We start from the raw sequence: 129806 nt of genomic DNA on the forward strand, positions 1-129806 counted from the left end.
GGGGAGTTATGATGTCTACATATTCGATCTCGAAGAGTGAAGGACGTGTTGTACTCTTTTTCTCCTCCTCGAGCTTGTTTTTGTCCCACATGGTTTTCCACTCGAGCAAGGTTTTTAACGAGGCAATGGATGAAGCGTCACCACCAAGTTTGAGCGGCACAAGGGGGAGTGTTGAAGGAAATCGACTTTGTGTGCCTAATCAAACTAGGATAAGTTTCATATTTGTAATAGGAGAGAATGTTCTAGAATTCCTAGTCCTATTCGGAATAGTACGTTTTCCTTGTAACATTAGAACATGTACATTGTAATCCCTATATATAGGGCTCCTATTCTCAATATTGAATACACAATTCTCTCATCAATCTCTCTCGAATCTTTTATTCTTAAACATCCCCAACATTTAACTTTTAGTGTTCATAAACTTTGTTGTTGCAATACAAGAGCATGTTAAGTAACTCAAAAAAAGAAAAAAGAAAAATTATTAAGGAACAACAAGAGCAAATGAAATTTGATAGACAGATAAACGTTTTGCTTATGACTTGCTAGAGACATCTCTCATCAGAACATCAATGGGAACTTCTATTAATACTTTTTAAATTGACATTTGGACATCCCTTTCTAAAATATGCACAAAACTTCCAATCTTGTCATTTTTTGTCTCCACACAATTTTTTTTCCCAATACACATATCCTAGTTATTTCTCTTTTCTCATCACTAACACTAGCAAAAAAAAAAAAAAACAGCTGTATGAAAAGAAACCAAGATTATAATTGATGTCACATTAAGCGAAGCAATTAAGCTAACCCAGAAACAAAAAGAATAGGCAATAAAAATCGTTTTCACATTCATTAGTTTCATGGTTTTTCTTCTCTATGTTTTTTGTCCTTTCTTCTATATTTGTGATATTTAACATTCTACCTTAATCACCCAATAATCCTTATATATAGCTCCAAGAGAATGAGTGAGAGGGGACGAAGGAGAAGAGAAGGTGCACGTTTTATTTCATCTTTTTTATTTTTGCATTTTGTTCAATTTTTTAGAAGAGTAAAGTTAGATTTAAAAACTTTTAAAAATTGTTGGAGGTCTAATTACTATTTTGGGAGATCCTGAGATGGCTCACCTAATAGTTATCGATCTATTGTGGACATATTCTGTCCCGATTATTGCTACTTACTTTGGTCAATTTAGCTCGATTAGCTGTTCAATTCAGCATTCGTTGTTGGATTCATTGACATGTCAGGCTCTCCTATTTAAAGTGAGTATGCATAGTGTTAGTCCATTGTTGCTTGTCCTTGATTATAATCTCTTGTTGTGTGCTATGAGTGCGATCAGTTTGTAATTACAGTTTATTAAAATAAAATTTCGCTTGATAAAAAAAAATGATAATATCCTAAAAATCAGCTGTCACCGATTTCTTCTCCGGCCAGAGGTAGTGATGCTCCTCGGTCGTTGCGCTTCCACCGACGCCGGAGTCGGCCTGAACAGCTACGCCGACGAGACTGATTCTAGGTATGCCAAATTCACTAGCTTCATATTCGAATTCAAGCCATTGTAGGATTACTTTAATTTTTTGAATTGCTAATACTTGGTCAGATATTGGAAAATTGAAATGGCATTGATTTCTACTTTCTAGTGTTAAGCCATTGTAGTAATTAAAAAATAACATGCAAACCCAAATTAACCAACAAATAGGTTTCTACTTTCTAGTGTTAATATACAAAACACGAACCGTTAATTAGATTTCTAAATACTGCTATCATGCTATAATTTAAACATAAAAAAAAATTAAATTATTGTGTACATACCTTATTTGTCTTGATCTTTTGCTTACGACTTGTTACAGACTTTTACTAAAAACACAAGAAAGTAAGGCAATACTTTCTTTTCTTTCTGTGTTTTTACAAATTTGAGAAGTGTAGTACAGGAGCAATGATCAAAGTAATACCCAAAGAGGATTGCTCAAGCGAGCGAAACTCTCTTTTAGTTTCTGATTTATATAGCAGAGTCTGAGGTTCTGCTTTTCTAGGGATTGGCTAACTTAGATGAATCACTTGGGAGAATGAGTGAGGTTGAGTTTATCTTTTTCTCCTTGGGTGGGAAATGACTCCAATAGTGAATGAGTGACCGTGAGTTTATGCCGTTAAAAAATAATTCTCTAATGGTCTTTAAACTTAATTAATGCTTGGCTTTTGCTTTTGTAAGAAATAAAAGATCTCATATATATAAAATAAACTTAGAAACTACAGGCATCTTATCTCAAAAAAAAAAAAAAAAGCAAAAAGAAACTACAAGGCATCTAAACATGAATAATTCTCTAATGGTCTTTAAACTTAATTAATGCTTGGCTTTTGCTTTTGTAAGAAATAAAAGATCTCATATAAAATAAACTTAGAAACTATAGGCATCTTATTCTGGAAAAAAAAAAAAAGAGGAAAAAGAAACTACAAGGCATCTAAACATGAATAATCAAATAGAAACTACAAGGCAAGGGAGATACCACTGAAGAAATCATCCTATTGGATGACACTGCAGGGAGTGCCACCGGCCTTCAGATCTGAACGTATTATGCGACTGATTGGGAGTACACTAGGCGAGTTCATGGAATTTGATCGCTCGGCCTTTCGGACTCGAGTTTTGCGCATCAGGGTTGAGATCGATTATGTCAAACCTCTCCTGTTTCGTCGACGATTCAGGGTGGAAGATGAAGTCCAGTTCATGGTGCAATTTCGATATGACAAGCTATTTGGCAGGTGTGGCACCTGCGGCCTCGTTACCCATGTTGGCCTCCCTTGTTCAAGGCCGGATCTGGAGGAAGACCGTGACATACCTGTTGGCACGGTGGAGCAGCCCACGGCTTTAGCCGTGTTACTGGGACAGGAAAACCCTAATGTCACTAGGGTAACGGTAAACAATCAAACTCTGATTTTCAAGGCTCAAATACCTAATAGCATACCCGAAGCTATCCTGCCTCAATTTGTGATGGCCATGCGTCAACATCGAAGACAAGTGCAGATTAGAGAATTGAGTGAACCAAGACTCAATGAAGATCCAATCATAGGACAACGCCGTAGTAGGGAAAATGATGAGGTAATTATCTCTCCGAAAAAGTTGCGTTTAAGTCTTGCTATTGGAAAGAAAAATTTGGATGCAGTGACTATGGGCTTGTTGGAGGGACCTTCGAACAACAATGATCAACCTAAGAGAAAGAGAGGACGTCCTGTTGGAAGTGTGAACAAGCTGCCATATGGAACAGCAGGAAAAGGAAGAAAGAAGGATGGAGAACAAGAAAAGACAAAGAGCAAAAAGACCAACCTGATGCTGAGGTTGTTAGCTGCTGATGAGCCTGAAACAAGTACCAACTCTAACCCTAAGGGGAAAGAGAAAGTGCTTGCTTAAGGTACAAAATTTCAAGACGTTCTAAACATCAAGCCTTCTCAAGTGGGAGTAATTTCTGTATACTTTCTAAGATGTTTCTAGTTGATATGTGTACCACAATTGATTGCTGGCAGATTAGACTAGATGAATTGATTTTGCCTTAGGAAGTGAGATTACTTTTGTTGTTTCAGCGAGCGTCCATTTTAGTTTTAATGAGTTTAGGTGTGACTTAGATAGGACGCCCGGTTAAATTCCGGATCTTCTTATGTAAGTTCTGTTAGACTCTGGCCAGTTTTCATGACTTTGATATCTAATAACATCAAATCCTTTCAAAAAAAAAAATGAATAATCAAATAGTTATGTATATTAGTTTTATTACCATTAAATTCTTTTTTTTTCTTTCCTGATAATTCATTAAGTTAACCATAATTAGCCCATAATTATGGGTTATCATACATGACAACTTTTCATTGAATGGTGGTAACATCTTCTAAGAAAGGGTGGTTCTAGTTGGACCTCCAAATTTGATATTTGGACCTCAAATTTTTTTCAATTATTAATAGACTTTGTCAAGTTATGTGAAAAGACAAATAAGGACAAAGAGAGAAAAATGGAAAAATAAATAAATACTCTTCTTACCTCCTCCATCCAAATATAACATTCAATTAAATTGTTTTTTTTTTCCCGAAATTTCCTTATATTGCCTATATAGTTTTATAATTTACCTAAAAAAATTAAGTAAAAATAATAATTTCTATACATGACCTATCATTTAATACAAAAGTAAATTCAAAACACTGATTTGGAAACTAAATTAATTAAATATTATGATATAGTTATTACTCGATTTTCCAACCCAAAACCTTGAAATTCTTCTTTTAACAAATTCAAAGGGATTCCAACAACAAATCAAGATCGAGAACCAACCCTTTGATTAATTTTGGTGGACGAGAGACCTACTTATAAAAGAGCAACATCATGTAATTTTGATTCATTCTTCTTCTCGTGGTTGAAGATAGAGATAAAAAATACAGTAACAGATTGTTGTATGGAGAAATGATCATTTACCCAATTTTGGGGCTAATTAACCCCACTTACCCAAACACTCTAAGAGATTGCCCACTTACCCAAACACTCTAAGAGATCATTTCCCTAATACCCAATTAAGTATTTTTTTTATTCCTTTTTATTTATTTTTGGGACAATTTTGCCCTCTCCTTCTTTGTCACTTAGAGAGAGAAGTCATCGGAGACATTGCCGGACTCCGGTGACCGGACTCGGGCGACGGGTGACCGGAATCCGGCAACCGATCACCGTAATCCCTAATCCGGCTACCGGACTGGTGACCGGATTCCGGCGTCTGATTTTATTACCCCCCAATAATACCCAGTAATCATATTATTGCCCCACAATAAAAAAGTTATTGCCCCCCAATAACAAGTTTATTGGGGATCAATAATTAGTGAAAAATGAAGACGTTTTTAATTTTGAAAGTTTTAGGAGGTTTATCCAAATAAATAATCTTATTATTGCACCAATAAACATTTTATTGCCCCCCATTAATCTTATTATTGCCCCCCAATAAACTTGCAACACGACGATTACAACAGTTAAATATTAGTACATGCAGTCACCAATCTACAAAATCTACCAAACAGATGCTATTCTAGTACATAACTGAAATTAAAACATTTTTTCTGCACATTTTCTCATACTAGACAACTTGTGGCATGTGGTCTGCCCAAAAAAAAAAAAAAGGAATGGTGTAGACGTCATCGATCTCAGACCAAAAAAGAAAAAAAAGAAAATGTGCAGACATTGAATTGGTCAGCGACGGAAATCAAGAAGCGAGGTCGGAAAGAACGACTTTTGGGCAACGAGGTTGAAAGACTGGCCGGATCGAGACTAGAGTGGCCTCCGTGAGCTTTGGCAGACGACGCCGGTGCGAGTCCCGACCCGGAACAAAACCCAGACCTGAACTCCAGGGCTTGTAGAGGCTGCAATTGTGACGATCCTCTTCTTCTTGCGTCTTCTTCGTGTGGTGGTGGTGCTCAGGATCGGAGATGCAATTAAGGTCGACTGCGACAACAACTGATCCAGCAAACCGCCGATCGGAGATTGAGGGCAGAGGGACGACGGAGAAAGATAAAGAAGAGGAAGTAATCAGACTTGGTGGCAGAGGACGTAATCTGAGGGTGTCGACGAAGTTCCTGCAATGAACTAAGAGAGAGAGAGAGAGAGAGAGAGAGAGAGAGAGTCTGGGATGAGAGAGAGTCTGAGAGGAGAGAGATCGATGAGTTTCAATTTAATTATTAGGGGCAAAACTGTCAATAGATGTTAGATTGGGTAAATGGGGTTAAAAAACTCTTAGTGGAGTAAGTGGGCAATTTTTTAAGCTGAAATTGGGTAAGTGGTCATGGCCCCATTGTTGTATCTCATGTTCAAGGGCGTTTTGGTAAAAATAAGGAGGTCTACTTAGATTTTCAAGTATTCTAAAAAGTAAATTAGAGGTGTATTAAGTATGGAGGGTCCAAATAGCAAATTTGGAGGTCCAACTAGAACCACCCTCTAAGAAATAGTGGTGAGTAAATTTGAATCCGTCAAATTTGACGGTCAACTCTCTCTGTCTTTTATTTTTTATTTTTTTCGAACTACATCTTTTATGTTTTTGTTTTTTGAATAGTCGAACTACATCTGAACTACATCTCTCTCTCTCTCTCTCTCTCTCTCTCTCTCTCTCTCTCATCCTACCCAGACCAAAGCAACTCATCATGAAAAACTTTCATGAATCCTTCTTGTCTCTCTATTTACCCAATTATGTATAAAATCAGAGAGAACATATCTTATTTCCTTCCTAGATCTGATCTTATTTCCTTTATATATTTCTGGGCTTCTAAGCTTTTGTTCTGTTTCTAATGAAACAAGATGGAAACAAAACGATGAGAAGGTATTTGTTTTAGTGGTGGCGGGATTTGAAGATGGTGGGTGGTATGTTATGGGTAGGATTTGCTAGAATAGCAATCTGAGATCTGGAATTCGCGAAGGTGTAGAACATAAAGCTCAGAATCAAGTAGATTTTGATTGATCTAGGCTTTGATTGATCAACAATTTGGGAAGAATAGTCGGGTACCACTTGATTACATAAACATGCAAAGAGAAGAGTAAAGAAGATCGTAGTTGGGTACCATTTGATTATAGAAAGAAAGATTGATCAATGGGTAGTTGGGTGCCACTTGATTACAGAGAGAAAGAAAAGAAAGAAGATACTGAAAGAAAGCTTTCATGCTTTGAAGCTCCTCCTTAATGCTATCAAACTCCATCACGAACACTGGCTATGGTTGTTCCTTCGTTCTCAAGAATTGTCACAATTTTTCCAATTAAGAGGTCTGTTGCAGATGAGGCCATCTTGGCCTTCAGTCCGTATACTCGATCTCTCTGTTTAAAAGAGAGAAAAACGTATTTCCAAAGCTAATTAAGCTGAGTAATGATAATAAGTATTCCGAAAAGACTAAACTAATATTGAAATGATGCAGCTTTTTAAAGAAATGGCAGATGTAGAACGTGAAAGCAAGCATGAAGGAAATGAAGAGTAGAGAGAAAATTATCTCAAAACAGATTTCTGTTATATTGGTTTTTGGACGTAATGAAATTATTACAGCTATGTAGGTATTTATAGTAAGAGAGAGACCTAATTTAACGTACAGAAATGTGACACTTGTCACTCATCTGGAAAATAGCTAACAACCATTCTAACTAACTGTTCTTACTGCCTAAGCTACTTTATTTACACTAACCCCCCCCCCCCCCTTTCAGCTGGATGGGTGGTGAAACAACCATCAAGCTGCTGCACAAGTATGAATGTTGAGGAGAACAGAGGCCTTTAGTAAAAATATCTGCAGGTTGTTCTTGAGTGATAGAGCCATCCTGGACTTTGTATCTAGTAAAGTGAACATCAACTTCAACGTGTTTCATCTTGGAATGATGGACTGGATTAGAAGCAAGTGCTAAGGCAGATATGTTGCCACAATGCAATGTAGGTACTTGAGAGAGATGAATGTGTAAATCTGTAAGTAAGTGTTTGAGCCATTGTAATTCTGATGTTGTATCAGCCATGCTTCGATACTCGGCCTCTGTGGAAGACCTGGAGACAGCAGTTTGTTTCTTACTGCACCATGAGACTGGAGAGTTATTAAGGAGAATAACAAAGCCGGTTGTGGATTTTCTATCATTTGGATCCCCTGCCCAATCAGCATCACAGGAGGCTTGTAGACACATAGGCACAGTAGATGATTGTTTTCTGAACAAAATGCCATGATGCATAGTACCTTTGACATATCTAAGTACGTATACGTTTAGCAGCATTGAGATGAACATATGTAGGATTATGTAAGAACTGACACACAGTATTGACACTATATGCAATGTCAGGTCTTGTAAAGGTTAAGTATTGCAAGCAACCAAATGACCGGATACTCCACATCGAGAACATACATCTCTTTGCTTAAACACCATTGATTGAGGCGCTTTGAAAATGTCATTTAGATGGCTCTTAGTGTTGGTGGCGCCACTAACATGGCCAGGGGCGTTGCCTCCCTCTCTCTTTCCACGTTGACCTCTTCAGTTCTGTCTTCGCCTATTTTGGCGGTTACCTTCCCAAGTAGAGCGATTATATGGACCAGAACGTCCAGAAGTATCCCTAAGATTAGGGTTTCGCTCTTGGCGCCCTCTCTTAGGGGCCCGACTATAATTGGATTTCGGAATATGCTCTGTTTCCACGGATCTCGAATTATAGTTCTTCACAAGGATGTTGTCATGATTTTCAGCGACATTCATAGCTCCATTGAGCTCATGCACTACTAAAAACAATTGCAATTGCTTCGAAAATTCCACGGCATGACTTTCCGTCGCAAAAGCCATGATTTGCAACGGTATCTGCCACGGTTATCTTTCCGTAGTACGCTTACAATTTTTTGCAACGGGATTTGTATTGCCGTCGCATGATTTAATGAGTTCGACGAGTTTCTTAAAACCAAAAAAAAGTAGAGAAAATCCCACACTCACTTCTCCACAGTTCTAATACGATTCTTCCTCTCTCTCTCTCTCTCTCTCTCTCTCTCTCTCTCTCTCTCTCTCTCTCTCTCTCTCTCTCTCTCTCTCTCTCTCTTTTGTGTCCTTCTCCATCACCAAAACCTCCTCTGCTTGCTCTTCATCTGCTCTCCCGTAGATCAGAGTTCAAAAAATCTCATATCGGAATACATTGGCGCTCTCTTTCTCCTTTGTCAATTCAATCAGCCTCATTTGCTTAGGTAAATCATGTCACATGGTGAGATCTCAGGTTCGGGTTTAATTTGAGCTTCTATTGTTTAATTGACAGCAAATTGGGAAAGGCGATACATGCATGTCGTCGGAGTGAGCTTGGATCTGAACTGGGTCCTTCAATTGATAGTCACTCTATTTGTTTTAGGGTTGCTACACTTGCTTAAGAACACAGCGTCGAAGTACTTTGAGGTCAACGCAAATTTCAAAAGAGGAGGCGGAGGAGACCACGGTGGTGATTGGACGACCTAAATGATGATCCATTTGAGCTACGTCTACGAGCAAGGTTTGTTTCTATTTGATTCGATTCATTGATTAATTGGTTTTAATTGATTGAATTAAGTGAATTCTATTTTCAATTTTTAGGTTTCGTCACAAATCTACAATCTCGGTGCGAATCTCTGCCTTCTTCATCTCTATCAGGTGATTTAGGGTTTAGGAATAGAGTTTTTGGCTTTGACTAGTTTCTGTTTGGCTTTTGTGCTTTGTTGTGATGGTTTGTTCCTGTAATTTTTTGGTGTACTTTGAGCCAGAACGTGTGAGCACTCAAATTGTTACACTGATATTGGGAAGCTTCTGAAGATGAAGCTAGATGAGGTTTCAGCTAGGACCATGGAGGTATTGGTGGATGCTTTTTCTAGTTCTGCAGGGCTGTCCACCTTCTCCTATACTGAGTTGGACTATGAATGGGGTGAACAGAATAGAGATTGCCAGTGAGATGGATGCAACTGCTGCTGGTGAGAAATTTACCTTAATTATGCTTGTATTTAATGATATTCTGGTGACCTTTTCATATATGATCCTGGTTCTAAGTTATATACTTTACCTGCATTTGAGTAGGTACGTTGAGGAGGAGGACCTCATGAGGTTCATGATTGAGAAAGAGGTAGAAGTTGAATTTATGCTGATTGACGTAGCACAAACCAGATGAATTGATAAAAGAGCTCTAATAGATTGGGTGGTAAGCCGTCTATTTATGTATCAGTACCTCTCAGTTCCATGTGAATAGCATACATTGATCTGTAGCTATGGAGTTCTACTTCTTGGCCATGCATAAATAGTTGCTCGTATTCTGGTTAAGGTTTGCATTTCAATCATGAAAAGCTCTCGACTTTTGATTTAGATTGTTGTTGATTAAGTGGTGGAATAAGAAATGTGTTTAAAGTTTTGTGTATGTTAATGTGTAGGCACTGATGGCAATTCCCACTCTCGATCCAGCCTTTGTCTCTTCCTAATTCCAGAAAGAGTGGTATTTTTCTTTTATTCTCTACCGATTTACAATTTAATTGTTTCCATGAACAATTATATTTGGTTGAAAGAACTGAAAATTGTTCAAGGTGCTTCAGGGGTCGAAGTGGAACTTTAAGTTTGAAGCTTTGCTACCCCTATTGGTACATTACATGCTTTGTAGTTTGTCAGGGGGAAATGAAGTGAATTAAAAAAGAATGTTCTTGCTGAGATCACACTGAATTTAATTTGTTCTTATTGGGTTTACATGTTGAACTCGTTTTTCTTATTAAGTTGCAGTAAATTGTCATTCTCCCATGAGAGATGAGATCTGATGCAAAAAAAAAAAAAAAAAAATTTGGTCTATTGAGTTCACCAAAAGTTTGAGAGTTTTGATCAACTAATCCCCTCCTTTATTTCTGTCTTCCCATATCGGCAAATGGAGGAGCAATTCAAGACATTGATTGTCCTATCTCATTATTTGGAGGTGCTTTCTTTACTGGATAATTGGATATGTAGATCCATCAGCTATGCAGTTCCTAAAACTCTAGTTCTTTACTGTATTTACATTACAAATAGACCATCCTCAGAGCTAAAAAATCCTCTCCATTGTCCACCATACTAAGCAAGCTCGAGACTCCACAACTCCCAAAAGGTAAGAAACTCTTGACGTCGCTTTCAATTTTTGGCCATATTTTGCACTACTTTGATCATTGTTTTAATCTAGGAAACTATGTAATCTGCACCCCCTACCTAGTTTTGTGTACCAGAAAAGTTATGATAGTTTTGCTTCAATACCAGAAATTTTCTTTCCTTTCGGTAAGAACTTCTACTTTCTGTTAAATTCCAGTTCTTAAAGCTATTCAAGGTTGTAATGGAATGCACTTTTGATTATTACGTTTTGGTAAACCCATGAGGATGGATAGGACTGGAAAAGACCAAAGTTCAATTACTGCACTCCAAGTGTTTGATGTTATGCCTCAAAGACAACACCCAAGCTGAACCAGTGGGCTATTCCATGATTTTTGAAAAACCTATACTTCTTGTTTTACTCTCAGTTTTTAACAGCTTAAAATAGACTCTTAAATGATCATTTTGAGCTTAGTTTCAAGAAAAACGGAGTTAAAATGAGATACTTGTGCTATTTTGAAGTTACTACACTGTTTCAGGATTTCTGCAGAATTAGCGTTTCTGTCCATTTTAGATTCTTGTTTGACCCTCCATTTGAACTTCGATTAGCATGAAACTTTGCAAAATAGTAGCTTCGCATGTCTACTTCAAATCTGGAAAGTTTTGCTTGAAATGACTGAAAGACTAATTGTTGGTGAAATTTTATTGCTTGTTACCAGTTTTCTGAAATTTTCTCAAAACTTGCAGCTTATTGTTACAAACAATTGATTTGAGAACCTTTACACTTGTTTTCTGTCCTCGATCTTCAGTAAGTTAGATTAGAGATGCAAAGCATGCCCTGAAACTTAACTTCAATTCGAAAGTGACAACAAACCAGTGTTTTCTATGCATTCTGATCAGAACATTCTGATCAATGCTTTCTTTTCGGAATAAGCCCACACATGGTGTTGGAGGATGAGAAAGCACACAAAGTTAATTCTTCAACATTGGCTTGAAGCTGTAAGTTCACACTTTATCTATGACCTTTAATAAGCCCATATATTTCTTTTGCAAACCTATATTCCTTGCAATATAAAATATGCATGATCTAATATTAAGCCATTTACTTCTTGATGTGCTCTACAGATTGATCCACACCATCAGTATGGACACAATTTACACATGAACTACGATTTATGATTTGAAAGTGAGAGCAGCCAGCCTTTCTTCTACTGGTAAGCGATTGGCCGTAATCTTCATTTATTTTCACCATATAATGATCAAATACGTTGGTGAAACCTTTTCTGATGATAGATGTGATATTTGAGACTTACCGACCAATATGTATTTATTTTCACCATATAATGATCATATACTGCTTTGTGTTGTTTATATATTGAAAATTACTCTTTCCAATGCTATTGGTGATAAATAATGTTACCTCTGATTATTTTTGTGTGTCCTATGTATGATTATATAGACGGATACCCATCTGAATTGTGGGAAGGCACTACTGGAAATGCTATTATGTATTTATGTCCCCCTGCCATCATATGTTGCAAAAGACTTGGGACTATGTTCAAAAGCCGTGATGGGTCCTGCTGGAATCTGTTTGCTGTGTTTTTGAAGATTTGGTGGAACTATGGGCTTATTTGGGAAGAGAAATGATTGAAGAATGTCACTGTGTTATGTTTGTGTACTGGTAGCTTCTTCTTTTTTTGAGGCAAGCGACATTTTACTGATCTTTGGCTGTAATTAAAGAGTTGGTGTATGAAAAGCAATTGGATAGGCAAGAAATGGATGACTTGCTGCAGATGGTACTAGCTTTGGTGTGCAATTCACACTTTTTTTTTTTTTTTTTTTTTATAAATGAAATATTCTTTTGCGACGGCAAAGTATCTGTCGCAACAAAGTCACCCCAATTTTTTTTTAAAATGAAATATCTTTTTGCGACGGCAAAGTATCCGTCGCAAATAGTTTAGACACTGCGACGGCAACAGTTTTCCGTCGCAAATACTTTTTGCGACGGCATTTTACCGTCGCAAATGGATCTTGTGACGCCACCTATTGCAACGCCAACATTTCCGTCGCAAAAGGCTCAATTTTCCGTCGCAAAAAGTTTTTTCCGTCGCAAAAGCCCAATTTGCCGTCACAAAAGAAATTCTTTTTAGTAGTGATGAAACCTTGTGATCCGTCCAGCAGTAACATCGATTCGATAGTTCTTAGCAACCATCAATGCAGAGACGGGGAAGGTAGAGAGAGCATTCTCAATCAACATCGCATCTGTGATCTCTTTACCACAGAATTCCATTAAGGATTTAATGCGAAGTGCTTCCGAGTTGTAGTCAAGAACTGACTTGAAATCACAGAAGCGGAGGCTATGTCATCTCACTTCTAGGTCAGGAAGCAGGGAGTTACGGACGTTGCCAAATCTTTCATCGAGTGAGACCCACAGCCTTCTGCGGTCTTCTTCATTCATGTACTCGTGCTGGAGTGAATCATCCATATGACGAGTCATTAGGATGACAACTTTCGCCTTATTTGCCACCAAGGCTGCTCTATTTGTTTCCAAAGTTTGAGCTTGCTCAACAGTTAGCACGTCCTGGCTAGGCTCGGAATCGTATCCAAGATTCCATTGGCCTTGAGATGCTGGTGGACATCACGAACCCACTTGTGATATCTAGAGCCAGTTGTTCCCAGTGGAACGAAGTCCAGTTTGTTCAGGTTACTCATCCTGAAAGAGAATAAGAAATTAGGGTTATTTTCAGAGCGAGGTTATTTTCGGAGCGAAAAAGGCTACCACGAAAACAATAAGATTTCTGAGCGTAGTCGTTTCCAAGAAATCCGATTCCAAGAGGAATTGGATTAGATCGAAACAATGATGTGTCTTTGGTCGATCATAACTTCTCAACAAACTCTAAGTTTGGAGGACTCTACAAGCTCCAAGCTTGGAGTGAGCACGAACCCCCACAGTTCGGCTTTTGGTCTCCCCTATGAAGAAGAAAGGGAAAGGGGGGTAGAAGAAGGGAGGTTGCAAGTCCCCGAGAAAAAGAAGAGAAAAAGAATAAAAACTTCAAAAAGGGGAACTTTTAGTAAACCATACCTCTTAGGATTGCAGAGCGTATTCGATCCTCGTTGTAAGATTGCAGACGAGCTTCAGTGAATCAAACCTGTAGGATTGAAGATGAACTTTAGTTCTAGTGTAGGCGAACCGATTTGTAGGATTACAGCGTGGTTTCGATCCATGTTATAGGATTGCAAACTGCTATCAATCCTAGTTGCTGAAACTAGCAGACGAGAGGCGCGAAGGGCTGCTGCTGGCAGGTTGCGCACTGGGCAGGCTTTGTGGGCGTGCGTGGCAGGTGCGGTGTGCTGCTAGCATGCGTGCTGGCTTGCAACGTTGGGCTGTAGAGATGTGCTATCGATCCTAAGTTAGGATTGCAACTGGTTTGCAATCCTGGTCAAGGCAGTTGACGAAGCCGGTGCTAGGTGGATGTGGTACTGCAAGGGCAAGCGACTAAACTTGTGCATAGGTTAGTAGCGGCAGAGGCTTGCAACAGGAACAGGCGCACGGGCACGCAGGAGAGGTGCACGGCGAATGGCAGCAAACCAGAAAAAGGATTTTGGGTTTTTAGCTTCTTGAAACTAAGGTTAGGGCTCGTGCTGATAACGTGTTTAAGGAAAACTGAAATTGAGAGAGAATTGCACGACACTTTCAGGGGCCTCTTTATATAGGGGCCTCTTTATATAGAGGATTGTAAAACATAGAATCAGAGTTGTACAAGGAAAGATAATCGTACAATTAATCGGATATCTATGAATATCTCTGAGAATATCTTTAATTCAAAACCCTATTACAACTAGGTTAAGTAACCTAGAGTTTGGGCCAGACACATATTCTGGATTTACTTGAACAACATGCTTAAAAACTCCTGCTTAGTCTTATCAACTTCATCCCAAATACTGGCTATGGTCGTTCCTTCGTTCTCAAGAATTGCCACAATTTTTCCAATTAAGAGGTCCGTTGCAGATAAAGCCATATTGGCCATCTGTTAATAATTAATATATTCGATCTCTCTGTAAACAAGAGAGAAGTTTCAAGTATTTCCAAAATTAAACGAGTAGCGATAATAAGTATTTCCCAAAAGACGCAACTAATATTGAAATGTAAATTTAAAATAATGATAGATGTGACCTGACGTACAAAGTATTGATGGATCTTTTTGATAAGATATGAGAGCTCACAGAACTACAGAAGAACTTCAGTCAATATTCTACCACCAGGAACTTCAGTTATTTTTTGCCTGTCTCTCAACTTCCAAGCCATTTTCATTATAACATAAGTTCATTTCTGGATGGTATTTAAAGTAGTGCTGGTGTCCACTGTAAAGTGAACTTCATGTAGAAGGCTTGGAGACGCTCAATTATCTGGACAACATGCAGAACAGGAAATGTTGTACTGAGCAAGGGGATGCTATAACATTTGAATCGGAGGTAATTTTACTAGGCTATTCATTTTCTAGTTTTTGCATTGGTTAATATAGTTCTAATTATTTATAAGGATAGTGGAAATTTCATATCAATCAACTGCCACATAGCCTTTTCCCAACCATTTGTGGTTGACGATGTGAAGCCTGTTCCTACATTCTGTCCAGTTATCTATAAGGAACATACTTTTATGAAAAGAAGAAAGTACAATGCAGAGGACATTATGTTTACTAAATTAGCTAACTATCTAGTTTACATCTCAAAATAGCCATATTTGTTTAAGTAAAATAGATTCGAGAGAGAATTGTAGAGAGAGATGTGTATTATTATTGAGAATAGGAGCCCTATATATAGGGATTACAAAGTGCTAGTTCTAATGTTACAAGGAATACCAATCCGTGTAGGATTGGGAAATCTAGAACCTTCTCTCCTATTGCTACTCCTAGTTTGATAAGGCACACTAAATCGGTATTCCTTCAACACTCCCCCTTGTGCCGCTTCAAACTTGGTGGTGACGCTTCATCCGTTGCCTCGTTAAAAACCTTGCCAGGTAACAAAAACCCTGTGGGATAAAAATAACCCTGGTCGAAGGACAAAAAGAGCACAACACGTCCTTCACTCTTCGAGATTGAACATGTAGACATCATAACTCCCCCTGATGTCGATATCTCCCCCTGATTGCTACAATCGTGGGAGTTCGGATAACTTTCTCAATCCGATGCTCTTCACATGTTTCTCGAAGGTGGATTTAGGTAACGACTTAGTGAATAAGTCCGCTACATTATCCTCTGATCGGATTTGATTCACTTCAATCTTTAGAAGTGATTGTTGTTGCTGATTATAAAAGAACTTAGGCGATATATGCTTGGTGTTGTCGCCTTTGATGAAACCTAACTTCATTTGTTCAATACAAGCTGCATTATCCTCATAAATGCATGTAGGTTCATCTGTGGTAGACTTCAAACCACAACTTCCTTGAATATGTCGAATCACAGACCTTAGCCATATACATTCACGAATGGCTTCATGTAGAGCAATAATCTCTGCATGATTCGAGGAAGTAGCAACAAGGGTCTGTTTCGTAGACCTCCAAGATATCGCAGTGCTTCCCATGGTAAAGACATAACCTGTTTGGGAGCGACCTTTGTGAGGGTCAGAGAGGTACCCTGCATCAGCAAATCCCATCAAAACATCATTGTCGTTTTGATGGAGGGAGATAGGGGACGCCAGCCACCAAGAGCGGCGGCGGCAACATGGCCGGCGGCCATTCTATGGACGGGGGCGTTTTGCCTTTTGGGGTCCGATCCCAACTTTCCGTCATTCCTTTTCTCTCTGTAGGGATAAAATAGGCCCATATCAATCGTACCTCCTAGGTATCGAAAGATTGTCTTTACACCAATCCAATGGCGGCGTGTTGGCGCAGAGCTATGTCGAGCTAACAAGTTCACTGCAAAAGAGATGTCTGGTCTTGTGCATTGAGCTAAGTACAATAATGCGCCTATTGCACTTAAATAGGGCACTTCGGCCTCTAATGGTTCTTCGTCCTCATCCTTTGGACGAAACGGATCTTTTCCGGGCTCAAGACTACGACCAATCATGGGAGTACTCACAGGCTTTGCTTTATCTTCATTAAAGCGCCTTAGGATTTTCTGAGTATATGCAGACTGATGGATCAAAATCCCATCACTACGGTGCTCGAGTTTTAAACCGAGACAAAACCGTGTTTTCCCAAGATCTTTCATCTCAAATTTGGATTTCAAGTATTTAGCAGTTTCCTTCAACTCATCTAGAGTTCCAATTAGGTTCATGTCATCAACATAAACTGCTACGATTGCAAATCCAGAACTTGTTCTTTTAATGAACATGCATGGGCATATTTCATTGTTAATATATCCCTTCCCAATCAAGTAGTCACTTAGACGGTTATACCACATCCGTCCGGATTGTTTTAATCCATATAGTGAGCGTTTTAATCTTATTGAAAACGCGCTCCGTGGTTTAGAGCCACTTGATTTGGGTAATTGAAGTCCATCTGGAACCTTCATATATATCTCTGAATCTAGATCCCCATAGAGATATGCTGTAACCACATCCATAAGCTGCATGTCAAGTTTTTCAGAAACTACCAAACTGACAAGGTAGCGGAACGTTATAACGTCCATTACGGGAGAATATGTCTCCTCGTAGTCGATTCCGGGGCGTTGTGAGAAACCTTGCGCCACAAGGCAGACTTTATATCTTACCACCTCATTTTTCTCATTACGCTTTCTAACAAAGACCCATTTATGGCCAACAGGCTTTACACTTGGGGGTGTCTGCGTTACAGGCCCAAATACCTGTCTCTTTGTTAGTGAATCCAATTCAACCTGGATCGCATCTTTCCATTTAGGACAATCTGCTCTTCGTTAACATTCTTCAACAGAGCGAGGTTCGATATCATCATATTCTATAATTCCTTTTGCAATATGATATGCAAATGCATCATCAATCGCCATAGAATTTCTATTCATCATCTCATGTACACTAGTGTAATTTATGGAGATCTCTCTATTCTCTGGAGTTGGTTCTGACATTGGAGCGTCCCCCAATGATGTCTCTTGGACATAACCATAATCCGGAATATTCTCATGAGATGGATTATTCACATCGATGATTAATGGATTATTTTGTGCCAAACTCGCTTTCTTTCTTGGGCGAGAATCCATCGAACCTATGGGCCTCCCGCTCTTCCTGGCAGGAGCCGTGGGCCTAGCAAAAACGTCACCATCATTGAGAGATGGGACGTTGGCGCCATGCTCATGCATTCTTGAGTTGGTGTCATGTCCTCTACTTTTAGGGACATCAATCCTTGCAGGCACGTTTGCAGCAGGTATGTGTGATCTCGTCACTTTAGCGATATCAGAAAACGCATCAGGCATCGATTCTACTACGTTCTGAAGATCGAGAATTCTCCGCACTTCAATTTCGGACTGTGCGGTTCGGGGATCAAGATGAGACAGAGTGGGGACAGACCACGACAAATCCTGTCGTTCCTGTTGAACATTGATGTTCTTATCTCCCCCTAACGACGGGAAGACTGTCTCATCGAAGTGACAATCCGCAAATCTAGCGGTAAAGAGATCGCCTGTCAAGGGTTCTATGTAGCGGATAATCGTTGGAGAATTATATCCAACATAAATGCCTAATCGTCGTTGAGGACCCATTTTGGTGCGCTGTGGAGGCGCAATTGGCACATAAACTGCGCACCCAAATATGCGTAAATGTGAGACATTAGGCTCATACCCAGTCACCATCTGGGACGCAGAAAAGGGTTGAGTGGCAATGGGCCTCAGACGAATAAGCACAGCTGCATGCAATATTGCATAGCCCCAAGCAGAAATAGGGAGATTGGTGCGCATTACCAATGCCCTAGCGACCATTTGTAGTCGTTTAATGGCGGCTTCTGCGAGACCATTTTGGGTGTGAACATGAGGAACAGGATGTTCAACATAAATCCCAATGGACATGCAATAATCATCAAAAGTCTTTGATGTAAACTCCCCAGCATTGTCTAATCTTATAGACTTAATAGGATGATCAGGGTGGTGAGCCCTTAACTTAATTATTTGTGCTAGGAGTTTAGCAAATGCAGCGTTCCTTGTGGACAATAGCATGACATGTGACCAGCGTGTCGATGCATCAACCAATACCATAAAATATCGAAATGGTCCGCATGATGGTTGAATAGGTCCACAAATATCACCTTGGATTCCTTGTAAGAATGGTATATTTTCTTTTGTGTCCTTTGCATAGGATGGTCTCGATCCTAACTTTGCTAAAGAGCAGGCTTTGTAGAACGAATAATGGGCTTTAGAAATAACCAATGAGGATTTTGGTTGAGCCATGAAGTCACAATTGACTTTAGAAGTAGAAATTGGAGTCAGGGGAGCAGAGGTGGCGTCAAAAGCCACCCTTGAGCCGCAGGGGGATGGCGGCGCCGGCTAGTGGTGGCCGGATTTGAAGGGGGAAGGCGCCGTGAGGCGCAGGTGCTCCTCATTGATCCAAATTTCGAGTTTTACTTCCTTTTGTTCTGAAAAAGGGATGTCCGTGTGAAGTCTTTAATATACGGATCATCATGTCACGACCTGGGTGTCCCAAACGGTCGTGCCAAAGCCTATATGTGTCAGAATCCCATAAATCATCTCTCATGACATGGTTGGATTCAATGACTCGAATAGTGGTTGCACACAACCCACTAGAGCGACACATAAGTTTCTCTAAGACTCGTTTATGTCCGTAGTCATTAGAGGTGATGCAAAGGAACTCTTGTCCATTCTCACATGAAAACCATTGGTACTTACATCCTTTAAATAATAAAGTTCGAAAAATATGTCCATGACATGAGATAAAATAAATCGATACTTTATTAATAATAGCCAATGATTACATCAAAGTTTCTTGACCAAAATCTAATCCAATATAAAAATCAAACCGTAGGCAAATCGTAGTCACTCAATCCGTTCGGTAATTTCAATTTAGTTGTGACTAGGTAAGGTAAGGCGAGATTTTGGTGGAGCGTTGCTCACTTTTAAAACCGTTCTCTCAGATCAAACCTTGCCTAGACATCACAAGTACTCTTGAGTACGCCTAGAGGGAAAAAGTTAATACAATAAGTCATGTTATTGATTTAAGGCATAATCGCCATTACATAATTCTTGGAAAAATGAAAGACTATAAATAAAAATCTGCGGCATTTTGTCTTCATCGCCAGATTTAAAGTCTTTGTGAACTCGAAGTCTTGATCACCATGATGTGACTACCTTCGTAGGTACATTGCAAATTCAGGTCTATTGATCAGACGTTCCATATCAGAAATAGACACCATAAAGAGGATTCTCCCTTGATTGAGGCGCATTGGCGCAATGTGCATAGTCCCTAGGATTGGCGGCGTTGGAAAGTGATATCCATGGCCAACGTTGGCTCCATGGTTTCCAACCCTATGTCCCTCAAAATCACGCCTCCTACGGTCGTGTGATTGTCGCCTTGAGCGATTACCTTCTTGAGCATTTCGATCGTATGGATCATGACGTCGATGACGACTTTCTCTAGCCATAGGACGATGCTCTTGATGGCTCTCTTGAAGCCTATCAAATTCTCTTTTCACAAGTTCATTGCCATGTCTTTCAGCAATGGCCATAGCTTCAATAAGCTGTTGAAAACTTGTGATCCGTCTTGCATTTACATGAGTCCGGAATAAGTCAGAGGACGTCATAGCATAGACGGGGAAGGTATTGAGGGTTTTCTCAATCAATTGGTCTTCTGTGATTGTTTTTCCACAGAGACACATCATTGCTCTGATGCTGAGAGCTTCCGAATAAAATTGCATGATAGTGTCAAATTCAGAGAAGCGAAGATCTTTCCATTCTGCTTCTGTATTCGGAAGTATGGAGTCACGAACATTGCCATATCGTTCGCGAAGCGCATGCCAAAGATTTATGGCGCTATCCTCATTTATGAACTCAAATCGGAGGTCACTATCCATGTGACGTTTCATGAAGGCAAGTGCCTTGGAATTATCTTTCTCAGTTTGAGGGTCTGGAGCTGTTTCTATAGGACAAAGCTCTTGGATAGTATGCAATAAATCACGGGCAATAAGGTGGATCTCGACATCAGTGACCCAAATTAAGTACCTTTTGCCTGCATAATCCAATGGAACAAAATCGAGTTTGTTCATGTTTGACATCCTAAAAGATGAAACAAGAACAAGTTAGTTTCGGAGTCAATGCTTCCACGAAAACTAATATAAATAAGATTTCCGAGCTATGCTACCAAGAAATCGATTTCCAAGAATAATTGGATTAGACCGAAACAATGATGTTTGAATGGTCAAAATAGATGCTCACGAACGCTCTTAGTCCGTAGCATACGAACGCTCTTAGTTCGTTAAATCGATGCTTACGGACGCTCTTAGTCCGAAGTCTTATGAACGCTCTTAGTTCGTTAATTGCGTGAATCCCCACGATTCCGCTTTTCAAGAATCGAACCCACGTTATAAGAAAGGTGGGATGTAGAAGAAGGGAGGTTTTCAAGTCCCCGAGAAAAGAAGAAATATTTGAATTATAGGAACTTCAAAACTTACTCTTGAATACTTACTTGTATTTGGATCACGCGCGTGTCGATGCAGGCGTGATGGAGCAAAGCAATCCAAGTAGAGGTTTACAGCGGCGCGGGGCAGCAGGGGCTGCAGTAGTGGTGCAGGGCTGCAGGCGCGCGGGCGCGTAGGCTGGCAGCGATGGGCAGCAGCGGGCGCAGGTATGCGCGGGGCAGCAGTGGGTCTTAGGCCAAGATGTGGCAGGTTGGTTGGCTGCTATGGCTGGCCGAGGTGGCTGTAGTGGCAGCTGAGCCTTACGGCAGAGCTGCAGGAACGCTGCAGGGGCAGCGTGGAGTGGACGCACGAGCGCGGGGCTGCAGGGCAGCGAGCAGAGCGTAGGGGCGCACAAGTGGGCAGCAGGGGCTGCGGTGAAAAGCTCGGCCTAGAGGGCTGCAGGAGCAGGCGGGCTAGCAAGGGGCTAGGTGCTGCGGCAGTTATGAGGAGAAGAATTTCTTTTCAGGTTTTTGGGTTTTTAGCTTTTGTGGTTTAGGGCTCGTGCTGATAACGTGTTTAAGTAAAATAGATTCGAGAGAGAATTGTAGAGAGAGATGTGTATTATTATTGAGAATAGGAGCCCTATATATAGGGATTACAAAGTGCTAGTTCTAATGTTACAAGGAATACCAATCCGTGTAGGATTGGGAAATCTAGAACCTTCTCTCCTATTGCTACTCCTAGTTTGATAAGGCACACTAAATCGGTATTCCTTCAACAATATTTTCATTCAGTCACATTCTAAGTCATCTCTGATTCCATCATATCTACATTCCATGAAAAGTGAGAATCTTGTTGCTTTGAAATACCTGTCCTCATTCTGTTGGTTGGAATTATGTTGTGTACTGGTTTCATTCATCCAGTGGTGTGGAATCCTTGGGATAAGAAGGCAAAGGCTATGGCTGATTTTGGAGATAATGAGTACAAACATATGCTTTCTGTGGAGGCTGCTGCTATTGAGAGACCTATCACATTGAAACCTGGAGACGAGTGGAAAGGGCGGCAGGAGCAAGGTGTGAAAGGATTGCTTTTTGCACCTTTATTTTTTGGTTTTACACTATTCCTTATCGAAATGATAACGTTTAGAATTGGTTCCCTTGACACTATTATTTACCATTTATGTATATGTAAATGATATAGATTATTTTGGACTAATTTAGAAGTATCGGTATCTGATATGAATACAATGTGGAAATGGCTTTCTTGTTGAAGCAGCTATGCTACATAGTGTGCTAAAGCTTGAAAAAGTGGCATGGACTCTAGTTTTCTGAGAAAAAGCATCTTCTTAATAGGATTATGTTGTAGGAGAATAGAATTGTGTTTATTATTGATAATAGGAGCCCTTTATATAGGGAGTTTACAGAGTACACAAAAGTTAACAGAATCGGAATACAATTAGTATACCTAAGGTACTTTCCTATTACAACTCTAAACCCTAGTTTGTAGAGGCACACATTATGTCGATATCCTTCAACACTCCCCCTTGTGCCGCTCAAACTTGGTGATAACGCTTTGATTGTTGCCTCGTTAAAAACCTTGCCAGGTAACAAAAACCCTGTGGGACAAAAATAACCCTGGTCGAAGGACAAAAAGAGCACAACACGTCCTTCACTCTTCGAGATCGAACATGTAGACATCATGCCTCCCCCTGATGTCAATATCTCCCCCTGATTGCTACAATCATGGGAGTTCGGATAACTTTCTCAATCCGATGCTCTTCACATGTTTCTCGAAGGTGGATTTTGGTAACGACTTAGTAAATAAGTCCACTACATTATCCTCTGATCGGATTTGGTTCATTTCAATATTTAGAAATGCTTGTTGTCATTTCGATGGAGGGGAGGAGGAGCACGGAAGTTGGCATTTTGCCTTGTGGGGTCCGATCCCACACTTCCGTCATCTCTTTTCTCTGTAGGAATAGAACAAGCCCATATCAATCGTACCTCTCAAATATCGAAAGATTGTCTTTATACCAATCTAAATGGTGTTGCGTTGGCGCGGGGCTATATCTAGCCAACAAGTTCATAATAATAATTGAGGTGTCCGGTCTTGTATTGTGCTAAGTACAATAATGCGCCTATTGTACATAAGTAAGCACTTTCGCTATTAACACGTCTTCGTCATCATCCCTGGGACGAAACTGATCCCCTTTAGGGCTAAGACTACGGACGACCATGGTGCATCTTTGACTTTATCAAAAATGTCTATTGGCACGGTATACAAGTTCTGAATCTAGACAGAACTGTGTTCTCCCAAGGTCCTTCCTCTCAAACTCGGATTTCAGATGTTCAACGGTTTCCCTTAACTCTCAAGGGTTCCAATTATGTTTATCAACATAAACCGCGACAATTGCAAATCCGGAACTTGTCATGGAAACGCGTGGGCATAGTTCATCATATCCCTTCCCAATCAAGTAGTCATTTTAGTGAGCATTTCAACCTCGTTGCAAATGCGCTCCGTGGTCTAGAGCCACTTGACTTGGGTAAATGAAGTCCACAAGAACCTTCATTATATTCCGTATCTAGATCCCCATAAAGATACGTAGTGACCACATTCGTAAGCTGCATGTTCAGTTATTTGGAAGCTACCAAACTGACAAGGTAGTGGAGTCCAATGACATCCATTACGAGAGAATATGTCTTCTCGTAGTCGATTCCAGGGCGTTGTGAGAAACCTTGCGCCATAAGGTGAGATTGCCATCTCTTTTTCTCATCACGCTATCTAACGAAGACCTGTTAATGTCAATAGGTTTTATGTTAGGAGGTGTTGGCATCTCAGGCCCGAAATCCTTCCTCTTCGTTAGTGAATCCAATTCAACCTGGATCGCATCTTTCCATTTAGGCCAAGTTTCTCTACGTTGGCATTCTTTAACGGAGTAAGGTTCGATGTCATTGGTCTCAATAATTCCACGTCCTCATGTACACTAGTGTAGTTCGTAGAGATCTCTATATTCTCTGGAATTGGTTCTAACATTGAGGCGTCCCCCAACGATGTCTCTTGGACATAACCACAATTCAAAATATTCTCATGAGACGGATTATGAGTATCAATGATCAATGGATCAAGTTGTGCCAAACTCGTTCTCTTCTTAGGGCGAGAATCCATCGAACCTATGGGTCCCCTACTCTCTCTAGCGGAACCTATGGCCTATGACGCCATTATGCCACCTTGTGGCGTCACCATACCACCATCCATGGTGGTGGTGCCGTACCCATCTTCTCTGGGTGACACCATGTCCTCTTATGGGGACATCAATCCTTGCAGGCATGTTTGCAGCAGGTATATGTGATCTCGTCACTTTTAGGGGATCAAGATGAGACATAGTGGGGATAGACCACGACAATTCCTATCGTTCCTGTTGAACATTGACGTTCTAATCTCCCCCTAACGACGGGAAGACTGTCTCATCAAAGTGACAATTCGCAAATCCAGCGAAATAGAGATCGCCTGTCAAGGGTACTACGTAGCGGACTTATATATATATGCATTCGTTGCAATGACTCATGTTGATGCGCTATGGCGGCGCAATTGGCACATGAACCGCACACTCAAATATGCATAAATTCGAGATATTAGACTCGAACCCAGTCACTAGCTGTAACGCAAATAAAAGTTGAGTGGCTGCTATGAGTCGTAGACGAATTAGCATAGCTGCATGCGATATTTCATAACCCAAGCGGAAATATTGGTGCGCATTACCAATGTCCGGGCTACCATCGTAGTCGTTTAATGGTGGCTTTTCCGCGAGACCAATTGGGTGTGTACATGGGAATACGATACTTGATATCAATACCTAATGATATGCAATAGTCATTGAAAACTGTCGATGTAAACTCTCTAGCATTATCAAGTCAAATTGACTGAATGGGATGATCTGGGTAGTGAGCCCGTAACCATATGTTATGTGCTAGGAGTGTAGTATAAGCAGCATTACGAGTGGATAATGGCACAACACGTGACCAGCGTGTTTGCGTATCAACCAACACCATAAAACATCTATACGGTCCGCAAGTTGGTTGATCAAATCCATAGAATTCCCTTAGATTCTTTGTAAGAATGGAATTATTTCCTCAATCTCCTTTGCATAGGATGGTCTCAATCCTAAATAACAGGCTTTACAGAACGAAACATGGGCTTTATAATCAACCAATAAAGGTTTTGGTGAAGCCATAGTGTCACAATAGACTTGAGAAGTAGATAGAGGAGTTTATGGCGTCAATGCCATGTATTTGCCGCAGGGGGTAGGCGGCACCGGCCATGTATGGCCTGTCTTTGCACAATCATAGCGCCATGAGGCGTATGTGCAGCTCCTCGAACCAATTCTTGGTTCTTACTTTTCTTCGTTCTGAAAATGGATGTCCGTGTAAGTCTTTAATACACGGATCATCATGTCAAAGCCTATATGTGTCAAAATCCCATAAGTCGTCTCTCATGACATAGTTGGATTTAACAACTCAAATAGTGGTTGCATACAACCCACTAGAGCGACACATAAGTTTCTCTAATACTCGTTTATGTCCGTAGTCATTAGAGGTGATGCAAAGGAACTCTGTCCATTCTCATAATGTGTTTCCACATGAAAACCATTGGCTCTTATAATAAAGTTCGAATTAAGGTATGTCCAAGACATTAAGTAAAAGAATTGACACTTTATTAATAGCCAATGATTACATCAAAGTTTCCAAAGTCTAATCCAAAATAAAATCAAAGTAAGACACATTGTAGTCACTCTATCCATTTGGTAACTCCAATCAAATATGACCAGGAAAGTAGAGAGAGATGTTGGTGGAGCGAGGCTCTCTTAAGTACCAATAATCTCAATGACTTTCCTAGACATCACATTTTATTGGGTCTGCCACATAAGAAAGAGTTTAAGACAATTGTCATTTATTGACTAAGGCAAATTGCCATTACAAAAGTTCTGGGAAAAATAAAAAGGACTAATCTAATCAAAGTCTGTTGCATCCATGTGCATTTCATCTTCAGCTTTGAAGTCCTCTATGGTGAGATTGACATCTCCACCATCTTCTTCTTCTTCTGCAAGGTACACTTCTTGCTCTCTCATGTCTCTATATGCCCTGTAGCTTGCAGCTAGTTCCTCACTTGCCTTGCATTGCTTGAACCAATGCTCAATTGATCCATATCGATGACACTCATCATTGCGGCTGCCTCCCTTTAATTGAGGTGCAAGTTGTGCACGTTGCGGGCGTTCCCTAGGAGGGTTGGTGCCACCACCACGACCCATTGAGCCACCATTACGGCTAGGGATACCACGACCCCCTCTCCCACGTGTGGCATTACCACCACGTGTATCCGCACCAAACTTGCGGTTTCCTTCCTGGTTAGGGCGGTTATATGGGCCCATACGTCCCTCATGTCCCCCATTCTTAGGGTACCGCTCCTTGCGCCCTCCTTTGGGTGCATTATAATTCGCCTCATGAACGCTCTTAGTTCCAATGGGCCTTGAATTATAATTCCTCACGAGTATGTTATCATGTTTCTCAGCTACAGATATAATATTGATAAGCTGATGAAACCTCGTGATCCGTCTAGCATTGACTTCAGTACGATATTGCTTTGATACCACAATGGCTGAAACAGGGAAGGTGGAGAGAGTTTTCTCAATTAGCTCTTGCTCTGTGACAGGTTGTCCACAAAACCTCAACATGGACTGTATGCGAAGAGCTTCTGAATTATATTCAGCAACAGACTTGAAGTCAGCAAAGCGTAGATTGTTCCATTGAACCTTCAAGTCAGGGAGGAGGGAATCTTGGACATTGCCAAAGCGCTCTTCTAGCGCTACCCATAGCTCTCTTGCATTCTTGATCGACATATACTCCAATCTGAGTGCCTTATCCATATGGCGTCGCATCAAGATAACTGCTTGAGCATGCTTTGTAGATGTTCGGTTGAACTCAATATCCGGGTTAGGTGCCTGGATTATGGGTAATATTCCCTTGGAAGTGAGATGATTCTCAACATCGGTTACCCAACTGTGGTAATCCGAGCCTGTTGAGTCAAGCATGGGAAAGTCGAGTCTAGGTTCATTCGACATCCTGAAAATAAGAAGAGAAGAAATATTAGTTTCGGAACTAAACTTCCACGAAAACTAAAATAATAAGATTTCCGAGCTATGCTACCAAGAAATCAATTTCCAAGAATCTCTTTTGGATTAGACCAACAATGATGTTTTAATATGGTCACAATTTGATGCTTACGGACGCTCTTAGTCCAAGCATTTTGAACGCTCTTAGTTCACACGAACACTCTTAGTTCGTTTAATTATGAACACTCTTAGTTCATACGAACACTCTTAGTTCGTTAAGCGTGAATCCCCACAATTCCGCTTTGTTAAGTACTCAAAATCATTTGGCAACATATATTCCAATATTATACAGAAAATAAAAGGGATTTAAATACAAGAAAGCAGGAACTTTAATTATAAAAACTTAGTTCGGAGGCTTGGGCTGCTGCAGGGACGCAAAGCCAGGTGGGCTGGTGCGCGGGGGACGGAGGTGTTGGCGTCGCCGGCCGGGCTGGGCTGTTGCAGGCAGGTCGAGCTCGGGTCGGATGCTGCAGGCTTGCGGCTTGTGGCTTCTGCAAATCGGAGGCGCTTCTGCTGCTGTAGTTCGCCGGTGGTGCCGCTGCTGATGCTGATGTTGACGCGGTGGGTGCAGGCGAGCTGGGCTGCTGCTGCGCACGGAGGCGGTGCGGCTGGAGGCTTCGGCGAGGTGGGCTGAGGCTGGGCTGGTGGTGGACGGCCGGTATGGAGTTTTTTTTTTTTTTTTTTTTTTTTTTTTTCTGTTTTGGGTTGGCGGCAGAGAAAAATAATTTTTCTTCTAGGGTTTTTTTTTTCTGAAGCTAGGGTTAGAACTCGTGCTGATAACGTGTTGTAGGAGAATAGAATTGTGTTTATTATTGATAATAGGAGCCCTTTATATAGGGAGTTTACAGAGTATACAAAAGGTAACAGAATCGGAATACAATTAGTATACCTAAGGTACTTTCCTATTACAACTCTAAACCCTAGTTTGTAGAGGCACACATTATGTCGATATCCTTCAACAGATTAAACTTACAATTAAGTATCTAGCGTCTTTCTTTCTGCTTTCATTTGCTTGTCACTGAACAGAGACCAATGCCCTTTTGCATCTTTAGTAATTAAAGTTTTCTCATTAGAGCTATTGTTAGTCTTCGCGCACCTTGTTTTACACAAAATACCGTCCTTGTGTCCTCTGTACACGTATCTTGGTTGTTGCACTGAAACTAATTCTACAGGCTGTTTCAGTTAGAATACAAGTATGTGCAAAGGTTCAGAGTAGCAGTCTGATAACTCATGTGATGACTGTAACTTGTGCTTTTGTATGTGTGTAGTTAATACTAACTAGCATCTGCATATGGGAGATTAAACGTACTGTTGCATTATTAATGTTGTTATCCTATTTCCTTTCGAGTATCAGTCACTTTTTAACTCCTTAGTTTCATGTTTGAATATGATACTTATGAAGAAGTTAATTTTATAACCTTTGTTGAATCAGGCATATCTCAGTGCAATTCTCATATACCCGTATATTCATGACGTCAAGCAGGCAGAAAAATGTTACAACGATAGCTCCCAGTAAGTAAAAGCTCTAACAGAAACTTCTGGTACAAGCAATATATAGAAGTTCTGTACCTTACTTGTTATTACATCATCTTTATTAACTATATATTATAGATAATTTATAAAGGCAGAGCCTGAAATGATGACCTGAGAGGCTGTGGTTATCTATATTCATAAGAAACGCTATTTACTCCAGCTGTATATTTGGCCGGCAAGTACTATTTACACGATTATACACTTACTGCTTTTGGATCTGTGTAGGGTTGATGCTTTTTTGGGCAATGATCATGGCCGATGTGCTAGTAAACTTCTTTCCGAATACACAGAAGGTAATATTGAAGAAATCAAACGACTTGCTCAGTCAAGCGCAGTTTCTCATCTTGATCACATGGTAATGCATATGCTGATATGCTTGCTTCTCTACCGTAATTGGCATCCGCATTAATCAGCTATGATATAGGGATGTTTGGTTAAACCTGTCTTTTTACGAAGAATGGTGGATTGGTGGTTGTATACCAATCTTGATTTTGAATGTGCTTTTCTGTTCTGTAAAATGCTTGGTTTCACATTAGTTTCAATAAACTGAAATGGCTGCAGGTCATCAGACTCGCCAGGAAACTGCCTACAGGTGATGTCAATGGACTAAAGACAATTGTGTCTAAGGAGCAAGAAGAAGAATTGGATGAAGTTGACCTTACATAGCTGCGAGAGTGATATTGCCATACATTACCCTCTTCTACAATGTATTTATCTTGTAATTTAAAACCACATTGCCTTGGCGGCTTGGGCTGTTTAGTATTAGCTCCCTGTGTATTAAGACTTAACGTTATTTAAGACTTCTGTGTGATTTGTGGTTTTGCAGTGGCCTTCACATATTGCAACTGAAAAGATGTATACGCATAATAAGTAACTGTATCCAAGACTAATCTCAGAAAAATTTGAATTTGTAGTAGCCAAAATAAACATGCCAAGTTCCATGGAATTGAAAATTGAAATAGCTTCTATAACCCAGTAAAGTTTCTCATGGAAGCTAACATATTTTCAAGCTTCTCAAGGAAGCTGCAACATATGTTCAAAGCTTCTCAAGGAAGGTTAAGCTTTGTCAAGCCCCCAATCGAAGACTTAAAGGTCTTTGTCAAGCAAAGTGCTCGAAGAGCAACTGCAGAACAACAGCAACAACAACAAGAAGCACAGCAACAGCAACATGGAAGAAGGCGATTACAACTCGACAGCTTAGGCAGGGTAAATCTCAGCATCTGTTTGATTGTTCTGTTTCTCTTTCAGCTTGGTTTTCCAAATTTGACTCATTGAAGGTGTTTGCAAACATCTAAACATGGAGTACCTTCCTTCAATTTGCTGTTGTTAAATTGGACATCTCATTTGAAATGCATTTTTCTGCTACTTAGATTCGGTCTCATTTGAAGTTGCTATGTTGTAAATTCAGGATCACAACTTACAAACTGTCTTAATTAGTTACGGAGAGAACAACTTACAAACTATCTGGTACGGCTAATACCTGATGCTCTATGAAGCTGTAATGACAAGAAGAAATCCGGCAAGACCAAGGCAGCTAGGTGGAGAAGACTCTGGCAAGTGGCGCTGCTACTGTCACTCTAAAACCAAGGGGATGTGGAACCCTTACACTATCGAGGACAGACCAACTGATCCGGTGGTGCCTAAGGTTGTTGGAAAGAAGTGCAAGGCAGCCTTGCCTATATTATCCGCCTCAAGGAGCACATCAAATCTTTCTTTCATTATGCGGCATGTAGAACTAAATTGAGTTTTCAATGCTGAACAGTTTGTTACAGGAGAAAGAAACACTACGCCAAGTTTTCGTAGACCTGCTTGGATGACTGTTCGAAAACATGTAAGATCTCGGGGATGTGTTGTACCTTAGACCGATCCGCACCTCCTTTCCGAATGGGCTTTATAACTTCAACGGAAAGAAATGCCAAGCCCATAGATTGTATATTAGAAAGGTATTCAAGGCCTAGTGGCATTGTCTTCAATTCCATGCACCGTTCAACCCATAAGTTGTGGAGATTTGGCATCACTCCTTTTTCTATAGTAATCTTTTTCACCGAGGCAAAATTCAACAAATACAACCTCTCCAGCTTTACAAAGCCTCTGCGGAAACACAACTCTTCCCCAACATATGCATTACAAAGACGAAGCCTTGTCAGATTGGGCAGTGCTTCAATTTGAGGTAGTACATCGTCTTCAAGTCTTGACCAATGCAGATACAGAGATGTGAGGCTATGCAGTGAAGAAAACCAAGGTATTACGTTTTGCAGTCGGCCAATCAATTTAAGCTTTTGAAGGTGCGGAAGAGGTGGACATTGTGATTTCACCGGAAGGATTTCATCTTCATTACTTGCCATTAAAACCAAAGATTGAAGCAGAGTGAGCTTCTTAATTGAAACCCATAAGTCAATCTCATCTCTTTCTTTCACATTCGATATGCCGATGACCCTGAGTTGAGTCATGTTGCCGATAAGTCTAATAGTGTCCCCTTCTGATTCAGTCGTTTTTAAACTTTGCAATTTCTGCAACTGACAAATATATGATGGCGCTTTTGTCCCACTATAAAGTTTGAATTCCAGATTGGTTCCAGTCAACCGAAACATACTTAGATGGCGCAGGTTCAGCAATTTTGCAATTCCATCTGGAAGTGCCTCTATCTTGGTTTCCTCGATTTTCAAAAATTGAAGGTTGCGGAGATGCCCTATGGACTCTGGAAGTTCCTCGATTAAAGTGCCCTTCGAATTTAAGTATCTCAAGTTGAACAAGTAAACAACTGCATCTGGCAGTTTATCAATTTGGACATCCTCCAAGTCTAGAGTCCTCAACAATTTGAATTGAGAAACCAGTGCATTTGAGAAAGACGATGAGGACATGCCAGTTGCAAATACAAGAAGAGAACGAATCTTTGACATACCCGGCCATGATTTAATTTCTCCTTCCATTTTGTGAATTGATAAGCGACGGGTTGAGATGTCTTCCATTCCTTCTCTCCCGTCGTATATAAGACCAAACTTTTCCTTCTCGGCTGTCGACAAAGCAAGCTCTCGCATCAGATCATGCATCTTAACTTTTCTCGGCCTTCCTGTTCCATTTCTCTTTACAACTTGTAACATGCTACGGAAGCAGAGTTCCCAAAGATAGCCATCTCCAACTTCTTCGGGCGTGATCCCTTTCACATGTTCGACAAATCCTTCAGCTATCCATAATCTAATGAGCTTTTTTCTTCTAATTACAAAATCTTCTGGGAATAGAGAGCAATAGAAGAAGCAATGTTTCAATTGAGATGGCAAATCATTGAAACTCAGCAACAAGATGTTTTTCACAGGGTCTAGCAATGAATTGTTATCTAGATGCCAATTCAGGCTGTTGCAGACTTGCTGCCATTGATCCAGCGACTTCTTGGAAGACATAAGACCCCCTAAAGCCACAATAGCCAGAGGAAGGCCATCACACTTCTCCACAAGTTGGCATGCTAATGACACAAAATCAGGTGGACAAGTTTTGTGCTCATTAGATGAGAATGCTTTTTTGCAGAAGAGCTCCCAAGCCTCATTCTTTAGCAGGGGTTGAATATGGTGAACATGGCTTCTAACTCCAAAAGAATTGCATGCTACATCTTCTTTTCGAGTTGTAACTATGATTCGACTTCCGAGTTGCCTTTCTTGAAGTGACACCTTTATTTCTCTCCAAACTTTTATATCCCACACGTCATCTAGAACAACCAGGTATTTATTGGACTCCAAGTAGTTAACTAGCAACTCTAGCAATTCTTTGCGGCTCATCGCATTCAAATTTGCAGGGAAATCTTCCTTCCTTGATTTGTGGAATTCCATGATCAAGCTTCGAAACAAGTCTACCACAGCATACGTTTGGGAAACGGTAATCCATGCATAACAATCGAAATGTCTCTTCACCCTTTCATTGTTGAAGGTCTTGGCAACTAGAGTTGTCTTTCCAGAACCTCCCATGCCAACCACAGATATAACAGTTTGGTGTTGCTCTTCATCCATGAGCCATCCCATTAGTATTTGCTTCTTGCCTTCAATCCCAACCAGTTCGTCTTCCATAATGAAAAACGAAGACTCAGCTTGGTTCTGCACCAATTTGTGAATATCTTCAGATGTAGTTGCTCCTGCTACAAGGCCAACACCGTACCTTTGATTCCTCTCTGGAATGTCTTTGATCTTTTTAGTGATTTTTTGTAACCTCTTTGCAGTTTTACGTCTAAACCAAAGACATTTTGGAAAGCAAATGGTTTTGTGTAGCCTCCTTGAAAGTCGACTCCCACTTTGCTTCTCATACATGTGATACATGAATTCATCAATGATATCTTCAACATCATAGGCCAAGTTTCTGATGCTTTCAACCCACAATTTCTCTCCTTCAGTTTTTACTGTGTCGGCCTCTGCATCCACTAGGAAAGCTTTCATGCTTCGAAGCTCCTCCTTAATGCTATCAACTTCATCACGAACACTGGATATGGTTGTTCCTTCGTTCTCAAGAATTGCCACAATTTTTCCAATTAAGAGGTCTGTTATAGATTTGGCCATCTTGGCCTTCAGTCAGTATACTTGATCTCTCTGTAAAGAAAGGAGAAGGTTCAAGTATTTCTAAAACTAAACCGAGTAATGATAATAAGGAGTATTCCAAAAAGACTATACTAATATTGAAATGTAATTTTAAAAATAATGATAGATGTAAAATGACGTACCAAGTATTGATGGTTTTTTTGGGTAAGATATGAGAGCTCACAGAAGAACTGCAATGATATGTTTCAAATCCATGAAGAACTGGACTCTTGACGCAACAAATGAATCTCTCTCTAGCAAACAACTCGAGAACAAGACTTTGGGCTGCCTTTGTTGAAATGCAATTTCTATCATTGATATCTAATCTACAGAGAAGAACCTGCATCCACACTTTTTGTTGAGATGTATACCCCTTGACCAAAACTTTTAACTTGTAATATGCTACCAGTGATCAGTCTCCTTCCCATGTCCACTTCGTCCTAGGTCCCTGCATCAAGTAATCTTGACTAGTAAATATTACTTATCAAGTTATGATCAAAGTTCTCATACCTTCCTAAATAATACTGTTAAGTTATCTCCAGTTTATGGTCTCTATTCAGTCAATGCTTAAAACAAAAACAGGGTTTGTTAACTGTGGTTAATCCAGTTATGCAATAGTATACACCAGAAGAAACTTAACGAGTAGAGACCAAGACCAGCGTTAGTTTTGGAGTACAGCTTTAACAACTACCATGCGTTATTTCGTCAATATATGATGTTGTCAGCTGCGCAGCATATTCATCACAGGTGTGATTAGCGATTCCTAACTTACATTTTCTACATTCATTTAAAGAGAGAGATTAGCAATGAGAATCCTAATTGTTACTAAAACCATCCGTTAGATAAATTGGATAACTAAATGATTTTCAGATTCAATTTTGCAGTATTGATCTTCAAGGGGTGAATGATTTTTGAATGGTTCTAAACTTATAATTATACAAGTGAAAAGAGGAGTTAATCCCAACAGCGGTGAGCGAACAAGTTCACCATTAGAGACTGATGAATTGGGAATGACATCTACCAAGTCATCAGACCTGGATTTGTGATAGCCATGGATCCTAATGTCCTAAACAGCATACTAATAACAAAAGTTGGCAGTGGATCTCCATTTTCTCACCAACTTTCGGTCTTTCTCAGCACTTTTAACTGCTGAATGTTTGAAGCTATATGGGGATGATCTGACATTTGGTAAGAGAACCATTCTTCAACCTTTTGCAAAGGACTGCATATTCTTGTCTATACAGTTCTAATGAATGGAGATCCAGCAGTCCCATTTCGGTCTATGGGACTATACTCAAGACAATCGGCTCATGGCCCCTAAAACTCCAGCAGTCATTGCCTATGCATAAGCTTTAGTAAACCCAATGTCCAGCATGAATTTGCTATGTGAACAATCAACAACTTACTTCACAGCTTTTGACTACTTCAATGAGTGACACATGAAAGAAGGTGATCAAGAAGCGAGCAAATTCTTAGTAAAGCAAAGCAGAAACCATATGCTAAGGCAACAGAAAGTATCGAACGTGGGCATTGGCATACACAAAGCTTGATCAAGGCTAGAATCCTACAATGGCTTTAAGCGATCACAGCGATCGAATACAGAATCCCCAAATAAGAGTTCTGTTATCTCAAGCAAAAGATGCACAAGCAAAAGCTTCCAAGGCAAGCAAAAGCAAAGCATGCTTTTCTCAAATCACATAACCACACCACAAAACACAAAGCATTATCACAAAAATCCAACAAAAATCCACCAAAAATCCATCATCTTATAAACCAAAAAAATCAACAAAAATCTAAACAAGGCAAAACCCTAGGCGGTGAGAACCACAGCGCCGCCGGCCTCCTTGATCTTCTTCTCGGCGACCTTCGAGATGAGCTTGGCCTTCACCACCACGGGCTGGTCCGCCGGCAGCTTCCCCTTGCCCAAAATCTTGAAGAACCCGTGCTGCGTCACGTCAATCAACGGCACGTCGTTTTTGGTGGCCTTATCCTTGACCTCCTGCGGCACCAGTGACCAGAGCTTGTCGACGTTGACGTTGACGATGGGGCAGTAGAACTTGTTGCGGAGCTTGTGGAAGTACCTCATGCCCACTTTACCAAAATACCCCGGGTGGATCACGAAGCTTTTGGGCTTCGGGTCAATGTGGCGGCTAAAACATTTGATTGGGGTTTCAGCCCACCTTAGAGTTAAGATTATTAATTGGGCTTGGGGCTTTGAAGCTTCGGCCTGGTTAATCAAACCTCAGTGACCGTACCGAAATTTGATTAAACGAGGAAGCACCAAACATCTCAAAGACCTTAGTTATCATAATCCAAAGCATGTATAAATGACACAAAGAAAATCTTAGTTTAAATCTTGGATTCTCCATAACTTATGGATAAACCACTTTCTACTAACTTAAATTAGTATTTCCAATGATGATGGTGTAACAATTGACTTCGGTTAAGATGACTGTGGTGTGAGGAACGCAACTCCTCCTCAATAAGTCGATGGGTTCACAATTCTCAAAATTCTAATAGTCGTATGTATATGGAGTCATCAAATAAACTATAAAAAGTTAAACGGTACCTTATATGGGCAAAGAAAAAAAGTTATTCTAAAACTATTGCTACCTTGCCCACATCTTATATGGCCTTGATTAAAATCCAAAATATCCATAATATTCTCTACATAACCTTGCAATGAGTATCGATATTAAAATGTAACATATATGGTTGTTTTGGTGACATGGATTGGATTGAATTTTTAATCCAATCCTGATAAGACTTTTTTTTTTTTTTAATCGAAGAAGGTCAGTCAAATTTATAATTCAGCAAGCAGTACCAGAATCGACACACCTCAGAGGGGGCTAACAGAAAGAGCCGTCTTTTAGGACATAGAAATGATCTATTCTAAGAAAACACAGAACCTCGCACTCCCGGAAACACCTACCTTTTAAGGACAATTAAGCACCTTTATTCTAACAAAACCTAGAAACTTAGAAGCAAAATAAATAAATGTGACAACCAAGTAACTAGATCTTGTGACCCAAGAAACATTTAAACATTAGTAGCTGAGGATGATGCACCAGCATCCCCAATAGTTCCACCATCTGTATGCAGCTCGTCTTTAGCACACTTAGGCCTATTCTTGCTTCTAATTGCCTTTTGGGCCCAAAACCCAATCCAGGTACTGAGGCATGCATCCACCATGAAAGGCCAGCAGGCCCAGCTGGACACTCCCAGTGTCTTGCTCGGGAAGAAAATCATCAACCAGAGATCCAGCACTGCCGCCATTGCCACCTGACCAGCCGCCAAATCTACGAACGCCGGCATCTGCAGCCTTCCCATCCGCAACACCCGATCCTTTCTTGACATCAACAATAAAGTAGTGTTGGTGACCACTCTAAAGTGAACTTCATGTAGAACATGCAGAACAGGAAATGTCGTACGGAGCAAGGGGATGCTATAACATTTGAATCGGAGGTAATTTTACTAGGCTATTCATTTTCTAGCTTTTGCATTGGTTAATATAGTTCTAATTATTTATTTATTTTCAATTTATGTAACTTTGATCAGTTAAAATGCCTGGCTTTACACCATTTAACATGAGCCATGAATAACGGAAGCTCATTGTTGCATATACCATTGTAACATTTTTTTTTTTTTTTTTTTTAAAAAAAAAAAAAACCCCACCCCATTCCCACCCTTGATGGGGCTCGAACTCCTGACCTCTTATATATGAGACCAAAGTCTTACCACCCCACCAAACACACACACCCCATTGTAACATATATTATTACAACGGAGAAGATATATCTTGGCACTTTCTCTGCCATAAGATGTCTAGGATCTGTGTAGAGAACAGTTGCTATTTCTTTCTTTGTGTTTTTAAATATATCCTTGCTTTGGATTGATTGATTTAATAGGTAGTGATAGCAAGGATAGTGGAAATTTCATATCAATCAACTGCCACATAGCCTTGTCCCAACCATTTGTGGTTGACGATGTGAAGCCTGTTCCTACATTCTGTCCAGTTATCTATAAGGAACATACTTTTATGAAAAGAAGAAAGTACAATGCAGAGGACATTATGTTTACTGAATTAGCTAACTATCTAGTTTACATCTCAAATAGCCATATTTTCATTCAGTCACATTCTAAGTTATCTCTGATTCCATCATATCTAAATTCCATGAAAAGTGAGAATCTTGTTGCTCTGAAAGACCTGCCCTCATTCTGTTAGTTGGAATTATGTTGTGTACCGGTTTCTTTCATCCAGTGGTGTGGAATCCTTGGGATAAGAAGGCAAAGGCTATGGCTGATTTGGAGATGATGAGTACAAACATATGCTCTCTGCAGAGGCTGCTGATATTGAGAGACCTATCACATTGAAAACTGAAGAGGAGTGGAGAGGGGGGCAGGAGCAAGGTGCGAAAGGATTGCTTTTTGAACATTTATCCTTTGGTTTTACACTATTCCTTATCGAAATGATAACGTTTGGAATTGGTTCCCTTGACACTATTCTTTACCATTTATTTATCTGTAAATGATATAGATTATTTTGGACTGGTTTAGAAGTATATCTGATATGAATACAATGTGGAAATGGCTCTCTTGTTGAAATACCTATGCTAAATAGAGTGCTAAAGCTTGAAAAAGTGGACTCGAGTTTTCTGAGAAAGAGCATTTTCTTAACAGGATTAAACTTACAACTAAGTATCTAGCGTCTTTCTTTCTGCTTTCATTTGCTTGTCTCTGAACAGAGAGACCAATGCCCTTTTGCATCTTTAGTAACTAAACTTTTCTTATGAGGGCTATAATTAGTCTTCTCGTACCTTGTTTTACACATAATACCGTCCTTGTGGCCTCTGTACATGTATCTTGGTTTTTGCATTGAAACTAATTCTACAGGTTGTTTCAGTTAGAATACAAGTATCTGCAAAGGTTCAGAGTAGCAAACTCTTGGTGCTACAATTCTACATCTGGAGTCTGATAATCATGTGATGACTGTAACTTGTGCTTTTGTAAAGTTAGCAGTAACTAGCATCTGCATATGGGAGATTAAGCTGTTGCATTATTAATGTTGTTATCCTATTTGCTTTCGAGTATCAGTCACTCTTTAATTCCTTAGTTTCATGTTTGAATATGATACTAATTAATGAAGAAGTTAATTTTATAACCTTTGTTGAATCAGGCATATCTCAGTGCAATTAATTCTCATATACCTGTATATTCATGACGTCAAGCAAGCAGAAAAATGCTACAATGATTGCTCCCAGTAAGTAAAAGCTCTAATAGAAACTTCTGGTATAAGCGATATATAGAAGTTCTGCACCTTGAGTATTATTACATCAGCTTTATTTACTATACATTATAGATGTTTGAGGACAAGCATAAATTGACAGAGAGATGGAGAGAGTAATTGTGTGTTTATTCTTCTCACAATGGAGGGTTTATATAGGAATACAAAGCTAGTGTGAAAGCTCTAAGATATTATCATTTTGGTGATAATCTTCTCTTGGTTGATGAGGATTGCAGCTCCACATACTTGTCTTCAATGATGATAAGTGTCTTGCTGTTGTTCCTTGTCATAAAGTATGTTACACATGTCCTCATACACTCAAGTACCTATATTTATACACTCAAGTATCTATTACATGATATAGACATTTATACTATGACTCATACTATGACTCATACAACATGACTCATACTATATGAGTCATATATACTACAACACTCCCCCTTGGATATTTCATGTCAATAGTATTTGTCTAGACCGTGCGCTTCTGAGTTGCCTCGTTAAAAACCTTGCCAAGTAATAAAACCCTGTGGGAAAAAACAACCTTGGTCGAAGGACAAAAAGAGCACAACGCGCGTTTGAGTGTGGAGTATGTTTCTGGATACTCCCCCTGATTTAGACTCCCCCTGAAGATCGTGGGAGTTCAGATAACCTTCTCAATCCGATGCTCTTCACATGTTTCTCGAAAGGGGATTTTGGTAGCGACTTAGTAAATAAGTCCGCTACATTATCCTCTGATCGGATTTGAGTTACTTCAATATTTAGAAGTGTTTGTTGTTGCTGATTGTAGAAGAATTTTGGCGATATATGCTTGGTATTGTCGCCCTTGATGAAACCTAATTTCATTTGCTCAATACAAGCTGCATTATCCTCGTAAATGCATGTAGGTTCATTTGTGGTAAACTTCAAACCACAAGTTCCTCGAATGTGTCTATTTATAGACCTTAGCCATATGCATTCACGCATAGCTTCATGTAGAGCAATAATCTCTGCATGATTTGAGGAAGTAGCAACAAGGGTCTGTTTTGTAGATCTCCAAGATATCGCCGTGCTTCCCATGGTAAAGACATAACCTGTTTGGGAGCGACCTTTGTGAGGGTCAGAGAGATACCCTGCATCAGCAAATCCCATCAAAACATCATTATCATTTTGATGGAGGGGAGGAGGAGAACGTCGGTCACCATGGACGGTGTCACCGGCGTCTACATTACGGAAGATGGCTTTTTGCCTCTTGGGGTCTGATCCCATGCTTCCGTCTTTTCTTTTCTCTCTGTAGGGATAAAACAAGCCCATATCAATCGTACCTTTTAAGTATCGAAAGATTGTCTTTATGCCAATCCAATTACGGCGTGTTGGCGCAGAACTATGTCGAGCTAACAAGTTCACTGCGAATGAGATATCCGGTCTTGTGCATTGAGCTAAATACAATAATGCGCCTATCGTACTTAGATAGGGTATTTCAGCCTCTAATAAATCTTCGTCCTCATCCCTTGGACGAAACGGATCTTTTGTGGGCTCAAGACTACGGCCGATCATGGAAGTACTTACAGGCTTTGCTTTATCTTCATTAAAGCACCTTAGTAATTTTTGAGTATATGCTGACTGATGGATCATAATCCCATCACTACGGTGCTCGAGTTCTATTCCGAGGCAAAACCGTGTTTTCCCAAGATCTTTCATCTCAAACTCGGATTTCAAATATTTAGCAGTTTCCTTTAACTCATCTAGAGTTCCAATTAGGTTCATGTCATCGACATAAACTGCTACAATTGCAAATCCGGAACTTGTCTTTTTAATGAACACGCAAGGGCATATTTCATTGTTAACATATCCCTTCCCAATCAAGTAGTCACTTAGACGGTTATACCACATCCGTCCGGATTGTTTCAATCCATATAGTGAGCGTCTTAATCTTATTGAAAACGCGCTCCGTGGTTTAGAGCCACTTGATTTGGGTAATTGAAGTCCATCTGGAACCTTCATATATATCTCTGAATCTAGATCCCCATAGAGATATGCTGTAACCACATCCATAAGCTGCATGTCAAGTTTTTCGGAAACTACCAAACTGACAAGGTAGCGGAACGTTATAACGTCCATTACGGGAGAGTATGTCTCCTCGTAGTCGATTCCAGGGCGTTGTGAGAAACCTTGCGCCACGAGGCGGGCTTTGTATCTAACAACCTCATTTTTCTCATTACGCTTTCTAACAAAGACCCATTTGTGGCCAACAGGCTTTATATTTGGTGGTGTCAGCATTATAGACCCAAATACCTGTCTCTTTGTTAGTGAATCCAATTCAGTCTGGATCGCATCTTTCCATTTAGACCAATCTGCTCTACGTTGACATTCTTCAACGGAGCAAGGTTCGATATCATCGTATTCTATATTTCCTTTTGCAATATGATATGCAAATGCATCATCAATAGTCATAGAATTTCTATCCATCATCACATGTATACTAGTGTAATTCATGGAGATCTCTCTATTCTCTGGATTTGGTTCTGTCATTGGAGCGTCCCCCAATGATGTCTCTTGGACATAACCATAATCCGGAATATTCTCATGAGATGGATTATTTGTATCGATGATTAATGGATTATTTTGTGTCAAACTCGCTTTCTTCCTTGGGCGAGAATCCATCGAACCTATGGGCCTCCCGCGCTTCCTGGCAGGAGCCGTGGGCCTAGCCAATGTGTCACCCATAGAGGGGACGTTGGCGCCATTCTCATGTACTCTTGAGATGGCATTATGTCTTTTAGGGACATCAATCCTTGCAGGTACATTTGCAGCAGGTATGTGTGATCTCGTCACTTTAGCGATATCAGAAAACGCATCAGGCATCGATTCTGCTACTTTCTGAAGATCGAGAATTCTCCGCACTTCTATTTCAGACTGTGCGGTTCGGGGATCAAGATGAGACAAAGTGGGGACAAACCACGACAATTCCTGTCCTTTTTGTTGAACATTAGTGTTCATGTCTCCCCCTAATGACGGGAAGACTGTCTCATCAAAGTGACAATCCGCAAATCTAGCGGTAAATAGATCACCTGTCAAGGGTTCTATGTAGCGGATAATGGTTGGAGAGTCATAGCCAACATAAAGGCCTAATCGTCTTTGAGGACCCATTTTAGTGCGCTGTGGCGGCGCAATTGGCACATAGACTGCACACCCAAATATGCGTAAGTGTGAGACATTTGGCTCATACCCAGTTACCATCTGGGACGCAGAAAAGGGTTGTGTGGCAGTGGGCCTTAGACGAATAAGCACAGCTGCGTGCAATATTGCATAGCCCCAAGCAGAAATAGGGAGATTGGTGCGCATAACCAATGCCCTTGCAACCATTTGAAGTCTTTTAATGGCAGCTTCTGCGAGACCATTTTGGGTATGTACATGAGGGACAGGGTGTTCAACCTCGATCCCAATGGACATGCAATAATCATCAAAAGTCTTTGATGTAAACTCCCCAGCATTGTCAAGACGAATTGACTTAATAGGGTGATCTGGGTGGTGAGCCCTTAACTTAATGATTTGTGCTAGGAGTTTAGCAAATGCAGCATTTCTTGTGGATAAGAGCATGACATGTGACCAACGTGTCGATGCATCAACCAACACCATAAAATATCTAAATGGTCCGCAAGTTGGTTGGATAGGTCCACAAATATCACCTTGTATTCTTTGCAAGAATGGTATATTTTCTTTAGTGTCCTTTGCATAGGATGGTCTCAATCCTACTTTTGCTAAAGAGCAAGCTTTGCAAAACGAATGATATGCTTGAGAAGTAATTCTTTGAACCTCTCTTTGGTTCGTACTTCTTTTCGTTTTGAAGAATGGATGTCCGTGTGAAGTTTTTAATATACGGATCATCATATCACGACCTGGATGTCCCAAACGATCGTGCCAAAGCCTATATGTGTCGGAATCCCATAAATTTTCATTCATGACATGGTTGGATTCAATGACTCTAATAGTGGTTGCGTACAATCCACTAGAGCGACACATAAGTTTCTCTAATACTCGTGTTTTTCCGTAGTTATTAGAGGTGATGCAAAGGAACTCTTGTCCATTCTCACTATGTGTTTCCACATGAAAATCATTGGTTCTTATATCTTTAAAACTCAATAGGGTTCTTCTAGCCCTTGGAGCATATAGAGCTTCGGTGACATTAATATTTGTGCCATTTGGCAACAAAAATTGAGCTGGTCCTCGACCATGAATCAATTGTGATGGACCTGCCATCGTAGTTACTGAAGTTTGACTAGGCGTCATCCATAAGAATAATTGCCTATGTCGTAATATAGTATGTGTGGTGCCACTATCAAGAAGGCATTCCAATTCTCCCGAAAACATACTGAAAAAATAAAGTTCGGAATATTAACACATGTCCATGACATTGAATGATAATGCGATACTTTAAGGAAAAAACCAATGATTACATCAAAGTTTCCAAAGTCTATTCCAAAATAAAATCAAACTTATACAAATTGTAATTGCTCAATCCGTTTGGTAATTCTAATGAAATATGACCAGGGAAGTAGAGAGATGTTGGTAGAGCGAGGCTCGCTTAAGTACCCCGATCTCAATTACTTTCCTAGACATCATACTTCATTAGGTACGCCGCATGAGAAAGAGTCAATACAATTGTCATTTATTGACTAAGGCACATTTGCCGTTTTATTGGAAAATAGAAAAGACTATTCTAATCAAAGTCTGCGGCATCCTCGTGCTCTTCATTTACAGCTTTGAAGTCTTCTATGGTGAGATTGACATCTTCACCATTTTCTTCTTCAGCAAGGTTGGCTTCTTGCTCCCTTGTTTCCCTGTACTCCTTGTAGCGTGCAGCTAGTTGAGTACTTGCCTGGCATTGCCTAAACCAATGCTCGATTGAACCACACCGATGACACATGTCATTGTGGTTGCCTCCCTTGATTTGAGGTGCAGGTGGTGCACGTTGTGGATATTCCCTAGGCGGGTTGTTACTGCTACTACCACGACGTATGGTGCGACCTCCACGGCCCACAGTGTTACGGCCCATGGTGTTATTATATCCACCTCTCCCACGTGTGTAGTTACCACCACGTGTGCCCGCACTATAGTTGCGGCTGCCTTCTTTGTTGGGGCGGTTATATGGACCCGTTCGTCCTTCATGTCCCCTGTTATTAGGGTACCGCTCCTTGCGCCCTCTCTTGGGTGCATTATAATTCTCCTCACGAACGCTTTTGGTTCCAACGGGCCTTGAATTATAATTCTTTACAAGGATGTTGTCGTGCTTCTCAGCTACCGACAAAATATTAATGAGCTCATTGAACCTTGTAAGTCGTCCAGCATTAAATTCAGTGTGATGCTGCTTTGATAGTATAATTGCTGAGACGGGGAAGGTGGAGAGAGTTTTCTCAATTAGCTCTTCTTCTGTGATAGGTTTTCCACAGAACTTCAGCATGGCCTTTAGGCGAAGAGCTTCTGAATTGTATTCAGAAACAGACTTGAAGTCTGAGAAACGTATATTGTTCCACTGAACCTTCAAGTCAGGGAGGAGGGAATCTTGGATATTACCAAAGCGCTCTTCTAGCGCTGCCCATAGGTCCCTTGCATCTTTGATGGACATATACTCTAATCTGAGTGCTTTGTCCATATGGCGTCGCATCAAGATAATTGTTTGTGCATGCTTTATGGATGTTCGTTGGAACACAAGGCTCGCAGTTGGTGCCTGTATGATGGGCAATATCCCTTTCGATGTGAGATGGTTCTCAACGTCGGTTTTCCAACTATGGTATTCCAAACCTGTTGAGTCAAGGATTTGAAAATCGAGTCTAGGTTCATTCGACATAATAATAAGAAGAAAAGATATATTAGTTTCGGAGTTTAAACTTCCACGAAAACTAAAAATAATAAGATTTCCGAGCTATGCTACCAAGAAATCAATTTCCAAGAATATTTGGATTAGACCTAAACAATGATGTTTAATAGGGTCATAAATCGATGCTCACGGACGCTCTTAGTCCGAATATTATGAACACTCTTAGTTCATTGATTACGAACACTCTTAGTTCGTTTAGCGCGAATTTCTATAATTCCGCCTTTTTTGATTGCAAGTTCCCGAGAAAAAGAAAGAGAAGAAAAAGGAGTAAAAAAAAAAAACTCAAAAACGGGAACTTTTAGTAAATAATACCTTGAAATAGTGTTGTCAGAAATGACCACAAAGTTGCCCAAAAACTTCCGGAAAGTCGCCGGAAAAGTGTCCCGAAAGTCACCGGAAAAGTGTTCCGAAAGTCGCCGGAAAGTTGTCGGAATCTGTCGGCAGATGCTAGGCAGCAACTCGGCAGGTGCTTCGGCAGCTGTTCGGCAGCTGCGCAGCAGGGGCTCGGCAGGGGCTCGGCAGATGCGCTCGGCAGCTTTCGGCAGGTGCTGTCGACAGCTTTCGGCAGGACTCGGCAGGACTCGCTCGGCAGGTCTTGGCAGCTTCTCGGCAGGTCTCGGCAGGACTCGCTCGGCAGCTCTCAGCAGCTTCTCGGCAGGTCTCGGCAGGACTCGCTCGGCAGCTTCTCGGCAGATCTCGGCAGGACTCGGCAGGGCTCGGTAGGGCTTCGACAGCGGTTCGGCAGCGGTTCAATTTTTCCGGTGGCCGGTTCAGGCTGTTTCCGGCCGGTTCTGGCGGTTCTGAAACTGGTTCTGGGCTTCTTGGATCAAGGGCTTTGATATGTGCTAGGGTTTGGAGGTTTTTTGTAGGTTTGGAAAAATGGCTTTAATCGGATTATGAACTTCCTCTATTTTGACAATTTCGATTCTAATTCTAGAGCAATTTCGTGCTGATAACGTGTTTGAGCACAAGCATAAATTGACAGAGAGATGGAGAGAGTAATTGTGTGTTTATTCTTCTCACAATGGAGGGTTTATATAGGAATACAAAGCTAGTGTGAAAGCTCTAAGATATTATCATTTTGGTGATAATCTTCTCTTGGTTGATGAGGATTGCAGCTCCACATACTTGTCTTCGATGATGATAAGTGTCTTGCTGTTGCTCCTTGTCATAAAGTATGTTACACATGTCCTCATACACTCAAGTACCTATATTTATACACTCAAGTATCTATTACATGATATAGACATTTATACTATGACTCATACTATGACTCATACAACATGACTCATACTATATGAGTCATATATACTACAACAATAGACAATTAATCAAGGCAGAGTCCAAAAATGCTAATGCTCACAGATTGATGCGATATATTCCACCAGTTGACTGGAGACTTTATTAGTGGTATATCGATCGGTCCAGCACGGATTGAAATAGAAGCCCGAGAGCAGGATGCCAGCCGAGATGGAGCTGGGAGCCAACCTATACTTTCCTGGGGCTTGCCTTTTATTTATAAATTTACCAGATGCTAGTTTCTTTTAATTTGAAAAACAATTATCAATTGACCTAAGTTGCATCTATATAAAATCATAGAATGATGACAAGAGAGGCTATGGTTATCTATATTCATATGAAATGCTATTTACTCGCACTACATATGTGGGTAAGTACTATTTACATGATTACACGCTTACTGCTTTTGGATCTTTGTAGGGTCGATGCTTTTTTGGGCAATGGTCATGGCTGATGTGCTAGTAAACTTCTTTCCTCATACACAGAAGGTGATATTAAGGAAATCAAACGACTTGCTTAGTCAAGCACAGTTTCTCATCTTGATCACATGGTAATGCATATGATATAGGGATGTTTGGTTAAACCTGTCTTTTTATGAAGAATGGTGGTTGTATTCCAATCTTTATTTTGAATATGCTTTTCTGTTCTGCAAAATGCTTGGTTTCACATTTGTTTCACTAAACTGAAACGGCTGCAGGTCATCAGACTCGCCAGGAAACTGCCTATAGGTGATGTCAGTGGACTAAAGACAAATGCGTCCAAGGAGCAAGAAGAATTGGATGAAGATGACCTTACATAGCCTCGAGAGTGATATTGTCATACATACCCTCTTTTACAATGTGTTGATCTCAGTAGATTCTTATACATGGAATTTTCGAGTGGGTTTTTCTATGAAAAAGAGCTTGCCTTGTAATGTAAAACCACATTTCCTTGGCATGTTTAGTATTAGCTCTCTGTGTATTTACAGTTCACATTATACAAGACTTCCGTGTGATTTGTGGGTTTCCAGTGGCCTTCGCATATTGCAACAGAAAAGTTGCATACGAATAACAACTGTATTCAAGGCTAACCTTGGAAAAGTTGGAATTTGTAGTTACTAAAATAAAGACACCAAGTTCTACGGAATTAAAAAATGAAATTGCCCGGGGAAGTTTCTCATGGAAGCTGCAACACTGTGTTCAAGCTTCTCAAATGCTACATTTTCAAAGTTTCTCAAGGAAGCTGCTGCATATGTTCAAGCTTCTTATATACAACTACTCATCCATAAAATGACTTAGAGGCTTTCATCAAATTCCTTGAAGAGCAACACCAGAACAATAGCAACAACAACAAAAGAAGCACAGCAACAAGCAAGAAGACGACGACGACAACTCGAAAGTTGGGGCAGCTTAAATCTCAGCATCTCTTTGATTGTTCTGTTTAACTTTCAGCTTGGTTTTCAGAATTTGACTCCTAAATGTGTTCGCAAACATCTAAAGATGGGAGGCCTTCTACAATCTGCTGTTGTTAAATTATACATCTCATTTGAATTGTTGTGTAGCATTTCTTGTATAGTATGATAAAAGGATAAATATATGTACCTTGCAGGAGAAAGAAACACTGGGCCAAGTTTTCGTGGACCAGCTTGGATGATTGTTCAAAAATATGTATGATCTCAGGAATGTGTTGTACTTTAGAGCGATCCTCGCCTCCTTTCCGAATGGGCTGTATAACTTCAATGGGAACAAACACCAGATCCAAAGATTGTAGATTAGACAAGTATTCAAGTCCTAGTGGCACTGTCTTTAACTCCATGCAGTTTTTAACCGATAAGTACCGGAGATTTGGCATCACCTCTTTTTCTATACTTGTCTTTTTCAACGAGGAAAAATTGAACAACTCCAACCTCTCCAGCTTTACAAAGCCTCTGCGGAAACACAACTCTTCCCCAACATATGCATTCCAAAGATCAAGCGGGCCGTGCTTCAATTTGAGGTAGTAAATCCTCTTCAAGTCTAGACCAACGCAGACACAGACGTACAAGGTTTTGTAGTGAAGAAAACCAAGGTAATACGTTTTGCAGCCTGCCAATCAAATAAAGTGCTCGAAGGCGCGGAAGAGGTGGACATTCTGCTTTCACCGGAAGGATTTCCTCTTCATCACTTGCCATTAAAACCATAGATTGAAGCAGATTCAACTTTTCAATTGAGACCCAAAGGTCAATCTCATCTTTTTCTTTCACATTCGATATGCCGATGCTCTTAAGTTGAGTCATGTTGCCGATAAGTCTACTAGTGTTCCCTTCTGATTCAATCATAGATAAGCTTTGCAATTTCTGCAACTTACAAACATTCGATGGCACTTTTATCCCACTCACATATTTGAAGTCCTGAAACTTTCCAGTGTAGCGATACATAATTAGATGGCGCAGGTTCAACAACTTTGCAATTCCCTGTGGAAGTGATGCTATCTTAGCATCCTTGATGTTCAGAAATTGAAGGTTACGGAGACGCCCTATGGACTCGGGAAGTTCCTTGATTAAAGTGTTCCTCAAATTTAAATATCTCAAGTTGAACAAGTAAACAACTACATCTGGCAGTTTATCAATTTGGACATCCTCCAAGTCTAGAGTCCTCAACAATTTGAATCGAGAAACCAGTGCATTTGAGAAAGACAATGAGGACATGTCAGTTGCAAATACAAGAAGAGAACGAATCTTTGACATACCTGGCCATGATTTAATTTCTCCTTCCATTTTGTGAATTGACAAGCGACGGGTTGAAATGTCTTCCATTACTTCTCTCCCATCGTATACAAGACCACGTTTGTCGACAAAGCAAGCTCTCGCATCAGATCATGCAACTTAACTTTTTTCGGCCTTCCTGTACCATTTCTCTTTACAACTTGTAACACGCTACGGAAACAGAGCTCCATAAGATAGTCGTCTGCAACTTCTTCTGGTGTGACCCCTTTAACATGTTCAACAAATCCTTCGGCTATCCACAATCTAGTGAGCCTTTTTCTTTTAATTACAAAATCTTCTGGGAATAGAGAGCAATAAAGGAAGCAATGTTTCAATTAAGATGGCAAATCACTGAAACTCAGCAACAAGATGTTTCTAACAGGGTCTAGCAATGAATTTTTATGTAGATGCCAATTGAAGCTGTTGAGGACTTTGTCCCATTGATCCAGTGACTTCTTAGAAGACATAAGACCACCTAAAGACACAATAGCCAAAGAAAGGCCTTCACACTTTTCCACAAGTTGGCAAGCTAATGATTCAAGCTCAGTAGGACAAGTTTTATGCTGATTAGTTGAGAATGCTTTCTTGCTGAAGAGCTCCCAAGCCTTATTCTTTAACAGGGGTTGAATATGGTGAACATGGCTTTTAACTCCAAAAGAATTGCATGCTACATCTTCTTTTCGAGTTGTAACTATGATTCGACTTCCGAGTTGCCTATCTTGAAGTGATACTTTAATTTCTCTCCAAGCTTTTATATCACACACATCATCTAGAACAACCAGGTATCTTTTGGACTCCAAGTAGTTAATTAGTAACTCTAGCAATTCTATGCGACTCATGGCATTCAAATTTGCAGAGTACTCTTCCTTCCTTGATTTGTAGAGTTCCCTAATCAAGCTTCGAAACAAGTGTACCACATCATAAGATTGAGAAATGGTAATCCATGCATAACAATCGAAATGTCTCTTTACCTTTTCATTGTTGAAGGTCTTGGCAGCTAGAGTTGTCTTTCCCTAACCTCCCATGCCAACCACAGATATAACAGTTTGGTGTTGCTCTTCATCCATGAGCCATCCCATTAGTATTTGCTTCTTGCCTTCAATCCCTACCAGTTCGTCTTCCATAATGAAAATGGAGGACTCCGCTTGGTTCTGCACCAATTTGTGAATATCTTCGGATGTAGTTGCTCCTCCTACATGGCCAACACCGTACCTTTGATTCCTCTCTGGAATGGCTTTGATCATTTCAGTAATTTTCTTCAACTTCTTTGCAATTTTATGCCTGAACCAAAGATGATTTGGAGCGCCAATGGTTTTGTGGAGCCCCCTAAAAAGTCGACCCCCACTTTGCTTCTCATACATGTGATACATGAATTCATCAATGATATCTTCAACTTCATAGGCCAAGTCTCTGATGCTTGCAGCCCACAATTTCTCTCCTTCAGTTTTTGCTTTGTTTGCTTCCACATCCACCAGGAAAGCTTTCATGCTTAGAAGCTCCTCCTTAATCTTTTCAACTTCATCACGAACACCGGCTATGGTTGTTCCTTCGTTCTCAAGAATTATCAGAAGTTTTCCAATTAAGACGTCCGTTGCAGATAAGGCCATAGTAGCCATCTGTCAGTATACTCTCGATCTATCTGCAAAGAAGAGAGACAGTTCAACAACAATTAATAAAATTCATAACTGATCGAACAAGTAAGGGTGACGACTAACGATTATTTCCAACAGCACAAAACTAGTATTGAAATAAATTGGCTTGCTTTTGAAAGAATGATAGGTGTAGAACGGGTTCTTGACCCAAAGCACCAAAATCAGCTAAAACTGTCTCACTTACCCCAGCAACAAATTTTTATTCCCACTTACCCAATTTCAAGCAAAATAACAAATTTACCCTTAACCAAATTGTTTATTCCCTCATCTCTCTCCTCTTTCAGATCACGCTCTCTCTTCTCTCTCATCTCTCTCCAATTTCAGATCTCTCTCTCTCTCTCTCCCCGATTTCAGATCGCTCTCTCTCTCTTCTATCTCTCTGCAAACACCACATCCGGTTCCTCAAATTCCCATCCTCGCCGGAGCGAGTCGTTCAGAGACTTGAAGCTCCGGCGACACCGCAGCATGTCGGAGACTGGAGTTTCGAAGGGACAACTGCCGGTGCCCGTCGTCACAGAGCAGCAACGTCTTCATGAAAGCCTTACTGGAGCCTCTCCTTCCTCGAAACCTTAATCTAACATCAGTGAAGCTCACCTCGCCGCCGCCGCCGACCGGGCGTTTCTGGAATCTCAGTTGCTCATTCTGATTACAGCGAGAAATCTGGTGATGTTTTGGTGGTGGAATTGATGCCTAAGGTGATCTGGTTGCTGAAGGAGAGGAGCAACGAGAGCTCGATTGATAAAACGGCGGACAGGGATGATAGATCTCGGCAGCGTCTGCCAGAGTGCCCGTGGGGTTTGCCGTTGTGGCTGCTTATCAGTTTAGGTGGTTTGTTACACAGGTGGGGATTTTTTGGGGATGGTGATTTGGAATTTGGTTGTGGATGTGAAATTGAGATTTTGGCTTTCTGGGTTGGTTCTTGCTTGCTTTGGTTTGGTTAAGCTCTTTCTGCTTCTACTTTTTCATTGGTAATTGGTTGAATTCTTGAGAGTTCATTAGTAATGGGTAATTTCATTTGCCATTGCTTCTCTATTGGTGAATGAGTTTTTTTTTTTTTTTGGTAAATTGTTCTACTTCGGTCGCAGAATAGAAGGCCTAGAAGGAAAGAAAAAATAAAAAAATATATTTTATTGTCTCCCAATAGACATCTATTGGGGGGCAATATACGTTTTGAATTGATATAATCTCCTAGTTTTTTTTCTGTAATCAAAGTTTTATTTGTCTAAATTTAGGGAGATTAGTTCCTATTCTGGTGACTGAAAGTCCTATTGGGGAGCAATAGACGTCTATTGGGGGGCAATAAACCTCTATTACCTCTCTATTAGGGGGCAATAGATGTCTATTGGGGTCAAAAAAACCTTTCCGGTGAGATTTTCAGCAAATTCCGGTGAGAGACAGCCGGTGACCGAAATCCGGCGAAAGTTGGCCAGACTCCGGCGGCCGGGCTCCGGCGAAGTCTCCTATGGTTTCTCTCTCTTCCATTTTTTTTTCTCTTTCTCTCTAAGTAACAAAGGGGTGAGGGTAAAATGGTATTAAAAAAAATTAAAAACAAAAAAAAAATCTTAATGGGGTATTAGGGAAGACCTCCTTAGAGTGTTTTGGGTAAGAGAGAATAAAAAAAACTTAATGGGGTAAGTGGGAAAAAAATCTCTAAAAATGGGGTAAATGGACAAAAACCCAGGTGTAGAACTGCGTAGCAGATGTGGATGGATCTTGCTGATAAGATGTGAAATCTCACAGAAGAACTGCAGTGATCTGTTTCAATTCAATGAAGAACTCGATTCGTTCCAACAGCTCTCTTTAGTAAACAACTCAAGAAGAAGACTTCGGGCGCAGCTTTTGCTAAAATGTAGTTGCTATGATTTATATGTAATTTACAGAGAAAGTATACTGAACCTACCTCAGTTGAAAACAAACACCAAGATTTTTGACGCGTAGTTTTCCATCAGTCTAGTTCTCTTATAAATTGGTCTGAAACAATATATTAAGAAGAGTTTGGACTCTAGCAATAATTCATGACGCTATTACTATTGCTGGGAGGAGTTGGCATTTTCATATTACTATATTAGCAAGACTATTTGAATATTCTCTTTTGCTGCATACAATCCTAAAATTAACCAAACTGATGATCTTTCTGTCATTCAAATAAATTGATGTTCAGAATGAGGATCCTAATCATACCAAAAACATCTATGTTCACCCCTGGGACAAATCTACAACTTGCCGGTGAGATGGGCAGGGCATCCACAAATCACCGGATCTGGGACTATGGTTTGCCACAAACTACATACAACAATCAAAATTTCTCAGTTTGTCACCACCTTTTTGGTCTTCCTCACCATTTTGACTGCTGAATGTTTGAAACTATGATAGGATGATTCTGTTCGGAAGATGACCATGAGGACTGTGTGCCTTCTCTCGTAGAGTCGTACCAAACAGAGATGATACGGAAGGAGAGTCGTACCAAACAGAGTTTTAAGTAACTAACAGTTTTTTGTAACAAAATATCTAGCTCCAGATATAAAAATGACTAACGGAGGTAAATTAACGTGTGTAAATGACAGTATTTGATACTAAAAACGCTTCAATAGTTCAAGAGTTAAAATAACGGTGGTTTTCATTTCTCTACCTCAGTCTTTCTCTCTTCATAAGAAACTGCTTCCTCTGCTCTTAAGAGTTTATCCAAACACACAATATTTGATAACATGATAATTTGGGCTTCATAATTTGCTCATATGATTGATCAGATATGAGCAATCCATATGATCGGCCTTGGAGACCCAATGTCACGAAGAACTCATAAATGGACCATGCATCAACAACTTTTTTTTTCCAATTGTTCTTACCTGCAAGGAAGACACATAAATGGAAGTGAGCAATACGCGAGTAGATTCTCCTAGCAAAGCAGAGCAAAAGCAATATGCATTGGCAACGAAAGTTTCAATGTTTGGCATACAAGAAGCTCGAGCGCTCGAAATCTAGAATCCTACAAGGCCATAAGCTTTGAATGCATAGCCCCAAAATAGTCATATTATGAATTATGATCGGCAAATTGATTCGATGATGGCTTGCTTTCACTGAAGGGCATATAAGCCGTCAAATTCTCATGGCAAACATGCTTCAGTCTACCATACAAGAAGCTCAATAGCAGCAACCCAATTTGGCCCAAAGAAAAAGGCAGAGCCCAAAGCCCAACAGGACTTGCCCAGCCCAGTTCCTGCCTCCACCACCCTATGTCCCTTTGCATAAACAGAAGTAGATAATCTTGTTTGGAAAAACACCAACCCCTTGAACGGATTTTCAGTAATTTGACCATGGAATGGATTCCCTCCATTTTCTACTCTCATACCAAAAAAAAAAAAACCATTTTCAGAAATTGGGAATATGCCAACTGAGCAATTGGATTTCACTTGAGACGAGTGTATCTAAAGTGGGCCAACAAAAACGACACAGAGTCCCCAAAACGCCGTCGCTCCGCCTCCCGGAGCTTCAATTCTTCGACCAAGCCCCAGTATGGATATAAAGTTGGTAAATTTGTAAAGGGGAAGAGAGACCAAGAGTAGAAGAGGGCAAAGGTTTTGTCTTTTGTTTCATTCAAGTAATTTTCATTGCTCAAGCATAAGACTTTTACTTTTATCTCTTAATTTTCATTGTTCTTATACACTGTTTCTGTGTAGCTAATGGATTGCCAAGGATTATGAGAAAGCAAAGGATGCACTCGAAAAAGCATCAAAAGGACAGGAGTGGATCTCCTCGTATCCTCATTTATATAAGTGATTTTGTTTGATGATCTGTATGACTGTTCTCTTGCTATATATCCTTTACTATGAAATCAGACCCTGGGATGCTGCAAAGCATATGGAGTCTGCTGCTGCTCTAGCAAAGCACTTAGGCAACTGGAATGAAGTTGCTGATTTTTACACAAGGGCATCGGAATTATACACTGTGTGTGCGGAAGAGCACAACCGGCATCAGATGCTCTTGCAAAAGGAGACCGGTAACGACAGGGTTCACTCTCTTCTTTCTGTAACTCTTAGAGGTCTCAAAAAGCGTTAGTTTACTGCAGGGAAAAAATTTGGACTTGTACTTGGGAACTCTTGACAATTGCAGGAATTCTTGTTGTTCTTAAATGATTATTCATCTTTTCTTGCCAAAAGAATTTTCAGTTTTCAACATATTGAATTTGCAGTGAGGTACCTGAAAATATATATTCTAGAAAAACTTTTGTCTATTTGAGAGTTTCCCATGTCTGTTTTTCTCTCATATTGTGCATCTACTTGAGTTTTGGCCTCTTTTGTGTTCTGTACTGGTTTGTCCGTCTGACAGTTTAAATGTGAATGTCTTTCCTAAACCATTTGAAATGTTAAAAATTATTACAGTACCCTTGAAGATCCTGTGGCTGAAGAAGCTATTCAACTTTACATTGAGGCGTGCACTATTCTTGAAGACGATGGCAAAGAGCAAATGGCCTTTGATCTATATCGAGATGTTACTAGTGCGTATATAAAACTACAGAAGTAAGTTTTGGAATGATATACCATTTGTTATTAAAGCTATCCAATTATCATTTTACTTGATTAAGAAGATGCAGTACATAATGGCCATTATCAAATTAGTCAGTTGAGAGAATAAAATTAATTACGATAATTATGATTTCGGCTAAAATCATGTGTTGTAGGGTTTTCTAGCAGCATTGATGATCCAGCAATTGAGGCTAAGGTGTTTGGAAATTGGGGTTTATAGGTTTATTTATTAGGAAGAGGGAAAAGGAAATGCTCCGACGTTACAAACTGGTACAAAAAAGTTGGATATTTGGTGTTTTCTAGTAAATTAGGATCACCAGCTTTTTCTTATGAATTTAATCATAATCCTGGTGATCTACAAATAATTGCTTCCATATTTACAGGTATACAGATGCTGCGGCTTTCCTGTTGAGATGGGGATTAGCAGCTGATAACTGCAATGCTACCCATAGCCAGTGCAAGGTGCGAAAGGATTGCTTTTTGCACATTTATCTTTTGTTTTTACACTATTCTTTATCAAAATGACAACGAATGGAATTGGTTCCCTTGACACAATTCTTTGCCATTTATTTATTTGTAAATGATATGGATTACTTTTCACTAATTTAGAAGTATTGGTATCTGATATGAATACAATGTGGAATGGCTCCCTTGTTGCTACATAGAGTGCTAAGCCTGAAAAAGTGGACTCGAGTTTTTTGAGAAAGAGCATCTTCTTAAAAGGAAAAAACCTACAACTAAGTATCTAGCATCTTTCTTTCTGCTTTCATTTGCTTGTCACTGGACAAAGAGAATGATGCCCTTGTGCATCTTTAGTAAATTAGTAATTAAGGTTTTCTCATTAGAGCTATAATTAGTCTTCTTGTACCTTGTTTTACAGAAACTGCCATCCTTGTGGCCTCTGTACATGTATCTTGGTTGTTGCACTGAAAATAATTCTACAGGCTGTTTCAGTTAGAATACAAGTTTGTGTAAAGGTTCAAAGTAGCAATCGTTCCCGGTTCTACAATTCTACTTCTGTAGTCACAATTCTACTTCTGTAGTCTGATAACTCATGTGATGACTGTAACTTGTGCTTTTGTATGTGTGTAGTCAATACCAACTAGCATCTGCAGATGGGAGATTAAGCTGTTGCATTATTAATGTTGCTATCCTATTTGCTATCGAGTATGAGTCACTTTTTAATTCCTTAGTTTCATGTTTGAATATGATACTTATGAAGAAGTTATTTTTGTAACCTTTGTTGAAACAGGCATATCTTAGTCCAATTCTCATATACCTATATATTCATGACGTCAAGCAGGCAGAAAAATGCTACAATGATTGCTCCCAGTAAGTAAAAGCACTAACACAAACTTCTGGTATAAGCAATATATAGAAGTTCTGTACCTTGTTATTACATCAGATTTATTTACTATTTATTATAGACAATTTAATAATTTATCAAGGCAGAGCTTGAAATGATGATCTGAGAGCCTGTGGTTATCTATATTCACATGAAACGCTATTTACTCGAGCTATATATTTGGCCGGAAAGTACTATTTACACAATTATATGCTTACTGCTTTTGGATCTGTGTAGGGTCGATGCTTTTTTGGGCAATGATCATGGCCGATGTGCTAGCTAGTAAACTATTCTTTCCGCATACACAGAAGGTGATATTGAAGAAATCAAACGACTTGCTAAGTCAAGCGCAGTTTCTCATCTTGATCACATGGTAATGCATATGCTTGCTTCTCTAGCGTAATTGGCATCTGCATTAATCAGCTATGATAGTTAAACCTGTCTTTTTATGAAGAATGGTAGTTGTATACCAATCTTGGTTTTGACTTTTGAATGTGCTTTTCTGTTCTGTAAAATGCTCGGTTTCACATTTGTTTCACTAAACTGAAATGGCTGCAGGTCATCAGACTCGCCAGGAAACTGCCTACAGGTGATGTCAGTAGACTAAAGACAAATGTGTCTAAGGAGCAAGAAGAAGAATTGGATGAAGATGACCTTACATAGCCGCGAGAGTGATACTGCCATACATACCTTCTTCTACAATGTATTGATCTTGGTGCATTCTTATACATGGAATTTTCAAGTGGTTTTTTTTTTCTATGAAAAGAGCTTATCTTGTAATTTAAAACCACATTGCCTTGGCGGCTTGGCCTGTTTAGTATTAGCTCCCCGTGTATTAACACTTTGACATTATTTAAGACTTCTGTGTGATTTGTGGGTTTGCAGTGGCCTTCACATGTTGCAACTGAAAAGATGTATACGCATAATAAGTAACTGTATCCAAGACTAATCTCAGAAAAATTTGAATTTGTAGTAGCTAAAATAAAAACGCCAAGTTCCACGGAATTGAAAAATGAAATAGCTTCTATAACCCAGTAAAGTTTCTCATGGAAGATGCAACATATGTTCAAGCTTCTCAAGGAAGCTGCAACATATGTTCAAAGCTTCTTTATATAACTAACTCCTCCATAAACCCCCATTTGAAGACTTAAACGTCTTTGTCAAGCAAAGTGCTCGAAGAGCAACTCCAGAACAACAACAACAACAAGCACAGCAGCAGCGACATGCAAGAAGGTGATGACAACTCAAGACAGCTGAGGCAGGGTAAATCTCAGCATCTGTTTGATTGTTCTAATTCTCTTTCAGCTTGGTTTTCCAAATTTGACTCCATAAAGGTGTTTGCAAACATCTAAACACGGAGTACCTTCCTACAATTTGTTGTTAAATTAGACATCTCATTTGAAATGCATTTTTCTGCTACTTAGATTCGGTCTTGTTGTAGAGAATTGGAAAAATTGTATTGTATTGTATTCATCTCACCATGAGGTTTATATAGGATTACATCATGTATACAAAAGACAATACATAATAGCTATACTAATCACTCGCACATTACGAGTCTATCAATCGCATACATTACGAGTATGTCAATCACACATTACAAGTATGTCAATCGCATACATTAAGCAATATCTATTGGATATTCCATGTCAATAGTGTTGTCTCTGCTATGCGCTTCTAAGTTGCCTCGTCAAAAACTTTGCCAAGTAATAAAAACCCTGTGGGAAAAAACAACCTTGGTTGAAGGAGAAAAAGAGCACAACGCGCGTGAATGTGGAGTAGTCGACATCCTTCAACACTCCCCCTTGTGCCGCTCAAACTCGGTGATGACGCTTTGATCGTTGTCTCACTAAAAACCTTGCCAGGTAACAAAAACCTGTGGGACAAAAATAACCCTGGTCGAAGGGCAAAAAGAGCACAACACGTCCTTCACTCTTCGAGATCGAACATGTAGACATCATACCTCCCCCTGATGTCAAGGTCTCCCCCTGATTTCTACAATTATGGGAGTTCGGATAACTTTCTTAATCCGATGCTCTTCACATGTTTCTCGAAGGTGGATTTAGGTAACGACTTGGTAAACAAGTCCGCTACATTATCCTTTGAACGGATTTGATTCACTTCAATATTTAGTAGTGTTTGTTGTTGCTGATTGTAAAAGAACTTAGGCGATATATGCTTGGTGTTGTCGCCCTTGATGAAACCTAACTTCATTTGCTCAATACAAGCTGCATTATCTAGCGGTAAATAGATCGCCTGTCAAGGGTTCTAAGTAGCGGATAATGGTTGGAGAGTCATATCCAACATAAATGCCTAATCGTCTTTGAGGACCCATTTTGGTGCGCTGTGGCGGCGCAATCGGCACATAAACTGTACACCCAAATATGCGTAAGTGTGAGACATCAGGCTCATATCCAGTAACCATCTGGGACGCAGAAAAAGGTTGAGTGGCAGTAGGCCTCAGACGAATGAGCACAGCTGCATGCAATATTGCATAGCCCCAAGCAGAAATAGGGAGATTGGTGCGCATAACCAATGCTCTAGCGACCATTTGAAGTCTTTTAATGGCAGCTTCTGCGAGACCATTTTGGGTGTGAACATGAGGAACAGGGTGTTCAACCTCAATCCCAATGGACATGTTGTAGTCATCAAATGTTTTTTATGTAAACTCTCCAGCATTGTCAAGACGAATTGACTTAATGGGATGATCAGGGTGGTGAGCCCGTAATTTAATGATTTGTGCTAGGAGTTTAGCAAATGCAGCATTTCTTGTGGACAATAGCATGACATGTGACCATCGTGTCGATCCATCAACCAACACCATAAAATATCTAAATGGTCCGCAAGTTGGTTGAATAGGTCCACAAATATCACCTTGGATTCTTTGTAAAAATTTAATATTTTCCTTAGTGTCCTTTGCATAGGATGGTCTCGATCCTAATTTTGCTAAAGAACAGGCTTTGCAAAACGAAAGATGGGCTTTAGAAGCAACCATGGAAGTATCCGGTTGAGCCATGAAGTCACAATTGACTTTAGAAGTAGAAAAAGGAACCAAGGAGGCATTGGTGGCGTCAATACCACTTTTGGGCCGCAGGGGGTAGGCGGCGCCAGCCCTACCTTGGATCGAATATTGGTTCTGACTTCTTTTCGTTTTGAAAAATGGATGTCCGTGTGAAGTCTTTAATATACGGATAATCATATCACGACCTGGGTGTCCCAAACGGTCATGCCAAAGCCTATATGTGTCAGAATCTCATAAGTCATCTCTCTGTTTAGACCCAAAATGAACATTTTGGCCTGACAAGGCGTGTCTTGGAGAAATTGAGCCAATGTCAGTGGCTCAAGCTATATATTGTCGACAAGCTCGAAATATATATTTAGAGGCTAAATAAAGCCTACTATGGAAGTATGACAAGTCAACTTTAGCATATTTTCCTACTTCGGCTAGGAAAAACCGAGCTAGACAAGGAAGGAGGGGTGGCAGACTAACCAAATGAAATCGAAATGTGCTGAAACTTTCCAGATCCATTCTAGACAGCCCAAGGATCATTTCTTATGAAGAGTGCAAGAGCTTTTTTTGAGTGGAAGGCCTTCAAACAATCAACCCAATTTTCTACAGAAGCAAAACTGGAAAACTGGACCTGTAAGAGGTCCAACAGCATTTTCGGCCCAACCACATGGAAGAAAGCTCTGAAATTTGGTCAGCATGATCTAGATTCATAGTGGAACATTTTTTATGAAGACATCATGGCCAGAATCTGAATTTCTGATGGAGATATACATGAAGGAATAAAGGAGCCGAAAGTGCTTCCTTATCTCCCAAATTCATCATTCCTATTAGTGCTCCACCTCCATCTCCACCTCCCTTATCTCCCAAATTCATCATTCCTATTAGTGCTCCACCTACACCTCCACCTCCCTTATCTCCAATTAGTGCTCCACTTTCATTTGTTTAATGCCAAAGTAGTTGGCATGGTAGCCTATAAATAGAGGTTACATTGAAACACAACAGACACATTCACAACACAACATCAAAACATCTCTAAGATGATCTAAGTTCTCTCTAGAGCAAACCTCTCTAAGAGCAACTCCTCTCCTTCTCTTTCTCTTAGCGGTGATCTCACTCCTAGTCCTAGTCTTCTCAGAAGCCGACTTTCAGTGCCACCAAACCCTCTGTCAACGTGCTTCGGTCCTAGTTTCCTCGGGAGCCGATGGTAGTGCCGCGACCACAACGGTTACAGAACCAGCCAAGCAAGGGTAACGCCCTAGCAACCCAGCCAAGCTAAAGTCACGCTTTAGCAAGATCTCAACATTTCCCGGTGATTTCGCTCTGCTCAATCTGCAATATTGAGTATCGACTTGTGAACAAGAAGAAACTTCAGCAAAGTCCTCACCACGAGGCAGAAAGAATCTCACGACGAGGTTGGTGCTCTCCTCGTCTACAATCGCTTGATAAGAAGTCAGGTCAAGGGACACCCCCGACGACCGCACCCGAACGGTGCTGGCACGCCCGCGCAGAAAAGAGACTGTTGACCAGCTGCAGCAAAATTGGAGCCAAACACTCTCATGATATGGTTAGATTCAATAATTCGAATAGTGGTTGCATACAACCCACTAGATCGACACATAAGTTTCTCTAATACTCGTTTATGTCCGTAGTCATTAAAGGTGATGCAAAGGAACTCTTGTCCATTCTCACAATCTGTTTCCACATGAAAACCATTGGCTCTTATATCTTTAAAACTCAATAGGGTCCTTCCAGCCCTAGGAGCATATAGAGCTTCGGTGACATTAATACTTGTGCCATTTGGCAACATAAATTGAGCTGGTCCTCGACCATGAATCAATTGTGATGGTCCAGCCATCGTAGTCACAGAAGATCGACTAGGCGTCATCCATAGAAATAGTTGCCTATGTCGCAATATAGTATGTGTGGTGCCACTATCAACAAAGCATTCCAACTCTCCAGGAAACATACTGAAAAATAATAAAGTTCGGAATTAAAACATGTCCATGACATCGAATAATAATACGATACTTTATTAGTAAAGATAGCCAATGATTACATCAAAGGTCCCAGAAAGTCTAATCCAAAATAAAATCAAACTAAGACACAGTGTAGTCACTCTATCCGTTTGGTAACTCCAATCAAATATGACCAGGAAAGTAGAGAGAGATGTTGGTGGAGCGAGACTCTCTTAAGCAACCATTAATCTCAATGACTTTCCTAGACATCATATTTCATTGGGTGCGCCACATGAGAAAGAGTTAATACAATTGTCACTTATTGACTAAGGCATATTGCCATTACAAAAATTCTTGGAAAATAAAAGGACTAATCTAATCAAAGTCTGCGGCATCCTTGTGCACTTCATTGTCAGCTTTGAAGTCCTTTATGGTAAGATGGACGTCTCCACCATTTTCTTCTTCTTCTGCAAGTTACACTTCTTGCTCCCTCAGGTCCCTGTATGCCCTGTATCTTGCAGCTAGTTGCTCGCTTGCCTTGCATTGCTTGAACCAATGCTCACTTGATCCCCATCGATGACACACATCATTGTGGTTGCCTCCCTTTAATTGAGGTGCACGTTGTGGGCGTTCCCTAGGAGGGTTGGTGCCGCCACCACGGGCCATGGCACCACCACCACGGCCAGGGTTGCCACGACCCCCTCTCCCACGTGTGGCATTGCCACCACGTGTATCCGCACCAAACTTCCGGTTTCCTTCCTGGTTAGGGCGGTTATATGGACCCATACGTCCCTCATATCCCTTATTCTTAGGGTTCCGCTCATTGCGCCCTCTTTTGGGTGCATTATAATTCGCCTCATGAACGCTCTTAGTTCCAATGGGCCTTGAATTATAATTTCTCACGAGTATATTATCATGTTTCTCAGCTATAGATATGAGATTGATAAGCTGATGAAACCTCATGATCCGTCCAGCATTGACTTCAGTGCGGTATTGCTTTGATACCACAATGGCTGAAACGGGGAAGGTGGAGAGAGTTTTCTCAATTAGCTCTTGCTCTGTGACAGGTTGTCCACAAAATCTCAACATGGACAGTAGGCAAAGAGCTTCTGAATTATATTCAGCAACAGACTTGAAATCAGCAAAGTGCAGATTGTTCCATTGAACCTTCAAGTCAAGGAGGAGGTAATCTTGGACATTGCCAAAGCGCTCTTCTAGCGCTACCCATAGCTCTCTTGCATCCTTGATCGACATATACTCCAATCTGAGTGCCTTGTCTATATGGCGTCGCATCAAGATAACTGCTTGAGCATGCTTTGTAGGTGTTCGCACGAACACATGATCCGGGTTAGGTGCCTGGATTATGGGTAATATTCCCTTTGAAGTGAGGTGGTTCTCAACATCGGTTACCCAACTGTGGTAATCCGAGCCTGTTGAGTCAAGCATGGGAAAGTCGAGTCTAGGTTCATTCGACATCCTGAAAATAAGAAGAGAAGATATATTAGTTTCGGAGCTAAACTTCCACAAAAACTAAAATAATAAGATTTTCCGAGCTATGCTACCAAGAAAACAATTTCCAAGAATCTCTTTTGGATTAGACCAAACAATAATGTTTTAATATGGTCACAATTTGATGCTTACGGACGCTCTTAGTCCGAGCATTATGAACACTCTTAGTTCATACGAACGCTCTTAGTTCGTTTAATTATGACCACTCTTAGTTCGTTAAGCGTGAATCCCCACAATTCCGCTTTATTAAATAATCGAACCCATGTTCGTATATTGCAAATCCTGCAGAAAATAAAGGAATTTAAAAGACAAGAAAGCAGGAACTTTAATCTTTAAAACTAACTTGTTGAAATTCGGAGCAAATTCGCTTCTGAGCAGCTCCCACTTCGAATGGTGTACAGGTCTCAAAACGACTCCAATAGGGCTGAAATTTGGAGATCAGATAGAAGAGGTAGAGACGAACAACTTTGATGAAGGAAAGATTTTGATCTGAGGTCCCGATCAAGATGTTTCGGGGCGTGTAAACAGGCTGATCTGCACAGGAACGAGCGTGCTGCTGTGCTGCAGGGGCAGCAGGCGTGCGACGATGCTGCAGGGGCAGTAGGGGCTGCAGGGAGGCTGCGGCAGGGGGGTTTTTTCCTGGCGAGGGCTTGGGTAAGAGTATCGTGCTGATAACGTGTTGTAGAGAATTGGAAAAATTGTATTGTATTGTATTCATCTCACCATGAGGTTTATATAGGGTTACATCATGTATACAAAAGGCAATACATAATAGCTATACAAATCACTCGCACATTACAAGTCTATCAATCGCATACATTACGAGTCTGTCAATCGCACATTACAAGTATGTCAATCGCATACATTAAGCAATACCTATTGCATGAATAGTCATTATCATTTACAACAGGTCTTAATTAGCTGCTGTGTTGTAATTTCAGGAGCACAGCTTACAAACTGTCTTAATTAGTTACGGAGAGAACAACTTACAAACTGTCTTATATGGCTAATACCCCATGCTCTATGAAGCTGTAATGACAAAAAGAAATCCGGCAAGACCAAGGCAGCTAGGTGGAGAAGACTGTGGCAACTGGCGGCGCTACTCTCACTCTAAAACCAAGGGGATGTTGAACACTTGAACCCTTACACTGTCGAGGACAAGCCAACTGATCCAGTGGTGCGTAAGGTCGTTGGAAAGAAGCGCAAGGCGGCCTTGCCTACATTGTCCGCCTCAAGGAGCACATCAAAGCTGCCCGCCTTGAGGGACAATCCACAGCTTACCGCCTCGGGGAGCCCCCCAGAGCCGCTGGCTTCGGGTGCCATATCCTATGCAGCCAGTTGCCAAAGCAGCCATTTTCTATGCAACCATTGCCTATGTATGTTACATTAACAAAAAAAAAAATAGGTGCACTTTGTGTGTTCTCTAGAAATTCCAAATACAGATAAAGATTTGCAAAGTGCTCGATATGGATACCAATCTTTATTACAATGCAAACTGCTAAAGTGGAATTCAATCCAGCATTATTACATGCCAATGCTGATGCACACAAACAATAACAAGTACAACATCAGAAACAGTCTTGTGTATTATTCAATTTTGGAAAAAGAAAGAGGCATATGAAAACTGAGATCAATCCTTGCATCTTCCCCACACGTACAGAAAGGAGTCTTCATCAAACTCAAATCTTGTTCAATACTTGTCGGACTTGATTGATTCTGCAAAAGGACAAGAGAAAAGACCAAAATGGTAAATCTTTCTTTCATTATGCGGCTCGTAAAACTAAATTGAGTTTTCATTGCTGAACAGTTTGTTCCAGGATAAGAAACCAATTACCCTGGCAGGAGAAAGAAACACTACGCCAAGTTTTCGTGGACCCGCTCGGATGACTGTTCAAAAACATGTAAGATCTTGGGGATGTGTTGTACCTTAGACCGATCCGCACCTCCTTTCCGAATGGGCTTTATAACTTCCATAGGGACATCATCCAGGCGCAAAGTTTGTAGATTAGAAAGGTATTCAAGGCCTAGTGGCATTGTCTTCAATTCCATGCACCGTTTAACCGATAAGAACTGGAGATTTGGCATCACCCCTTTTTCTATAGTAATCTTTTTCACCGAGGCAAAATTCCACAAATACAACCTCTCCAGCTTTACAAAGCCTCTGCGGAAACGCAACTCTTCCCCAACATATGAATTACAAAGATGAAGCATTGTCAGATTGGGCAGTGCTTCAATTTGAGGTAGTACATCGTCTTCAAGTCTTGACCAATGCAGATACAGAATTGTGAGGCTATGTAGTGAAGAAAACCAAGGTATTACGTTTTGCAGTCTACCACACAAATGAAGCCTTTTAAGGTGCGGAAGTGATGAAAATTGTGCTTTCACCGGAAGGATTTCCTCTTCATTACTTGCCATTAAAACCAAAGTTTGAAGCAGAGTCATCTTCTTAATTGAAACCCAAAGGTCAATCTCATCTCTTTCTTTCACATTTGATATGTCGATGACCCTGAGTTGAGTCATGTTGCCGATAAGTCTAATAGTGTCCCCTTCTGATTCAATCGTTGATAAACATTGCAATTTCTGCAACTGACAAATATTTGATGGCGCTCTTGTCCCACTCGCAATTTTGAAGTACGGAAAGCTCCCAGCGAAGCGATAAATAGTTAGAGAGCGCAGGTTCAGCAACTTTGCAATTCCTTGTGGAAGTGCCTCTATCTTGGTTTCCTCGATTTTCAAATATTGAAGGTTGCGGAGACGCCATATGGACTCAGGAAGTTCCTCGATTAAAGTGCGGTTCAAATTTAAATATCTCAAGTTGAACAGGTCAACAACTGCATCCGGCAGTTTATCAATTTGGACACCCTCCAAGTCTAGAGTCCTCAACAATTTGAATTGAGAAACCAGTGCATTTGAGAAAGACGATGAGGACATGTCAGTTGCAAATACAAGAAGAGAACGAATCTTTGACATACCCGGCCATGATTTAATTTCTCCTTCCATTTTGTGAATTGACAAACGACGGGTTGAGATCTCTTCCATTACTTGTCTCCCATCGTATACATGACCAAACTTTTCCTTCTCGGCTGTCGACAAACCAAGCTCTCGCATCAGATCATGCATCTTAACTTTTCTCGGCCTTCCTGTTTCGTTTCTCTCTACAACTTAATTGTAACATGCTACGGAAGCAGAGTTCCCAAAGATAACCATCTGCAACTTCTTCGGGCGTGATCCCTTTCACATTTTCAACAAATCCTTCGGCTATCCACAATCTAATGAGCCTTTTTCTCTTAATTAAAAAATCTTCTGGGAAAAGAGAACAATAGAGGAAGCAATGTTTCAATTGAGATGGCAAATCATTGAAACTCAGCAACAAGATGTTTTTCACGGGGTCTAGCAATGAATTGTTATCCAAATGCCAATTCAAGCTGTTGCAGACTTGCTGCCACTGATCCAGCGAATTCTTGGAAGACATAAGACCACCTAAATACACTTTTCAACAAGTTGGCAAGTTAATGACACAAAATCAAGTGGACAAGTTTTGTGCTCATTAGATGAGAATGCTTTTTTGCAGAAGAGCTCCCAAGCCTCATTCTTTAGCAGGGGTTCAATACGGTGAACATGGCTTTTAACTCCAAAAGAATTGGCTGCTACTTCTTCTTTTCGAGTTGTAATTATGATTCGACTTCTGAGTTGCCTATCTTGAAGTGATACCTTTATTTCTCTCCAAACTTTTATATCCCACACGTCATCTAGTACAACCAGGTATTTGTTGGACTCCAAGTAGTTAATTAGTAACTCTATCAATTCTGTGCGGCTCATGGCATTCAAATTTGCAGAGCACTCTTCCTTCCTTGATTTGTAGAGTTCCTTGATCAAGCTTCGAAACAAGTGTACCACATCATAAGTTTGGGAAACGGTAATCCATGCATAACAATCGAAATGTCTCTTCACCCTTTCATTGTTGAAGGTCTTGGCAACTAGAGTAGTCTTTCCAGAACCTCCCATGCCAACCACAGATATAACAGTTTGGTGTTGCTCTTCATCCATGAGCCATCCCATTAGTATTTGCTTCTTGCCTTCAATCCCAACCAGTTCGTCTTCCATAATGAAAAACGAAGACTCAGCTTGGTTCTGCACCAATTTGTGAATATCTTCAGATGTAGTTGCTCCTCCTACAAGGCCACCACCGTATCTTTGATTCCTCTCTGGGTTGGCTTTGATCATTTCAGTAATTTTTTGCAACTTCTTTGCAATTTTATGCCTGAACCAAAGATCGCGTGGAGCGCGAATGGTTTTGTGTAGCCCCCTTGTAAGTCGACGCCCACTTTGCTTCTCATACATGTGATACATGAATTCATCAATGATATCTTCAACATCATAGGCTAAGTGTCTGATTCTTGCAACCCACAATTTCTCTCCTTCAGTTTTTGTTTTGTTGGCCTCTGCATCCACTAGGAAAGCTTTCATGCTTTCAAGCTCCTCCTTAACCTTATCAACTTCATCACGAACACCAGCTATGGTTGTTCCTTCGTTCTCAAGAATCGTCGCAAGTTTTCCAATTAAGAGGTCTGTTACAGATGAGGCCATATTAGCCTTCAGACCGTATACTCGATCTCTCTGTAAAGAAGAGAAAAGGGTTCAAGTATCTCTAAAACTAAACTGAGTAATGATAATATATAAGCAGGCCCGACCCTGAGAAATTCAAGGCCCGGGGCAGAAAATAAAATTGGGCCCTTATAAAAAAAATTCAAACATATTTTATATTGATGAAAAAAATATGATACAACCGGAAAAAAACATATTTTATATTTATGTGTGTGTGCATATGTATAATTGTACATACAAGCCAAGGAATCATTGCATGAGTATAGATTAATTCCATTTTCCTTTTCTTTCTCTTAGTTTGATTCACAACAGAAAGTAAGAGAGATACATTTTAGAGATACAGATTTGATTTTTTGTTTTATTTCATCTACTGCCTCATTTGGGGCCCTGGGCTATCGCCCTGCCTGCCCTGGGCCAGGGCCGGGCCTGTATATAAGAAGTATTCCAAAAGGACTAAACTAATATTGAAATAATGCAATTTTAAAAGAAATGATAGTGGATTAGTAGATGTAGAACGACGTACCAAGTGTTGATGGATCTTTTTGATAAGATCTGGAAGCTCACAGAAGAACTGCAATGATCTGGTTCAAATCCATCAAGATCTGGTCAACAACTCAAGAACAAAACTCTGGTCACTGTGTTTATATTGAAATGAAATGAAATTACTATTGTTGATAGATAACTTTTGTTGAAATATAATGCAGGTCGACTTGACCAAGACTTCCAACGCGTAATTAATTGCTGCCAGTGATCAGTCTCCTTCCCCGGTCCCAACATCAAGACTTTCAATTTTTCTACCTACAAGACTTGATGTTACACGTGAATTACACTGTTATGTTAAGTTATCTCAAGTTTATGGATTGCTTACACGTGATCATCTAAGTCATCAACGGTGAAAGAGAAAAAAAAAAAAAGAGGTCGGGTTGTTAATTGTCAAAAATCCAGCTTCGTTTTGGGAATCTTAAGACCAAAAAGCTGTGGTCTTCTGTTTTTGAGCACAGGTGTGGTCTATACTGGTAGAAACTTAACCAGCGAAGAACAAAGAAACGTACCATGGTTAGTTTTGAATTCTGTTAGTAAAATAGGAGATGTGTATAATATAAAAAAAAAGAAAGTAAAATAGTCAAATTACCCCCTGATTTATATCATGATTGTCAATTTACCCTCTGACATTTTAATTTTGATTATTTACACTTTAACTTTACTAATTGTTGCCGATTTAGCCCCTACCGTTAACTTTTAGACATTTCATCCAATTTCTCCGTTAACTTAGTTAGCATGTGAGAAGCATTTTCGTCTTTTCAATTATCTATCGAAAAAAAATTAAACAAACCAACAATCAATGTCAGATTTTAGGAGAGAGGGATATGAGGAGAGACGAAATCTGTCACCAACAATCCTTCATTAATATGTGAGAGCTTTATTGGTCTCTTACCTTGAGTTAATATGTGCCCAAATTATGTTGGACAGTAAATATTATCCTCCATTGATGAGATAAATGAACCCAGAAAGGCCATAAGCCTTCAAGTGCGATGGAAATATGATGCATATTAGATCAGAAACACAATTTCTCAAACCATTGTTTGCCTACAACCAAGTGAGAGTAGCGGGTAAGATCTAATTCGATTTCTACTCAACCACAAGAATGGTTGAGACTAATTATAGAGTCAGAGATATGAGCAAACGACACCTGGTCTATAAAATGGATTATTTGATCCAATCCTTTTCTAGATTTTAACTTAAACAACTAAGCAAAGATCACACCCACATACATAACGCTGGCTTTGCCAAATTCATTGGCTCCAATAAGTGAAGAAGTCCCACATCGAAGAGAACTTAAACGTCGAGAAGAGAAGAGAGCAGAGAGGATTAAAAATACAGTAAAAATGGACCATTGCCATTAGGTCTTCTGTACTCATATCCTTGTACTTTTGGTCAGGGCAAATCTCTCTCTCTGACATGGTCTCTCTCGCCAGATCCAGATGCCATAATGCTCATGTATTGACTGCGCCCTTTCATTATTGAGTTCATCGATCGGTGGCATGTCTCTCTCCAGATCCCTCTCTCCTAAAATCTGACATTGATTGTTGGTTTGATTTTTTTTTTTTTTTTTGATAGACAATTGGAAAAACAAAAATACTCCTAACATGCTAGCCAAGCTAACGGAGAAATTAGATGAAAAGTCCAAAAATTAACGGTAGGGGGTAAATTGACAACAATTGAAAAAGTGGAGGTGTAAATAATCAAAATTAAAATGTCAAAGGGTAAATCGACAATTATGGAATAAATCAGGGGGTAATTTGACTATTTTGCCTAAAAAAAATACGTATATATATTATTTGGATATTTTACATGTAATATTCGTTGAAAAATTTGAAAAAATATTTTTTATTAATTAATACAATGTAATGCTTGTTAAGTGTGTGAGAATATGAAGGAACTGAACAAAAGAAAAGAAGGAACTGAACAAAAGAAAAGAAAGAGAATAGCTGTGGAAAAGAAGGAAGATAGCAGAAGAAATTTATTATAGAAATTTATTCTCTTTTCAATGTGCCTTATAACATTGTCTGCATTGGCAAAGACAAGTTAAGGGTTAAATTTGACAGATTGTGGGTCTGTCTTTTCCGATGTTAGAATTAACATAGGGTTAGAGGGATCGAAACTGTCAAAAATAGTTGGTGGGTACTCCACGTAACAAAAGACACGTCCACTGCAAATGTTTTGAGAAACTAACAGTTTTTTGTAACAAAATACCTAGCTCCAGATATAAAAATGACTAACGGAGGTAAATTAACGTATTTAATTGACAGTATCTATTTGATACTTTGGTTGAAAACGCTTCAGTAGTTCAAGAGTTAAAATATATCTAATCTAAATTTGAGGTTTGTCAGATTGAGAAGTGCTTCAATTTGACTATTTGAGGTAGTAAATCCTTTTCAAGTCTAAACCGACACAGATACAGAGTTTTGAGGCTATGCAGTGAATAAAACCAAGGTGTACGTTTTGCAAATCTACCAATAAGACAAAGCTTTTGAAAGGGTGGAAGAGGCGGACATTGTGCTTTCACTAGAAAAATTTCCTCTTCATTACTTGCTGTTAAATCTAGAGATTGAAGCAGGGTCAACTTTTCAACTGAGACCTAGAGGTTATTCTCATCTCTTTCTTTCAGATTCGATATGTCGATTCTCCTAAGCTGAGTCATGTTGCCGATAACTCTAATAGTATCCCTCTTCTGATTCAATAATTGATAAACATTGCACTTTCTGCAACGTATAAATATTTGATGGCACTGAGACATCACTCGTAAATTTGAAGTCTAGAAGGTTTTCAGTCTAGGGGATTAAGTAGTTCTACAAATACTCATAGAAAAACTCCCAACGTCATAGACAAAGAAACAGTACTAACTATTAGACATAAGAGACAAACAAAAATGCATAGATTGGGCTCAAACTCACTACCTCCCCCTGAAAAATTAGTAGGGAATTATTAAAAAAAAAAACTAAAGCAACCCAATTTGGCCCAAAGGAAAAGGCAGAGCCCAAAGCGCAAAGCCCAACAGAACCTGGGCCATTCCAGCCTCAACCACCCTATGCATAAACAGAAGTAGATAGTCTTGAAGGGATTTTCAGTAATTTGACCATGGATTGATTCCCTCCATTTTCTACTCTCATACCAACAAAAAACCATTTCCAGAAATTGGGAATATGCCCCTGAGCACTTGGATTTCACTTGAAAGTTGAGGGGCAGCATCAGCTTCTATCTTTTTAACCCCAAAAACAGAGTCGGACTGAGTGAGTGAGCCAACAAAAACCACACACAGTCCCGGAGCTTCAGTTCATCAACCACCATGGCGGCCACTTCTCTTCAATCGCCGCCGCGACAACCAAATCACTCCCTCACTCTCATCTCCGCTCCAATCTCCACATCTCTGCTTCTCCATCTCTCCGATTAACCCAAACCCGGCCGAGAGACAAACCCCTAGTATGGGCCTCCGCCAGCACGGCCCTCGAGGTCGACCAATCCCCAGTATGGATATAAAGTTGGTAAATTTGTAACGGGGAAGAGAGACCAAGAGTAGAAGAGGGCAAAGGTTTTATCTTTTGTTTCATTCAAGTAATTTTCATTGCTCAAGCATAAGACTTTTACTTTTATCTCTTAATTTTCATTGTTATTATACACTGTTTCTGTGTAGCTAATGGATTGCCAAGGATTATGAGAAAGCAAAGGACGCGCTGGAAAAAGCATCAAAATGACAAGAGTTGATCTCCTCGTATCCTCATTTATATAAGTGATTTTGTTTGATGATCTGTATGACTGTTCTTTTGCTATATCCTTTACTATGAAATCAGACCTTGGGATGCTGCAAAGCATATGGAGTCTGCTGCTGCTCTAGCAAAGGAGTTAGGCAAGTGGAATGAAGTTGCTGATTTTTACAGAAGGGCATCTGAATTATACACTGTGTGCGGAAGAGCACAGCCTGCATCAGATGCTCTTGCAAAAGGAGCCCGGTAAAGACATGGTTCACTCTCTTCTTAATAAGAAAAAACTTACAACTAAGTATCTAGCATCTTTCTCTCTGCTTTCATTTGCTTGTCATTGGACAAAGAGACTGATGCCCTTTTGCATCTTTAATAATTAAAATTTTATCATTAGAGCTATAATTAGTCTTCTTGTACCTTGTTTTACAGAAACTACCATCCTTGTGGCATCTATTCATGTATCTTGGTTGTTGCACTGAAACTAATTCTACAGATTATTTCATTAGAATGCAAGTATGTATAAAGGTTCAAAGTAGCAATCGTTCCCGGTTCTACATTTCTACTTCTGTAGTCTGCTAACTCATGTGATGATTGTAACTTGTGCTTCTGTATCTGTGTAGTTAATACTAACTAGCATCTGCATAATATGGGAGATTAAGCTGTTGCATTATTAATGTTGTTATCCTATTTGCTTTCGAGTATCAGTCACTTTTAAATTCCTTAGTTTCATGTTTAAATATGATACTTCTGAAGAAGTTATTTTATAACCCTTGTTGAATCAGGCATATCTTAGTGCAATTCTCATATACCTGTATATTCATGACGTCAAGCAGGCAGAAAAATGCTACAACGATTGCTCCCAGTAAGTAAAGCTCTAACAGAAACTTCTGGTATAAGCAATATATAGAAGTTCTGTACCTTGTTATTACATCAGCTTTATTTACTATTTATTATAGACAATTTATCAAAGTAGAGCCCGAAATGATGACCTGAGAGGCTGTGGTTATATATATTCATATGAAACGCTATTTACTCAAACTATATATTTGGCCGGCAAGTACTGTTTACACAATTATACGCTTACTGCTTTGGATCTGTGTAGGGTCGATGCTTTTTTGGGCAATGATCATGGCCGATGTGCTAGTAAACTTCTTTCCGCATACACAGAAGGTGATATTGAAGAAATCAAACGACTTGCTCAGTCAAGCGCAGTTTCTCATCTTGATCACATGGTAATGCATTAGCTTGCTTATCTACGATTATTGGTATGAACGTTAATCTAGGCTATGATATAGGGATGTTTGGTTAAACCTGTTTTTTTACGAAGAATGGGGGTTGTATACCAATCTTGATTTTGAATGGTTTTACTCCTGTTCTGCAAATATACTTGGTTTCCCATTTGTTTCACTAAACTGAAATGGCTGCAGGTCATCAGACTCGCCAGGAAACTGCCTACAGGTGATGTCAGTGGACTAAAGACAAATGTGTCCAAAGAGCAAGAAGAAGAATTGGATGAAGATGACCTCACATAGCCTCAAGAGTGATATTGCTATACATACACTCTTTCACAATGTGTTGATCTTAGTGCATTCTTATACATGGAATTTTCAAGTGGGTTTTTTTCTATGAAAAAGAGCTCATCTTGTAATGTAAAACCACATTTCCTTCGCCTGTTTAGTATTAGCTCCGTGTATTAACACTCGATATTATTTAAGACTTCTGTGTGAATTGTGGGTTTGCAGTGGCCTTCGCATATTGCAACTGAAAAGATGGATACGCATAATAAGCAACTGTATTAAAGGCTAATCTCAGAAAAAGTTTGAATTTGTAGTAGCTAAAATAAAGACCCCAAGTCCACGGAATTGAAAAATGAAATAGCTTCTATAACCCGGTAAAGTTTCTCATGGAAGCTGCAACATATGTTCAAAGCTTCTTGAGGAAGGTTAAGCTTCTTTTATATAACTAACTTCTCCTATAAACACCCATTCGAAGCTCGAAGAGCAACTCCAGAACAACAACAACAACAACAACAAGCACAGCAGCAGTGACATGCAAGAAGGTGATGACAACTCGACAGCTGAGGCAGGGTAAATCCCAGCATCTGTTTGATTGTTCTGTTTCTCTTTCAGCTTGGTTTTCCAAATTTGACTCCTTAAAGGTGTCTGCAAACATCTAAACATGGAGTACCTTCCTACAATTTGTTGTTAAATTAGACATCTCATTTGAAATGCATTTTTCTGCTACTTAGATTCGATCTTAATTAGTTGCTGTGTTGTAATTTCAGGAGCGTAACTTACAAACTGTCTTAATTAATTACGGAGAGAACAACTTACAAACTATCTGATATGGCTAATACCCGATGCTCTATGAAGCTGTAATGACAAAAAGAAATCCGGCAAGACCAAGGCAGCTAGGTGGAGAAGACTGTGGCAACTGGCGCTGCTACTGTCACTCTAAAACCAAGGGGATGTGGAACCCTTACACTGTCGAGGACAGGCCAACTGATCCGGTGGTGTGTAAGGTTGTTGGAAAGAAGCGCAAGGTGGCCTTGCCTATATTGTCCGCCTCAAGGAGCACATCAAAGCTGCCCGCCTTGAGGGACAATCCACAGCTTACCGTCTCTGGAAGCCGCCGGCTTCGGGTGCCATATCCTATGCAGCCAGTTGCCAAAGCAGCCATTTTCTATGCAACCATTGCCTATGCATGTTACAAAGAAAGAAAAAAAAAATAGTTGCACTTTGTGTGTTCTCTAGAAATTCCAAATACAGAAAGATTTGCAAAGTGCTCGATATGGAACTCATCAGAACAAAAAAAAAAGTGCTCGATATGGATACCAATCTTTATTACAATGCAAACTGCTAAAGTGGAATTCAATCCAGCATTATTACATGCCAATGCTGATGCACACAAACAATAACAAGTACAACATCAGAAACAGTCTTGTGTATTATTCAATTTTGGAAAAAGAAAGAGGCATATGAAAACTGAGATCAATCCTTGCATCTTCCCCACACGTACAGAAAGGAGTCTTCATCAAACTCAAATCTTGTTCAATACTTGTCGGACTTGATTGATTCTGCAAAAGGACAAGAGAAAAGACCAAAATGGTAAATCTTTCTTTCATTATGCGGCTCGTAAAACTAAATTGAGTTTTCATTGCTGAACAGTTTGTTCCAGGATAAGAAACCAATTACCCTGGCAGGAGAAAGAAACACTACGCCAAGTTTTCGTGGACCCGCTCGGATGACTGTTCAAAAACATGTAAGATCTTGGGGATGTGTTGTACCTTAGACCGATCCGCACCTCCTTTCCGAATGGGCTTTATAACTTCCATAGGGACATCATCCAGGCGCAAAGTTTGTAGATTAGAAAGGTATTCAAGGCCTAGTGGCATTGTCTTCAATTCCATGCACCGTTTAACCGATAAGAACTGGAGATTTGGCATCACCCCTTTTTCTATAGTAATCTTTTTCACCGAGGCAAAATTCCACAAATACAACCTCTCCAGCTTTACAAAGCCTCTGCGGAAACGCAACTCTTCCCCAACATATGAATTACAAAGATGAAGCATTGTCAGATTGGGCAGTGCTTCAATTTGAGGTAGTACATCGTCTTCAAGTCTTGACCAATGCAGATACAGAATTGTGAGGCTATGTAGTGAAGAAAACCAAGGTATTACGTTTTGCAGTCTACCACACAAATGAAGCCTTTTAAGGTGCGGAAGTGATGAAAATTGTGCTTTCACCGGAAGGATTTCCTCTTCATTACTTGCCACTAAAGCAATAGTTCGAAGCAAATTCAACTTTTCAATTGAGACCCAAAGGTCAACCTCATCTGTTTCTTTCACATTCGATATGGCAATGCTCGTAAGTTGAGTCATGTTACTGATAAGTCTAATAGTGTCCCCTTCTGATTCAATCATTGATAACCTTTGCAATTTCTGCAACTTACAAATATTTGATGGCACTTTTGTCCCACTGGCATAATTGAAGTCCAGAAGATTTCCAGTCAAGCGAAACATAATTAGATGGCGCAGGTTCAGCAACTTTGCAATTCCTTGTGGAAGTGACGCTATCTTAGCATTCATGATGTTCAGAAATTGAAGGTTGCGGAGACGTCCTATGGACTCGGGAAGTTCATCGATTAAAGTGCCATTCAGATTTAAGTATCTCAAGTTGAACAAGTAAACAACGGCATCTGGCAGTTTATCAATTTGGACACCCTCCAAGTCTAGAGTCCTCAACAATTTGAATTGAGAAACCAGTGTATTTAAGAAAGATAACGAGGACATGTCAGTTGCAAATACAAGAAGAGAACGAATCTTTGACATACCCGGCCATGATTTAATTTCTCCATCCATTTTGTGAATTGACAAGCGACGGGTTGAGATCTCTTCCATTACTTGTCTCCCATCGTATACATGACCAAACTTTTCCTTCTCGGCTGTCGACAAACCAAGCTCTCGCATAAGATCATGCATCTTAACTTTTCTCGGCCTTCCTGTTCCATTTCTCTTTACAACTTGTAACATGCTACGGAAGCAGAGTTCCCAAAGATAGCCATCTCCAACTTCTTCGGGCGTGATCCCTTTCACATTTTCAACAAATCCTTCGGCTATCCACAATCTAACAAGCCTTTTTCGCTTAATTGAAAAATCTTCAGGGAAAAGAGAACAATAGAGGAAGCAATGTTTCAATTGAGATGGCAAATCATTGAAACTCAGCAACAAGATGTTTTTCACAGGGTCTAGCAATGAATTGTTATCCATATGCCAATTCAAGCTGTTGCAGACTTGCTGCCATTGATCCAGCGAATTCTTGGAAGACATAAGACCACCTAAAGCCACAATAGCCAGAGGAAGGCCTCCGCACTTTTCAACAAGTTGGCGAGTTAATGACACAAAATCAGGTGGACAAGTTTTGTGCTCATTAGATGAGAATGCTTTTTTGCAGAAGAGCTCCCAAGCCTCATTCTTTAGCAGGGGTTGAATATGGTGAACATGGCTTTTAACTCCAAAAGAATTGGATGCTACATCTTCTTTTCGAGTTGTAACTATGATTCGACTTCCGAGTTGCCTATCTTGAAGTGATACCTTTACTTCTCTCCAAACATTTATATCCCACACGTCATCTAGAAGAACCAGGTATTTTTTGGACTCCAAGTAGTTAACTAGTAACTCTATCAATTCACTGCTGCTCATGGTATTCAAATTTTCAGGGCAATCTTCCTTTCTTGATTTGTAGAGTTTCATGATCAAGCTTCGAAACAAGTGTACCGCATCAGAAGTTTGGGAAACGGTAATCCACGCACAACAATCGAAATGTCTCTTCACCCTTTCACTGTTGAAGGTCTTGGCAGCTAGAGTTGTCTTTCCAGAGCCTCCCATGCCAACCACAGATATAACAGTTTGGTGTTGCTCTTCATCCATGAGCCATCCCAGTAGTATTTGCTTCTTGCCTTCAATCGCAACCAGTTCGTCTTCCATACTGAAAAACGAAGAGTCCGCTTGGTTCTGCACCGATCTGTGAATATCTTCAGATGTAGTTGCTCCTCCTACAAGGCCAACATCGTACTTTTGATTCCTCTCTGCAGTGTCTTTGATCTTTTTAGTGATTTTCTGTAACCTCTTCGCAGTTTTACGTCTAAACCAAAGACTTTTTGGAAAGCAAATGGTTTTGTGTAGCCTCCTTGAAAGTCGACTCCCACTTTGCTTCTCATACATGCGATACATGAATTCATCAATGACATCTTCAACATCATAGGCCAAGTTTCTGATGCTTTCAACCCACAATTTCTCTCTTTCATTTTTTGCTGTGTCGGCCTCCGCATCCACTAGGAAAGCTTTCATGCTTTGAAGCTCCTCCTTAATGCTATCAACTTCATCACGAACACTGGCTATGGTTGTTCCTTCGTTCTCAAGAATTGCCACAATTTTTCCAATTAAGAGGTCTGTTGCAGATGAGGCCATCTTGGCCTTCAGACTTCAGTCAGTATACTCGATCTCTCTGTAAAGAAGAGAGAAGGTTCAAGTATTTCCAAAACTAAATTGAGTATTGACAATTATTTCCCAAAAGACTAAACTTATATTGAAATAATGCAACTTTTTAAAGAAAGATAGATGTAGAACGACATACCAATTACCGAGTGTTGATGGATGTTTTTGATAAGATCTGAAAGCTCACAGAACGATCTGCAATGATGATCTGGTTCAAATCCATGAAGATCTGGTCAAGATCTGCCCCAAGTTTTCCAATTAATAGGATTATTGCAGATAAGCATAAGGCCATATTGGCCTTGTGTCCGTATACTCGATCTCTCTGTAAAGAAGAGAGAAGGTTCAAGCATTTCCAAAACTAAACAGAGTATTGACAATTAGTAATTCCCAAAAGACTAAACTGATATTGAAATAATGCAATTTTTAAAGAAATGATAGTAGATGTAGAACGACGCACCAAGTGTTGATGGATCTTTTTGATAAGATCTGGAAGCTCACAGAAGAACTGCAATGATCTGGTTCAAATCCATGAAGTTGACCAGAACAACTCAAGAACAAGACTCTGCTCACTCTGGTCTACTTGACCAAGACTTCCAACGCCTAACTTGCTACCACTGATCAGTCTCCTTATCCGGTCCCAGCATCAAGTAAATCACACACGTGGTAGGCACGTGATGACTATAGTTGTGTTGCGGCCGTCCGATACAACCTCTCCAGGGATTGACGGCTAGAACATGTTTACCGGCTCGTCCATTTTCCGGTAAACGATCGAAGGGACATCTTCATGCCCCGTCGTCTGCATGAAAACCTGGAGACCGAATCGATTACTGGATACGAAGTAATCAATGCTGTACCTCATTTCTCATGTTTGTTAATTATATTAGGCTTCAAATTCCTTGTTCTTCAACAAACTCATCAATCTACCCAGAACGTGTGTATTATTCGTTTGATGTGTTGTTTCCCTAGTTTTGTTGTGTTATCTGGTTTCGAGTAGTAACCTTTCTCAACTGTGTACGTAGTTCTTGTTAGTTATATACTTCGTTGGCTACTCGATCGTGTGAAGGTTTAGTAAACTGGACTTTTCATTTACGTACTTTTCTTATTTTTTCCATCAGCTTATACCAACATTTACTTTTCTTCTGTTGTGATAGCGGTTTTTCAGACAAATTAAGGGAAGAAGCAGGCGGTGAGGGCGGCGGAGATCATTGCATCAGTTCATGGGGTCGCTCGAAGGTATATATGCAAGTTAATACTTGATTAGTTTTGAGACTTCTTTTCGACATGAAACTATGACCACTCGAGTAATTCTTTTAGATTGGTTTTGGGACTTTAGAGTTTTGACACAATGACTACGTACTAAATGCTTACACAATGATGTACATGCCTGTTGACTCTTGATGTGGGCCTGATTATCATCAATGTTCCTTATTTTGTAGAGCATATATAAGTTGTGTTGTTCCTTATCATGATCCGTAAACTGAATACATGATTTTCAATGTTTATGGCCTGCCCCATTTTATAATTGGATGAGTGCTGTGAATCTTTTGCAACGTGAACACAAGAAAAGAGCTTTTTCTATCAGTCATTATTCTACCACCAGGAACTTCAGTTAATTTTTGCCTGTCCCTCAACTTCCAACCCATTTTCATTATAACATAAGCTCATTTCTGGATGGTATTTAAAGTAGTGCTGGTGTCCACTCTAAAGTGAACTTCATGTAGAAGGCTTGGAGACCCTCAATTATCTGGACAACATGCAGAACAGGAAATGTTGTACTAGAGCAAGGGGATGCTATAACATTTGAATCGGAGGTAATTTTACTAGGCTATTCATTTTCTAGTTTTTGCATTGGTTAATATAGTTTTAATTATTTATTTATTTTCAATTTATGTAACTCTGATCAGATGGACAAGATATATCTTAGCACTCCTACAAAGATTGCAATTATGGATCATGAGAAGAACAGAACATTTGTAATACGCAAAGATGGTCTTCCAGATGCCGGTAAGGATGAATAAATCTAATACAATATTTCATAATGATGTTATTGTTGCTTGAGGTGTTGTGTTTGCAGTTAAAATGCCTGGCTTTACACCATTTAACATGAGCCATGAATAACGGAAGCTCATTGTTGCATATACCATTGTAACATTATTACAACGGAGAAGATATATCTTGGCACTTTCTCTGCCATTAGATGCCTAGGATCTGTGTAGAGAACAGTTGCTATTTCTTTCTTTGTGTTTTTAAATATATCCTTGCTTTGGATTGATTGATTTAATAGGTAGTGATAGCAAGGATAGTGGAAATTTCATATCAATCAACTGCCACATAGCCTTGTCCCAACCATTTGTGGTTGACGATGTGAAGCCTGTTCCTACATTCTGTCCAGTTATCTATAAGGAACATACTTTTATGAAAAGAAGAAAGTACAATGCAGAGGACATTATGTTTACTGAATTAGCTAACTATCTAGTTTACATCTCAAAATAGCCATATTTTCATTCAGTCACATTCTAAGTTATCTCTGATTCCATCATATCTAAATTCCATGAAAAGTGAGAATCTTGTTGCTCTGAAAGACCTGCCCTCATTCTGTTAGTTGGAATTATGTTGTGTACCGGTTTCTTTCATCCAGTGGTGTGGAATCCTTGGGATAAGAAGGCAAAGGCTATGGCTGATTTGGAGATGATGAGTACAAACATATGCTCTCTGCAGAGGCTGCTGATATTGAGAGACCTATCACATTGAAAACTGAAGAGGAGTGGAGAGGGGGGCTGGAGCAAGGTGCGAAAGGATTGCTTTTTGAACATTTATCCTTTGGTTTTACACTATTCCTTATCAAAATGATAACGTTTGGAATTGGTTCCCTTGACACTATTCTTTACCATTTATTTATATGTAAATGATATAGATTATTTTGGACTGGTTTAGAAGTATATCTGATATGAATACAATGTGGAAATGGCTCTCTTGTTGAAGTACCTATGCTAAATAGAGTGCTAAAGCTTGAAAAAGTGGACTCGAGTTTTCTGAGAAAGAGCATCTTCTTAGCAGGATTAAACTTACAACTAAGTATCTAGCGTCTTTCTTTCTGCTTTCATTTGCTTGTCACTGAACAGAGAGACCAATGCCCTTTTGCACCTTTACTAACTAAACTTTTCTTATGAGGGCTATAATTAGTCTTCTCGTACCTTGTTTTACACAAAATACCGTCCTTGTGGCCTCTGTACACGTATCTTGGTTTTTGCACTGAAACTAATTCTACAGGCTGTTTCAGTTAGAATACAAGTATCTGCAAAGGTTCAGAGTAGCAATCACTCTTGGTGCTACAATTCTACATCTGGAGTCTGATAATCATGTGATGACTGTAACTTGTGCTTTTGTAAAGTTAGCAGTAACTAGCATCTGTATATGGGCATGGGAGATTAAGCTGTTGCATTCTTAATGTTGTTATCCTATTTGCTTTCGAGTATCAGTCACTCTTTAATTCATTAGTTTCATGTTTGAATATGATACTAATGATGAAGTTAATTTTATAACCTTTTTTTTTTTTTTTTTTTTTTTTGGACTTTGTCAAGGGGAATCCAAAGGCTTCCTAGGCCCAAGATAAACCCTTTCGGCGCATGTGAAATGCTCCAACTGTGCATTGCAGCACAGTGCCTGGCGCATTTTATAACCTTTGTTGAATCAGGCATATCTCAGTGCAATTAATTCTCATATACCTATATATTCATGACGTCAAACAAGCAGAAAAATGCTACAATGATTGCTCCCAGAAAGTAAAAGCTCTAATAGAAACTTCTGGTATAAGCGATATATAGAAGTTCTGCACCTTGAGTATTATTACATCAGCTTTATTTACTATATATTATAGACAATTAATCAAGGCAGAGTCCAAAAATGCTGATGCTCCCGGATTGATGCGATATATTCCACCAGTTGACTGGAGACTTTATTATTGGTATATCGATCGGTCCAGCACGGATTGAAATAGAAGCCCGAGAGCTGGATGCCAGCCGAGATGGAGCTGGGAGCCAACCTATACTTTCCTGGGGCTTGATTTTTATTTATAAATTTACCAGATGCTAGTTTCTTTTAATTTGAAAAACAATTATCAACTGACCTGAGTTGCATCTATATAAAATCATAGAATGATGACAAGAGGGGCTATGGTTATCTATATTCATATAATCAAACGACTTGCTTAGTCAAGCACAGTTTCTCATCTTGATCACATGGTAATGCATATGCTTGCTTCTCTACCGTAATTGGCATCTGCATTAATCAGCTATGATATAGGGATGTTTGGTTAAACCTGTCTTTTTATGAAGAATGGTGTTTGTATTCCAATCTTTATTTTGAATATGCTTTTCTGTTCTGCAAAATGCTTGGTTTCACATTTGTTTCACTAAACTGAAACGGCTGCAGGTCATCAGACTCGCCAGGAAACTGCCTATAGGTGATGTCACTGGACTAAAGACAAATGCATCCAAGGAGCAAGAAGAATTGGATGAAGATGACCTTACATAGCCTCGAGAGTGATATTGTCATACATACCCTCTTTTACAATGTGTTGATCTCAGTAGATTCTTATACATGGAATTTTCGAGTGGGTTTTTCTATGAAAAAGAGCTTGTCTTGTAATGTAAAACCACATTTCCTTGGCCTGTTTAGTATTAGCTCTCTGTGTATTTACAGTTCACATTATTCAAGACTTCTGTGTGATTTGTGGGTTTCCAGTGGCCTTCGCATATTGCAACTGAAAAGATGCATACGAATAACAACTGTATTCAAGGCTAACCTTGGAAAAGTTGGAATTTGTAGTTACTAAAATAAAGACACCAAGTTCTACGGAATTAAAAAATGAAATTGGCCGGGGAAGTTTCTCATGGAAGCTGCAACACTGTGTTCAAGCTTCTCAAATGCTACATTTTCAAAGTTTCTCAAGGAAGCTGCTGCATATGTTCAAGCTTCTTATATATAACTACTCATCCATAAAATGACTTAGAGGCTTTCATCAAATTCCTCGAAGAGCAACACCAGAACAACAGCAACAACAACAACAAGAAGCACACCAACCGGCAAGAAGACGACGACGACAACTCGAAAGTTGGGGCAGCTTAAATCTCAGCATCTCTTTGATTGTTCTGTTTAACTTTCAGCTTGGTTTTCAGAATTTGACTACTAAATGTGTTCACAAACATCTAAAGATGGGAGGCCTTCTACAATCTGCTGTTGTTAAATTATACATCTCATTTGAATTGTTGTGTAGCATTTCTTGTATAGTATGATACAAGGCTAAATATATGTAACTTGCAGGCAGTGGCGGACGCAGGAATATATATCTCTGGGGGCAAGGTGGAATAGACTCATTTATTAAAATATTTGCACCAAATGGGAAGCAGAGGAGTGCAATCAAAGAAACAGAATTTAATAGATTATGATGCTCAGCCCTTCAACTTGGAAAAATAATGTTCAATAGTACAAAAGGTTTAACAAAAAAGAGAGCTTGCAGGAGGAAGATTAGCCAAATCAATTTCTACACGAATCTGTTTTGATCTTTCACTCTCTATGAGGGGTGATGATAACTCGTCTGATGCTCGTTTAAAGAATCTCTCCATCTTTAATGAGTAATTTAATTTAATCAACAAAGTCATCGATTTGGAAAGTAGACTAGAAGATGAAGAACTAACCTTCAAGATCATCAATCCAAGACTGAGTTGCAGAAGGGCAGAGATTGCATGAAGACTCAAAGAGTCGAAGTCGGACTCAATCGAAGAAAGTCTGGAAGTATTGAGTTTGTTGTTTGGGGAATGGAGATTCTCAGTGGAACAAAAAGAATGGGAAATGGGGTCGTATGGGTCTCTGGGAAAGGCAAGCTGCACGCCTTCAGCCTTTACATATATTTAATTATATATGATGATAGTGCTTTGGTGAAACAGAACAGCACCATACGTCCATACATATCAACAATCAACTATATATATATATATATATATAAACATAGCTGACATAAAATATAAAAAAAGGATCTCAGCTGCCAAATGTCAAAAGCTGACTGGGGCAGTAGCCCCCACTCGTCCCTATGTGCGTCTGCCACTGCTTGTAGGAGAAAGAAACACTAGGCCAAGTTTTCGTGGACCAGCTTGGATGATTGTTCAAAAACATGTATGATCTCAGGAATGTGTTGTACTTTAGAGCGATCCTCACCTCCTTTCCGAATGGGCTGTATAACATCAATGGGAACAAATACCAAATCCAAAGATTGTAGATTAGACAGGTATTCAAGTCCTAGTGGCACTGTCTTTAGCTCCATGCAATTTTTAACCGATAAGTACCGGAGATTTGGCATCACCCCTTTTTCTATACTTGCCTTTTTCAACGAGGAAAAATTGAACAACTCCAACCTCTCCAACTTTACAAAGCCTTTGTGGAAACACAACTCTTCCCCAACATATGCATTCCAAAGATCAAGCCTTGTCAGATTGGGCAGTGCTTCAATTTGAGGTAGTAAATCCTCTTCAAGTCTAGACCAACGCAGACACAGATGTACGAGACTTTGTAGTGAAGAAAACCAAGGTAATACGTTTTGCAGCCTGCCAATCAAATAAAGTGCTCGAAGGCGCGGAAGAGGTGGACATTCTGCTTTCACCGGAAGGATTTCCTCTTCATCACTTGCCATTAAAACCATAGATTGAAGCAGATTCAACTTTTCAATTGAGACCCAAAGGTCAATCTCATCTTTTTCTTTCACATTTGATATGCCGATGCTCTTAAGTTGAGTCATGTTGCCGATAAGTCTACTAGTGTCCCCTTCTGATTCAATCATAGATAAGCTTTGCAATTTCTGCAACTTACAAACATTCGATGGCACTTTTATCCCACTCACATATTTGAAGTCCAGAAACTTTCCAGTGTAGCGATACATAATTAGATGGCGCAGGTTCAACAACTTTGCAATTCCTTGTGGAAGTGACGCTATCTTAGCATCCTTGATATTCAGAAATTGAAGGTTGCGGAGACGCCCTATGGACTCGGGAAGTTCCTTGATTAAAGTGTTCCTCAAATTTAAATATCTCAAGTTGAACAAGTAAACAACTGCATCTGGCAGTTTATCAATTTGGACATCCTCCAAGTCTAGAGTCCTCAACAATTTGAATTGAGAAACCAGTGCATTTGAGAAAGACAATGAGGACATGTTAGTGGCAAATACAAGAAGAGAACGAATCTTTGACATACCCGGCCATGATTTAATTTCTCCTTCCATTTTGTGAATTGACAAGCGACGGGTTGAGATGTCTTCCATTACTTCTCTCCCATCGTATACAAGACCAAACTTTTCCTTCTCAGTTGTCGACAAAGCAAGCTCTCGCATCAGATCATGCATCTTAACTTGTTTCGGCCTTCCTGTACCATTTCTCTTTACAACTTGTAACACGCTACGGAAACAGAGCTCCATAAGATTGTCATCTGCAACTTCTTCTGGTGTGACCCCTTTAACATGTTCAACAAATCCTTCGGCTATCCACAATCTAGTGAGCCTTTTTCTTTTAATTACAAAATCTTCTGGGAATAGAGAGCAATAGAGGAAGCAATGTTTCAATTGAGATGGCAAATCATTGAAACTCAGCAACAAGATATTTTTAACAGGGTCTAGCAATAAATTTTTATGTAGATGCCAATTGAAGCTGTTGAGGACTTTGTCCCATTGATCCAGTGACTTTTTAGAAGACATAAGACCACCTAAAGACACAATAGCCAAAGGAAGGCCTTCACACTTTTCCACAAGTTGGCAAGCTAATGATTCAAGCTCAGTAGGACAAGTTTTATGCTGATTAGTTGAGAATGCTTTCTTGCTGAAGAGCTCCCAAGCCTCATTCTTTAGCAGGGGTTGAATATGGTGAACATGGCTTTTAACTCCAAAAGAATTGCATGCTACATCTTCTTTTCGAGTTGTAACTATGATTCGACTTCCGAGTTCGTTGCCTATCTTGAAGTGATACTTTAATTTCTCTCCAAGCTTTTATATCCCACACATCATCTAGAACAACCAGGTATCTTTTGGACTCCAAGTAGTTAATTAGTAACTCTAGCAATTCTATGCGACTCATGGCATTCAAATTTGCAGAGTACTCTTCCTTCCTTGATTTGTAGAGTTCCCTAATCAAGCTTCGAAACAAGTGTACCACATCATAAGTTTGAGAAATGGTAATCCATGCATAACAATCGAAATGTCTCTTCACCTTTTCATTGTTGAAGGTCTTGGCAACTAGAGTTGTCTTTCCAGAACCTCCCATGCCAACCACAGACATAACAGTTTGGTGTTGCTCCTCATCCATGAGCCATCCCATTATTATTTGCTTCTTGCCTTCAATCCCTACCAGTTCGTCTTCCATAATGAAAATGGAGGACTCAGCTTGGTTCTGCACCAATTTGTGAATATCTTCGGATGTAGTTGCTCCTCCTACATGGCCAACACCGTACCTTTGATTCCTCTCTGGAATGGCTTTGATCATTTCAGTAATTTTCTTCAACTTCTTTGCAATTTTATGCCTGAACCAAAGATGACTTGGAGCGCCAATGGTCTTGTGCAGCCCCCTTGAAAGTCGACCCCCACTTTGCTTCTCATACATGTGATACATGAATTCATCAATGATATCTTCAACTTCATAGGCCAAGTCTCTGATGCTTGCAACCCACAATTTCTCTCCTTCAGTTTTTGCTTTGTTTGCCTCCACATCCACCAGGAAAGCTTTCATGCTTAGAAGCTCCTCCTTAATCTTTTCAACTTCATCACGAACACTGGCTATGGTTGTTCCTTCGTTCTCAAGAATTATCAGAAGTTTTCCAATTAAGACGTCCGTTGCAGATAAGGCCATAGTAGCCATCTGTCAGTATACTCTCGATCTCTCTGCAAAGAAGAGAGACAGTTCAACAACAATTAATAAAATCCATAACTGAACAAGTAAGGGTGACGACTGACGAGTATTTCCAACAGCACAAAACTAGTAATGAAATAAATTGGCTTGCTTTAGAAAGAATGATAGGTGTAGAACCGCGTACCAGATGTGGATGGATCTTGCTGATAAGATGTGAAATCTCACAGAAGAACTGCAGTGATCTGTTTCAATTCAATGAAGAACTCGATTCGATCCAACGGCTCTCTTTAGTAAACAACTCAAGAAGAAGACTTCGGGCGCAGCTTTTGCTAAAATGTAGTTGCTATGATTCATATGTAATTTACAGGGAAAGTATACTGAACCTACCTCAGTTGAAAACAAACACCAAGATTTTTGACGCGTAGTTTTCCATCAGTCTAGTTATCTTATAAATTGCTCTGAAACAATATATTAAGAAGAGTTTGGACTCTAGTAATAATTCATGACGCTATTACTATTGCTGGGAGGAGTTGGCATTTTCATATTACTATATTAGCATGCAAGACTATTTGAATATTCTCTTTTGCTGCATACAATCCTAAAATTAACCAAACTGATGATCTTTCAGTCATTCAAATAAATTGATTTTCAGAATGAGGATCCTAATCATACCAAAAACATCTATGTTCATCCCTGGGACAAATCTACAACTTGCCGGTGAGATGGGCATGGCATCCACAAATCACCGGATCTGGGATTATGGTTTGCCACAAAATCTATCAAAAACTACATACAACAATCAAAATTTCTCAGTTTGTCACAACCTTTTTGGTCTTCCTCACCATTTTGACTGCTGAATGTTTGAAACAATGTTAGGATGTACCAAAGAGATGTTTTAGGTAACTAACAGTCTTTTGTAACAAAATATATAGCTCCAGATATAAAAATGACTAACGGAGGTAAATTAACGTATGTAAATGACAGTATTTGATACTAAGGTTGAGAACGCTTCAATAGTTCAAGAGTTAAAATAACGGTGGTTTTCATTTGTCTACCTCAGTCTTTCTCAATTCATAAGAAACTGCTTCCTCTGTTCTTAAGAGTTTATCCAAACACACAATATTTGATATCATGATAATTTGGGCTTCATAATTTGCTCATATGATTGATCAGATATGAGCAATCCATATGATCGGCCTTGGAGACCCAATGTCACGAAGAACTCATAAATGGACCGTGCATCAACAACTTTTTTTTTTTCCAATTGTTCCTACCACCAAGGAAGACACATAAATGAAAGTGAGCAATACGCGAGTAGATTCTCCTAGCAAAGCAGAGCAAAAGCAATATGCATTGGCAACGAAAGTTTCAATGTTTGGCATACAAGAAGCTCAAGCGCTCGAAATCTAGAATCCTACAAGGCCATGAGCTTTGAATGCATAGTCCCAAAATAGTCATATTATGATCGGCAAATTGATTCGATGATGGCCTGCTTTCACTGAAGGGCAAATTGATTTGATGAAAGCCGTCAAATTCTTACGGCAAACGTGCTTCAGTCATACCATACAAGAAGCTCAATAGCAGCAACCCAATTTAGCCCAAAGAAAAAGGCAGAGCCCAAAGCCCAACAGGACTGGCCCAGCCCAGTTCCAGCCTCCACCACCCTATGCATAAACAGAAGTAGATAATCTTGTTTGGAAAAACACCAACCCCTTTGAAGGGATTTTCAGTAATTTGACCATGGAATGGATTCCCTCCATTTTCTACTCTCATACCAAAAAAAACCATTTTCAGAAATTGGGAATATGCCAACTGAGCAATTGGATTTCACTTGAGACAAGTGGACCTAAGTGGGCCCCATCATTTTGCAGCATCATCTTCTATCTCTTAACCCAAAAACAGAGCCGGACTGAGTGAGCGAGCGAGCGAGCCAACAAAAACGACACAGAGTCCCCAAAACGCCGTCGCTCCGCCTCCCGGAGCTTCAATTCTTCGACCAAGCCCCAGTATGGATATAAAGTTGGTAAATTTGTAACGGGGAAGAGAGACCAAGAGTAGAAGAGGGCAAAGGTTTTGTCTTTTGTTTCATTCAATTAATTTTCATTGCTCAAGCATAAGACTTTTACTTCTATCTCTTAATTTTCATTATTCTTCTACACTGTTTCTGTGTAGCTAATGGATTGCCAAGGATTATGAGAAAGCAAAGGATGCACTCGAAAAAGCATCAAAAGGACAAGAGTGGATCTCCCCGTATCCTCATTTATATAAGTGATTTTGTTTGATGATCTGTATGACTGTTCTCTTGCTATATATCTTGTACTATGAAATCAGACCCTGGGATGCTGCAAAGCATATGGAGTCTGCTGCTGCTCTAGCAAAGGACTTAGGCAACTGGAATGAAGTTGCTGATTTTTACACAAGGGCATCGGAATTATACACTCTGTGTGTGCGAAAGAGCACAGCCTGCATCAGATGCTCTTGCAAAAGGAGACCGGTAACGACAGGGTTCACTCTCTTCTTTCTGTAACTCTTAGTGGTCTCAAAAAGCGTTAGTTTACTGCAGGGAATAGATTTGGACATGTACTTGAGTGCTCTTGACAATTGCAGGAATTCTTGTTGTTCTTAAATGATTATTCATCTTCTCTTGCCAAAAGAATTTTCAGTTTTCAACATATTGAATTTGCAGTGAGGTACCTGAAAATATATATTCTAGAAAAACTTTTGTCTATTTGAGAGTTTCCCATGTCTGTTTTTCTCTCATATTGTGCATCTACTTGAGTTACGGTTAGAGCTTGAGAGATTTGGCCTCTTTTGTGTTCTGTACTGGTTTGTCCGTCTGACAGTTTTAAATGTGAATGTCTTTCCTAAACCATTTGAAATGTTAAAAATTACTACAGTACCCTTGAAGATCCTATTCCTGAAGAAGCTATTCAACTTTACATTGAGGCGTGCACTATTCTTGAAGACGATGGCAAAGAGCAAATGGCCTTTGATCTATATCGAGATGTTACTAGTGCTTATATAAAGCTACAGAAGTATGTTTTGGAATGATATATCATTTGTTATTTAAGCTATGCAATTATCGTTTTACTTGATTAAGAAGATGTAGTACATAATGGCTGTTATCAAATTAGTCAGTTGAGAGGATGAAATAAATTACGATAATTATGATTTAGGCAAAAATTATGTGTTGTAGGGTTTTCTAGCAGCATTGATGATCCAGCAATTGAGGCTAAGGTGTTAGGAAATCAGGGTTTATAGGTTTATTTATTAGGAAGAGGGAAAAGGAAATGCTCCGACGTGACAAACTGGTACAAGAAGTTGGATATTTGGTGTTTTCTAGTAAATTAGGATCACTAGCTTTTTCTTATGAGTTTAATCATAATCCTGGTGATCTACAAATAATTGCTTCCATATTTACAGGTATACAGATGCTGCAGCTTTCCTGTTGAGATGGGGCTTAGCAGCTGATAAGTGCAATGCTACCCATAGCCAGTGCAAGGTGCGAAAGGATTGCTTTTTGCACATTTATCTTTTGTTTTTACACTATTCTTTATCAAAATGACAATGTATGGAATTGGTTCCCTTGACACAATTCTTTGCCATTTATTTTTATATATGACATAGATTACTTTTCGCTAATTTAAAAGTATTGGTATCTGATATGAATACAGTGTGGAATGGATCCATTGTTGCTACATAGAGTGCTAAAGCCTGAAAATGTGGACTCAAGTTTTCTGAGAAAGATCATCTTCTTAAAAGGAAAAAACTTACAACTAAGTACCTAGCATCTTTCTTTCTGCTTTCATTTGCTTGTCACTGGACAAAGAGAATGATGCCCTTATGCATCTTTAGTAAATTAGTAATTAAGGTTTTCTCATTAGAGCTATAATTAGTCTTCTTGTACCTTGTTTTACAGAAACTGCCATCCTTGTGGCCTCTGTACATGTATCTTGGTTGTTGCACTGAAACTAATTCTACAGGCTGTTTCAGTTAGAATACAAGTTTGTGTAAAGGTTCAAAGTAGCAATCGTTCTCGGTTCTACAATTCTACTTCTGTAGTCTGATAACTCATGTGATGACTGTAACTTGTGCTTTTGTATGTGTGTAGTCAATACCAACTAGCATCTGCATATGGGAGATTAAGCTGTTGCATTATTAATGTTGCTATCCTATTTGCTATCGAGTATGAGTCACTTTTTAATTCCTTAGTTTCATGTTTGAATATGATACTTATGAAGAAGTTATTTTTGTAACCTTTGTTGAATCAGGCATATCTTAGTGCAATTCTCATATACCTGTATATCCATGACGTCAAGCAGGCAGAAAAATGCTACAATGATTGCTCCCAGTAAGTAAAAGCTCTAACACAAACTTCTGGTATAAGCAATATATAGAAGTTTTGTACCTTACTTGTTATTACATTAGCTTTATTTACTATTTATTATAGACAATTTATCAAGGCAGAGCCCGAAATGATGATCTGAGAGCCTGTGGTTATCTATATTCACATGAAACGCTATTTACTCGAGCTATATATTTGGCCGGCAAGTACTATTTACACAATTATACGCTTACTGCTTTTGGATCTGTGTAGGGTCGATGCTTTTTTGGGCAATGATCATGGCCGATGTGCTAGTAAACTTCTTTCCGCATACACAGAAGGTGATATTGAAGAAATCAAACGACTTACTAAGTCAAGTGCAGTTTCTCATCTTGATCACATGGTAATGCATATGCTTGCTTCTCTAGCGTAATTGGCATCTGCATTAATCAGCTATGATAGTTAAACCTGTCTTTTTATGAAGAATGGTAGTTGTATACCAATCTTGGTTTTGAATGTGCTTTTCTGTTCTGTAAAATGCTCGGTTTCACATTTGTTTCACTAAACTGAAATGGCTGCAGGTCATCAGACTCGCCAGGAAACTGCCTACAGGTGATGTCAGTGGACTAAAGACAAATGTGTCTAAGGAGCAAGAAGAAGAATTGGATGAAGATGACCTTACATAGCCGCGAGAGTGATACTGCCATACATACCCTCTTCTACAATGTATTGATCTTGAATCATTCTTATACATGGAATTTTCAAGTGGTTTTTTTTTTTTTTTTTCTATGAAAAGAGCTTATCTTGTAATTTAAAATAGAAAATTACAAAGAAGTGTCACTTTGAGACTTATATGACTCATAAGGCCACCTAAATTGTTTTGTACACATAAGGCCACTTTAGGGCCCAAAACCATCAGCTCTTTTTTATGCTATACCTATTTTACCCTCACCTATCTATTATTTAAATTTCTGTTTCACATTCAGATACTCTCAGTCTCTCTCTCTCTCTACCACGATGAAACTCTTTATCTCTCTAGCAAACCGTGAAGCTCTCTCTCTCTAGCTCGCTCAAGAATTCTTTCTCTCTCTAGCAAACCGTGAAGCTCTCTCTCTCTAGCTCGCTCAGGAAGACGAAGCTCTCCCTCTAGTTCGCAACAATCTCTAATCGATCATTGAGGTTTAATTCCATATCTCTGCACTCTGTTTAGCTTGATTTTTACTTCGATTTTCATCACTGTAATTTTGTTTTTGTTTTGATTCGATTCGATCTCAGCCTTCTCTCTCTGCAATCTTTTTAGCTTGATTTGTATTTCAAATTTCATCAATGTTCTCCCTCTAGCAAACCGTGAAGCTCTCTCTCTCTAGCTCACTCAAGAAGACGAAGCTCTCTCTCTCTCTAGCTCGCTCAGGAAGACGAAGCTCTCCCTCTAGTTCGCAACAATCTCTAATCGATCATTGAGGTTTAATTCCATACCTCTGCACTCTGTTTAGCTTGATTTTTACTTCGATTTTCATCACTGTAATTTTGTTTTTGTTTTGATTCGATTCGATCTCAGCCTTCTCTCTCTGCAATCTTTTTAGCTTGATTTGTATTTCAAATTTCATCAATGTGATTTCATTTTTGTTTTGCTAAACCTAAATCGTGCGTAGCTTATAGTTAAATTAGCTGTTAAATCATGCGTAACTGTTGTGATTTCATCACTGTATCAATCATGTTTTTTTGTTGAAAGTTGATTGTACAATGAAACTGTTGCGCAAGTTAATTGTTCATAGCTATCTCTGTTAACTAATGCAGGTTTTAGCTGATTTGTATAGTCAAAGTTACTAATGCAGTTTGTAAATGCTACTGATACAGTTCAGAAAAGCAACTAACAGAATGAAATAATTCTACATTTGCTGTTTTGTTATATATTCTTTGTTTTTTCCTCTTGCCTTTTAATTCATATCAAAACTATAAGCTGATTGATAGACTGATAGGTTAGCGGTGCAGCGGCACGCTGCTGTCTTCATTTTTCATTATAATACCAATCTTTGTCATGTCTTCGTTTTTCCTTTTTGATTACATATAGTAGCTTTATATAACTGTTATAGTGCCTTTATCTTACTGTGGTAGTAGCTTTCTTTTCCTCTGCTAGTATTCTTTCAATCTGATTCTAGTAGCTTTTCTGTTTGATATTGCGAATAGAAGCTAATTATTCTTCCTCTAATGTGTAATTGCAGTAACTTAACCATGGATGCAGAACCTTATGCGAGGTGCACGTATATGTTTGAAACAATCATGTTCGTTGTTGATATGAAGCATACGTTTAATGATATTGTGAGGGAGGTCTCTGTGGGTTTTAATCATTTGAATCTTGGTTCATTCGACTTGAGGTATTCTTTCCCTGGATATAAAAGCTGTGTGTTATCAAGTGATATGGATGTTAAACTGATGTTTAGGTGTATGTTTGATTTTAAATTGAATTCTGTTGATATTTTGGTGAGGGATTCTAATGGGAGCACCATTTTGGTGCCTTATTGTCGTGGGAGTAGTAGTTCTACTTCTGCAACAACATCTTTGGATGATGTTTCATGTGCTTCTTCATGTTTGTCAGTGGGTTCAAGCAATAGTATTGATGCGAGTGAATACTTGGGGTGTTATAGGCCAGAGGCTCCAAAGAGTTATCTCACTCATGAGTGGCAGGGCTTTATAAGGCATGAGGATCAAAAGTTCGAAGGGGGGGTGTTAGAATTTAGGGAAAAGTTGACCAAGTATGCTATTGAAACTGGTTTTCTTTTCAAGTACACACGGAATACCTCAAGTCGTGTTATTGTAGAGTGTGCTAAGAGATATTCTGATGGTTGTCAATGGTCTATTCGCGCTTTGAAGAACAAGGTGAATGGCTTTTTCTACATAAAGAAGTTGAATAATGTTCACACATGCAAAGGAGTTCTTAGGCAGCAAAAGAGTAAGCTTTTGGGGTCTCATGTTGTGAAATCGGAGATTGCTAATGAGTTGAAGTCCAATCCTCAACTCAAGCCTAAAGAGATTGTGTCTCGTTTCAAGCATTCTTTTGGTTTAGATGTGTCTTATAAGACTGCTTGGTATGGGAAGGAATTGGCTAGAAAAGCTGTCCATGGTCATGATGGTGACTCATATTCTCAGCTGCTTTGGTATCGTGATGCTATTTTATCTAGTAATCCGGGCTCTTATTGCATATTGGAAACTGATTCTTTAAGTAATCGTTTCGAACGTTTCTTCATTTGTTTTTCTGGTTGCATTGAGGGCTTTAAGTCATGCATTCCGCTTCTGTTCGTGGATGTTGCTCATTTGAAGAGTAAGTATAAGGGATACATGCTCTGTGCTACTGGAAAGAATGGAAACCAAGGTATGTTTTATTTTGTGTTCTCTGCTCTGTGCTCAGTATCTTGGATGGTAGCTTTATATACCTGTGATAGTATATATCTATGCCTGGCATAGTATCTTTGTGTACCTATATCAGTAGCTTTTAAAGGGTCAGTAGCTTCTATTTCAGTTTCCATTTTCAAATACTAATTATTTGATTTATCTTTTTTTGCAGAGTTCTTCCCCTTTGCATTTGCAGTTGTAGATTCTGAAAATCATGCGAATTGGGATTGGTTTTTTGATCATCTATATAATATCTTGTCTCCGCAAGGTAGAAATGTGACTTTTGTTATTGATCGACACAGCGGACTGTTGAATGCTGTTGCCAGGGTATTTCCAGATTCTCCTCATTCATACTGCTACTATCACCTTAAGGAGAATGTTAGAGGTGTGTACCGAAAGCAATCAGCTGGAAATTATTTTGTTGACAAGATTGTGGAGGAATTTATGAAAGTTGCTTATTCACCTACATTAGCAAGCTATAACTTCAACTTGCACAACTTGAAGAAAGAAGGTGGTCCGCCTATTGAAGAGTTTCTGCGATCTTTGCCGTTGGAAAAGTGGTGCAATGCATTTTTCAAAGGAAACAGGTATGGTGAAATGGCAAATAGTGTTGCCGAGTCATTTAACAATTGGACTAGAGATTTGCATGAGCTTCCTATATTTGAGATGTTTGAAAGCTTAAGGGTTAAGGTTATGGAGAATATGTCTGAGAGGAAGGTTGCATGCAAGAGGTGGACCACTATTTTGTGTCCTCCAATGGAGGCTTTGTTGAAGAAATCAATGGATATTGGGCGGCATTGGGCTGTTAGTATGTCTAGTGAGACTGTTTTTGAAGTTCATTCAGATAAATCAGTGGCGGTTGATCTTGGGAACAACACTTGCTCTTGCCGTCAATGGCAAATTAATTCATTCCCATGTTCTCATGCTCTTGCTGCAATCCAAAAGGTTGGAGTGGAACCTGTGTATAGTTACATTGAGCCGTTTTACACCTGTCAAAGCTACATGGATTCCTACGCGCATGGTATTCATCCTATACCAAATATGGAGAAGTTTTATGAAAATGCAGCTAGTTCAACTTCTGTTGTTAAGCCTCCATTAGTTAGGAGGCCATCCGGCCGGCCAAAATCTGTTCGAATGAAGTCTGCAGCAGAAGGAGGCACGAGGAGGCGTATCAAGTGTGGCCGGTGTGGTGAGTTGGGGCGCCACAACAAGATAGCGTGTACTGCGCCAATCTGAAAGCTGGCAGTAGTACATGAACAGATGGAGTATCTTTTTACAACATTGGCAATAGTTTTCTATAACAATTTGAGTATCTTTTTATACCATTTGGAGTAGCTGTTACTATACTGTCATTCTTTTACAGAGCATAGCTTTTGCTTGTGTTGACAACTGTAAATGAACAGAGTATCTTTATACAACATTAACAGTATCTTTTGATCACCTTTGCAGTACCTGTTTATATGATTGAGAGTATCCTTTGATCAACTTTGTCTAATGATTTCGACATAAATTTCAAAACAAAACTGGAAATGGACATTAAAGAAGAAAACTAAAGCTGAAAGTAACAAAATAGACATCAATTTCCATCCAATATTAAAGCTGAAAATTAAACATAAAGCTACTGTTAACAGTTCGTAAAGCCACTGTCAGTACTTCAAAATACTACTGTCAGCCCGACGTCATTTTCCATCAAATATCTAAGCTGGAAATTAAACAACATTAAGGTACTGTCCACACATGAAAAATCTACTTTCATAGCCTCAAAAACCTACTGTCAGCACTACATAAATCTACTATTTCCGATTATCATCTAATGCCTCTTGCCGCTCCTTGTTCTTTTAGTGGTATACGTGAACTCCTTGTCTTCAGTAGCCTTCCTTTTTTTGTTCTTGATTCGATCCACCATTGAATTTCTCTTTACAGCTTGCTTCTTCCCTTTCTTCATCTTTTTAATGGGTTCTTCTTCAGGTTCTTCTTCTTCATCAGCAGCTTCTTCTTCAGGTTCTTCTTCAGCAGCAGCTTTTTTCACCCTTTCCCTTCTCCTTGATTGTTTCTTTGCTTCCTGTTTCTGAGAAGACCTGCCTCTTTTATCTTTTCTTGCTGCTGTGTGCTTCTTTCTGGTTGTTCTCACTTCAGGTTTTTCTTCTTTGTCTTCATCATCGTCTCCACCATCTTCACCATCAGCTCCTTCTTCACCCTCTTCCTCATCATCTTCACCATCAGCTCCTTCTCCACCCTCTTCCTCATCATCTTCACCATCACTTTTACTGTTTTCTATATCATCTTTCCGTAAATCCTCTTGAGAATCCAACATATCCTTCTCCAGTAGCTTTCTTTCCATTTCCAGCAATTCATTTTCCAGATTATGTATTGTTTCTCTCTGCTGCTCAATGACGTCCTCCAAGTTCTTTTTTTCCTTCTCAATGGTTGTAAAAACTTTCCACTTCTTCAACAATTTGTTCTGCAAGATCTGTATCTTCCTTGTTGCTATATTGTCTTCCTCAAAGGCTTTGTCCAACATCTCCCAATACCTATCATTCTGCCTTGCTAGCTTTTCATTCTCTTCGGTCAACTTCTTCAACAAGTCTTGGGTTTTCTGGTTTTCTTCTTGTGAGAGACTTGTCTGAGTTGTTGCTTCTTCCAACGAGTCTATTATGTCCTTCATTCTCTTCTGACTTTCTGCTTCTTTTTTTCATCGCTCTTGGGTGGTTTTCTTGTGCTGTATCAAAAAAAAAATCACATTAAAAAGCTACTGAGGTGGTTATTAAAACATACTAACATAGCTATACAAAGATACAAACTTGCTCAGAATTAATTACATGAAACTGAAAGTTTCTTAGCTACTAATTTGAATACCAAAAGCTACTCAAATGATTAAAGAAAGCTACTAACATAATCATACGAATCTACTAACTCGTCCATGAAACTGAAAGCTTCTGAAATTTTTAAAAAACTACTGATGAGCTTAAAAGAAGCTACTCAAACAGTTACAGAAAACTACTAAAATTTTCAAAGAAAATTACTTGGTTATAGATCACATAGGCAGAGAAAGCTACTAACCCAGACAGAGAAAGCTAGTAACATAGGCAGAGAAAGCTACTGAAAATCAACAAAGAAAGATACTTACCCAATCTCCAAAAGTTGGAGTTACAAAGTCTTCCTCCCTCAGCTCTTCGTTTGATTCTTCTGATGCTACTCCTCTGTTTCTTCCTCTGATGTCATGCATTGCCACTTCCAAGTCTTCCTTTGTCAGCTTTCGGTCAAACATTTCCTTTTTTTCATCAAACAAAGTACACACACTGTTAAAGACTAGAACAATATATTTCTAAACTGATTTCTTATTGCAAATTTATTCTTTGTTTTTCTTTCTTTACCTCTATCTGCTCATTGGTTAGTTTCTCCATTTCTTTGTGCAGCTCGACGAGTGACCATCTTATGAAATTTGGCGACCCTAATTCATTTCTCATGATTGCTCCTCCCATCTTTGTCTTCTCAGCTAACCAATACTGTTACACAACAATAAGAAAAACATTAATTTTGAGGGCTAAATCTACTGAAATGTTAATGAAACTAACAGTAGTGGTTACTTACCATGATTAGCGGCAAACAACCTGACAAATTGACATCTTTGTCTTCCTGCTTCTTACTTAGACCATTGTGCAGGTGGTCTAGTACTAAGGTTGCCCATGAATATCGTCCCCAAGAATTCCATTAGGTGCAAATTTCTACCAACTTCCAGGACAATGTAGAGCTTGAGGTGCAGAACAAGAAGGATACGAACAGACTCATGACAATTAGCGATGCCACCTCACCTGCGACTTGATTCCTTGGGTCTTTCAAAGATTCGGCAAGTGCACTATCAACCATCGCTTTTGTCACTTTCTTTGCATCTCCAAAATACTTGTCGATGATGCGATTCTTCGTTGGCTTCTGGTGGTGCTTGTTTAGCTCGAATGTGACTCCTTCCAATCGCATTCCAAGGCAGATAGCTACATCTTCACGGGTTATTTTCAGTATCCTTTCCCCAAGCAGAAACCCTTTTTGATTGACGTCGTATGTCTTGACCATTCTCAGAATGTCCTCATCTACTTTTCTGCATTCTCTGTCTTTTAAAAGTCCGTGATGGAAGACATAAATGATCTCTCAGAATGGTGTCTTATTCAACCTCAACATTACATCTGGACTGATCATCCCTTTGTAGGTTTTCATCTTCTCGTTGAATGACTGTAGACTTGCTCTATACTGTGGTGTTCGGTCTCTACGTTCAGCCATTTTTCCTTCCTGCAAGTAGAGAAAAAAATGAGAGAAGATAAAAAACAAAGCTATTATTAAAGAATAAGAAAGCTACAGTGGAAGGCTACAAAAGATACTGACAAAAACAACAAAAAGCTACTGTAAAAGACTAAACAAGCTACTGTAGTAGATGTGTAAAGCTATTGTCAAAGAACCATAAAGCTATTGAGATAGAACCAGAAAGCTCTAAAGAACCATAAAGCTATTGAGATAGAACCAGAAAGCTCTTGTTAAACATGCAAGCTGGTAAGCCAAGTTGTTGTTAAAGATAAGCTACTGTCAAGCATCATGAAACATACTGCAAACATTCTAAAAGATACTCCAAAGAAGAACAATCGCTACAGCGAAAGACTGTCAAGCCTACTAGCAAATCGAAATTGAAAGATGCTCCACAGCAAATTGAAATTGAAAGAGAAAGCTACTGCAAACAAAGATGCTCCACAGCAAATCAAAATTGAAAGAGAAAGCTACTGCAAACAAAGATGCTCCAAAGCAAATCGAAATTGAAAGAGAAAGCGACTGCAAACAAAGATACTCCACAGCAAATAGAAATTGAAAAGAGAAAGCTACTGCAAACAAAGATACTCCACAGTAAATCGAAATTGAAAATAGAAAGCTACTGCAAACAAAGATACTCCACAGAAAATCGAAAGAGCGCCGGCGACGAGGTCCAGATCAAGAGGCGGTTGAGAGAGGCCCACCGACGAGGGAGAACGTCGGCGATGAGAGAGTGTCCCGCCGACTAGAGAGAACGTGTGCCGGCGACGAGAGAGAGAGAAGGATGCGTTTCTGAAAATGAAACAAACCCTAGATTGATATCACAATTTGGGTCTGTTTTGAGAGTGGCAGAACTGTAAATTCCTTTATTTTTAATGTTCAAAATTTAATCCTAATTTTGTATCTGGTGGCCTTATGAAGGAAGAAAATATTGGGTGGCCTTTAGGCTAAAACAACACCTTAAAATGCACTTATATGTAATTTTCTCAATTTAAAACCACATTGCCTTGGCGGCTTGGCCTGTTTAGTATTAGCTATTAACACTTTGACATTATTTAAGACTTCTGTGTGATTTGTGGGTTTGCAGTGGCCTTCCCATATTGCAACTGAAAAGATGTATACGCATAATAAGTAACTGTATCCAAGACTAATCTCAGAAAAATTTGAATTTGTAGTAGCTAAAATAAAAACCCCAAGTTCCACGGAATTGAAAAATGAAATAGCTTCTATAACCCAGTAAAGTTTCTCATGGAAGATGCAACATATGTTCAACCTTCTCAAGGAAGCTGCAACATATGTTCAAAGCTTCTCGAGCAAAGGTTAAGCTTCTTTATATAACTAACTCCTCCATAAACCCCCATTTGAAGACTTAAACGTCTTTGTCAAGCAAAGTGCTCGAAGAGCAACTCCAGAACAACAAGCACAGCAGCAGCGACATGCAAGAAAGTGATGACAACTCAAGACAGCTGAGGCAGGGTAAATCTCAGCATCTGTTTGATTGTTCTAATTCTCTTTCAGCTTGGTTTTCCAAATTTGACTCCATAAAGGTGTTTGCAAACATCTAAACACGGAGTAACTTCTTACAATTTGTTGTTAAATTAGACATCTCATTTGAAATGCATTTTTCTGCTACTTAGATTCGGTCTTAATTAGTTGTTGTGTTGTAATTTCAGGAGCACAACTTACAAACTGTCTTAATTAGTTACGGAGAGAACAACTTACAAACTGTCTTATATGGCTAATACCCGATGCTCTATGAAGCTGTAATGACAAAAAGAAATCCGGCAAGACCAAGGCAGCTAGGTGGAGAAGACTGTGGCAACTGGCGGCGCTACTGTCACTCTAAAACGAAGGGGATGTTGAACCCTTACACTGTCGAGGACAGGCCAACTGATCCGGTGGTGCGTAAGGTTGTTGGAAAGAAGCGCAAGGCGGCCTTGCCTACATTGTCCGCCTCAAGGAGCACATCAAAGCTGCCCGCCTTGAGGGACAATCCACAGCTTACCGTCTCGGGGAGCCCTCCAGAGTCGCCGGCTTCGGGTGCCATATCCTATGCAGCCAGTTGCCAAAGTAGCCATTTTCTATGTAACCATTGCCTATGTATGTTACAAGCTAGCAAAAGAAAAAAAACTAGGTGCACTTTGTGTGTTATGTGGTTCTCCTCTAGAAATTCCAAATACAGAAAAAGATTTGCAAAGTGCTCGATATGGAACTCATCGGAAAAAAAAAGTGCTCGATATGTATACCAATCTTTATTACGATGCAAACTGCTGAAGTGGCATTCAATCCAGCATTACTACATGCCAATGCACACGAACAATAACAAGTACAACATCAGAAACAGTCTTGTGTATTATTCAATTTTGGAAAAAGAAAGAGGCATATGAAAACTGAGATCAATCCTTGTGTCTTCCCACACGTACAGAAAGGAGTCTTCACCAAACTCAAATCTTGTTCAATACTTCTCGGGCTTGATTGATTCTGCAAAAGGTATATATAAGAAGAGAAAAGACCATAATGGTAAATCTTTCTTTCATTATGCGGCTCGTAAAACTAAATTGAGTTTTCATTGGTGAACAGTTTGTTCCAGGATAAGAAACCAATTACTTGGCAGGAGAAACAAACACTAGGACAAGTCTTCATGGACCCGCTCGGATGATCGTTGAAAAATATGTCTGATCTTAGGGATGTGTTGTACCTTAAAGCGATCTGCACCTCCTTTCCGAATGGGCTGTATAACTTTCATGGGAACATCTTTCAGGTCCAAAGTTTGTAGATTAGAAAGATATTCAAGGCCCAGTGGCACTGTCTTCAACTCCATGCAGCGGGCAACAGTTAAGTCCCGGAGATTTGGCATCACCCCTTTTTCTATAGTTATCACTTTCACAGGGTCAAAATTCAACAACTCCAACACCTCCAGCTTTACAAAGCCTCTGCGGAAACACAACTCTTCCCCAACATATGTACTACAAAGTTGAATCCTTGTCAGATTGGGCAGTGCTTCAATTTGAGGTAGTAAATCCTCTTCAAGTCTAGACCAATGCAGAATCAGAGCTGTGAGACTATGCAGTGAAGAAAACCAAGGTATTACGTTTTGGAGTCTGCCAACCAATACAAGCTTTCGAAGGTGCGGAAGAGGTGGACATTGTGCTTTCACCGGAAGAATTTCCTCTTCATTACTTGGGATTAAAACCATAGATTGTAGCATATTCAACTTTTCGATTGAGACCCAAAGGTCAATCCCATCTTGTTCTTTCAAATTCGATATGCCGATGCTCTTAAGTTGAGTCATGTTGCCGATAAGTCTAAAAGTGTCTCCTTCTGATTCAATCACTTTTAAACATTGCAATTTCTGCAACTTACAAATATTTGATGGCGCTTTTGTCCCAACCGCATATCTGAAGTGACGCGGGCGGAAGTAACCCTAGGTTTACAAGCAATAAACCTAAAACAAAGATTCTGGAGTCCACCAGAGATAAAAGAGAAAACTCTCAATTTTGATTGATAATATGATAAAAGATAGTTCTGCAGCCGTTTAAGGTTGCTTATATATGGGAAAAGAAACTCTAGAGCGACTAACAATGAAACCCTAAAGCCCACGGATTAAAACAAAACAAATCCAAAATAAACTAGAAAACCTAAAATAAAAAGAATGTAAAACTAACCTAAAAATATTAAATCACGAATCGGATAATTAAGACGATACATTTTGGCCTAAATCTGATAGGGCTCACTAAAGTGAGTCTTGAAGATCTCGTCGTTCCCATTCTGGAAAGGTATCAGGCGTTCAAACGGACATTCTGGCCAAAAGTTAGTCAAATCTGATTCAAAATCAAAACCTGACTTTTCGCACGAGAAACCCGAAAAGTCCAAAACCAAATCTTCTTGAATATTTCAGCGGCTAGTAACCTGATTACGCGTGAGTTACCTATTTTCCAATCACTCTTCTTGATTCTACACCGCTTCTTTACTTTTATGGTTTTTCGGCTAAACTGGGTCCATTCTCGTCCTACATCATTCTCCTCCACTATGAAAGAACTCGCCCTCGAGTTCCTCTTGAATAAACGACAGGAATAGGTAGACAAAAGACCTGAGAAAAAATTAGACAATTGGACATGTGGATTATTGGCTGGATCTTCTGCATATTCTGATGACACAATCATGAATCCAACACCATAGATGAGTCTGTTATAAGCAACCTTAGTAGATTCTTCACAGCTCTCAAGGTTGTACTCTTGAATAACATCTGGCTCTGAATGATTTATTTTAGGCTCCAAGACTTCATCAGTACAAATAACCATGTCTTCATGAGCAATTTCATCTTTAACCTCTTCTTGGTCTTCATCCATGAATTCTTGTGGAGGTTCTTCCATTAGAAATTCTTCTGGCTTTTCTTCAATTAAACTATTAATCTCAACCGGCAAAGAAAACTTGGACTCTAACTTCTTCTCGAAAACCTTAGGAGGATAATTCTTGATGTTCTTCCTTCCAGGCTTGATTTTAATTTTGTGTGACTCCCACCTAAATAAATATGTGTCATCTTTGCAATAACCACCTTTGACGCTTTCATGCCATGGCCTTCCAAAAAGCACATTAGTGTCATCCATGTCAATCACATGACAAATAATCTCTTCTTTATAAAATTTTCCCATAGAGACAAGAACTTTACAAACCTCTGTTACTTGTGCATATTCATCCTCTCCAAATGGAATCCAGTATGGATCACTCAGCTTCACTGTCAGCAATTGAAAATAATCCACAATTTTATTTGCTACAAAATTCTCTCGCAGACCACTGTCAATTATTACAGAGCATACCTTGTATTTGATGACACATGTAGTTCGGAAGTCGTCATAATCCGGCGTTGTGAATATCCAATGTTCCATGTTTCTTCTTTTTTTTTTTTTTTTTTTTTTGATTGATGAGGTTGTCCTAGGGCAAATCCCTTGGTATGTTCCTCTTCAACGAAACTTTCTTTGATAGATACTCTACGACCAGCGTCGTTGAGGTTGGTGGTAATGAACTTCTCCCTTGGATCGTCGTCTGCTAAGAAGCGGGCGAAACCCGCTCTGATACCAACTGACGCGGGAAGAAGTAACCCTAGGTTTACAAGCAATAAACCTAAAACAAAGATTCTGGAGTCCACCAGAGATAAAAGAGAAAACTCTCAATTTTGATTGATAATATGATAAAAGATAGTTCTGCAGCCGTTTAAGGTTGCTTATATATGGGAAAAGAAACCCTAGAGCGACTAACAATGAAACCCTAAAGCCCACGGATTAAAACAAAACAAATCCAAAATAAACTAGAAAACCTAAAATAAAAAGAATGTAAAACTAACCTAAAAATATTAAATCACGAATCGGATAATTAAGAAGATACATTTTGGCCTAAATCTGATAGGGCTCACTAAAGTGAGTCTTGAAGATCTCGTCGTTCCCATTCTGGAAAGTTATCAGGCGTTTCAAACGGACATTCTGGCCAAAAGTTAGTCAAATCTGATTCAAAATCAAAACCTGACTTTTCGCACGAGAAACCCGAAAAGTCCAAAACCAAATCTTCTTGAATATTCCAGCGGCTAGTAACCTGATTACGCGTGAGTTACCTATTTTCCAATCACTCTTCTTGATTCTACACCGCTTCTTTACTTTTATGGTTTTTCGGCTAAACTGGGTCCATTCTCGTCCTACATCATGAAGCCCCGACTCTCTATAGTGTAGCGATACATAATTAGATGGCGCAGGTTCAACAACTTTTCAATTCTTTGTGGAAGTGACTCTATCTTACTATCTTTGATGTTCAGAAATTGAAGGTTGTGTAGAAGCCCTATGGACTCTGGAAGTTTCTTAATTAAAGTGCCCTTCAAATTTAAATATCTCAAGTTGAACAAGTGAACAACTGCATCCGGCAGGTTATCAATTTGGACACCCTCCAAGTCTAGAGTCCTCAACAATTTGAATTGAGAAACTAGTGCATTCAAGAAAGACAACGAGGACATGTCAGTTGCAAAGAAAAGAAGAGAACGAATCTTTGACATACCCGGCCATGATGTAATTTCTCCTTCCATTTTGTGAATAGACAAGCGACGGGTTGAGATCTCTTCCATTACTTGTCTCCCATCGTATACATGACCAAACTTCTCCTTCTCGGCTGTCAACAAAGCAAGCTCTCGCATCAGATCATGCATCTTAACTTTTCTCGGCCTTCCTGTTTCGTTTCTCTCTACAACTTGTAACATGCTACGGAAGCAGAGTTCCCAAAGATAGCCATCTGCAACTTCTTCGGGCGTGATCCCTTTCACATGTTCAACGAATCCTTCGGCTATCCACAATCTAATGAGCCTTTTTCTTCTAATTACAAAATCTTCTGGGAAAAGAGAACAATAGAGGAAGCAATGTCTCAATTGAGATGGCAAATCATTGAAACTCAGCAACAAGATGTTTTTCACAGGGTCTAGCAATGAATTGTTATCTAGATGCCAATTCAGGCTGTTGTAGACTTGCTGCCATTGATCCAGCGACTTCTTGGAAGACATAAGACCCCCTAAAGCCACAATAGCCAGAGGAAGGCCTTCACACTTCTCCACAAGTTGGCATGCTAATGACACAAAATCAGGTGGACAAGTTTTGTGCTCATTAGATGAGAATGCTTTTTTGCAGAAGAGCTCCCAAGCCTCATCCTTTTGTAGGCGCTGAATATGGTGAACATGGCTTTTAACTCCAAAACAATTGGATGCTACATCTTCTTTTCGAGTTGTAACTATGATTCGACTTCCGAGCTGCCTATCTTGAAGTGATACCTTTATTTCGCTCCAATCTTTATTATCCCACACGTCATCTAGAACAACCAGGTATCTTTTGGACTCCAAGTAGTGAACTAGTAACCCTTTCAATTCTCTGCTGCTCATGGTATTCAAATTTTCAGGGACATCTTCCTTTCTTGATTTGTAGAGTTCCATGATCAAGCTTCGAAACAAGTGTACCACATCAGAAGTTTGGGAAACGGTAATCCACGCACAACAATGAAAATGTCTCTTCACCTTTTCATTGTTGAAGGTCTTGGCAGCTAGAGTTGTCTTTCCAGAACCTCCCATGCCAACCACAGATATAACAGTTTGGCGTTGATCTTCATCCATGAGCCATTCCATTAGTATTTGCTTCTTGCCTTCAATCCCAACCAGTTCATCTTCCATAATGAAAAACGAAGAGTCCGCTTGGTTCTGCACCGATCTGTGAATATCTTCAGATGTAGTTGCTCCTCCTACAAGGCCAACACCGTACCTTTGATTCCTCTCTGGAATGTCTTTGATCTTTTTAGTGATTTTCTGTAACCTCTTCGCAGTTTTACGTCTAAACCAAAGACTTTTTGGAAAGCAAATGGTTTTGTGTAGCCTCCTTGAAAGTCGACTCCCACTTTGCTTCTCATACATGTGATACATGAATTCATCAATGATATCTTCAACATCATAGGCCAAGTCTCTGATGCTTTCAACCCACAATTTCTCTCTTTCATTTTTTGCTGTGTCGGCCTCCGCATCCAATAGGAAAGCTCTCATGCTTCGAAGCTCCTCCTTAATGCTATCAACTTCATCACGAACACTGGCTATGGTTGTTCCTTCGTTCTCAAGAATTGCCACAATTTTTCCAATTAAGAGGTCTGTTACAGATGAGGCCATCTTGGCCTTCAGTGAGTATACTCGATCTCTCTGTAAAGAAGAGAGAAGGTTCAAGTATTTCCAAAACTAAACTGAGTCTTGACAATAAGTATTTCTCAAAGGACAAAATTGAGTATTGAAATAATGCAATTTTTCAAAGAAATGATAGTAGATGTAGAACGACGTACCAAGTGTTGATGGATCTTTTTGATAAGATCTGGAAGTTCACAGAAGAACTGCAATGATCTGGTTTAAATCCATGAAGATCTGGTCAAGAACTCAAGAACAATACTCTGGTCACTGTGTTTATTGAAAATGAAATTACTATTGTTGAAATATAATGCAGATCTACTTGACTAAGACTTCTAACGTGTAATTAATTGCTACCAGTTATCAGTCTCCTTCCACGGTCCCAGCATCAAGTAGATCTTGGTAAGATGTACCGACAAGGACTTGTAAATGTTACACGTGAATTACACTGTTAAGTTATCTCAAGTTTATGGATTGCTTACACGTGATCATCTAAGTCATCAACGGCCAAAAAAAAAAAAAAAAAAAAAAAGAGGGTTGTTAATTGTCAAAAATCCAGCTTCGTTTTGGGAATCTTATGGGGTCTGCATTTCAGCAGTGGTTGCAGGCTCCACTTACCAAAAAGCTGTGGTCTTCTTCTGTTTTTGAGCACAGGTGTGGTCCATACAGGTAGAAACTTAACCAGCGAAGAACAAGAAACGTACCATGGTTAGTTTTGATTTGAATTCTGTTAGTAAAATAGGAAATGTGTATAATATAAGAAAAATAAGCATGTATATTATTCAGATATTTTACATGTAATATTCGTTGAAAAATTTGAAAAAATATTTTTAATTAATTAATACAATGTAATGCTTGCTAAGTGTGTGAGAATATGAAGAAACTGAAAAAAAAAAAAAAAAAAAGAGGATAGCTGAGGAAAAGAACGAAGATAGCAGAACAGGGACGGAACCAGGACTGTAAAAGAAGGTGGGCTGAATCAAACTAAGTTCTGTGTTTGAAGGAAAAAACAAATTCACTAATCTGTTTTATGACATTTCCTTGATGAAAATCTAAATTAGATCTTATATTAGAATTCAATGCTAAACTCTTAATTGAAAAAATGAAAAAATTAATTGGAGAATTCATTTATTTTGTTTTGGTCAGATAGAGAAGTCTGTCTTGGATGAACCTGAAAGGATTAAATACACAAGGAAAGAAAAAATTAAGAAAAGAATCTCAGAAGAGAAGAATAGGAGAAAATGAATTAGAGATGAGAGAGAGGGAAAGGCTTTTAGGGGATATTAAGACTATTCTATAATCTATACCCTGCATATATTTCTTTTTAAAAATGGGGTGCCACCCCTTGGTTCCGTGCCTGTAGCAGAAGAAATTTATTCTCTTTTCAATGTGCCTTTTTTTTTTTTTTTTTGGATAAAGCCTTTTAACATTGTTTGCATTGGAAAAGACAAGTTAAGGGTTAAATTTGACAGGTTGTGGGTCTGTCTTTTGCCATGTTAGAATTGACATAGGGTTAGAGGGATATAGTTGTTGGGTGCGCCACGTGGCAATAGACACATCCACTGCAGATTGTTGGAGGTGAAAAATTCCGTAGAGGAATTTGACCCAACAATTAATGCGGACTGGAGCGGGAGCTGACCAGGATTGATCGAGAAGCTTCCTTTGAGCGTTGATTCGGAGTTTGACCGTCGCCTTAAGGAAGAAGGTGGGGTACCTGCAGAAAACCCTCTGATGCCTAAGTCAGTACATTTCTTAGTAGTGGAATAGAGAGAATTGGAATTTGATGGATTACCTGGACGTCGAGCCTCCTTTATATAGGCGATGACTTACTTGGGGAACAAACCGTCATTATTTATGCTTTTATGGCTGTATTTATTTACACACTTATGATGACAATTATTCCTGCACTAATAACAGTTAATCATTGCGTATTTACGACCGTCATTCATTGCGTATTTATGATAGTCATTCATTGCACACTTATAATCGTAATCATTGTGCGTAGTTATTGTCGTAATAATCGCCGCATTCATGACTGAAATTTAACGCCATACTAACTACGGAGTTAATCGCCCTAATTACGGGCCCAGCAAAATTTGACCACTCCCACACAAATGTTTTGAGAAACTAACAGTTTTTTGTAACAAACTACCTAGCTCCAGATATAAAAATGACTGACAAAGGTAAATTAACGTATGTAAATGATAGTATTTGATACTTAGGTTGAAAACACTTCAGTAGTTCAAGAGTTAAAATATACCTAATCTAAATTTGAGGTTTGTCAGATTGAGAAGTGCTTCAATTTGACTATTTGAGGTAGTAAATCCTCTTCAAGTCTAGACCAACACAGATACAGAATTCTGAGACTATGCAATGAAGAAAACCAAGGTAGTACATTTTGCAAATCTTCCAATCAGACAAAGCTTTTGAAAAGGCGGAAGAGGTGAACATTGTGCTTTCACTAGAAAAATTTCCTCTTCATTACTTGTTGTTAACTCTAGATATTGAAGCAGAGTCAACTTTTCAATTGAGACCCAAATATCATTCTCATCTCTTTCTTTCACATTCGATATGTCGATTCTCCTAAGTTTAGTCATGTTGCTGACAACTCTAATAGTATCCCCTTCTGATTCAATAATTGATAATTTATGCAACTTATAAATATTTGATAGCACTTTTGTCTCACTAGCAAATCTAAAGTCCAGAAGGTTTTCAGTAGGGAATTATTAGACATAAGAGACAAACAAAAATGCTTAGATTGGGCTGAAACTCACTACCTCCCCCCAAAAAATTAGTAGGGAATTATAAAAAAAAAAAACTAAAGCAACCCAATTTGGCCCAAAGGAAAAGGCTGAGCCTAAAGCCCAAAGCCCAACAGACCTGGCCTAGCCCAGTTCCAGCCTCAACCACCCTATGCATAAACAGAAGTAGATAGTCTTGTTTGGAAAAACACCAATCCTTGAAGGGATTTTCAGTAATTTGACCATGGATTCCCTCCATTTTCTACTCTCATACCAACAAAAAAGTTAAAAAACCATTTCCAGAAATTGGGAATATACCCCCGAGCACTTGCATTTCACTTGAAAGTTGAGGGGCAGCATCATCTTCTATCTTTTTAACCCAAAAAACAGAGTCGGACCGAGTGAGTGAGCCAACGAAAACCACAGAGAGTCCCGGAGCTTCAGTTCATCAACCACCATGGCGGCCACTTCTCTTCAATCGCCGGCGCGACAACCAAATCACTCCCTCACTCTCATCTCCGCTCCAATCTCCACATCTCTGCTTCACCATCTCTCCCGATTAACCCAAACCCGGCCCAGAACCAAACCCCTAGTATGGGCCACCGCCAGCACGGCCCTCGAGGTCGACCAAGCCCCAGTATGGATATAAGGTTGGTAAATTTGTAACGGGGAAGAGAGACCAAGAGTAGAAGAGGGCAAAGGTTTTGTCTTTTGTTTCATTCAAGTAATTTTCATTGCTCAAGCATAAGACTTTTACTTCTTAATTTTCATTGTTCTTATACACTGCTTCTGTGTAGCTAATGGATTGCCAAGGATTATGAGAAAGCAAAGGACGCGCTGGAAAAAGCATCAAAAGGACAAGAGTTGATCTCCTCGTATCCTCATTTATATAAGTGATTTTGTTTGATGATCTATATGACTGTTCTTTTGCTATATCCTTTACTATGAAATCAGACCTTGGGATGCTGCAAAGCATATGGAGTCTGCTGCTGCTCTAGCAAAGGAGTTAGGCAAGTGGAATGAAGTTGCTGATTTTTACAGAAGGGCATCGGAATTATATACTGTGTGCGGAAGAGCACAGCCTGCATCAGATGCTCTTGCAAAAGGAGCCCGGTAAAGACATGGTTCTCTCTTTTCTTTTTGTAGCTCTTTATATTAGCGGTCTCAAGTGCTGTCCAAAAGCGTTAGTTTACTTGCAAGTAATTGATTTGGACATTTACTTGGGTGCTCTTGACAATTGCAGGTATTATTGTTGTTTTTTCAAATAATTATTCATCTTTTTTTTTTTTTTTTCAAAAGATTTTGACTTTTCAATATTTTGAATTTGCAGGGAGTTACCTGAAAATTTATATTCTAGAAAAACTTTTGTCTATTTGAGAGTTTCCCATGTCAATTTTTCTCTCATATTGTGCATATACTTGAGTTACGGTTACAGCTTGGAAGATTAAGCCTCTTTCGTGTTCTGTACTGGTTTGTACATCTTACAGTTTAAATGTGAATGTCTTTCCTAAACCATTTGAAATGTTACAATTTACTACAGTGCTCTTGAAGATCCTGTGCCCGAAGAAGCTATTCAACTTTACATTGAGGCGTGCACTATTCTTGAAGACGATGGCAAAGAGCAAATGGCCTTTGATCTATATCGAGATGTTACTAGTGCGTATATAAAACTACAGAAGTAAGTTTTGGAATGATATACCATTTCTTATTTAAGCTATGCAATTATCGTTTTACTTGATTAAGAAGATGTAGTACATAATGGCCGTTATCAAATTAGTCAGTTGAGAGGATGAAATTAATTACGATAAAATTATGGTTTAGGCGAAAATCATGTGTTGTAGGGTTTTCTAGCAGCATTGATGATCCAGCAATTGAGGCTAAGGTGTTGGGAAATCGGGGTTTATAGGTTTATTTATTAGGAAGAGGAAAAAGGAAATGCTCCAACGTTACAAACTGGTACAAAAAAGTTGGATATTTGGTGTTTTCTAGTAAATTAGGGTCACCAGCTTTTTCTTATGAGTTTAATCATAATCCTGGTGATCTACAAATATTTGCTTCCATATTTACAGGTATACAGATGCTGCAGCTTTCCTGTTGAGATGGAGCTTAGCAGCTGATAAGTGCAATGCTACCCATAGCCAGTGCAAGGTGCAAAAGGATTGCTTTTTGCACATTTATCTTTTGTTTTTACACTATTCTTTATCAAAATGACAACATATGGAATTGGTTCCCTTGACACAATTCTTTGCCATTTATTTATTTATAAATGATATAGATTACTTTTCACTAATTTAGAAGTATTGGTATCTGATATGAATACAATGTGGAATGGCTCCCTTGTTGCTACATAGAGTGCTAAAGCCTGAAAAAGTGAACTAGAGTTTTCTGAGAAAGAGCATCTTCTTAAAAGGAAACTTGCTTTCTGCTTTCATTTGCTTCTCACTGGACAAAGAGAATGATGCCCTTATGCATCTTTAGTAATTAAAGTTTTCTCGTTAGAGCTATAATTAGTCTTCGTGTACCTTGTTTTACAGAAACTGCCATCCTTGTGGCCTCTGTACATGTATCTTGGTTGTTGCACTGAAACTAATTCTACAGGCTGTTTCAGTTAGAATATAAGTTTGTGAAAAGGTTCAAAGTAGCAATCGTTCCTGGTTCTACAATTCTACTTCTGTAGTCTGATAACTCATGTGATGACTGTAACTTGTGCTTTTGTATGTGTGTAGTTAATACTAACTAGCATCTGCATATGGGAGATTAAGCTGTTGCATTATTAATGTTGCTATCCTATTAGTATGAGTCACTTTTTAATTCCTTAGTTTCATGTTTGAATATGATACTTCTGAAGAAGTTATTTTTATAATCTTTGTTGAAGCAGGCATATCTTAGTGCAATTCTCATATACCTGTATATTCATGACGTCAAGCAGGCAGAAAAATGCTACAACAATTGCTCCCAGTAAGTAAAAGCTCTAACAGAAACTTCTGGTATAAGCAATATATAGAAGTTCTGTACCTTACTTGTTTTTACATCAGCTTTATTTACTATTTATTATAGATAATTTATCAAGGCAGAGCCCGAAATGATGACCTGAGAGGCTGTGGTTATCTATATTCATATGAAACGTTATTTACTGGAGCTATATATTTGGTCGGCAAGTACTATTTACACAATTATACGCTTACTGCTTTTGGATCTGTGTAGGGTCGATGCTTTTTTGGGCAATGATCATGGCCGATGTGCTAGTAAACTTCTTTCTGCATACACAGAAGCCAGAAGGTGATATTGAAGAAATCAAACAACTTGCTCAGTCAAGCGCAGTTTCTCATCTTGATCACATGGTAATGCATATGCTTGCTTCTCTAGCGTAATTGGCATCTGCATTAATCAGCTATGCTATAGGGATGTTGGTTAAACCTGTCTTTTCATGAAGAATGGTAGTTGTATACCAATCTTGATTTTGAATGTGCTTTTCTGTTCTGTAAAATGCTCGGTTTCACCTTTGTTTCACTAAACTGAAATGGCTGCAGGTCATCAGACTCGCCAGGAAACTGCCTACATGTGATGTCAGTGGACTAAAGACAAATGTGTCTAAGGGGCAAGAAGAAGAATTAGATGAAGATGACCTTACATAGCCGCGAGAGTGATACTGCCATACATACCCTCTTCTACAATGTATTGATCTTGGTGCATTCTTATACATGGAATTTTGAAGTGGTTTTTTTATTTTTTTTATATGAAAAGAGCTTATCTTGTAATTTAAAACCACATTGCCTTTTGGCGGCTTGGCCTGTTTATTTTTTTAATAACACTTTGACATTATTTAAGACTTCTGTGTGATTTGTGGGTTTGCAGTGGCCTTCACATGTTGCAACTGAAAAGATGTATACGCATAATAAGTAACTGTATCCAAGACTAATCTCAGAAAAATTTGAATTTGTAGTAGCTAAAATAAAAACGCCAAGTTCCACGGAATTGAAAAATGAAATAGCTTCTATAACCCAGTAAAGTTTCTCATGGAAGATGCAACATATGTTCAAGCTTCTCAAGGAAGCTGCAACATATGTTCAAAGCTTCTCGAGGAAGGTTAAGCTTCTTTATATAACTAACTCCTCCATAAACCCCCATTTGAAGACTTAAACGTCTTTGTCAAGCAAAGTGCTCGAAGAGCAACTCCAGAACAACAACAACAACAACAACAACAACAAGCACAGCAGCAGCGACATGCAAGAAGGCGATGACAACTCAACAGGTGAGGGAGGGTGAATCTCAGCATCTGTTTGATTTTTCTAATTCTCTTTCAGCTTGGTTTTCCAAATTTGACTCCATAAAGGTGTTTGCAAACATCTAAACACGGAGTACCTTCCTACAATTTGTTGTTAAATTAGACATCTCATTTGAAATGCATTTTTCTGCTACTTAGATTCGGTTTAATTAGTTGCTGTGTTGTAATTTCAGGAGCACTTACAAACTGTCTTAATTAGTTACGGAGAGAACAACTTACAAACTGTCTGATATGGCTAATACCCGATGCTCTATGAAGCTGTAATGACGAAAAGAAATCCGGCAAGACCAAGGCAGCTAGATGGCGAAGACTGTGGCAAGTGGCGCTGCTATTGTCACTCTAAAACCAAGGGGATGTGGAACCCTTACACTGTCGAGGACAGGCCAACTGATCCGGTGGTGCCTAAGGTTGTTGGAAAGAAGCGCAAGGCGGCCTTGCCTATATTGTCCGCCTCAAGGAGCACATCAAAGCTGCCCACCTTGAGGGACAATCCACAGCTTCCCGTCTCGGGGAGCCTTCCAGAGCTTCCAGCTTCGGGTGCCATATCCTATGCAGCCAGTTGCCAAATCAGCCATTTTCTATGCAACCATTGCCTATGTATGTTACAAGCAAAAGAAAAAAAACTAGGTGCACTTTGTGTGTTCTGTGGTTCTCCTCTAGAAATTCCAAATACAGAAAAAGATTTGTGAACTGCTAGATATGGAACTCATCGGACAAAAAAAAGTGCTCGATATGGATACCAATCTTTATTACAATGCAAACAGCTAAAGTGGCATTCAATCCAGCATTATTACATGCCAATGCACACGAACAATAACAAGTACAACATCAGAAACAGTCTTGTGTATTATTCAATTTTGGAAAAAGAAAGAGGCATATGAAAACTGAGATCAATCCTTGCACCTTCCCACACGTACAGAAAGGAGTCTTCATCAAACTCAAATCTTGCTCAATACTTATCGGGCTTGATTGATTCTGCAAAAGGTATAACAAGAGAAAAGACCAATATGGTAAATCTTTCTTTCATTATGCGGCTCGTAAAACTAAATTGAGTTTTCATTGCTGAACAGTTTGTTCCAGGATAAGAAACCAATTACCTGGCAGGAGAAAGAAACACTACGCCAAGTTTTCGCAGACCCGCTTGGATGATTGTTCGAAAAAATGTAAGATCTTAGGGATGTGTTGTACCTTAGACCGATCCGCACCTCCATTCCGAATGAGCTTTATAACTTCCATAGGGACATCATCTAGGCGCAAAAGTTGTAGATTAGAAAGGTATTCAAGGCCCAGTGGCAATGTCTTCAATTCCATGCACTGTTTAACCCATAAGAACTGGAGATTTGGCATCACCCCTTTTTCTATAGTAATCTTTTTCACTGAGGCAAAATTCAACAAATTCAACGTCTCCAGCTTTACAAAGCCTCTGCAGAAACACAACTTTTCCCCAACATATGCATTACAAAGATGAAGACATGTCAGATTGGGCAGTGCTTCAATTTGAGGTAGTACATCGTCTTCAAGTCTTGACCAATGCAGATACAGATATGTGAGGCTATGCAGTGAAGAAAACCAAGGTATTACGTTTTGCAGTCTGCCAATCAATTTAAGCTTTCGAAGGTGCGGAAGAGGTGGACATTGTGCTTTCACCGGAAGGATTTCATCTTCATTACTTGTCATTAAAACCAAAGATTGAAGCAGAGTGAGCTTCTTAATTGAAACCCATAGGTCAATCTCATCTCTTTCTTTCACATTCGATATGCCGATGACCCTGAGTTGAGTCATGTTGCCGATAAGTCTAATAGTGTCCCCTTCTGATTCAGTCGTTTTTAAACTTTGCAATTTCTGCAACTGACAAATATATGATGGCGCTTTTGTCCCACTATAAAGTTTGAAGTCCAGATTGGTTCCAGTCAACCGAAACATACTTAGATGGCGCAGGTTCAGCAATTTTGCAATTCCTTCTGGAAGTGCCTCTATCTTGGTTTCCTCGATTTTCAAAAATTGAAGGTTGCGGAGATGCCCTATGGACTCTGGAAGTTCCTCGATTAAAGTGCCCTTCAAATTTAAGTATCTCAAGTTGAACAAGTAAACAACTGCATCCGGCAGTTTATCAATTTGGACATCCTCCAAGTCTAGAGTCCTCAACAATTTGAATTGAGAAACCAGTGCATTTGAGAAAGACGATGAGGACATGTCAGTTGCAAATACAAGAAGAGAACGAATCTTTGACATACCTGGCCATGATTTAATTTCTCCTTCCATTTTGTGAATTGATAAGCGACGGGTTGAGATGTCTTCCATTCCTTCTATCCCGTCGTATATAAGACCAAACTTTTCCTTCTCGGCTGTCAACAAAGCAAGCTCTCGCATCAGATCATGCATCTTAACTTTTCTCGGCCTTCCTGTTCCATTTCTCTTTACAACTTGTAACATGCTACGGAAGCAGAGTTCCCAAAGATAGCCATCTCCAACTTCTTCGGGGGTGATCCCTTTCACATGTTCGACAAATCCTTCAGCTATCCACAATCTAATGAGCCTTTTTCTTCTAATTACAAAATCTTCTGGGAATAGAGAGCAATAGAGGAAGCAATGTTTCAATTGAGATGGCAAATCATTGAAACTCAGCAACAAGATGTTTTTCACAGGGTCTAGCAATGAATTGTTATCTAGATGCCAATTCAGGCTGTTGCAGACTTGCTGCCATTGATCCAGCGACTTCTTGGAAGACATAAGACCCCCTAAAGCCACAATAGCCAGAGGAAGGCCTTCACACTTCTCCACAAGTTGGCACGCTAATGACACAAAATCAGGTGGACAAGTTTGCTGCTCATTAGATGAGAATGCTTTCTTGCAGAAGAGCTCCCAAGCCTCATTCTTTAGCAGGGGTTGAATATGGTGAACATGGCTTCTAACTCCAAAAGAATTGGATGCTACATCTTCTTTTTGAGTTGTAACTATGATTCGACTTCCTAGTTGCCTTTCTTGTAGTGCTACCTTCATTTCTCTCCAAACTTTTATATCCCACACGTCATCTAGAACAACCAGGTATTTATTGGACTCCAAGTAGTTAACTAGTAACTCTAGCAATTCTTTGCGGCTCATCGCATTCAAATTTGTAGGGAAATCTTCCTTCCTTGATTTGTGGAATTCCATGATCAAGCTTCGAAACAAGTCTACCACAGCATACGTTTGGGAAACGGTAATCCATGCATAACAATCGAAATGTCTCTTCACCCTTTCATTGTTGAAGGTCTTGGCAACTAGAGTTGTCTTTCCAGAACCTCCCATGCCAACCACAGATATAACAGTTTGGTGTTGCTCTTCATCCATGAGCCATCCCATTAGTATTTGCTTCTTGCCTTCAATCCCTACCAGTTCGTCTTCCATAATGAAAAACGAAGACTCAGCTTGGTTCTGCACCAATTTGTGAATATCTTCAGATGTAGTTGCTCCTGCTACAAGGCCAACACCGTACCTTTGATTCCTCTCTGGAATGTCTTTGATCTTTTTAGTGATTTTCTGTAACCTCTTTGCAGTTTTACGTCTAAACCAAAGACATTTTGGAAAGCAAATGGTTTTGTGTAGCCTCCTTGAAAGTCGATTCCCACTTTGCTTCTCGTACATGTGATACATGAATTCATCAATGATATCTTCAACATCACAGGCCAAGTTTCTGATGCTTTCAACCCACAATTTCTCTCCTTCAGTTTTTGCTGTGTCGGCCTCTGCATCCACTAGGAAAGCTTTCATGCTTCGAAGCTCCTCCATAATGCTATCAACTTCATCACGAACACTGGATATGGTTGTTCCTTCATTCTCAAGAATTGCCACAATTTTTCCAATTAAGAGGTCTGTTACACATGAGGCCATGTTGGCCTTCAGTCAGTATACTCGATCTCTCTGTAAAGAAAGGAGAAGGATCAAGTATTTCTAAAACTAAACCGAGTAATGATAATAAGGAGTATTCCAAACTAATATTGAAATGTAATTTTAAAAATACTGCTAGATGTAAAATGACGTACCAAGTATTGATGGTTTTTTTTGGTAAGATATGAGAGCTCACAGAAGAACTGCAATGATATGTTTCAAATCCATGAAGAACTGGACTCTTGACGCAACAAATGAATCTCTCTCTAGCAAACAACTCGAGAACAAGACTTTGGGCTGCCTTTGTTGAAATGCAATTTCTATCATTGATATCTAATCTACAGAGAACAACCTGCATCCACACTTTTGGTTGAGATGATCAATGCCCCTTGACCAACACTTTTAACTTGTAATATGCTACCAGTGATCAGTCTCCTTCCCACGTCCACTTCGTCCTAGGTCCCTGCATCAAGTAATCTTGACTAGTACATATTACTTATCAAGTTATGATCAAAGTTCTCATACCTTCCTAAATAATACTGTTAAGTTATCTCCAGTTTATGGCCTCTATTCAGTCAATGCTTAAAACATCGACTATCAACCGAAAAAAAAAAAAACAAAAACAGGGTTTGTTAACTGTGGTAAATCCAGTTATGCAATAGTATACACCAGAAGAAACTTAACGAGTAGGGAGACCAAGACCAGCGTTAGTTTTGGAGTGGTATGAGAACAGCGTTAGTTGATTTTGGTATTTATGTGGTGGAGCAGGAAAATGTCGATCAAGAAAAGCTTTGGGCTTCGGGTCCATCATTTTGATTGGGGTTTCAGCCCACCTTAGAATTAAGACTTTTAATTGGGCTTGGGGGCTTGAGGCTGCGGCTGCGGCCTGGTTGATCAAACCTCGGTGACCGTATCTAGATTTGATTAAACAAGGAAGTCTCGCCCCGCTCCCAAACCAAACATCTCAAAGACCTTAGTTATCATAATCCAAAGCTATATATAAATGACACAAAAGAAAATCTTAGTTTAAATCTTGGATTCTCCATAACTTATGGATAAACCACTTTCTACTTACTTAAATTAGTATTTCCAATGATGATGGTGTAACAATTGACTTCGGTTAGGATGACTGTGGCGTGAGTACCAGAAACAACATACCTTAGAGGGGGCTGATAGAAAGAGCCGTCATTTAGGACATACAAATGATCTATTTTAAGAAAAAACAGAACCTCTTACTCCCAGATACACCCACCTTTTAAAAACAATTAAACACCTTTATTCTAACAAAACCTAGAAACTTAGAAGCAAAATAAATAAATGTGGCAACCAAGTAACTAGATCTTGTGACCCAAGAAACATTTAAACATTACTTGCTGAGGATGATGCACCAGCATCCCCAACAGTTCCACCATCTGTATGCAGCTCGTCTTTAGCACAGTTAGGCCTATTTTGCTTCTAATTGCCCTTTGGGCCCAAAACCCAATCCAGGTACTGAGGCCTGCATCCACCATGAAAGCCCAGCAGGCCTAGCTGGACACTCCCAGTGTCTTGCTCGGGAAGAAAATCATCAACCAGAGATCCAACACTGCCGCCATTGCCACCTGACCAGCCGTCAAATCTACGAACGCCGGCATCTGCAGCCTTCCCATCCGCAACACCCAATCCTTTCTTGACATCAATAATAAAGTAGTGCTGGTGTCCACTCTAAAGTGAACTTCATGTAGAAGGCTTGGAGACCCTCAATTATCTGGACAACATGCAGAACAGGAAATGTTGTACCGAGCAAGGGGATGCTATAACATTTGAATCAGAGGTAAGTTTACTAGGCTATTCATTTTCTAGTTTTTGCATTGGTTAATATAGTTCTAATTATTTATTTATTTTCAATTTATGTAACTCTGATCAGGTGGACAAGATATATCTCAGCACTCCTACAATGAGAAGAATAGAACAATATTTGTAATACGTAAGGTGATATGTAATGGTTGATAAACTGAAGAGAGAGAAGAGCTGAGCAACCTCCACGGTGAATACCATGGAAGTTTCTCCACTTTTTCCTTTTCTTTGGGAATCACTTTCCCTTCCTTGGCTGTCCCAAACGCAGGAAAGGAAAGTGTTTCATTTCCCAATGCCCAGATTCCACCAACCAAACATGGCCTAAGAGTCACAATGTTCCGGTGCTTTATATCCCCCATTGCTTCAATTTCCCTCTCAAATCTTCGATCTCTATCTGCACTTCCTCTGTTCAATCTTTTCACAGCCAAGGCCATGGTGTCATCCTGTGTAAGTATATAAATTGTCCCATACTCTCCAGAGCCAATGATGTCCTCGTTGCTTAACTTCAATGTCTTCTTTAAGAACACATATGATTTGAGCAATTGGATTACTGGTGCCCTGAACAAAACCATTTTGCCCCCATAAATAGACATTACAATAACCCTTCTTTACAATACAAAGCTTACAACTATCAACTGATGCAATTTAGAGTGAACCTTAACAATTTCCATCATTTACTGAAACCATAATCAAATTCTTAGCATCCAAATCAATTTATAAACAACTCCACAATTGCATATCAATTTTATGTCAATGTTCCGGGACAACCAAACTAACATGCCACTGGGAATGATTCTCAATTATAATCATAAGACATAATTGAATGATCACAGTCCAATACAATTCTACTATAGTTGATAATTTTCCAAAAATCAACTAACAATATATAGCAAAAAGCTAGCTATAAATGTAGAAACCAATTCTCAACAACTCTACTACTTGCAGATCAAATCAAATGAAATTCCAGAACACTACCTTTTCATTTTTTCTTTGAGAATCCATGAAAATTAAAGCATAATCCATAGTGATGACAGGAAAAAAAAATAGAAAATATGCAATTGGGAAACCAAAATTAGTTAAATGGGAATGGGAAAGGAAATAGCAGAGAGCAACGATTACCAGGAACCAAAAAAATTAGTTGTTTGTTCAAGATACCTGCAAAATATAGAGAAAAAAACCCTATCAAATTGGGGATCATAACTGAAAACAAAGGAAAAAAAAGGGAAAACCACATATACCTGAGCATCATTCCATCATCAGTCTTCGAAAAACAATGAAATCATCCCCAATCTCACTGCAATCAGGCTTCAAATTGAAGGCCTGCTCTAAATCCCAGTTGATTCTGCCAGTCTGCCTCCTATGCCAACAACGCAACCTGCCTCGTCTCTTGTTGCTTCTTTAGGACTTCAACCCAACCAAAAATTGTCATTTCCAGAATTCATTTCTTTACTCAAATCATGAAGCATAACTGAAAATACCCAATTTCTTTCTCCAAATGTTCTTGACAACCATACAAGCAAGTAAAATTGCAACAAGAACTATCACACTACGCCCATATTAAGCAAACCTAAAATCATCCAACCAAAATCCATATCTAGTACACTGAGAGTTGAGCAGAGAGAAAGACATAAAATAGAGAGCTACCTGATAAGCAACACGAAGACAAAAGCCCTCAGAAACCGAATTGGAAGCGAAAGTCGAAGACAAAGGTCTTGAATCAACGAATCCGAATTAAAATCGAACGGTAAGTCTTCTGAATCCAGAGCACCGTTGAACTGGTGGTGGCTTTTACTGTTTCTGTCTCCGTGAAGAGGCGAGGAGGTCGGCGCAACGGTAAGTCTTCCGAATCAGAAAGCGATGGGGTCGCCGGGATTCTTGCCTTGCTGAACTATAATGACGTCGTCGCCAAAAGCAATGAAATAATCTGAATCAAAGCTTGAAGTAAGAAAAACCCGCTCAGATCGAGTGAGAGCGAGGTGGAGAGTTAGGGTCGGTGAGGTTGAGAGGGTGAGGGGGATTAAGGGTGAGAGCGATGGTGATTGAGGGTGAGAGCGATGGTGAGTCGGAGGGAGGCTGAGAGAGAGAGTTGACCCAAATTTTTTGCTAAGGAGGGAACTCGGGTTTACTGCTAGGTTAGGTTTTGGGTGTTTTTTTTTTTTTTTTTTTTGGCGGAAAGGTTTTGGGTGTTTTGAGAGGGGAAAAAAATAAATATAAATTAATGTTTTTTTTTTTTTTCCGGTTATTCAGACAATAGATATCTTTGTTAGTGTCGTCTGAAATCTATCAAATTTATGAAATGATCATGTGTTGGATGAGTAGAGATGAGACGACCGATTTAAAAAATCTGTCGTCTGACTAACTCAGACGACAGCAAAAACTCATGTGTCGTGTGATGAGTGTCGTGTGATTAACTTATTCTTGTAGTGAATAGTCATCCTTTGGTCCCCGACCAAGATTTGTGTAATCCTCCTCCTCCGACGAAGGTGGCTAGTTCGACGGAGGATGGTGGTTTAGATCTGCATGTGGATTTGTGCAATACCAAGGCTGGTCACGTTGCTGGAAGCTCAATACCAACTTCTCCTTTTGGCGTGTTTGTACCCATTGGGCCTGGGGCTAATGAGGGGACAACTTTTAGTAATATTGTTAGAGGCCCAATTTCGAATCATAGTAGTGCTATGCAACCCCACTATTGTAAGCCCAAGGTTGTGGGTTCTAGAAGAGTGGTGTCTCCTCCTTTGGAGGCGGCTGTTGAGGGTGCCAAGGACTGGCAGTTTTGTTTTGTGGGTTATTTTATTGAAAAGCGTCTCCCTTTCTCTACTGTCAGTAGCATTGCTCGTAGGCTTTGGTCCAAATTTGGACTTGTTGAGGTGCTTGCAAATGATGGAGGATTTTATTTCTTCAAGTTCACTGATAAGGGTTCTTGTTTGGAGGTTTTAGAATCTGGTCCGTGGCATATTTCTAGGAGGACTGTGATTTTGAAGAAATGGCGTCCTGGGATGATTTTGTGCAAGGATCGTCACTCCTCCGTTCCCGTTTGGATTAAATTCTTCAATATTCCTTTGGAATTTTGGAATGCTGAAGGGTTTAGCTATGTTGCTAGCACTACACCAAAAACTGCATCACACAACACCAATCACACAACGAAACAGAAATCATCCGTCGTGTGTTTAAGTAAACTCTATTGTACAACGGTATTAGTGATGTTCTGTTGTGTGAATGTCAACAAAGTGATAACTTTTTTTATCAGAACTACATTGCACAACGGAATTAAGTATTGTCCGTCGTCTGAGTCTTAAAAAATTTAGCGGTAGATTTCCCTCCACTTTGGAGTCTTGGTTGCCTCTTGAAACACCAAAATTTGGGGTACTAGGTACAACGGATTTCACTATTTCCGTTGTATGATTGAAAAATTGAGCACCAAAGTTTGAGGAAGCTTGCTTGAATGTCTTCCCCTAGATAGGCCTAGTGCAAGCCGTAGAAATTGTACAACAGATTTAAGATTTTCTGTTGTGTGAACTTGGAACTGGGCGGCAACATTTTGAGCCAAAATGTTGTAGGCGCCATGTTTCCCTCCATGATTTCACATTTTGATTTTTAGTGCTGCACTCAGACGACAGTTGGTGAAGTTTCTGTTGTGTGAGTACCTTTGCAATTTTTTGCTAGGTCAATTACATTGTGGTCTAAAGAAAACAAAGAGAGAAGGAAAACAAAACCTAGCATGCAATACAAAGCCTCTCAACCCTCTCTCTCGAATAGCCTCCCCGAAACGCCTCTCTCTCTCTCTCTCTCTCTCTCTCTCTCTCTCTCTCTTGTGAAACCTCGATCTCTCTCGTGAATCTCTCAGTCCTCCGCGAAAGCTCTCTATCTCGTGAAACCTCTCTCAGCCCTCTCTCCCCAGTTTCCAATTCCACACTTAATTTCAACCCTCTAAATCCCTAAATCCCAAATCCTCCACCTTACAGGGAGCCGACTACGATGTCATCGATTCTCAAGCCGTCTAATGGGGTGAGATGGGAAGACGACGGCAATGAGCAGTAGCGGCGGCGGCGTTTCAATGGCTTTTCGGGACAGGCAGAGTGCTCGCTTCAACAGTGTTTTGAGAGCGCTCTCTGCGGGAAATTGGGGTTCGAATTTGTGCTCGCTCTTCACTTCTCCAAACCCGCCTTCAACTCCGTCTACCTAATGGATAATTGAAGCTCCGCTTTGCATTACCCTCCTCTCTCTCTCTCTCTATGGCTAAAGATCTGAATCAATTCAAGGCTTCTCAATCCGGTAAGGTCCCTATCTCCAACGAATTCCATCATCTTCTACATCTAATTTCGCTTCTGAATTTGCTTAATCTTATCTGTGTGTTCTGGTTGATTTGTTGCAGAGAAGAATCGCAACAAATTTACTCTCTGATTTCGGTTTATTCCCTTTCAAAATGCGCCGAAGATGAGGATCGGGTCTCAGGTGGAGAAGTTAAGCACAAATGTAAGTCTCTCTCTCTCTCTCTCTCTCTCTCTCTCTATCTCTCTCCCTCTCCCTCTCATCTTCTTCTTTTTCTTCTTATTCTGTTGATTGTTCTCTATGTTACACTTCTAGTTTTCTGCACTAATTCTATGGAACCAATTTATCGAGTACAATTTGCATGGAAAATTGTTATCCCAGATCTCTTGTTAAGGCATCTGCTGCAGAGGTTTTAATCTTTTATAAGGAACTTGGGATTTGCACTGTAATAGTCCATTCATTTGGGAAGTAACCAACAGAAGTTATCATGGTATCATGGTGGGGATAGGAAGTTCAAATCCTGCAATTGCAACCTCTTAATTTATGTTGAAGTCTGTGTGTTTGGTTCCGTAATTAGAAAGACTCCCCAACATGAGTGTATAGAAATTGGTCTGTTGTTATGATTGGTGTTCTAGCTGGTGTACATAGATGTTTTTTCTCTGTGGATATCTTGTCCGCTTTTCTGTACATTATAAAAAAATATAAAAAAATAATTAAACTGCTCATACTTTTGAAAATTGTAGTAATTGTACAAAATGTATCATTATTTAATGTCTTTTTTCCCCTGATAATTTCTATCTGTAATTAATGTTCAGGTTGATACACACATACAACAGCTTGATCAATATTTGAAAAAAAATTGGTGCAGAGCTCTGGCTTGGTATTCTACTTTTATCCCTTTTCCATCTTGTTGAGTTTTTGGTTTTTACACGTCAAACTACAGTTGTTGAGTATATGTTTTTTACACAGTTTGTCCTCTGAAAGGTTTCATAATTTTATAAGGACATAATTATTTCAGCCTCAGATGGTGTTGCCGCAAGTGCCATGCCTGCTCCAAGTCTTGATGGTGGTGCGAAATCTGGAAGGAGCAGCGAAGGTGGTAGAGGTCCTAGAGGAGGGCATAAGAAGTATTTCCCTTTCCTTGATCTTTTATTTGAATTTTCTGATTCCATGCATCTACCAGATTTTCCTCTTTTAACATTTCTTGAATGAATTTGTGCTATCATACTGCCATGATAAGTTGCATCATGTATAAAACAGTGAAGGCTAAGTTTGAAACGATAGGGAAAAATGATTCGAAACAGAGACGGTTCCTTGTAATCAGAAATGAATAGGGCAAGATAAAAGGAGGAAGCAAGTAGTTCGCTACAAAGAAAGAAAGAAGCTAAGATAAACGTAATCTTGATCAGGATTTTTTACAGAGGGGACTCCTGAAATTCATGTAGTTAGTTCCATTACATATATACTTGGCTCATGAGATGTTATTTTCTTTTTGTTTCTTACTTCTTCTGATTCCTTCAAATTTTCTGGGGTTATTGGGGAAAAGGCAATGATATAGCCTGCCTGGTGGGCATGTGAATGATATGCTTAATGTCTCTACAGTGAGACCTAATGATACATAGTGGAGATATCGAATGAATTTAAAACCCTAATTGATGCTCAGGATTTGGATTCTTTCAAACAACTGCAGCACCTCATGTATTAATTGTTCTCTCTCCACTCACTGAGCTTAAAGTATTGATCTTTATTTATTTTTCTGATCATATTGGTCATTAAAATTCTCTATGTGAAGCTGTAATTGTTCATGATAGGTGTGAAGTTCTAAGCTTTCTTGCTGGATTTAGTTGATCGTGAATACGTTATTGATGTTACTAGACTATACAAAGTATCTGCTGGGTTTGGAACTTAATGATGAGCTCAACCAAACTCGAGTTCTTTCCTCATTGAATGAGGGGTTTGTCTCTGTATGTATGTAGCATTTTTCTTGTTAGAACTAATTTTGAGCTATTTTTCAGGGATGGACCCTTTACGAGATACTGAAGTATGTACCTGAACATAATTGGATTGTCTATGAACAAGCTCTCCAAGCAAACCCTGTTTTAGCCAAAATGGTGATAAGCCAGGTAGTCCATATAATCATATAATCCGTTTGATTTTTTCGGTTTCAGGGTCGTGTTTGGAAATGAAGCGGTTCTTTGTTTCGAACTAGCTCCATCTTGAGTACCAGTTTCATCTTTTGAAATCCACTTTTACTTTTATACTCTGCAGGTCGCAATCCAAGTTCACAACAGGTAATTAAAGTGGTCTTCTTTTTTATCAGGAACCAAAATCCATAGATGAAAAATGAAACTCCGAGCCAAGTCTTGAAGGTGAAACCTTTTCCATATTGTTTGTTATTGGTAAATTGATATAAAAAAACAAATATGCACTGTTAGCTGAGAGTTTGGAGTATCATGGTGACTTTCAGTTTCCATTAGCTTGTATTGGTTGAATGTTGAATGTCAATCTTACTTTCCAAGATGAAATGTGGTGATTTTTCTTCAATTAGTATTCCATAAGTCAAGGACAGCATTTCAAAAGAGGCCTGATTGTTTTTTTGTGTACAAATATCGTTTTGAAGTTTGGATATATTTGTTTTTCACCTCAGGTATAATAGTGTACAGGTTGGTGTCAATTATTTATTTGTTCCTCTTGCATTTGCTTTCTTGTCTAGATCTGGTTTGGCCCAGGTCCCTGGCTGAATTTCCTCCACCACTTGAAATGTCCTTATGCTTCGTTCTTGGTCCATTTATGTGACATAAGAAGGCAGGGTATTGCCACATCTACCATAGCATGCAGTTTACGTTTATTTCTTTATTCTTTATTGTATCATTTATAAATGTAGATCTTAACGGTCTTTCCTGTCTTAAACACTCAGGAATGTGGTCCTCGTTTTACCCTTAAATTGATCAGTCTGCAGCACGGGACATTTGATCCTAGAGGCGGGGAGTTTGAGTGGGTTCACAAGGTAATCCACTTATCAGTCAATTCATTTCAGTATATTGGTTTCATATCTTTATCATAAGAAAATATTGAAAGATACCCATATTGTTACTCAATTGTTTGCAATTTTCTCTGGGATATATGGTGCAGCTGCTACAACATTTAAATATGCTTTTGATTACAAACCATCCGGCATCTACCGGTACCCTTCACAACTAGAGGCTTATTATTAATTTGTTAATTTGACTTTTTCAAGTTAAACTGCATACCAGAGATCAATGGAAACTTTGATTGATTGGATTGATAGTGAAGTCAATATGAGCAATACTTATGTACTTTTTCGAACTTATGCTCCTGTGCATTTCAGGTTTGCTCTATCATTTAAGCTGCTTAGTCTCATTGGTAGATTACGATTTGCTTATTTGTCTCATTAATTAAATGTGTATAATGTTCAAATGTACCTCTATCTTAGCTGATACAATCACCAGTCTGACTTATCTATCGACATCAAATTATTATGACATGTATTGGTAATTTAGTATTTGATAAGTGATGGGAAACCTTGCGCAGGATTTTGAATGGTGAAGATGTAGATATAGAGGAAACGGTTTTTCGCACTCCAATATCCAAATCCTAGAAGAATCATTCAGATTTGTTCTACTCAACACCACAAACAAATAGGAATATTCCTTTTGGTGCTACAATATGTGCTAACTTGTGAAGCTTCACAACAAGCTTGGAGGTGATGCAAATAAGAATATAGTACACAAGATGCTTGGTAAAGTGACACATGAAGGTTTTGTTGAAGTGAAAAGATATTATATCAGCTTTTGATTCATGTGTAGCTAGTTAGGAATGCTTTTCTTCTTTTATTGTTGGCTTGAAATTTGGACAATTTTATTTGGGAAATACTGTCTTTTGCAGTTTTATGTACAGAATGTTGGATTATGATGGATTGCTTGAAAGATATTGTCACTGTTTATTAGGTAAAATGGACCAAATTAATGCACAAATTAATTCAGAGAACGGATGTTTGCAGCAATCATACAACAGATTTTCAAAAATGTCAACCAACGTTGTCTGAACCAAAAATTCTGGGTATTCACACAACGCATTGATAGGTATCACACAATGGATTTCAACAAGTAACGTCGTCTAATTTAACTCATTCATAGATATCACACAATGGATTTCAGTAAGTAACGTCGTCTAGTTTTAAGCTCATACAACAGAAAATACTAGAACATAGTTGTCTTACTTTTAATCACACAACAACTAAACTACAAAACCGTTGTATGAAAATTCAACCCACAACAGTATAAAAGCAAATTCTGTTGTGTGAACTGCTGCGCACAAGTGCTGCGCATGGGTGCGTCCGGCATCTGTCGAGTTCTTGGACAACGGTGTTAAGAAATATACGTCGACTGACTTTGTATCATACAACGGTGAATTCACCGTCGTCTGATTTTTCATCAGACAACATCGAGATAGACGACGGTGAGTCTTCAAATCAGACGACGTTTTTTCACCGTCGTGTGATACAGTTTTTGGTGTAGTGTAGTGCCATTGGTAAGCCTCTTTATGTTGATTCTCTTACTGAGAGTAAGAAAAGAATTTCGTATGCTCGCATCTGTGTTGAGGTAAATGCTTCTGAAGAGTTGGTTGATACTTTTGACCTTGCTCTTAATCTTGGATGTGATGATGGTGATCCCGTAGTCGCTGAGATCAGAGTTGAGTACCAGTGGAGGTCTAAGATGTGCTTAAAGTGCAAGGTCTTTGGGTATGTAGCGGCCCCGTGCCCTCAAGCTCGATCGGTGGTTGAGAAAATTCTGGTTTCTCAACCTGCTACCCACTCGAATAAGCCTATAGGCTCCAACAATAGGAGTAATAATTTTGTTGATTCTGCTCCGATTCTTAATATGATTGATTCTTGTGTAGCTAACATTGACCCTAGTGTGGTGGGGATTACTGACCAGGTTGATACTTCCAATTCCGATCCTATTTTATCATGTCCTGTTTCAGATGATCAAATTGATAAGGGAAGTTTCGCTGTTCCTAAGCGTACTGCCACCACCTCTGTTCAACGTACTCTTGCCCCAACCATTGGTGGTGTTGGCACCAACAATGCCTTTGCCTCTCTTGACTTGGAGGATGATGTTCTTTTGGTGGACTTAGTTAATACGGCTTTGCCTGATACTTCACAGTGGCCTGATAAAATTAAAGGGAAGAATGTTGATATGCTCCCTGATAAGAAGTTCCCTACTAAGGAAAAGGTTAAACGCAAGGGTCGTGGTAAGGGTAATACATCTACCCGGGTACAGACCTCTTTAGCTCTCATGATTAATCTTGCTTGTTGGAATGTTAGGGGCCTTAATGATTACTCTAAGCAGTTGGGTGTGAAAATTTTTATTACTTCTCATAAGTTGTCTTATTGGTTTAGTTGAAACTAGAGTCCAAGCTTCAAACTTTGACTCAATTGCTCGATCTGTGTTTGGGAATTGGGATTTCTCTCACAACTATTTTAGCCATCACCTTGGAAGAATTTGGGTGAGTTGAAATCCTTTGTTCATTAAAGTGACAGTGATTGATGAAACAGACCAAGTGGTTCATTGCCACTACTAGAAAAACACCATTTAAGGACATTGAAACGGTGTCCTTAAATACATACAAGGACTCTTTAAAAAAGAGTCATCTATCCGGGAGTCATCATAAGTCCCAAACAAGGACACTGGAAATGTGTCCTCTTATCTATACGAGGACACAGTTAATGTGTCCTAATAGCTTTGGACATGGTGTCCTTATATCCATAAGAGGACACCTAAATTACATCCTTATATTATCAAATAAGTGTCCTCTTTTCTCTACAAGGACACACAATCTGTGTCCTAAAAGCTCTGATAATGGAGTCCTTAAATCTAAGAGAGGACAAAAAAACAACACTCTCAAATGTATCCTCTATTTTATACAAGAACGCATAAATTGTGTCCTAAAAAATCTGGAAATAAAGTCCTTAAATCTATAAGAGGACACAAAAAATACACTATCAAATGTGTCCTCTTTTCTATACAAGGACACACATTTTGTGTCCTAAAATATCTGTAAACATTGTCCTTAAATTCATTAGAGGACACAAAAGTACATTCCCATATGTGTCATGTTTTATATACCAAGACACCTAAAACTTTGTCCTCAAAGTTCTGAAAATGGAGTCATTAAATCCATAAGGAAATACGATCTCATATTATAAAAATTGTGCGCATAACATCAAGTTTACATCAAACAAGTCCATATATATATATAGAACACCCATCAATACATGTCTAAGATCCAAAAGAAGTAGTATGCAGAAACAACAAGTCCAACACCAGAATGTACTACTACTAGTGATTTGAAGCTAACTACAGAATTCAAAGCTAGTCGCAGCTGCTACATATATAACTCAATTCATACCATCCAAAACAAGTAATACCTGCAAAAACAACAAATCCAACATCCAGAATTAATGTACTACTACTACTAATACTACTACTACTGTGTGTAACACACATAATACTGTGTGTAACACACATAATACTGTGTGTAACACACATAATTCAAAGCTAGCTATTGCACGCTACATATATAACTCAAATTCATACCAGAAATAAGGAATATAGATACTTACATGCTGACTATTTTACTTCATGCATCTTGGATATATCCATCAACCTGCTCCGCCCACTCTATTCGAACTACATCAATCTCTTCTTGAGTGTAAGTCTCTTTTCCCTCAAACTGAAATGATCAATCAATAGATATATTTATTACATCATCATATATATATACAGTGGATATTACAATAAAAGGATTATGACCATATCAAGAAGCAACCTGCTAGTAAGCAATCACAACTAATCAAAACATGCA

At 39.4% G+C, this 129806-nt stretch overlaps 9 protein-coding genes, 3 long non-coding RNA genes and 5 pseudogenes across 24 annotated transcripts; 8 read left to right on the forward strand and 9 right to left on the reverse strand.

The window, feature by feature from the left end:
• The first annotated feature begins 8505 nt into the window (after positions 1–8505).
• Positions 8506–12351, forward strand: LOC133729007 (uncharacterized). 10 transcript variants are annotated; one of them, XR_009856187.1, is made up of 10 exons: positions 8506–8682; positions 8841–8978; positions 9059–9115; positions 9226–9429; positions 9533–9653; positions 9880–10574; positions 10647–10738; positions 10846–11548; positions 11675–11763; positions 12009–12351. It is a non-coding gene; the product is annotated as an uncharacterized LOC133729007 (long non-coding RNA). The 10 variants fall into 10 exon arrangements; XR_009856185.1 differs by having other exon boundaries at positions 9880–10738; XR_009856182.1 differs by having other exon boundaries at positions 10647–11548.
• Positions 12352–29725: 17374 nt separating this feature from the next.
• LOC133729015 (disease resistance protein RPM1-like) lies at positions 29726–35432 on the reverse strand. Of its 2 annotated transcripts, XM_062156490.1 has the most exons (3): positions 34453–35428; positions 33479–33783; positions 29726–33347 (listed from the first exon to the last, which is right to left on the reverse strand). In XM_062156490.1, exon 3 carries the CDS (start codon positions 33315–33317, stop codon positions 30564–30566), a length of 2754 nt encoding a protein of 917 aa, XP_062012474.1. In that variant the 5' UTR covers positions 33318–33347; positions 33479–33783; positions 34453–35428; the 3' UTR covers positions 29726–30563. The 2 variants fall into 2 exon arrangements, with proteins under 2 accessions (XP_062012474.1, XP_062012473.1); XM_062156489.1 differs by having other exon boundaries at positions 33479–35432.
• Positions 35433–37590: 2158 nt separating this feature from the next.
• On the forward strand, positions 37591–46734 carry LOC133729024 (uncharacterized). Its single transcript, XR_009856191.1, has 4 exons — positions 37591–37745; positions 38512–38595; positions 46196–46325; positions 46473–46734. It is a non-coding gene; the product is annotated as an uncharacterized LOC133729024 (long non-coding RNA).
• A 547-nt stretch (positions 46735–47281) lies between these two features.
• LOC133731194 (disease resistance protein RPM1-like) lies at positions 47282–50113 on the reverse strand (annotated as a pseudogene).
• Positions 50114–53596: 3483 nt separating this feature from the next.
• Positions 53597–55211, forward strand: LOC133729020 (gamma-soluble NSF attachment protein-like; annotated as a pseudogene).
• Positions 55212–63955: 8744 nt separating this feature from the next.
• LOC133729017 (disease resistance protein RPM1-like) lies at positions 63956–67778 on the reverse strand (annotated as a pseudogene).
• Positions 67779–71550: 3772 nt separating this feature from the next.
• Positions 71551–73059, forward strand: LOC133729021 (gamma-soluble NSF attachment protein-like; the record flags this gene model as incomplete). The annotated part of the gene is made up of 4 exons (XM_062156493.1): positions 71551–71604; positions 72138–72217; positions 72458–72587; positions 72783–73059. Coding segments are annotated over 4 exons (369 nt in total), but the record flags the coding sequence as incomplete, so codon positions are not given.
• A 1095-nt stretch (positions 73060–74154) lies between these two features.
• Positions 74155–77952, reverse strand: LOC133729014 (disease resistance protein RPM1-like). 3 transcript variants are annotated; one of them, XM_062156486.1, is made up of 4 exons: positions 77808–77952; positions 77490–77672; positions 74550–77360; positions 74155–74431 (listed from the first exon to the last, which is right to left on the reverse strand). In XM_062156486.1, the coding sequence occupies exon 3, from the start codon at positions 77321–77323 to the stop codon at positions 74570–74572; it is 2754 nt and encodes a 917-aa protein (XP_062012470.1). In that variant the 5' UTR covers positions 77324–77360; positions 77490–77672; positions 77808–77952; the 3' UTR covers positions 74155–74431; positions 74550–74569. The 3 variants fall into 3 exon arrangements, with proteins under 3 accessions (XP_062012470.1, XP_062012471.1, XP_062012472.1); XM_062156487.1 differs by having other exon boundaries at positions 77490–77708; XM_062156488.1 differs by lacking the exon at positions 77490–77672.
• A 567-nt stretch (positions 77953–78519) lies between these two features.
• On the forward strand, positions 78520–80284 carry LOC133729023 (uncharacterized). The gene is made up of 4 exons (XR_009856190.1): positions 78520–78583; positions 79072–79161; positions 79255–79354; positions 79989–80284. It is a non-coding gene; the product is annotated as an uncharacterized LOC133729023 (long non-coding RNA).
• Positions 80285–83474: 3190 nt separating this feature from the next.
• Positions 83475–86241, reverse strand: LOC133731195 (disease resistance protein RPM1-like; annotated as a pseudogene).
• A 3409-nt stretch (positions 86242–89650) lies between these two features.
• Positions 89651–91242, forward strand: LOC133731196 (gamma-soluble NSF attachment protein-like; the record flags this gene model as incomplete). Its single annotated transcript, XM_062158627.1, has 4 exons — positions 89651–89734; positions 90504–90583; positions 90830–90959; positions 91138–91242. Coding segments are annotated over 4 exons (399 nt in total), but the record flags the coding sequence as incomplete, so codon positions are not given.
• Positions 91243–92788: 1546 nt separating this feature from the next.
• On the forward strand, positions 92789–95182 carry LOC133731197 (uncharacterized). The gene is made up of 2 exons (XM_062158628.1): positions 92789–93926; positions 94119–95182. The coding sequence occupies exons 1-2, from the start codon at positions 92789–92791 to the stop codon at positions 95180–95182; spliced, it is 2202 nt and encodes a 733-aa protein (XP_062014612.1).
• Positions 95183–95532: 350 nt separating this feature from the next.
• On the reverse strand, positions 95533–98214 carry LOC133729019 (uncharacterized). The gene is made up of 4 exons (XM_062156492.1): positions 97538–98214; positions 97321–97452; positions 97074–97217; positions 95533–96665 (listed from the first exon to the last, which is right to left on the reverse strand). Exon 4 carries the CDS (start codon positions 96609–96611, stop codon positions 95757–95759), a length of 855 nt encoding a protein of 284 aa, XP_062012476.1. The 5' UTR covers positions 96612–96665; positions 97074–97217; positions 97321–97452; positions 97538–98214; the 3' UTR covers positions 95533–95756.
• A 2259-nt stretch (positions 98215–100473) lies between these two features.
• LOC133729022 (disease resistance protein RPM1-like) lies at positions 100474–106263 on the reverse strand. The gene is made up of 4 exons (XM_062156495.1): positions 106079–106263; positions 103927–105941; positions 100844–101634; positions 100474–100717 (listed from the first exon to the last, which is right to left on the reverse strand). Exons 2-3 carry the CDS (start codon positions 105909–105911, stop codon positions 100863–100865), a joined length of 2757 nt encoding a protein of 918 aa, XP_062012479.1. The 5' UTR covers positions 105912–105941; positions 106079–106263; the 3' UTR covers positions 100474–100717; positions 100844–100862.
• Positions 106264–109465: 3202 nt separating this feature from the next.
• LOC133731198 (gamma-soluble NSF attachment protein-like) lies at positions 109466–112391 on the forward strand (annotated as a pseudogene).
• Positions 112392–113644: 1253 nt separating this feature from the next.
• On the reverse strand, positions 113645–117221 carry LOC133729016 (disease resistance protein RPM1-like). Its single transcript, XM_062156491.1, has 3 exons — positions 116969–117221; positions 114044–116846; positions 113645–113921 (listed from the first exon to the last, which is right to left on the reverse strand). Exon 2 carries the CDS (start codon positions 116814–116816, stop codon positions 114063–114065), a length of 2754 nt encoding a protein of 917 aa, XP_062012475.1. The 5' UTR covers positions 116817–116846; positions 116969–117221; the 3' UTR covers positions 113645–113921; positions 114044–114062.
• A 1047-nt stretch (positions 117222–118268) lies between these two features.
• LOC133731199 (probable receptor-like serine/threonine-protein kinase At4g34500) lies at positions 118269–120277 on the reverse strand. Its single transcript, XM_062158629.1, has 4 exons — positions 119888–120277; positions 119769–119804; positions 118961–119207; positions 118269–118481 (listed from the first exon to the last, which is right to left on the reverse strand). The coding sequence occupies exons 1-4, from the start codon at positions 119896–119898 to the stop codon at positions 118269–118271; spliced, it is 507 nt and encodes a 168-aa protein (XP_062014613.1). The 5' UTR covers positions 119899–120277.
• Positions 120278–129806: the final 9529 nt, after the last annotated feature.

Source organism: Rosa rugosa, chromosome 2, assembly GCF_958449725.1.
Source record: "Rosa rugosa chromosome 2, drRosRugo1.1, whole genome shotgun sequence".
In the NCBI taxonomy this organism is placed as follows: Eukaryota; Viridiplantae; Streptophyta; class Magnoliopsida; order Rosales; family Rosaceae; genus Rosa; species Rosa rugosa.

Excerpts from the sequence above, each read along its gene's own strand:
- LOC133729019 (XM_062156492.1), bottom strand. The coding sequence starts at position 96,611 with ATGAAGGACATAATAGACTCGTTGGAAGAAGCAACAACTCAGACAAGT.
- LOC133729016 (XM_062156491.1), bottom strand. The coding sequence starts at position 116,816 with ATGGCCTCATGTGTAACAGACCTCTTAATTGGAAAAATTGTGGCAATT.
- LOC133729022 (XM_062156495.1), bottom strand. The coding sequence starts at position 105,911 with ATGGCCTCATCTGTAACAGACCTCTTAATTGGAAAAATTGTGGCAATT. Across the intron at positions 101,635-103,926 it reads GAGAGTCGGGGCTTCATGAT|ATATGCGGTTGGGACAAAAG; the intron begins GTAGGACGAGAA and ends GCGTCACTTCAG.
- LOC133729014 (XM_062156488.1), bottom strand. The coding sequence starts at position 77,323 with ATGGCCTCATCTGCAACAGACCTCTTAATTGGAAAAATTGTGGCAATT.
- LOC133731199 (XM_062158629.1), bottom strand. Across the intron at positions 119,208-119,768 it reads ACTAATTTTTTTGGTTCCTG|GGCACCAGTAATCCAATTGC; the intron begins GTAATCGTTGCT and ends GGTTTTGTTCAG. Across the intron at positions 118,482-118,960 it reads TGACTCTTAGGCCATGTTTG|AAAGGATTGGGTGTTGCGGA; the intron begins GTTGGTGGAATC and ends ATTGATGTCAAG.
- LOC133731197 (XM_062158628.1), top strand. The coding sequence starts at position 92,789 with ATGGATGCAGAACCTTATGCGAGGTGCACGTATATGTTTGAAACAATC. Across the intron at positions 93,927-94,118 it reads TGGAAAGAATGGAAACCAAG|AGTTCTTCCCCTTTGCATTT; the intron begins GTATGTTTTATT and ends CTTTTTTTGCAG.
- LOC133729015 (XM_062156489.1), bottom strand. The coding sequence starts at position 33,317 with ATGGCCAAATCTATAACAGACCTCTTAATTGGAAAAATTGTGGCAATT.